This window comes from Beta vulgaris, chromosome 6 (genome assembly GCF_026745355.1).
Source record: "Beta vulgaris subsp. vulgaris cultivar EL10 chromosome 6, EL10.2, whole genome shotgun sequence".
Lineage (NCBI taxonomy): Eukaryota > Viridiplantae > Streptophyta > Magnoliopsida > Caryophyllales > Amaranthaceae > Beta > Beta vulgaris.
This window is the reverse complement of record NC_079207.1, coordinates 27,666,826-27,811,004: the sequence shown is the minus strand read 5'-3', so window position 1 is coordinate 27,811,004 and position 144,179 is coordinate 27,666,826. Positions and strand designations below refer to the sequence as shown.

The following is a 144,179-nucleotide window of genomic DNA, read 5'->3' as shown; positions in this document are numbered from 1 at the left end:
CAAAGTGAAGCAATTGAAAGAAAGGAGATAACGTTTTGCAATATTAGTTCAAAATGTATATCCACTTTCTTTAAGTTTATATGTTCCTAGATCCCATGTTTGCTTTCGCTATCTTACACATTCTGTTTCTCTCTCTCTCTTAATAGAAAAATGGAAAGAAGATCCCAGATAACCAGTATCGCTCTAATTGTCTTAATGATAGACCTGATTCTGTGTTCTCGAGATGTACTATCCCAAGTTTTTTCGCAAGCACAAAGTTGCAGTAATAATTGTATATGTGGCCATTGGAGTTGTAGACGTGGTCATAGCTTTGTACTTGCGGAAGAAATATGAGGATCACAAATAGTCATACACTCGTACTCAACACCACTGCGGACATCTTATCTTCTGGCCTAATAAATGACAAACCATGCATGGTCATTTACTCATTTATTAGATACTTTAGTCCTAAATCTTCTATTTTGATACTTTAGATATCCTCTTTTGGCCAGAAGCTTTTAATTTTCGTTATCTTATTTTCACGACACTCCTTTTCTCTTTATATATTTATTTATTTTTGGCTTGGTCAGTAATAAATAGTAGCAATAACTTTTTTTTTAGAACACAAGCTCCATACGATTAAGCAATATCAAGCTCTATTGAAGTATGCAATTTAACTTTGGGGAAAGTTCTCTGTGCAAAAAAAAAAAAAAAAAAAAAAAAAACAAGTCAATACTAACATCCCATTTAGCAACGAAGTGAACAACGGTATTACCTGATCTCTTGACATGACTACAATTAAAAGAAACAAAGGAAGAGCCAGCATTAACTATATCCTTGTAGAACAGTAGACGAGGAAGATAGGAGAAGCTCCATTATGCTCCTTCGAAACCGCGTTCACCACATTCAAAGCATCACATTCTAGCCAAACACTCTGCCACCAAACCATCGAGCCAAACTTACCACACAGCTAGCTGCAACAGCTTTAGCCATATTTGCACAGACCATCATGACAACGGACGTAGTGTAGCAGCCAGCAAGTATACTACTATTAGACTCGGGCGAATTACATTCCCTAAGCCCACACCACCACTTTGATATACACTACAAGAAATTATTTCAAAGAGGGCAATATTTATCAATCAAGGAGGGCAATTAGCTATTTGCCTTGTCTAATAGTATCAAAAAAGACAAATAAAATTCCCCCTTTTTGATAATAAATAAGAAGACAATTTTATCATTTTGCCCTATTTGATATCACCTAAAAGGGCAATATTATATTTGCCCTCTATAATATTACCTAATAAAACAACTTCATAAATTTGCCCTTTTAAAAGACACCTACTAAGGCAATTTATTTGTTTGATATCTTTGAAAAAATTAAAGGACAATTGAAACATTTTGCCCTCTTTAAAATATATTTAAAAAGGCAATTTATCTAATTTTGTCCTATTTGAAATTAACTAAGAGGGCAAAATAATATAAAGTATTTGTCTTCATTAAAAAAAATAAAGTATTTGTCCTCCATAACTTTTTAAAAGTGGCAAAATATTTACTGTAGCAATCAAAATATTCATAATCTCTCCCCCCTCAAAAAAAAAAATATTCATAATCTCTCTCTGAAAGCATCAGCAAGTAATAGAGGGAGGAACCTGAAAAATTAGCAATCAGTCAAAACTCTCTCTCTCATCTTATGGAGCTTCAATTATCTCGTCAATGGCGGCCTCTGAGACAGTCAATGTATCATCTTCTAGACAAGCTTGCGGAAATGTACTTGCTGTTTTCATCCTCATATTGATCGGAGTTCTCGCTTTCTCGATCCGTCTCTTCTCTGTAACTTCTTATATTTCCTTATTCATTCTTCTATTTGTAGATCTAATCGTAATTAGGTTATACAAATTCGACGATTTGAAGCTATGATTTGTTGAATTCTGTTTGATTTTCAATTTTTGAGATACTAATTTCAAATGCATTGTGATTCTGGTCTGGATTTTGTGTTTGCAGGTCATCAAGTACGAGAGCGTCATTCATGAATTCGATCCGTATTTCAATTATCGAGTTACTCAGGTTTTCAATCTAATTTTCATGCTGAAATATTATTTTTTCCGTCGAATTCTGAAATTACAGTACTTTCTACAATTTGGACTTGCGGATTTTTGCATTTTTTTTAGGTTTATGTGTCTTTTAAACATAATGATTTGTTGAAGATGCTGAATTTTGCAAGTTTGGTTATTAGGTGTTAGATAGTCAGCGGATAACAAGTGTTAGGGTTAATTTTCTGTTTATTTTGCTTCCATTTTTTTTCCCCTGCGCCTTTCATATTATCAACATTTCCACATTTTTTTCCCCTGTACTGCTTTGAAATGTTAATTTCTACAGAAATGTGTAGTACAAAGATACACTATTTACTGTTGTGTTCTAATCATATCATATCAAATTAGCGACGAAATTTGAGGTAATTACAGAGACACCAAACTCATACATATGGTCTAGATATTTGAGGTCTTAGACTCTTAGTGTGTTTATTGATTTGATTTAATATAGAGATATGGTCAAGGGTTCCTTGAGATTTTCTTATCTCTGATTATGAGTTTTGTTAACTAATACCACTCTAATTATTAGTTATCTTTTGCTGTTTACTAAAAAAGTTTAATGTAAACATATATCCCCTCCATTCCATGAATAACTAGCTAATTGTTTACACAACATAGAGATTATCTCAGACGGGATAAATTTGAATGTATGGTGAGAAGAGTTTGTATGACTTAGAAAATCATTAGTGCTTTGGCAAGAAAAGGTAGTTTCGGATATCTAGAACATAATGTATGGTGAGAAGAGTTTGTATGACTTAGAAAATCATTAGTGCTTTGGCAAGCTGATGTGCTTTTTGGTAGTTTCGAATATCTAGAATATTTAAGAATATAATATTATGAGTTGTATATTTTATTATTACTATTATTGGGGGGTTGTGCTAGCGGAGGAGGTTGACAGGGGGGTGCAGGCTGTGTAGGTGGGAGGTACTGCAGGGAGTGCAGGGGGCTTAATTTTCACAAATGCATCTCATCACGTGACTGTTGGTGCTCTTGTCGTCAACCACAAGAAAGAGGTACTTAGTTATAACAGATGATGCTTAATTTTCACTACTTCAGCAGAAAATAATACTCTTTAGTACTTGTTCTGTCTTTGTTGCTTATAGCTGGAGAGTTTAACAACCTATTTGGTAGACGGTAACAAATATTTAATCTAAGGGGTAGTAATCACATAGCCATATAAATGAGCATGTCTGCATATATGATGCCTCGAAGTTGTGTGTATAACTTTGTTGCACTTCGCACATATGACTATGTATATGATGTTGTAGGTACTAGTGGTTCAAGAGAAGAATGGAATGTTAAGAGGAAAGGGAGTGTGGAAGTTCCCTATCGGAACGATCAACGAGGTTGGCTTTAGGTACCTTCCTTAGCTTACATAAGTTACCTTATAGTCAGTTAGTTATTGACAATTTAACTGAAAATCTTCGGGGTGAGGACATTTGTGCTGCGGCTGTGCGAGAAGTTAAAGAGAAATGGGTAAGAACTGAACTTACAAGTTTCTCAGAATATCCCTTTAACTTACTTTCTTGCCATTAATTGTTACTTCAATTTGCGCAGATTGAAACTAAATTTGTGGAAATGCTGACATTCAGGTAGAAATGGGATTTTCACCCTACCTAGCTCTCTGCTCTTTACATGATTATCTTACAAAGTTGCCATAGTTTTTCTCACCGAAGACTAGTTAAGAAGGAAGAAAACAGATGTATACCATCTAATATACCAGATTTTAACTTCATGATCTTGTTTATATCAACAGAGAACACCACATGGCATTTTTCGAAAAGTCGGATCTTTTCTTTGTATGTTTGCTGCCCTTGTCCTTCAACATCCAAGTTCAGGAATCAGAAATTGAGGCAGCTCAGGTAACTTCATTAACTAATTCTTAAGCTATAAAGATTGCTAATAATTGTATACCTTGACTATTACTCCCTTCGTTTCAAAAAGTCGTTGGTAATGTATTCTCCTTTTTCTTTGTTATAGGTGCCATGTGCCATGGAGGTACTATTGTGACGGAATCTCCTTCGACATATATCTTTTTGTTTTGCAGTTTATCAGCACATGACAACTTTGGCTCGAAACTAGTCGGAATTGTTATTAAATGATTGTAGAAATGTTAGTTCACTTGAGCATTTTCGATGAGTTCACTTTTGATCCTTTTATTTACATGTGTTTAGATGAATAAATTGTTTTAGTATATGTTGTTGCACTATCTCAGTAAACATTATGTGAATATGATTTTGTTAAAATTTTAGTAAAACAGTATAATAATATTTTTTCCCTTGGTATTACCATGGTGTTATGTAGAATAATGTATGAGGTTTATCTCTCAACTTATATTATTAGATTGATTTTCAATGCATAATGGTTTTTAGATAATGACTAGCAATGCTTGACAAAGTAAAAAGAGGGCAATATTTTAGTTTTGCCCTGCTTGATAAAGTACAAAGAAGGCAATATTTTATTTTTGCCCCGCTTGATAAAGTATAAATTGGGCAATATCTTATTTTTGCCCTGTTTGTTGTAGATCAAATAACGACAATTGTGTTTGTCTTCCTTGTTTTTGAGCAAAGGGGCAAAAGTATTGCCCTTTCTGATGATCATAGAGGGCAACTTTATTTGCCTTAGTTGATGAAGCAAAGAGGGCAAAATTTTTTGCCCTTTTTTTATTTGGATCAAAGAGGGCCAAAACATGAGTTTTGCCCTTGAAACCTAATACAACGGGGCTACAAGGGCAATGGAAGGGCAATTTTAAAATTGTCCTCGTAGCCTATGAAGGCAAAATTTGGATCAAAGAGGGCAATTTTAATTGCCCTCCTTGAAGCTGTTTGTTGTAGTGATATGTGAGCTTCCACATTGATTTTCACCCACCCTTCAAATGGTTCAACCCAAAGCTGTAGCCGAACTACAGGAGGTGAGCGAACTGCGCGCCATGACGTGCCCCTTGTAGAGTTGTACTATCGTAGTCCTTAAAATCATCCACAAGCTTATAAAAACCAGTTGCTAACATTGGAGGGTAGAAATAGCATCTTCAAGAATGGCCTTATTTCTAAACATCCAAGCATTCCGTGAGAAAGTTGCAAAATGGCATAAATCATCCTTATCAAGCTTCCTAACCACCCATAAAAATCGATCAAAAGGTGAAGTAGGATTAGGAGCATCCAAAAAAAACTAAACCATAAAAAGCACTTTGCATCCGAATGTCATGAATATGGGGACAATCAAACAGAGAGTGAATAATTGTTTCCTCATTTGCACCATATATGTCACTATTCAGAGGGAGTAGTGTCAAGTGTGGTAATGTTGTAATTGCTCTGCCACAACAAGACTTCCCTTACAAGCTCTCCAAATGAAGTGACTTAGTTTAGGTGGCCCATCCAAATCCCAAACACATTTCTTTATAGTATGTTAATTCTCGCGCGGTCCAAGCGTAAGAGACCAAGAGAGATCATGCCTAAACTTCCCAAATTTATAACCCGACTGTTGCAACACAAGGTGACACTCAAGAAGGGGGGTTGAATTGAGTGACAAAATCTAATCGATTTTCGCAAAACTTCTGTTATGGCACTGTGCCAGGCAGTGTGCAAAACACTCGTAAATCTTTGATTTGAGTTTTTGCGAAAATTAAAACGAAAACTATATGAAATAAATCTATCAAACACAAGATATAACGTGGTTCAATCTCACCTCTGAGATCTACATCCACACGAACCAAACTCCTTTTTTTTTGAATCTTAAAATATCAACCTCTTGGTACAATAAGACTTCCCCACTACTAACCCTAGTAGTACTCCCAACACTTAACTCTAAGTGTTGCGACTCTCTATAATGTAGAAATTAAAGAAAGAAAAGATCCTCAAACATGTGCTTCTTAGTCAAGCAAATTAGAGGACAATTACAATCGTAGAATAGTTACTCAAACTAACTCGAACTGTGCTATACTCTGTGCCTTAGGAAATTGTTTTCAGTTCTTAGTATTTCCAATTTTTCTCTCTGAAAACGTGAGTTATGAGAATGAATTATAAGCCCTTTTATAGTACATGCCCTGGTCGAAATTCCTTCAAAATATATTTATCGTTTACTCCTTAATTTAAGGGATAAACCTTTCTTCTTAGAAAATAACCTTTATCCTTTTTCATCTTTATTTATCTTCAATTCTAAAAAGATAAGTTCTCCTTAAATCAATGTTTATCTATATCTTTAAGAACCAATAGATTTTCTTTTTATCTCATACTCTTTTATTATCTCAAATTCTTTTTTCCAAAAATAATTTTCGAAAATCTAATTTTTTATAAAACTGTTTTACTCGGTTTTGATAAAACTTATTTCACTCGTTTTTTTTTCAAAAATACGTTGTAGTTAAAACTCTTTTCTAAATCATTTTTATTTAAACTTTATTTTCGAAAATATTTTTCCTTTTATATAAATAATTAAAATTAACATAATTATTTATTTCCTTAACTATAAGAAAATAATAATTATCCTAATTTTATATTTCTATATTTGTCACATAATATATCACCTGGTTCAAGTACATTACACTTTGCATAAAGTAACTAAACTTAGGAATATAAACTTGGACTTCAATCTTGATTCTTCATTTCTTCAGAGTCTTCATTTATTTTTTCATTTCTCATACATCTGTCACAAACTTTCATACCATAACATATTATATTATTTTTTATCATCAAAACTTAACATACACAAGCACAACAAATTCTCCCTTTTGATGATAATAAACCATGAATATAATATCATTAAATAATCACTTTTTCTCCCTCAAGATATGTATTCCCCCTTAACATGTGCATGCATATATTATTCCCTTTATCATTTATTCATACATTAGATTAATAACATCAATTTGCATACCACCACAAGCTCATATTTTATATTCAATCCACTTATCATAACATGAAATATCTTACTGACACAAGTAGAATATTATATGTCCCTAAGCTCATATTTTATATTCAATCCACTTATCATAACATGAAATATCTTACTGACACAAGTAGAATATTATATGTCCCTTTTCCCCCTTTTGACATATTCAAAAAGCACTAAAAGACAAAAAACATCCACACTATCATAACATTCTAAAATAAGACAAATTGCTCAACAAACCAGTTGGGGATGCTGGTGCTACAAACATTATGAATTCACAATCAACACAATATCCAAAAACATCCATAAAGTATCACAAACCAGTTGGAAAATAGAAGTTTGAAAATCACAAGGCTTAGCAAAATAAATCCTCAAAGTATAACAAGGATCAATGATGGGAAGGTTTGAGAAGGATGGATAATGCAGACATGATTTGTCGGTGCTGCTGTGCCACTAGCCTGTCACGTGTCCGCTTATGGGCCAATAATTGTTGGAGCTGTTTTTTCACTTGTCCAACCTCATCCTGCATCTTCAGACATCCCACACAAGCCTCCTTTGGTTGAAACACTAAGAAGTCTTTCTTTAACAATTCTCCGCCCATCACAACAAGAATATCACCCTTTTCCGTCCGCCAAATTCGGACGCTAAAAACGCGGGATCGGACGCTAAAGAGATTAGCGTCCGTCAACGGACGCTAAAAGACTGATGCAAAACCCTTGGTCGCTAATTCTTCAATTAGCGTCCCCCAAGCGGACGCTAAAAATTTAGCATCTGCATTTTGACATTTAGCGTCCGATTCTAATGTCGGACGCTAATTAGCGTCCGATTATAAGACGCTAATATGTTTGTTTGATTTTTTTAAAGTTGGACGCTAATGTTGGTGTTTCCGTTTCTGGTTTTTTTCTTTGTTCTTTTTATTTTTTCTGCTTTCATTGTTGATGTATGACAATGTCTGCTGTTTTGTCTTTTTTTTTTTACTCACTTATAACTTTTGCTTTTTCCGTTGTTGCTTTTTAAAATTCACTCTTAATTATTATAAAAGTGGTTAAATACCAATAATACAAACCAATTATAAGCTAAACAAGTACAAACAAATGAGAAATGAAATATATTCATTTAAATATAAAAATACTTATACAATATATTGGAAAATATCCCATAATAATACAATCTGAAACAAGAAACTTAAAAAATTACACTCCAACTTCAATATTGCATATACAAGAATCCATAATTGATCTGGAGCTCAAATCCAACTCTGATCTTGAAGAAATCCAACTTTAAATCAGGAACAAACCCTGAAGATCTTCTATCTGCAGCAAACATGTAGAACAAAATCAAAATATTTTCCCAAAAATAACCCCTAAATCGATTTTAAAAACTTTATACAAAATGTTTTCCAAAAAAAACGAAAAAAAGGAAAAAAAAAGAAAGAAAAACTGATTCCCAAAAAATGAAAAAAAAAGAAAAATTGATTCCAAAAAAACGAAACATTGAACACCAAAGAATGAAAAATTGAACGCATAAAAACGAAAACAAAAAAACGAAAATAAAAAGTTTAAAAATCAGAAAACGAAAACCATTATGAGAAAAACAAAATTAAAAACCCAGATCCATAACCCATAACCAACCAAGAAATGAACCAAGATCTATAACCCACAAACCCAAAAATTTATCTAAAATGGACAAAATCAAAAAACAAAAATCAAAAAATCGATAAAAAAAGATAAATAAAAAAATGAAAATCAATGAAAAAACGAAAATAAAATCAGAAAAATGAAAAAAATCCAAAATCAAAAACCAGAAACGGAAACAAAACAAAAAAAATAACCCACTTACCTTCAAATCGAAGCGGCGGAGTATGGGGACAAAGCGGGGCGGTTGTGTTTCCAGATCTAGAATAGAGAAAAAAAAGAAGAGAATAAATAGATGAGAGAGAGAGAGATGAGAGATAAATCTGGGTGGGTTGAGTGAATAAAGAGAGAGAAAATGAAGGGAATGAGAGAGAGTGAGATAAATCTGATGGAGGAGAGATATGAGAGAGAGGACAAGGGAGGTGAGAGAGTATAAGGGAGGTGAGAGAATGAAAGGTGAGATAGAGAATGAGGGTTGACTTTGATTCTGATATATGAGTTTATTTAGCTTCGCTAGGCCGCTAATTAGCGTCCGTCCGACAGATGTTAAATTTTAGATAGCGGACGCTAATTAGCGTCCGCTCTAAAAACGGATGTTAATTTTCGAAAAACATACGCTAATTAGCATCCGTTCCGAAAACGGATGCTAATTTTCGAAAAACGCCGAAAACGGATGCTAATTTTTGAAAAACGGACGCTAATTAGCGTCCGCTCCAAAAACGGATGCTAATTTTTGAAAGACGGATGCTGATTGAGGCGGACGGTAAATTCAGACGCTAAAAGCGCGGATTCTTGTTGTGCATGATACATAACTCCAGCTGAATGAGCATACCATCGCTCATTATATCTCGGCAGCTCACTCCTTTTGAAGGAGTCAAAACATCATAAGCCTTAAAAATGCGAGTGAGCCACAAACCATAAGGACAATAGTGTGGAGAAGGTGGCAGATGCTTCATATGTTGAAGCATGAGATGCGGTAAACTAACAGGATGTCCGTGGGATAACAACCACATCACAACTTGTTCCATAATCATACAATCACCTCGATTTTCAATTCGAGGAAGGTTGGTTTTAGTTATGAGGCTTCAAAGAAGCTTGTTCTTGGCCGAAAGTAATGAAGTAGGGAAGATTTCTACGTGAGGCAAAGGTTGGTCAGAAAGCGTGCCACTAATGGTAGCATTATCTACCTCAGGCACAAAGAGCCAAGTCTGGCTAGTGTAATCCATGAACCCCATATATGGAACCCCTAAAATCTGGGCAAGATTATCAACAGTCAGGTGAATTTCAATGGCATTAACAGTGTTCGTAAGTTCCAAGTTTTTATTCACAACCAAGGTTTGATAAAATTCCCTAACCTCTAACTCATAAATAGCATCATTGAAAGAAAGTAACGATAACCAACCTTGGGTTTGGAGAAAGTCGAATAAGAACTTAAACTCTGGCTTAGATATCCAAGATTCCGGAAAAACACGTCCGGACAGAACTTTAATTCCGGTGGAGGAGGCAGAAGAGCGTTGCCATTTGGACGTTGATGTGGCAGAGGAAGACGGACCTGTAGCAGCGGAAGGTTTTCGTTTTTGGGTTGAGGGCGTTCCGGCAGGCACAGCAGATGGTGACGATGGTGGAGTAGGTGCCGGAGTTTTGCGGGTTGAGGGTTTTCGAACATACGGTTTTTCAGGTGGGGGTTTTGAGACGGTGGTTTTTTTGCGTTTGAAGGGTTTTGAGACGGAAGGTGGCGGAGAGGGAGTAGGTGCTTTTGGGGGAGAATGGGTTGGAGACGGCAGTGGTGAAATGGAAGAAGAGAAGGAGGGGGACTTCTTAAAAAACCGACGAGTGGTTTTGTATTTCACCATTTTTGGAGTTTTGCAATTGAGAGATAATTTGAGAGAGAAGGTGGGAAGTGAGAGGTTGAACTGAGGCACGGGTTTGGGTTTGGAGGGAGTTGTTTGAGCTGGGCCTGGGCTAAGTTGTACCATGCACTATTTTTAACCCAGCCCTGGATCCACACTATTTTTAAAAAAAAAATTCAATAATTTTTGAAATTTTTTTTTCAGGCTAGCAAAGCAACATCATTGGATTTTATATAAACCCATTGTGACATATATGTGATAGTTATTGAATTTCATGAAGCAACTTAGGTATAGATTATCAAGACAGCATCCATAGCCTTTTATAGGAGTCTTGGCTTATGATAGAAATAATTTCTGACTTAGTTTAGGTAAAAATTTTGAGCTCATCTAAACATGTCAAGGTAGGTCAATAAAACATATAATTCAACTAAGTACCAGAAATCAATCCTAATGCTACTCTAAGTTTTTCTAATCTTTCACGAGCAAGTGGTTTGGTGAAAATATCAGCTATTTGGTACTTAGTACAAATAAACTGAAGGGTTATGTTACCTTTTTCGACATGACAACGTAAAAAATGATATTTCATTTCTATATGCTTAGTACGTGAATGTTGAACATGATTGTTTGAGATGTTAATTGCACTTGTATTATCACACATGATACACACATTATCAATCATAACACTGAAATCTCGAAGTTGTTGTCTTACCCACAATGCCTGTGCACAACATGATGCGGCTGCAACATATTCAGCTTCTGCAGTGGAGAGAGCCACAAAATTTTGTTTCTTGGAGGCCCACGATATCAAACATGGACCTAAAAAGGTGGTTGTTCCAGAGGTACTCTTCCTATGTACCAGAAATCCTGCAGATTTGTATCTGAAAAACCAATCAAGTCAAAAGTTCTTCCTTTAGGATACCATAGATACAAGTTATTAGTGCCTCTTAAATATCTAGGTATTCGTTTAATAGCTTTTAAGTGTGATTCTGGACAAGACTGAAATTTGACACAGAGGCATACACTATGCAGAATATCTGGCCGACTTGAAGTTAAGTAGAGAAGAGAGCCTATCATACCTCTGTAGATTGTTTCATCTACTTTCTTACCATTTTCGTCCAGATCTAACTTGATTGCAGTATGTACAGGTGTAGGGTAAGTTTTTGAGTCCTCCATACCATACTTTTTCAATAGCTGCTTCACATATTTTATTTGATGGATCATTATTCCATTCTCAAGTTTTTTGATTTGTAGACCTAGGAAGAAACTTAATTTCCCCATCATAGACATTTCAAATTCACTTTTCATCAATTCAGCAAAATAATGACATAACAATTCTGTAGTTGCCCCAAAGATAATATCATCAACATAAATTTGGACAACCAATAATTCTTCCCCCTTACTTTTCAGAAACAGTGTTCTATCTACTAATCCTCGTTTAAATCCATTTTCCATTAAAAATATAGATAAGCATTCATACCAAGCTTTAGGAGCTTACTTTAACCCATAAAGTGTCTTATCAAGTTTAAAAACATGGTTAGGAAAATTTGGATCAATGAAGCCAGGAGGTTGTTCAACATACACTGTTTCCTTTAAGTAGCCATTTAAGAAGGCAGATTTAACATCCATGTGAAATAATTTAATATTTTTAAAAGCAGTAAAGGATATCAAAATTCTAATAGCTTCTAAACGGGCCATTGGAGCAAATGTTTCATCATAGTCAATTCCCTCTTGCTGGTTGAAGCCTTGAAATACAAGTCTAGCTTTATTTCGAACAATCATCCCACTATCATCCAATTTGTTTCGAAAAACCCATTTTGTTCCAATAACTGATTGAGTAGTGGGACGAGGTTTTAACTGCCAAACTTCGTTTCTCTTAAACTGATTCAATTAATGTTGCATGGCAATAATCCAATCATGATCAATTAATGCAATTTATAGTTAGTAGGTTCAATTTCAGATATAAAAGCATTAAAGGCACAAAAATTATGAATAGATGAACGAGTTTGAACTCTCTTTGCAATGTCAATGAGTATTAAGTCAGTAGGATGTGAGCTTTGATGTTTCCATTTCTTTGGAGTGAAAGTTGCGTTCGATGGCCCAGTGCTATGCTCTGAGTGCTCACTAGTATTTTCGATTATTAGATTGCCTTGGAGTTCTGCATATTCTTCTAAGGTTTGACCTTCGGCAATTTTAGTTGCTTCTTCTGTATTTTGTTCACGCTCGTCACAGTTATTGTTTTGTTCCTCAGACTGTGCCATGCACTGTGCTCCAGGATCCGTTTCAGTTTTTTTTTTCAAATATAGTCCAATAGAGAAGTCTTCATCATTATCTCCCAGCACATCTTGGACATTTTATCAGTTTCATCAAATATGACATGAACACTCTCCTCCATACGCATTGTTATTTTATTGTTGTTATGGCTGATTTTTGTAGGATGATACTGACATAATGACATACTGACTTTGACACTAAGACGCGACGAGAAGACACGAAGACCAAGTCGTCTAAAACCCGTAACTGATTGTCCAAAAAAGGAAGGAGTTCGGCACGACATATATATTCAGCAAAGATAGCCGTTGATGGAAATAAATTACATAATGAAGGAAATAAGATCTTGTCATGGGAGCTTGGTTAGGAGGATCTCCTGTAATCAAGGGGGGCCTTAACATTGTAATTCTCTAGAAATTTAATAGAGCATTTATTCAGAAAAAGCCAAGAGAAAAAGATACGGCAAAGGACATACAAAAGAAAGATCAATGTCATTAGAATAGACTACTAGACATTCTGTCGTACTTAGAGAAGAAAAACTTAAGTTGTAAACGATCATCACACATCAGTAACGACGATCATTGATAGTAGATTGGTGGATCCATCTCCACCTGCGGTTTTTACCCACCTTCATTGGAGTTTTCCGCGTCACCATCTTTGTGTGTTTATCCCTTTGATCCCCTTTTTGCATTCATTCCTTGCATTGACATATACATAATCTGGTTAAAGTGTCCCTAACTTAAATTCTGTCGCGAGAAGCAAATTTTAGCATAAACAATTTGGCGCCCACCGTGGGGCATAACCAGATCAACTTATGTTCAAAATCCATCAAATGGGAGAAACACCAAGTCTCGATGATATGCAGAGGCTATACGACAAAATGAGGGCAGAGATGCTCGAAATGAAGTAGGCTAATGAACAACTAGCCACTGACTTCTCATCGTCGAAAGAAAAGATTCAAAAGCTGCAGGAGGAGTTGGCGTCATCCAAAGCCACAAAAGTTCGGCGTCGTGTCAATATGAATGACATCCCCATCATGCGGGACCTCTCTGATTCAGATAATGCCGAATCCGAAAACGACACATAGCTCGAAGACGAAGAACCCTCCAATGACGCGGAAGAGAATCTTGGTGGGGGAGAAGCAGATCCCATGGCGAAGCGCATGATCCTGATTGAAAGGCAGAATAGGCGTCTCATGAAGCTCATGTCCCAGCTCCCTGGAGCTGCAACGCCAAGCATCGTAGAGCATCCTGTCGGTTATGCAGAATATCCGTTCGTAGAGAGGATCTCGAAATCCGTACTCCCCAAGAAGCTGAATCTGCCCGTCCTTGTCGCTAATTATGATGGTTCGACCGACCTAGGCAAGCATGTGGCCCAGTACAAGCAGCGGATGTGGCAAGCGTCAATCCCTTGGCACCTGGTGGAAGCCTGCATGTGCAAGTCCTTCGGAGCCACCGTCACCGGTCCTGCCCTCAAATGGCTTGGATCCCTGAAGCCAGACAGTATTGGCAATTTTTTCACCCTCGTCAACAAGTTCTATGAGAAATTCGAAGGCAGTCGCAGCCTTGAAAAGCATACGAGCGACCTATATGGCGTCGTTCAAGGACCTAAAGAATCTAGTCGCGATTATTATAATCGCTTTAATAAAGAAATGATTAGCATTAAGGATCTGGATACTAAAATAGCTATTGAATGTTTCAGGAAAGGTCTAATTTTGCAATCAAAACTCTACAACCATCTGACGAAGTATCCATGTCAAATGTTCGAGGAAGTCAAGTCATGAGCATTAGCGCAGATGAGGTTGGAGGAAGACGATGCCATCTTCAATACCATATCAACGCGTCGTGCGCCAGAAAATCCTAACGACCGGAAGGCTTTCGTCCCCAAGAAGAATAACTGGCGAAACCATCCATACAGCCGTTCAAATCAGGTAAACAATGTTACTGACGTTGTCGATGATGCAGGTAATGACGCGAGGACAGAGTCACCATCCTTCCCAGATCTTGGCTCTTATGGATTTTCCGTCGATGTCGGAGGCGTCATAAATGCCTTAACCAAGATCGGGGCACCCGTCCGCTAGCCAAGGAAAAGTGACTGACCAAAGGCGCAAAAAGATCAAACGAAGTGGTGTCAATTCCATCATGATCACGGCCATAAGACGGAGGAGTGCATTGCGTTGCGATGCGAGGTTGCATTCATGCTCAACAAGGGACATCTCAAGGATCTCCTAAGCGACAAAGGCAAAGTATCATTCGAGAGAAACCCTGCGCAGTCCGTCCCGCCCGCGTCACCAACGAACGTAAAGGTAATTAATGTCATTTCTTGTGGATCAGACGTGTGTGGAGTAACATACTCCACAGCCAAAAGGCTAGCAAGAGAGGGTACTCCCTCGTCCGCCGTATTTAAATCTTGCAGGTCAACAGAAGAACGCAAACTGGAAGCAATGGCAATTACCTTCGACGATGATGACGTATGCGATGTAGAGCACCATGATGGACTACTCATATCCTTGATTGTCAATAATTGCTTGTTGAAGCGAGTATTGGTCGATGGGGGAAGCTCGGCTAATCTCCTATTCAAAAGCGCCCTCGAAGGTATGGGATTGTGTGATAAGGATATTACTATAAAATCTACTGTTTTAGTTGGTTTCAGCGGAGAAGCCCAACACACTGTCGGAGAGATCACACTGCCGACCAGATTCAATGTCGTGGATTGCCTGTCAGCATATAACACCATCCTCGGCACCCCATGGATCCACAAGATGAAGGTCGTCCCGTCTACCTATCATTAGACGTTGAAGTTCCCAACCAACTGGGGCGTCCAAGAAATAAAGGGCGAGCAGAAATTCACAAGAGAACGCTATAGCTCGTCGCTCAAACCTCCAAAGGCAGCCATGTAGTAATTAAAGGATGAATCAGCATCCGACACGCCCAGTGTGCAGGACGTGGATGAAGTGATGCTCGATCCGTCCACCCCCGATCATGTCGTTCGAATCGGAGCGACGCTGTCGCAAGAAATACGAGGTCAGTTGATTAATTTTTTAAAGGCTAATCAAGATTGTTTTGCTTGGTCCCATGAGGATATGACAGGAATCAGTCCCGACGTCATAACACATAAACTCAACGTCGATCCCGATTACAAGCCAGTAAAGCAAAAAAGACATAAATTCGCGCCTGAAAGGAACCCCATCAATGACGAAGTCCAAAAGCTGATCGACACTGGAAAAATCCGCGAAGTAAAATACCCAGACTGGCTGGCCAATGTCGTGGTCGTGAGCAAGAAAAACGGGAAGTGGAGAGTCTGCATAGACTTCACAGACTTGAACAAAGCATGTCCCAAGGATCCATTCCCGCTCCCTCATATTGACGCAATGGTTGACGTGACGGCAGGCCATGATCTCCTGACGTTCATGGACGCATATTCTGGGTACAATCAAATATTGATGTACCCGTACGATCAGGAAAAGGCAGCGTTCGTCACCAACAAAGGTATATATTGTTATAAGGTTATGTCTTTTGGTTTGAAAAATGCAGGCGTCACCTACCAACGATTGGTCAACCAGATGTTCAAAGACCAATTGGGCGACACCATGGAGGTATATATAGACGATATGCTCGTCAATCCAAACAAGCAAGCGACACGTCCAACATGTACGAAGCTTTCGACGTCCTGCGTAGGTATGGCATGAAATTAAACCCTACTAAGTGCACATTTGGAGTGTCTGCAGGAAAGTTCCTAGGATACGTCGTGACACAGCGAGAGATCGAAGCTAGCCCGGATCAAATAAAAGCCCTTATCAATATCCAATCTCCAAGGAACGTCAAAGTGGTGCAGAAGTTAACCGGTTGTGTGGCCGCGTTGAATCGCTTCATATCCCGGTCATCCGACATATGTCATTTATTCTATAACGTTCTGAAGAAGAATAAAGGTTTCGATTGGTCGCAGCAGCATGAAGACACGCTACAAGAACTCAAAAAATATCTAGCGTCACAACCATTATTGTCCAAGCCCAGCGACGGGGAGACATTGCAGCTTTATCTCACTGTGAGCAGTGTGTCCGTCAGTGCTGTCCTGACGCGAGAAGCAGAAAGTCAGCAGCTCCCAATCTATTACGGCAATAAGTCTCTGCTAGACGCAGAGACCAGGTATTCCTCATTGGAAAAACTCATTTTAGCCATAGTTGTTGCTGTTAAAAAATTAGGCACTATCTTGAGACGTATACTATTATTATTATGACTAACTATCCTATCAAGTCCGTCTTGCGACGCCCCGAATTAACAGGACGCATGAGTAAGTGGGAAATAACGCTCAGTGGGTAAGACATTTAGTTTCGCCCCAGAACAGCCATTAAGTCGCAAGCATTGGCAGATTTTGTGGCGGACTTTAGCCCAGAGCTAGAAAAGCTCGCAAACGACGAAGTCGCCAAAAATAACCATGTCGACCACGAACCTTGGGTATTTGTTGACGGATCTTCTAATTTCCGTGGCGCAGGTCTAGGAGTCGTGCTAAAGTCGCCACAAGGGGGCAAGGTAGTACGAGCCATTTGCTGCGAGTTCAGAGCGACGAACAATGAAGCCGAGTAGGAAGCACTTATAGCAGGAATAAAGTTAGCAGAAGACATGGGAGCGAAGGCGTTGAAAGTCTTCAGCGACTCATTGTTGATAGTTAGCCAAGTCAAGGGAGAATTTGCGGCAAAAGATTCTAAAATGGCTATGTACTTAGAAATAGCTCAGCGTAAGAGTAAAGTATTTAACCCATTTGACTTTTTGCAGATACCAAGAGATAGAATACACAGGCAGATGCGTTGGCCAACCTTGGATCCTCCTTAAGGGACATTTCATTCACTTTTGTCCCTATAGTTCATCTAGCAAACCCTGCAATTGCTAGAAGTGATGGCGAAATCGTCGCGAAAATGATTGAACGACTTCAAGACGACCGAGATGTCGTTAGTAACGCAAGCAACGTCGTAGCAACGAGCGACCTTGATATTGAGGAGGTAAGTGTCAGTTGGACAAAACTGTTTTCTGACTATCTTACTAACGATGTACTTCCAGCAGACAAGGCAGAGGCGCGCAGAATTCGGTTTAAAGCGTCACGATACGTGCTCATTCAAGGAGTGCTGTTCAAAAAATCTGTCGCAGGGCCCTACTTGCGTTGTTTAGAAAAAGATCAGTGGGGGTAAGTCTTAGAAGACATGTATGGAGGAACATGTGAAAATCATTCAGGAGGGCGTAGCTTGTCCAATAGAGCATTACGCATAGGATACTATTGGCCCACAATGAAGAAATTAGAGACGCGATAAGGTATGTTGCCAAGTGCGATTGTTGTCAACGACACGCAGGTATGACGCATAAACCTTGTGAGATTTTGCATCCTACTTTAACACCTTGGCCTTTCATGAAATGGGGCATGGACATAGTTGGCAAGTTACCTCCAGCCCCAGGTCAGAAGGTCTTTATGTTGGCACTAGCCGATTACTTTTCTAAGTGGATAGAAGCAGGTTCTTTTCAACAGGTACGTGACAAGGAAGTGATTTCTTTTGTATATACTAACATTATTTGCAGGTTTGGTGTTCCGTTCGAAATAATATGAGACAATGGGTCGTAGTTTATTAGCAACAAAACAAGGCGTTTCTGTGACGAATGGAATATAACGTTGTTAACGTCAACGCCAAGATATCCGCAAGCCAACGGGCAGGCTGAGTCTAGTAATAAGACGGTCATTGACACCTTGAAGAAACGACTTATAGTCAAGAAGGGTAGATGGGAAAAGGTGTTGCCTTCCATCTTATGGGCTAATCGCACGACACCTCGCACTGCGACAGGACAAACACCGTTCTCACTAGTATATGGGTGTGAAGTTGTCCTGCCTTCTGAGGTGAACGTCCCGACTACGAGATGTGGTCTAACGACGGAGCAGCATAATTGCAACGAGCTTGTCAACGACTTGGATACTATTGAGGAGTTGCGCGACACAGCATTGGTACGTATGGCGGCTCAGCAGCAAATAGTCGCAAGGAGTTTCAACAAAAACGTTCAAGCCAAATCCTTTGTTGAAGGTGATTGGGTCCTAAGGAAAGTATTTCAAAACACGCAAGAAGCTAACGTTGGTAAGCTAGGGCCTAAATGGGAAGGACCATACCAAATTAGCAAGGTAGTAGGCAATGGAGCCTACCAATTGGTCCGACGTAACAGAAGCTTCGTGCCACGTAGTTGGAACGCCACGCATCTCAAACGATACTTTTTCTAAGTAAAGTAATTTTTTTTGTTTTCTCCATATTGTGAAAAAAAGTAAACGATACTGTCAGCATGTCTGCGTCGCTAACTGTTAGCGACCTTAGTGTTCTCTCAATGTGTTTTGATTGTCTTTCACGAAAGTCATTCCCATCTGTTCCAATAACGTTGCGACGGTCTTTACGACGCGATGAGTAGACTTATATCTTATTACACAATAAAACAAGAGGTGGCGAATGTCACTATTCAAAGTCTTTAACGTATGCGACGTTCCATCTATCTTTCTGACAGTCGCATGTAAGTGTTTATATGTTTCTCATATGTATTCTAAGTTGCTAAGTTCAAACGTTTCGTTTGAACCACCAATGAAGGCTGACTATGCGCCTGACTATGCCCTAGGAACGTCAGAATATCGATAGAAATGCACGCATGTTACACAGGCAAAAGAACATAAGATCTAATTTGCTAAAAAAAAACACATAGTTGTTAAAGTTATGGCCACCCCCGTGGGTGACCCAAAAGCACAATTGTCAAAGTTATGGTCACTCCCATGGGTGACCCAAAAGTACAAACAAAAGAGTCACTCCCTTGAGTGACCCAGAGCAAAGTTTGGAAAAATCCTAAAAGAACAAACGAAAAGAGGCATAAGAGAAAGCAACTAAAAGTCTAAGCGTCCAAGCTCTTGTCAGTCTTCTCCTCTGGCGACGCGACAAGTGACGGTATGATAGCCGGGGCTCCTTTCTCGGTCTCTGGGTCGGGTGGCACGTCCGACGCGATAAACCCAGCGCAAGATGGAGCGTTCTCATCCGTCTTCGGAGGGGAATCTGCCGTCGCAGCTAAGTCGTCCTCATCCATCAAGTCTTTCATTGATCCCATAAACTTGAGGTATAAGTCTATGTCCTTTTGTGGCGTCCACGACACCGTCTTCTTCATTAGGAACTAATACATGAGTTTAGCCCTAACCCTAGTGGTTACCTCAGCCTCAAGAAGGTCCAGCTCATTCTTATGTGCGTCAACGCTTGCTTGGAGAGTTTCAATCTCTCGACGCGATGATGCTTGCAACTCAGTTGCCTTCTTCCTTATCTCCTCAAACTCTTCTCCATTTTTCTTTAAAGCTTCCCCCATGTCCTCTATGGTTTTCTTGTAAGACTCCAATTCAGTGTCCTTGGACTTCACGTCCGATTCGGCTTTGTCAACCCTTTGCTTCATGGTCAGGTGACCCTTTAGCAACGACGAAATCTCCCTCTTCGCCATAAGGAGATGTTGGGATGACTATATGAGGAAAGAAGAACGCATGTCGGTTAGCAGTTATAAATTATTGTCATAATGTCGCAAAGTCTTAAATTAAATTAAGAAATTATTCCATGAATAAGAGCTCTAACCCATCCGACATCATACGGGGAAGAGTGTGTTCCTTTATCCTTTCCACATCACTAGGAAAAAGAAACCTGTCAGCCTCCAGCCATATAGATTTGTCCAACGACATAAAATCGTTGGGAACGGTCACAGTGTATAATGGACCACCCTTGTCCGGAGGGGCCAAGAATTTAGTCTTGCGCGTTTTAGGCGCAATATCCTGTTCGTAGTCCAGATGAACGACGACAGCAGTGTCCTTCTTCGTCGATGTCGCCGACGTAGAAACAGTGTCAACAGAAGATTCCCCCTTGCGTTTATGCAGCATTTCAGCCAATGCTTGACTTTCCATATTTCCCCTAGGACGCGACTGTGATGAACCTACCGATAAACGTTTTGAGTCAATAAAAATTCTGACATCATTGTAACCTAAAACAGAGAGAAAAGGCAAACTTACCAGATGTCATAGATGAACAACTGTCTTGGTAAGCGAATAAGACTCGTCTAATCTGTCTATCTTCCTCTGAGACCTCTAGAAACTTGTCGCAGAAACTCTGAGATTCGTCGCGATGCGTTAGTAACTTTGGATTCATACCTGCAGAAGAAACGATGTAAGAGTAATGTTAATGACACGACGCAAAAGGAAAAATAATTGAAATTAAACAAACCATCAGTGTTCTAGCCACCAATCAGGGATTTTCCGGCTTCCCCTAGAGATGATTTCTTCACAAAAACATATCTGTTCTTCCATCCTCTATCGTTTGATTCAATTCCCCCAACCAAAGGCTCTAGTCTCGCTTTTACATGTAGGGCTATCCTATTTTTAGCTTTAACCCTAATTTCATAGTAGAGCAAGAGGTCATGAAGAGTAAAGGCTTCATCCCACGACACCGTCACTCTGTCAACGACGCTCAAAATTCTCCAAACTTGGGGCAGCCTAGGGCTGATCTGATAGATCTGCATTAAGTCTCTGGCTAGGGGGGGTGAAAGGGAGTCTCAGGCCTATTTTAAAAAGATATTCGTAGAGCACCACCCAGGTGGTGGGGAATATCTCTGGCGGTTCGTCCAACTCTGTGTTCCTAATGATCGTGCTGTCGGGCAAATTTCCTAACTCTAGAAACCTCATCATGTCTTCCTCTGACATGGTCGACTGTTCGTCCTCATTTTCGCTTCTTTGTTCTACGACTTTCTCCTTACCTCTCGCTTTTTCCTGGTTTTTTACGAAGGTCCTAATTCTACGCCTACTAGGTGCCATGGTTGCAATTGGGGAGGAAAGGAAAAGTGCGAATTAAAGAGACTAATGGACAGAAAGTAAAAGATTACCTGGTACAAGAGATCAGTTTTCCGGCGGAGAGAATTATGGAAGTTAAGGAAATTATCTTGCTTTAGAGAGAGAAAGATTTGGTGGGTTGAAGTTTTCAAACGCCCACGGTATTTATATCTCCAAAAGCAATCATCATTTTTGGGCCAACGGTTAGAAGTTAACGGTCCTTTTTTTTTTAAAAAAAACTACCTTTTTTGAGACCTTTGGGCTGCCCTGTTGATCCTGTTTCTTTTTTGCTAAGTATTTCCGTAGGATATTTTCTATACTTGTCATACGAGATTTTTTCTATACTTTTTGGCTAAAGTATCTTTATTACATTGAAGATATTTCGCTTGGTTCTTTGATTTTTTAACAATTGTCTCATGGTTTTTGTGTTACCCAGATTCGACAATTGGGGGCAAACTGTTATGGCTGATTTTTGCAGGATGACACTTACATAATGACATAGTGACTTTGACACTAAGACGCGACGAAAAGACACGAAGACCAAGTCGTCTAAAACCCGTAACTGATTGTCCAAAAAAGGAAGGAGTTCAGCTTGGCATATATTCAGCCAAGATAGCGTTGATGGAAATAAATTACATAAAGAAGGAAAGAAGATCTTGTCATGGGAGCTTGGTTAGGAGGATCTCCTATAATCAAGCGGGGAGTTACCATTGTAATTGTCTAGAAATTTAATAGAGCATTTATTCATAAAAAGCCAAGAGAAAAAGATACGGCAAAGGACATACAAAAGAAAGATCAATGTCATTAGAATAGACTATTGGACATTCTGTACTTAGAGAAGAAAAACTTAAGTTGTAAACGATCATCACACATCTGTAACGACGATCATTGATAGTAGATTGGTGGATCCATCTCCACCCGCGGTTTTTACCCACATTCATTGGGGTTTTCCGCGTCGCCATCTTTGTGTGTTTATCCCTTTGATCCCCTTTTTGCATTCATTCCTTGCATTGACATATAAATAATCTGGTTAAAGTGTCCCTAACTTTAACTTTGTCGCGAGAGGCAAATTTTAGCATAAACAATTGTATATACTTTATATGCTTTGCGATGAGGAGAGTATCCTATTAACACTGCTTCATCACTCCTTGGATCAAACTTACTCAAATTATCCTTGCCATTGTTGTGAACATAACAATTACATCCAAAACATCTTAAGTGAGATATATTTGGTTTCCTACCTTTAACAAGTTCATATGGAGTTTTATTCAAAATGGATCGTACTTTTGTTCTATTATATATGTAACATGCAGTACTCACTGCCTCGGCCCAAAACTTTCTAGGCAAGCCACTATATAATAACATGGTTCTAGACATGTCTTCTAAAGTACGATTCATTCTTTCTACAACTGCATTCTGTTGTGGAGTCCTTGGAGCGGAGAAGTTATGACCGATTATTGTCATTGTAAAATTTCTCTGAATCTGTATTTTCAAACTCAGTGCCATGATCAGTTCGGACAGATAACAGTTTGCAATTTGTTTGATTTTGAACTTTTTGAATGTGGACTAGAAACACATCAAACGTTTCATCTTTGCCACCAAGGAATAAAGTCCATACAAATCTAGAAAAATCATCAACAAGTACTAATACATATTTGCTACCACCTCTACTCCTTATACGCATTGGACCACTGAGATCCATATGAATTAATTCCAAGGGTTTAGAGGTGCTAACAAATATTTTTGACTTAAAAGACGATCGAAGATGTTTGCATATAGCACAAGCATTACAGATTGCTTCCCAATCAAAGTTTATAGATGGTAGGCCATCAACTAAATCCATTTTTCTTAATTTGTTAAGCAGTCTAGCACTAACATGTCCAAGTCTTTTATGCCAAAGTAGAGGGTTATCTTGTAAGCACTCATGCATGAAATTTATCATTAGGTAAGATGTTTAGACAAGTTATGTAAACATTATTTAACCTCTTACCTTCCAAGATTAATTCCTGAGCGTCCTTGTTAATGATTTTGCACATATTTGCTTAAAATTCAACAATATTACCTCGATCACACAATTGTTATATACTTAACAAATTGTGTTTTAAACCATTTACCAGCATTACATTCTCGATGGAGTGTGTTAGGGATTTACCGACGTTTCCTATTCCAATTATTTCTCCCTTTTTGTTGTCGCCAAATGTAACACACCCTCCGTTGTGGGCTACTAGTGAGAGGAATTGAGATTTATCACCAGTCATGTGTCTTGAGCAACCATTATCTAGGAACCATAGGCTGCTTCCTCTCACGTTTACCTGCAAAAGAATCACTTGTTAGTTTTAGGAACCCATATCTGCTTGGGTCCCTTTTTCATTCGTTGAGCATCTAGTATATCTTTCCTAACCCATATTTGAGTAACATGTTTAGCGTTTTTTGCAATACGTTTTTTCTTAATGTTACAGTCATCAATTAAGTGACGATTATTTCCACAAAAGTTGCAAATTAGATATTCAGGTAGATTCACGTATTTTCTTTTTCGAAAATCTCTTTATTTCGAAGGTTCTGGCACTGTGTCGTACACTATGTTGCTGATCAATATATCTTAAGCCTGTTCTGTTCACATTGTTTGTGGTGCTTGTTAAGTGATTTAGAGTATTTATTCCATTAGTCCATTTTTCATGCATCTTTCGAGCAATGGTTAGTTGTGATTCCAAGAATTCGACTGAGATACTTAAATCACTACTTCTTTTTCTGGAAATTTCTAAATCTCTTTTAACTTTGTCAAGTTCTTCACTTATCTTAGCATCACTAGGCAACATTGGTGGAAGAATTCTTGATTTTTCTGTATTGAATTTAAAGTTCAACTAACTCATGATTTAATGATTCGATTTGTTTTTCAAGACACAATTTTTCAGCTTCTAATACAGCGGATGGCACTGTGCCATTTACGATGTTATCAGCAAGAGATTTTTCGTGTTTTAGTGCATTTATCTCGATGTCTTTCTCATCAATCCTTTTCATTAGTGTTTTATTTTCTTTCAATAAGTCCTTATATTTCAGTGTTAGTCCTATCTTTTGCTTGGTCAAGTTTTTTATTTCCTTTTTCATAATATCAAAATTATCATTCATGTGTTGACAATCATCAATAACTTTTCCAAGCAAGGTGACAAGTTGAGTTTTTGAAAGAATATGAATTGAGGGTTTTAAGGTTGTTAGGCTTACCTCAGTCTTCTAATTTTTCTAGAGAGTTCGAACTTTTAGCCATCAAGCATGGATGTGAGTCGTTTTGGCACAGTGCCGTTTTCAGGGTTGTCTGTACATCATTCAAACATAGTTTAGCCTTGCGGCACTGTGCTACGCTCTGTTCGTCATCAGAATCTGAATCTTCCCAAACTCCAGCAATCATAGCTTTCTTGAATTCTTTCTTTGACTGCTCTCGTTTTTCCTTGGGCTTTTCATCATCCCATACGGGACATTCTTTAATCCTGTGGTCGAACTCACCACACTTGAAACAACCAGAGTTAATAGCACTTTTCTTAGGGTTAGAAGGTGTACCCTTACCTTTGAAGTTTCCACTTCTTCTGAAGTTGTTGTTCCAGTTCTTTTTGAGAAAATTTTAAAACTTTCTAGTGAGAAACGCTACCTCATCATCACTATCACTATCTTCAGTTTCCACTTCAATTTTCAAGGTTAAACCTTTATTCTTTGGTTCATTAGTTTTAGAATCTAAAACAAGTTCATAAGTCATCAATGAGCCAATAAGTTGTTCTAGTGAGAGTTTAGTTAGGTCTTTAGCCTCTTGAATTAGCAGTGATTTTAAGAAGCCATCGATTTGTTAAACTCCTTAACACTTTTCTTACTAGATCTTTAGAAAAATAGGTTTTTTCCGAGAGAACGCAGTTCATTAGTGATTAGCGTGAATCTAGTGAACATCTCTTTAATAGATTCCTCCTTATTCATAGTAAACAGTTCATATTGTTGGACAAGCAAATCTATTCTAGATTGTTTTACCTCATTCGTACCTTCATGGGCCAACTCCAGTGTGTCCCATATTTCCTTAGCAGTATTACATGTCGAGATTCTTGAATATTCATTAGGTCCATTTCCATATTGGAGAATACTCATAGCTTTGAAATTTTTTTCGGCTTTTGCACGAATTGTAGTCATCTTCATTGTCGACCATCTTTCCTAAAGCATCTTTGACTTGGATAAGAATAGGTCATGTTCTTATGATTCTCTAGCACTCATAATCTGAACCTTGAATATAAATCCTCATCCTTGTCTTCCACCATCCGTAATCCTTTTCATTGAAGGTAGGACACTTGGAGTGCCTATCGCGAGAGTCATCATGCATAATCATGATTTATATTCTCTAGTGATTAGTCTTACGAGAACAGCCTACTCTAATACCACTTGTTGGAACACAAGGTGACACTCAAGAAAGGGGAGGTTCAATTGAGTGACGAAATCTAATCGATTTTCGCACGACTTCTGTTATGGCATTGTGTCAGGCACTGTGCAAGACACTCGTAAATCTTTGATTTGAGTTTTTGCAAAAATTAAAACCAAAACTATATGAAATAAATCACTCAAACACAAGATATAACGTGGTTCAATCTCACCTTTGAGATCTACGTCCACACGAACCAAATTCCTTTATTTTGAATCCTAAAATATCAACCTCTTGATACAATAAGACTCCCCCCAATACTGACCCTATTAGTGCTCCGATCCCCAACACTTAACTCTAAGTGTTGCGACTCTCTATAATGTAGAAATTACAGAAATAAAAAAATCCTCAAAAGTGTGCTTCTTAGTCAAGCGATTTAGAGGACAATTACAATCGTAGAATAGTTACTCAAACTAATTGAACAGTGTTATACTTTGTGCCATAGGAAATTATTTTCAGTTCTTAATATTTCCGATTTTTCTCTCTCAAAAAGTGAGTTATGAGAATGAATTATAAACCTTTTTATAGTACATGGCCTGGTCGAAAGTCATTCAAAATATATTTATCTTTTACTCCTTAATTTAAGGGATAAACCTTTTCTTTTTAGAAAATAACCTTTATCCTTTTTCATCTTTATCTTCAATTCTAAAAAGATAAGCTTTCCTTAAATCAATATTTATCTATATCTTTGATAACCAATAGATTTTCTTTTTATCTCATACTCTTTTATTATCTCAAATTCTTTTTCCAAAACAATTTTCGAAAATCTTATTTTTTATAAAACTGTTTTACTCGGTTTTAATAAAACTTATTTTAGTCGTTTTTTTTTTTTTCAAAAATACGATTTAATTAAAAATCTTTTCTTAATCGTTTTTATTTAAACTTTATTTTCGAAAATCTTTTTCCTTTTACATAAATATTTAAAATTAACATAATTATTTATTTCCTTAACTCTAAGAAAATAATAATTATCCTAATTTTATATTTCTATATTTGGCACATAATATATCACCTAGTTCAAGTACATTACACTTTGCATAAAGTAACTAAACTTAGGAATATAAACTTAGACTTCAATCTTGATTCTTCATTTCTTTATTTCTTTAGAGTCTTAATTTATTTATTGCTTTCTCAAACATCTATCACAAACTTTCATACCATAACATATTATATTATTTTTCATCACTAAAATTTAACATGCACATGCACAACACCGACTTTACTAAATAGAGTTCCCATCAACTTTTGGCCACTAAAATCTGCTATCTTTCGGCCATGATGAGGACAGAGCAATCTCTGCAAGACATTTTTTTAAAAGTAAAGTAGTTGAGGAAAGTATGGTTACTAGTAATATTTATAGTAGCTAAACGGTCAATGCTTGATTTGTCACCGATATACAACTAAACTTATTATACTAACTAACCTGCTACCGATTGATTACACAAACAATGGTTAGATGTTCATGTTCTTGAAAATTGGAAGTGTTCTTGAAAAGTTAGTTATGTTCTTGAAAAACTTAAATACAACCTTAAGGTTGCAAATAAGAAGATGGAAAAAACAAACATTAATTTATCATTTATTACATAAATTAATGCAAACTTTTGTCATAAGTTTACAACTAATTTTCACTTTAAGCAATGAATTTATATCTTATATGCAACCTTAAAACCTGCATATAGCATAATCCTTTATTTATTAGCTTTTGTCGTTGAGAAGAAGAATATGATTGTTTAAGAATTGGACTTGAAAACAGTTCTAAATTGTAAAAAGATATATGCCTTCTAGTAAGGAATGATGTACCTGATATTTGAGTAAGATAAAAATTTGAAAATAGAGTATTAGGTCTAATCAAAATTAACTTATTGAGTTAAATAATTGGAGCCAAATTTGTAGTCCCTGATCTCATGATCAACTGCATTACACAAATTGACAAAATGGCGAAAAGCCTATAGCAAATGATCCTCATCGCTAATAAGTAATAAACCAACCAAGATACTTTCCTAAGAAAGAAGCATATAAAAAGGCTCTACATTATTGAGTAGTTCATACTATTAGGATATACTGACTAGTGACTACTGTTGATTTCTTGAACGTTGTAGTTGGTGCGCCCTTAATATGCAGTAGATAGTACCGACAAGGTCCAGGAATGCAACAAAAATAAACCAGGCTAATATTGCACGGCTGTTCTTGTTGCAGAACACTGGGTACATGTGTTGGAATAGGATGATGCTAACAATGTTGAGGTTAAGATGAAGTAGAAGGCAAGTGCATCTTTGTTGGCTGTATCCATTTGTTGTAAAGCTGGGGGACACAAATAATTTTCCATAAGTTAGTTGCTGTAAGTTTCGCTCAATACTTCAGATCAAAACAGAAAATAGCCCATAAATGCCTTTAAACCAATTGCATCACAACAATCAAAAGCATTAATATAAAATCTCATCATCATCATGTGCTTTGATTAACGATGTTGGGTCAAAATATTCTCAAATTCAGCCACTATATTCCTCAAACTTAGATATACAACAACTTCCTAAACCATTATGTAAAATACTACATTTTGTTTAAACATTTCAACTTCTAAAATTGAATTCAATGAAAAGAATCAATAATCAATTACATGTTGCCAAACAAAACCTAAACAAAATGGAAAAAACATACCTGAGCATGGTGCGTCGGTGAGTGCGGCGGGTGCGAAGACGAAGAACCCCAGGAGGTGCGCCCGAGAATGCAATGGGGGGGTGTGGTGCGCCGGAGAATGTAATGGGGGTGTGGTGCGCCGACGAATGCAATGGGGGGGGAGTGGTGCGTCGGCGAATGCAGTGGGATAAGACGAATTGAAAGAGCTAGGCAAAGTACTAAATAGTGAGTATTTGGGGTTATTTGCCTTATTGGGCAATTTTTTTGTTTTTTTTTTTTCGATTGTAACAACGTTTTCCGTTTTAATAGCAGAAGGTCGTAGGTTGACTCTTGCATGGCATGTGGTTACTCCCTTTATTATTTATTCTTTATTTTTTTTTACATCAATAAAAAGATACTCCTCCTATCTTTATTAGTTTACTCAAAATTTTTGCACAAATTTTGTGAGACATAGAAGGAAAGAAAAACTATTTTTTTTATGTTAAAGTTGAATTTATGTGTGATGGAAAGCTAGTGGTTCTATTCCAAAAATAGAAACAAAAGATATAAGTAAACTAATAAGAGGCATCTCAAAAAGAAATAGGGTAAACTAATAAAGACCGTACAATGTAACTTCTCCTAACAAAATACAATGTCCCCTCAAAAAAACTACAATATAATTTTGTGGCCCTAAAAATATAGTTGAGCAGGTCTCCAAAAAATTTCATATACAATTATAAAGTTGCTTGTTATTTACAATTCGACACGAAAACCTATCACATCGCTTCTTAGTTATTAGGCGACAAGATAGGTACTTCGCTCAACAAGTTTTCATTTCAGACAATTCACCTAAGGTGTTGCGTGCTATTAACTGTAGGACACATAAACCTAACGAGCCAAATATTATATAACAAACAACACGAAAAGCTTATCACAAATTATTTTTCTTTTTTTAGTTGTCTTAAATAATAGACCTTTATGCGTCACATGTGTTTTGATAAGGCGACTCCAAAACATTATGTGTTGCCTGTTATTATTTGGCGACTCTAAAAGAGCGATTTCGTACGTAGGGTGTTTTGTAGTAGTGAGACTGGACCAGATTTTCCACCCAGTTTTCCCTCCCATTTTTTTTATTTATTTTCGGATGAGATCGATTTTGTGAAAATCGAATCTGTTACTAAGTGATAGATACGGTTTTTTCCACTAGTGCAATTGGGTCTATACCAGTTGTTCTTTATCAACCTGAGCAATAGGAGATTGCAGTTGAGCCTGTAGTTGAGATTGTGCCTTCTACTAATCTCCATGTGGCTAATCAGAAGCCAGAGAGTGAAGTGGAAGGTGTTAGGCCTCCTCCTTAGAACATAATTATAAGAGGCCAGGAAGGGAAGGAAATGGAGCAATTGATGGGGCATGGGGTGGTTACTCACATAGTAGATGAAGCTGGTTCAAGTTCATCCACAGTCACTCCAGGTTAATGGTTTTATGCACCTGGAATGTGAGGGGATTGAATAATCCTCTAAAGATAGGTGAAATAAAGAAGTTTTTAGGAGTCAATAAAATTAGTTGTTTTGCTTTGTTGGAAACAAGGGTGAAGCTTCATAATAAAGAGAAGATTCAGAAGAAATTCGGGAATATAATCACTGGAAGTAGGAGATATGATCAGTCAAACAAAGGGAGGATCTGGATTGCTTGGGACCAAAGTTGGATTGTTTTACAAGTCTCGCAGAAAAGTACACATGTAATCCCCCACATTTTTTAAAGGATTTTCATAATTATATTTAAGTATTTATGTAGTTATATTTAAATCCAAATGAGTTTGGAAAATGATTTGACTTTTAAAAAGGGTTGACTATTTTTAAAAGTCAACTAAAATATTTTCATAGCTTAATAAAATTGAAAATGTTTTAATTAAGCATGTCTAATAAAAGCTTTAAGTATTAAAAGTATTATTTAAAAGAAGTTTAATGGAATCGAAACTCCTAAAAGGATAAAAAGGAAAAAGTCCTATTGATGATTAAAGTCCTAAGTTGATCATCTTATTAGTCATCAAATAAATTTTAAATCTTATCTCTTTTCCTAAATTTTAATCTTACCTCTTTTCCTAAACCAAAAAAGGATTAGTCTTTTTGTAAATATCCTAAAACCAATTATTTTATCCAACCCAATTATTTTATATATATATCACGCCATTCATGAAAATTTTCCTCCTCCAACTCGACATTCTTTCTCTCTTCTTTCCTTGTGCGTGATTTCCCTATTTTCTCCTAAAGCTTGTTTCTTCTTCGCCAAGTAACGTTTCTTGTTGAACAAGAAACGTCACAAATATTTTCTTGAAGCCAAAATTCTTGCTGCCGCCACCCTTGCTGCTTCCACAGGCTGCCGGCGCCTCTTCCTCCTTATTGTTTTGGTTGTTTTTCTTTTCTTCTTCTCTAAGATTCCATTAAAGTATTGGTTTTTACATTATTTATTGTTATTAGCATGTTTATGTTTTAAATTATTATTTTATATGAAGAATATATTTTCGGTTTTCATATGTGTAAAAATAATAATTTCAGATTTATTATTTTCAGTTTTTATTATGAAAGATATAGTTTTTAGGGTTTTTAATCACTAGAAATTATATATTTAAAGTATATATGAGTTTTGATTAGAATATGATTTTATATGCATTAAATATATTTTCAGAAGGTTTATAAATTTTTATAAGTGCTGGAATTTCAGAAAGTATGTATTTTAAGGGTTTTAATGATTTTTAATCACTAGAATATTGTACTATACTAGGGGTTAAAAATAACGAAAGTTTAATACATAAAAACGACTTTAAAGACGTTTAAAAGGGTTTGGGACGTTTTTAAAGTTGCTGTAAATTTTTAGTTCAAAGTATTTACTTTGTTATTTTATTTTCTAGGCGGAGAATTCATAGTAGGGGACTTTTAGAGATAAAAGTGGCCTCCGTTTCGTTTAACAAGGTACGTACATAGTCTACGTGCTATGTGGTTTAGAACATGCCTTAGGGATGTTTTTATTTATTAGTATTATGTGTAGACCTTTGTTCATATATATGATTTACTGTAATTGCTTTACATGTTATTTGCCTGTGTGCTACATGTAAACTAAGAATATTTTGATATGATGTTGTTGATTGAAGTTTGATGCAAGCAGATAAGTTCAGTTCTTGGTATTAATTCGTGAGTGAATTAATGTAATTAAGTTGGAATCATGTGTTACATAGATTCTTGGAGATTATTTATTTATCTTATAAGAACCGTGGATCTTATTTGGTAAGTATGGATTATACCTATATAAAGGTACGGATTTCTGTTGGCTAGGTTCAACAAAGGATAAAAAGAAATAAAAGGAGTCTTGATTGATAAGTTGTGAACACTTGTTAATCAAAGATAAAAAGAATTTTTATGATTATGTGATTATTGAATTGTGTGTTATTTGGTTGTTTGGTGTCAACACAAGTAATAAAATATATTAACGTAAAGTGAAACGAGAATAAGTTATAGACTTTAGACTGTGCACGTCTAGAGTTGGACACTAAGGGTTGGAGTACATGGTGGTAGCCATGCTTTTCTAGGATGGATTGATCACCATTCCTCTTTAGTTCAAAGGTTCCTCGATATCGCAGGTCATTTGGTTACGGAGTCATGACCGTATTTCCTATTTTTGTTTGGTCAACTCGTCCAATAACTATTCCATTAAAGTAATAAAAAGTTGGTAAGTGTAGTTCAGTAAAGTTGTCGTAGAGTATTATTTATTATGTTATTATTTATTCCTGCAAGTTATGTTTGTAGTATCATCTTAGGATTATTTATGTCTGATATGTAGTACTCAGCTTTGCTGATTACGTGCTTGTTTGTGTTGTGATCATGGCTTTGCCTATTGATCCTGTGTGATCCTTCGGGAGCAGAGTCAGAGCATTGACATTACAGGTTGCAGATGCATACATTGGGAATCTGGAATGGAGAGGCTTTATACTTAGTATATTTAAGTTGTTTTCGTAGGACATCTTTACTTAAGTTTGAGGTTTTTAGTTGGTGTGTTTAGTTTCAAACATTGTCATTTATTTCATAAGTTTAATAAAGTTGATTTATTTTAGTAATTGTTTTCCGCTGCAAAATTCTGAGTAAGCCGAAACGTTATCACACGGGCGATAATGCCTGGGTAATTCTCTAGATTTGTTATAAAAGTATTTTCTAGAAAGAGAGAATTATCGGGGTGTTACAAAGTGGTATCTGGGAGCTTTAGGTTAGTTTAAGACTTATAGGCGCCTAACTAACTGACTAGCTTATTAAGTGACTTTAGCTTTTAAGTTACCTAGCTTATTAGTGATTTGAAGGAAACCTTAGTATGCTCCTACGTTTCCATTTCGAAAAGTTAGACATAAAATATTTTTTAGAACCAAAATTTTCTTTATAAACCGAAATTTTTTCTTTCGGAAATCTGAGGTTCGGAATTTTTCCGGAAATTGGAAGAGTTCGAATTTTTATTTTTTATAAGTCTGAAAAAAAAAAAAATTTCGAGCGAAATTTTTTTTTTTCGAGTGACCAGGTGGTCCGAATTTTTTTTTTTTTGAAAAATTATTTTAGGCACAAAAGTAATGTTATTAATTTGTAAAAAGTGTCTGCATTATTTTTCATGCCTTTGAGGTTTATAGAATGGCATTGTGAGAATGGGTAGTATAAGAAGGGCATATAGGATAGAAATATTATATGCCTGCATTAAAAAGTTAGTTCAGCATCATCATTATTTCTTCCCTGCAAATAAGTGCATTATTATTTTTCTCCCTGCTAACTGTTTATAATTCTTGCCTGCAAAGTATATAGTTACATGCCTTTGTTTTGTTTACCTTTTGATTATTTGTGGGAACACGTTAGGAAGAGTGCTAAACCATTATAGGTTTATTTGTTGTAGAACCCTAACCATGTCTGCCAGACAAGTTAATAGAATTGTCAGGCAAAGTTAATAGAGTAGGAAGCTATCATAACCCAATTATATTGAGTGATGATGAGAATATCCGATGTCATGAGCCTGGAAGTTATAGTTACACCAGCTTAGAGAGCATTATGCATTATGGTTAAAAGTAGGCATCCCTGTTAGTGATATATGAAGTAATTCAAGAGTTTGATTGTACTAGAGTGCAAACCTAAAAGGACATCTACAATATTATTTGGAGACCTTATCTGAGCGATGTGAGTGATTTAGAGGTGGATGAAAATGGACATCAATCCAAAAGAATTTGAAGATCTATTAGATCTAGGAACTCAAGATATTATTGTTACTATTATTATTATTATAGTGAAGACTATGGAGACTTTGAAGATGAAACGTTTACTCCATATAAAGGAAACAAGGATGAGAATGACAGTGTAATTCCATAGAGTATTTATTTATGGTTTAAGATTAGTTGTTGGAAAGTAGTCAAGCTACAATGGTTTAAATTTCCTTATTCTGATATTGTTGAGGAATAAGTTGGTTATTTTGGATTGGAGAATATTCTTATTATCGATTGAGGAATAGAAGTTATTATTTCTTATATGAGTGAGTAAGAATTTATTCTGGGCACGTGATGGGAATATTTTTCTTATTTTATTATTATTCTTTTCATCATGTGATTATATTCTTGCTTGCTTGTTTCTACTTGCACGTTGATGTGAATATATTTTACATGGATGATTACGTGATTATTAGAGAACACTTCTTGTTGAAACTTAGTGGAATTGTATGTTGATGCGATCTTTAACGATCAAATCAAGTGTTGCCTTATTAGATGGACATGTAAGTTGTGCTGGAACCTAAAGTAGAGTTACGTTAAGTTTCAGTCGCGAAGTAGAGTGTCAAACAATGATGATGCCTTAGCTTCTGCTATTCGCCTGTTGACAAAGAATTTGACTCGAAAAAGTTGAGTGTCCCGATTCTGCTGGGACATGTTGGAGAGACTAGCTAAGAATAAACTGTCGTACCTTAAGGGGTAAGCTGACCCTATCCTCTTAGAGGGTCGGATTAGGGCGTTTGAAAAAGAATTTTGGGGCTGTGAATTGTCCTGAGAGTGTGAAAGTAGGTCAAGTTATATTGTATCTGAAAGATGAGACTGACTTATGTGAAAGAGAATGAGACTGACTCAGTATTATGAAAGAATTTATTTGGGAATCCTTTATTGCTGCTTTAAGAGAAAAGTTTTACCCTGCTTTTATGAGGAAACTAAAAGCTCAAGAGTTTATCAATCTTAGGATGGAGAGCATGACCATCTCTAAGTATTATAGCAAATTTATAGCATTGTCTAGATTTGCACTTGAGGTAATAACCATTGAGGAGTTAAAGGCTCGGTTATTTGAGCAAGGCTTGACTGAGGAAAATTCAATTGGGGTTTAGTAGATTTTGAAGTGTTGGATTTGCCTATTAGCATACCTATTGGAGAAATCATAAGGTATACCGAGTTGTTTAGAAATTTCCTTTAAAGATAGGAGACTTTGTATTTCCGTCTGACTTAATAGAATTCAATTTGGGAGACCTAGATGTGATTCTTGGGATGAACTGGTTGAGTCATTACAAGGCCAGGATCGATTGTGAAGTTCAAAAAGTAGTGTTGAGGAACCCTTCGGGAAAATTGACCTCATATAGACGATTTGGGAAACCTAAGAACTTTGGAGTGATCTCTGCTCTGCAAGTAAGGAAATTGATGAGAAAGGGGTGTGAGCTGTTTTTCTGTAGCGTGCAAGATATGAGTAAGGAAGCTGAGTTGAAACTTGAGGATGTTCCGATAGTGAATGAGTTTATGGACGTATTTCCGAGTGAAATTTCAGGTATGCCGCCTGCAAGAGCTGTTGAGTTTACCATAGACTTAGTTCCTGGAACTGCACCTATATCTAAGGCACCTTATAGAATGGCACCTCCTGAGATGAGTGAGTTAAGACGCAATTGCAAGAACTTTTGGATAAGGGTTATATCGACCTAGTGCATCGCCTTGGGGAGCTCCTGTTTTGTTCGTGAAGAAAAAGGATGGGAGTATGAGATTATGTATAGACTATAGGGAGTTGAACAATGTTACCATCAAAAACAAGTACCTTTGCCTAGAATAGATGACCTATTCGACCAATTGAATGGAGCGAGTGTGTTCTCGAAGATTGACTTACGTTCAGGATATCATCAATTGAGGGTAGCTGATAAGGATGTACCTAAGACTGCCTTTAGAACGCGTTATGGTCACTACGAGTTCACTGTAATGCCATTTGGGTTAACAAATGCTCCTGTCATATTTATGGACTTGATGAATAGAATCTTTCATGAGTTTTTAGATAAGTTCGTAGTGGTTTTCATTGATGACATTTTATATATTCGAGGAATGAAACCGAGCATGAGAACATTTGAGGATATCTTGGAAACCTTGAGGAAGAACCAACTATATGCCAAGTTCTCTAAGTGTGAGTTTCGTTTGGAGAAAGTAGCATTCTTGGGCATTTTGTGTCTAAGGAAGGAGTCTCTGTAGATCCTGCTAAGATTCAAGCTGTGAGTGAGTGGCCAACTCCAAAGAGTGTGACTGACATTAGGAGTTTCTTGGGTTTAGCTGGCTATTATAGGAGATTTGTGAGAGATTTCTCGAAGATAGCAAGACCTATGACTAATTTGATGAAAAAGGAGTCCAAGTTTGAGTGGAATGAGAAGTGTGAGGAAGCTTTTCAGATCTTGAAGGATCGTTTAACCACTGCACCTGTCTTAACCCTACCTGATGGGAATGAGGGATTTGAGGTCTATAGTGATGCTTCAAAGAATGGTTTGGGTTGTGTGTTGCAACAAAAGGTAAGGTAATAGCTTATGCGTCGCGTCAATTGAAACCTTATGAGGCTAATTACCCTACCCATGATCTAGAGTTAGCTGCCATAGTGTTTGCTTGAAGATTTGGAGACATTATCTTTATGGAGCAACTTGCAAGATATTTACAGACCATAAGAGCTTGAAGTACATATTTACCCAAAAAGACTTGAATATGAGGCAAAGAAGATGGCTAGAGTTAATTAAGGATTATGATCTAGACATCCAGTATCATGAAGGGAAAGCAAATGTGGTTGCTGATGCCTTGAGTCGAAAATCGAGTCATAGTTTGAGTGCTTTGATAGTCCCTGAGGAGTTGTGTAGAGATATGCAAAGGTTGAACCTAGAAATTTTAAATCCTGGGGAAAGTGAGGCTAGACTTAGTAATCTTTCTTTGGGAGTGTCAGTTTTCGATGAGATCATTGAGGGTCAAGTTGGGGATGAGCATTTAGACAAGATTAAAGAGAAAATGAAGCAAGGTAAAGAAGTAGACTTCAAGATTCATGATGATGGGAGTCTAAGGTTTAAAGGGAGGTGGTGTGTACCACAGAAGTGCAATGACCTTAAAGAGACGTCTTATGGATGAGGGGCAAAACACCATATTCTGTGCACCCTGGGGGTGACAAGTTGTATAAGGATCTTAAGGTGATCTATTGGTGGCCGAACATGAAGCGAGAAGTAGCTGAGTATGTATCTAAGTGTCTAACCTGTCAGAAAGTGAAGATAGACCATAAGAGACCCATGGGGAAAGTCCAACCACTAGAGGTTCCTGGATGGAAGTGGGATTCTATTTCTATGGATTTTGTGACTGCCTTACCCAAAACGAGGAATGGAAATGATACCATTTGGGTTATAGTGGATAGACTGACCAAGTCCGCTGTTTTCATACCTATTAAGGAGACATGGAAGAAGAAGCAACTCGCTACAACCTATATCAAGCATGTAGTGAGATTGCATGGAGTTCCAAAGGACATTATCTCGGATCGTGACTCTAGATTTCTATCTAACATTTGGAAAAAGGTCCAATCAAACCTTGGGACAACATTAAAGATGAGTACCGCCTTTCACCCTGCGATCGATGGTCAGACTGAGAGGACTAACCAAACTATGGAAGATATGTTGCGAGCTTGTGCTATAGATTTTCAAGGAAGTTGGGAGGACCAATTAGACTTGATTGAGTTTTCTACAACAATAGTTACCATGCGAGTATAAAGATGACACCTTTTGAGGCGTTATATGGACAGAAGTGTAGAAGTCCCATTTGCTGGAATGACTATAGTGAGAATATAGTGTTGGGGACGGAATTTATTGAGGAGACCGTTATGCAGACTTACAACGGCGCGAGGATGAGTTCGCTGTAGGTGATAAAGTATTCCTGAAAGTATCACCCACCAAAGGCGTTATGAGATTTGGGAAAAAGGGTAAGCTGAGTGCTAAATATGTAGGCCCATATGAGATTTTGGAGCGCATTGGGAAAGTAGCTTATAGATTGGCATTGCCAATGGAGTTTGAAAAGATGCATGATGTGTTTCATATATCCCAACTGAAGCGCTATATCCCTGATGAGCGCCACGTGTTAGAGCCTGAAAGAGTTCAGATAGATAGTAGCCTCACTTATGAGGAAAGATCTGTCAAGATTCTCGACAGGAAAGTGCGTAGTACGCGTAACAAGGATGTTCATATTGTCAAAGTTCTTTGGTCTAACCACGAGTCAAAAGAGGCAACGTGGGAAGCCGAAGAGGAAATGAAGAAAAAGTATCCAGACCTATTCCTTGAGGTGAGTTACGAGGGCGTAACTCGTTTTCTTTAAGGGGGGTAGAATGCGATAAATTTCGCGCTTTTGTATATTTTTATGAGATTTTCATGCATATGTATGCCTATGTTGGGCAAATTTGCACATGTTAAGTGCAAAAGAAGTAGAGTCTCCGCATAAGAAAAGTGTTCATAAGTAACACAAGTGTTTTAAAAATGGAAAAGTGCACGAGAGGCACTACCTTTTCTCCAAAAGTTTTCGAAATGTTTAGTTCAAACTTTTGAAAGTACGAGGGTTTTGTGTTAAGTTTCGGGACGAAACTTCTTTTAAGGGGGGTAGACTGTAATCCCCCACATTTTTTAAAGGATTTTCATAAATATATTTAAGTATTTATGTAGTTATATTTAAATCCAAATGAGTTTGGAAAATGATTTGACTTTTAAAAAGGGTTGACTATTTTTAAAAGTCAACTAAAAATATTTTCATAGCTTAATAAAATTGAAAATGTTTTAATTAAGCATGTCTTAATAAAAGCTTTAAGTATTACAAGTATTTATTTAAAAAGAAGTTTAATGGAATCGAAACTCCTAAAAGGATAAAAAGGAAAAGAGTCCTATTGATGATTAAAGTCCTAAGTTGATCATCTTATTAGTCATCAAATAAATTTTAAATCTTATCTCTTTTCCTAAATTTTAATCTTACCTCTTTTCCTAAACCAAAAAAGGATTAGTCTTTTTGTAAATATCCTAAAACCCACTTATTTTATCCAACCCAATTATTTTATATATATATCACGCCATTCATGAAAATATTCCTCCTCCCACTCGACATTTTCTCTCTCCTCTTTCCTTGTGCGTGGTTTCCCTATTTTCTCCCAAAGCTTGTTTCTTCTTCGCCAAGTAACGTTTCTTGTTGAACAAGAAACGTAACAAATATTTTCTTGAAGCCAAAATTCTTGCTGCCGCCACCCTTGCTGCTTCCACAGGCTGCTGGCGCCTTTTCCTCCTTATTGTTTTGGTTGTTTTTCTTTTCTTCTTCTCTAAGATTCCATTAAAGTATTGGTTTTTACATTATTTTATTGTTATTAGCATGTTTATGTTTGAAGTTATTATTTTATATGAAGAATATATTTTCGGTTTTCATATGTGTAAAAATAATAATTTCAGATTTATTATTTTCAGTTTTTATTATGAAAGATATAGTTTTTAGGGTTTTTAATCACTAGAAACTATATATTTAAAGTATAAATATGAGTTTTGATTAGAATATGATTTTTATATGCATTAAATATATTTTCAGAAGGTTTATAAATTTTTATAAGTGCTGGAATTTCAGAATATGTATTTTAAGGGTTTTTAATGATTTTTAATCACTAGAATAGTTGTACTATACTAGGGGTTAAAAATAACGAAAGTTTAATACATAAAAACGACTTTAAAGACGTTTAAAAGGGTTTGGGACGTTTTTAAAGTTTCTGTAAATTTTTAGTTCAAAGTATTTACTTTGTTATTTTATTTTCTAGGCGGAGAATTCATAGTAGGGGACTTTTAGAGATAAAAGTGGCCTACCGTTTCGTTTACACAAGGTACGTACATAGTCTACGTGCTATATGGTTTAGAAACATGCCTTAGGGATGTTTTTATTTATTAGTATTATGTATAGGACCTTGTTGTTCATATATATGATTTACTGTAATTGCTTTACATGTTATTTACCTGTGTGCTACATGTAAACTAAGAATATTTATGAGTATGACTGTTTGTATGGAAGTTTGATGCAAGCAGATAAGTTCAGTTCTTGGTATTAATTCGTGAGTGAATTAATGTAATTAAGTTGGAATCATGTGTTACATAGATTCTTGAGATTATTTATTTATCTTATAAGAACCGTGGATCTTATTTGGTAAGTATGGATTATACCTATATAAAGGTACGGATTTCTGTTGGCTAGGTTCAACAAAGGATAAAAAGAAATAAAAGGGTCTTGATTGATAAGTTGTGAACACTTGTTAATCAAGATAAAAAGAATTTTGTATGATTATGTGATTATTGAATTGTGTGTTATTTGGTTGTGTTGGTGTCAACACAAGTAATAAAATATATTTAACGTAAAGTGAAACGAGAATAAGTTATAGACTTTAGACTAGTGCACGTCTAGAGTTGGACACTAAGGGTTGGAGTACATGGTGGTAGCCATGGCTTTTCTAGAATGGATTGATCACCATTCCTCTTTAGTTCAAAGGTTCCTCGATATCGTAGGTCATTTTGGTTTACGGAGTCATGACCGTATTTCCTATTTTTGGTTTGGTCAACTCGTCCAATAACTATTCCAATAAAGTAATAAAAAGTTGGGTCAAGTGTAGTTCAGTGAAAGTTGTCTGTAGAGTATTATTTATTCATGTTATTATTTATTCCTGCAAGTTATGTTTGTAGTATCATGCTTAGGATTATTTATGTCTGATATGTAGTACTCAGCTTTGCTGATTACGTGCTTGTTTGTGTGTGTGATCATGGCTTTGCCTATTGATCCTGTGATGATCCTTCTGGTGAGCAGAGTTAGTATTGCATTGACATTTCAGGTTTGCAGATGCATCACATTGGGAATCTGGAATGGAGAGGCTTATACTTAGTATAGTTTAAGTTGTTTTCGTAGGGACATCTTTACTTAAGTTTGAGGTTTTTAGTTGGTGTGCTTTAGTTTCCAAACAATTGTCATTTATTTCATAAGTTTAATAAAGTTGATTTATTTTAGTAAATTGTTTTCCGCTGCAAAATTCTGAGTAAGCCGAAACGTTATCACACGGGCGATAATGCCTGGGTAATTCTCTAGATTTGTTATAAAAGTATTTTCTAGAAAGAGAGAATTATCGGCGTGTTACAACACAGCTCATTCATTGTGAGCTTGATGAAAAAAGAACAGGGCATCATATTGGGTTCACTGCAATTTATGGATTGCATATAGTTGACGATAGGAAAGGTTTGTGGCTTGAACTTATAAATCTTGATCTTCAAATGTTGATTCGTTAGTGTGTTATGGGAGACTTTAACGTTGTGCTTTCTAGTGGTGACAGGCTCAATGGAAATCTTGTTTCCACCTATGAAACACAAGATTTTGTGAGTTTGATTGCTAATTCTGATTTACGGAAGCATAAGTCATGTGGGCACTTCTTATCCTAGTCTAATAAAGAATTGGGAGATCTAAGAATTGCTAGTAGGATTGATATATGTCTGTTGAATTCATGCTAGATTACCATTTTTCCTAGTCTTGCTATGAAATCACTAGTAGAATAATTGCTTATTGTTGCGGTGGTATCGCTGCTGTTTTACCCATACGCAGCAATATATCACGTAAAAAGAAAAGAAAAAAATATAAAATAACCATATTGCTGTGGTTTCGGCCTAAAACCGCAGCAATATGGTATCAACTACTAGTAGAAAAACTTGATTTGTGTCTCCTGATTTGGGTCGCACAACAGGTAGAACGACGCAAAAACATCATTTGCGTCGGACATTCACGACATTCGACGCAAATCATGATTTATTTGCATCGTATGTGCCCCGCATTCGACGCACAAAATTCATATGCGTCGGACCCCGATCAATGTTCGACGCAAATCATGAAAGATAATTTATGTGCATATCCAACATTTTGCGTCGGACCTAAGTGTCCATGCGACGCAGATAGTATGAGGGTACAATGTGCATCGGACTTTATAGCCCATGCGACGCACATAGCCCGCTTCCTTTCATTTTATTAATTAAGTCCACTTTTTTAAAACCCTACCACGCTGGCTATGTGCGTCGAACCTTATGGGCCATGCAACGCAAAATGCACAGAGCCCGCTTCTTTTCATTTCCTTTTAACCCTACCATGAGCAAAAAGGAGAGCAACCAGCCGTTATTAACACAATCCCTCTCTCTCCTCCTCTCTCTCTCTCTTTCTTATACGTATCACAACTCCTCTTTCTCCATTAACACAGTTCATTAACACACTTTATCCATGCATCAACAAAAAAAAAAGGTCGAGAACTGAAGTTCCAATTTCCAGAAATTGAAGTCGGAAATTTCGCCAAATTGACTTCATCAAGAACGGTTGAGAATTGAACCAAATTGAAGTTCGAATTTCCATAAATTAAAGTCAAGAACTTCATCGAGAAAAGTCGATAATGAGAAGAACGAGAAGTTCGAACAAAATGACAGAATTTTTGGTGATTTAGGTCTGTTTTTGTTTTTGTAGGTTTTATTTCTTAATTTCGTTTTTTAATTTTTAAAATTTTGTACAGGTTCTAGTTTTTTATTTTTTTTTTGCTAAACTGAGTAGATATTATAAAACCAACATCAAGATAACAAACATCCTAAAGCTCAATCTAGTGAGGGCAAACCAACTAGGTTGGACTCCCCTCATAAGAAAGGCACAAACATCTTAGTTACACACATCAAGAGTGAGTTCTCTCAACCACTCTCTGTCTCTTCTGCTCACATACTTAGGTAATACTCCATAGCACCTATCTATAATACATCTCTTAATTCTGTTAACCAATTGCTGACATTCAATTACTTTTTGATTCCACAGAGAGTCATTCCTAGCCCACCATATGTGATAGACCATAGTTGCAATACTCACTGCATAAACCTGTTTAGTAAACTTTGAGACACTACATCTGGCCAAAGTCTGAATCATACCCTGAACTGTCCTTCTGGTGATGGTCCATCCATGCCAATTTCCAATACTCTGCAATACATCAAAGCTGTAGCAACAACTAAAAAACAAATGATCCCGAGTCTCATCCCCTGAATCACAAATCAAGCAACTTGTGCTTTGACTTACACCCATTTTCTGAAGTTTGTCCCCAGTTTGTAGCCCGTTCTGCATAACTAGCCAAAGAATGAACCTGTGTTTGGGGATCACCAGTCTACACCAAATGAACTTGTCCCATTAAACCTTATCATACTCACCAACCCACATTTTATATATTCTTTTGACAGAGTATTGGTTCAGAGTCATAAGCTGTGCTTCATTTACAACACATTTCAATTTCTCCTTCACTTCACAAACTTTCTTCCAGTACCAACTACTATCCAAAGGTGGTTTATAAGCCCACCTTTCAAGCTCCTTTATGTACACAACATTTATCCAACGAATCCACAAGTTATCTTTCTTAACTAAAATAGCCCAAGTATATCTGCCCATTGCTGCTATATTCCATTGAGTAATATTTCTAATCCCTAGACCAACTGCATACTTAGGAATACACACCTTTGGCCACGCCACATAACCACCTTTTGAGCTAAAGTATTCTCCAGTCCATAGATAGGATTTACAAATCTTCTCAATCTCTTGCAAAACTTTCCTAGGTAGCACAAAAATCTGGGCCCAATAGACATGTATACTACACAGGACTGAGTTTACCAATATAAGCCTCCCTTGATAAGAAAGGTTCTTGCTGCTCCAGGTTCTAAACCTAGCTGTCATTTTATCTACTAACACCATACATTCCTTAGTAGAAATTCTCTTGTGGCTGATGGGAACTCCCAGATATCTAAAAGGAAGTGTACCTTTTTTGAACCCAAACACATCAACAAGCCTCTAGACTTCTTCTTGTTTCATCCCAGTTGTATACAATTATGATTGACTTTAATTAACTTCCAGGCCAGAAACATCAGAGAAATGTTTAAAGCCTTGAAGTAACATGTACACTGATCTGTATTCACCTTTGCTGCACAATATAATGTCATCTGCAAAACATAGGTGGTTAAGCTTCACCCCAATACATCTTGGGTGAAACTTGAATAAAGAATTATTCCCAACCCATCTCAAAGTCCTAGTTAGGTATTCCATACCTATGATAAAGAGAAGAGGTGACATAGGATCACCCTGTCTCAGTCCCTTTTTCCCCTGAAAGAAACCACTGCATTTCCCATTTATCAGCAATTCTAGTTTTTTATTCAAATGTGATTCTTGTATTTAATTCATGTATCTGTTTTGTTTCTGTTTTTTCGTGATTTTTCTTCTCTGTCTTTCATTTGATTCTCCATTTCATTTGATTTTTTGTTTCTGTATTTTATTCTACGATTTTTCATTTGTTTTATTTATTCTCCATTTCATTTTATTCTCTGTCTTTCTAGTTTTTTGATTGAATTTTTCTTCATTTTTTTCGACATTTTGTTCATTGATTATCATCGATCTAATGATGTATTAATGTCAGAACGTAGAGGATTAGATTTATTTGATTATGTGAATTTTTTGTTGATTGAAAGTAGATCTAAGGATTTTGTAACGTCAGTTTCGTGTATAGAAGCCATTGAGTTTGGATGGTTATGATGAATTAACTTTCTATTTTTTTTAATAAATGATCAATTTGCGTTGGATGTAATGCCCAATCCGACGCAAATCCTACTTTTTTTAATAAAAGTGAATCATATGCGTCGCATATACCTCTTCATGCGACGCAAATGATAGACTTAGATGTGGTTTTTTGGTGCTGGCGAGGCGTCTTCTGCGTCGGATTTTGCATAGCATCCAACGCAAATAGCTTAAGATCTCCATCGTGTCCTTGTCCGACGCAGATCATATCTCTCGTATCTGGATCGAGACTTGTGCCGTCGGACCAATGTCCGACGCAAATGGTGGTCTCACATCTAATGCAAATCAATGATCCTGTACTGGTTAACAGAAAAAATTTTGAAAAAATTGAATATTTGACCAGACATATTGTTGTGGTTTGTATCAAGAACCGCAACAATATATTAAAAAAAAATTATTTTAATATATTGTTGCGGTTCTTGCCAAAAATTGTAGCAATATCATTAAAAAATATATAGAATCCATCCATTAGAGTTTTTTTTCCTAACTTTCCCTCTCTCAACCTCACACGGCTCTGCCCTAAAAAAAAAAACCTCCGCGCCTCTTCAGTTATCTCTCTCCTCTCAAACCCTCTCACCTCTCATCTCTAACCTCAGCCGTTTTCAAACCCTCTCTCTCCTCTCATCCTCTCACCTCAAACCTCTCACCTCTTTCCTCTTCCCTCTTCGTTTGCTGTTTAAACCCTCACCATCGTCATCGTCGTTCACCTCCCACCGACGTCATCGTCTTCACCTCCCAAGCTCTCACCAACTTCGTCGTCTTCACCTCTCACCGACGTCCTCTCCTTCAAACCCTCTCACCAACGTCGTCTTCTTCGTCATTCGGCCGTTCGTCGTTCGCGGTCGTCGTTCATCGTTCGCAGTTGTCGGTCGTCGGTCCTCGTTCGCGGTCGTCTCCTTCGCGGTCGTATGTCATCGTTCACTCTTTAGTTTCAAGATCTATTTTGTTGTTTTCACCATTTTCAGTATTTACTTTTTTATTAATTTTGTACTTTTGTTTTGTTTGTACTTCTGTTTTATTTTTAAAAAAAAAATTCGGCTCGCCGGCATCAAATCTCGAGAGCAAACATGCTTATTATTTTCCCTCGAATTAATGACATACACATGCCTGAAATTTTCAGTGGAATCAATGACATGAACAATGCACTCGAATAATGAATTTCGCACTCATATTAATGAACTTTCACTCGAATTAATGACAAATGCACAAAAAAAGAAAAAAAAAAATTAACATACACTTGTACCTATTGTTGCGGTTTCTGGTAAAAACCGCAGCAATATGCTTATTATTTATTATAAAATAGAGTATATTGCTGCAGTTTATCCGTAAAACCGCAGCAATATACTGAATTATTCTAATATAAAATGAATATATTGCTGCGGTTTTCGCTAGAAACCGCAGCAATATGTTAAAATATTGTTGCGGTTAAAAACCGCAACATTATATTAATTACCTATTGCTACGCCCTTAATTGCTGGGCGGCCAAAACCGCTGCAATAGGCCACTTAATAAACCCAACAATAAGCATTTATTCTACTAGCTAGTGAATACTTGAATCCTGGTATCTCTGATCATTCACCTCTATTACTAAGATGTGATAACAATGTATCTAGGCAGGGAAGACCTTATAAAATTTTCAATTATATCACTACAAAAAAAACTACATATAGAGGCAATCCAAAATTGCATCTAAATATATATTTGTAGCCTCTAATGGTGTTTAGAAACAATTTTTTGGTTGCCTCTAATTAGTCCGTCGCTAATTATAGGTTGCCCCTAATGCCACGTTTTAGAGGCAGACAAGTTATGGTGCTGCTAAAGACTCTTAAGTTTAGAGGCAAACATATGATTGTCGCTAATTATAGGTTGCCCCTAATGCGTCATTTAGAGGCAGACAAGTTATGGTGCGGCTAAAGACTGATATGTTTAGAGACAACCATATGTCTGTCGCTAATAATAGGTTTCCCCTAACGCCACCTTTTGAGGCACACAAGTTACAGTTCTGCTAAAGCCTCTTATGTTTAGAGGCAACCATATGTCTGTCGCTAATTATAGGTTGCCCCTAATGCCACCTTTTTGGGGCACAAAGTTATATTGCTGATAAGACCACTTATATTTAGAGGCACCATAAATCCATCTCTAATTATATGTTGCCTCTAATGCAACCATAAGTTAGTCGCTAAAGGATGTTTTTAGGTGCAACTTTTGTCATTTTTATTAAAACTATTAGGGGCAACTACACATTTTACAGTTTAAGATTTATGAATTAATACATATTATGCTATATTAATACTAAAAGTAAACAAACAAAACAATTTAATGAATCAATAAAAAGCTACTATATAGATAAAAAATAATTGTCATTTATATAAACACCTTAATCAACTAACATGTCTAGTTGGTTGTTCACAATTGTTACAGTAAAAAGAAATTGGAAACTACAAGAGAGAAAAAAAAAAGATATCTAATAGTTTGAATAGTGTCATTCCATTTTTCAATTGCCTCATCTTTGTTAGTGTCATGCTATTTTCTTCCTCATATATTCTTCAATTGTTTGAATAGTTGGATTCCGCAAGCACCTGCAACACATGCATATAGTAAATATTAGTTTAATAACAAATACTCCCTCCGTTTCCTAAAGATCTTCCCTCTTTCCGTTTAAGGGTGTTTCCAAAAGATCTTCCCTCTTTTGCTTTATTCCTTATTTGGCAAAATAAATTTCCCTATTTACCCTTTCATGTCACTATCATATGGTCCACCATTACATTATTAATTCAATTTTACTCCCTTTCTCTCTCCTACTTTAACCCTTTTTTATTTGTTTATTTATCTTAACTCCTTTCTCTCTCCTACTTTACTCACACCATGCCCCACACAACTTGATTTTCCTTGGTATCTGTAGGAACAGTAAGTGGGAAGATCTTTAGGAAACGGAGGGAGTATTAGTTTAACAAAGTTGTAATAACTTGTACAAAAATTGGCTTAGCCGGTAGTAGTAGCACGCAATGGCACGACAACTTGCACCGGAAACAACTAAAAAGCATAGCAACCGCTGCAATAACACAAGATTAAGTACATGAACAACAATGATCGTGCAAAAACAAACATGAGCAAGTCCGCAGCACAAACCTTTCCAGATTGACTAAAAATACTTATTTAACAGCATCAAAGCCACAACTAGAAGGATTCAGGTAGCAATTTTATTCACCATTATTTACAACCGTTATAGTAACTATAAATATCTATTCATGATATCTTGAATTTTGAACTTCATTAAAATAATTAAAAACTTACATGAATCCACCTTATTTTCCTTAATTTGACAGCTCCAATATGACACCATGAACAAATATCTACACCAAAAGATTGAAAAAAAGAAAAGACATTTGTTACCCAAAGATAAGATCAAAAAAATTTAACATCATAAATGCATATAAGATAAGCATAACTCTATACCACTTAATCTAACAGTGGAAACCTGTTTTTATACTCTATACCAAAATCACACAGCAAAATTAGAGAACTAAATTCAACTGAGAGGTACTAACCTTAACAATTTGCAGCTGCGCGAAAATTAATCATTTAAACAGCTTCGATGGGCTAAATCGATAATCTAAACAAAAGGATAGCCGTTTAAGAAGGGACAAAGAGCTGAATGTGACTGCAGGATCAAATAAATAAGCAAAAAAATAGAAGCAGTGAGCAATGGCCGCAACAGAACAATCAACACTTCTTCCATCAAGCCAATAGCTTTTTGATCAGGCTGAAAACAAAAAAAAAAACATTAGTAAAAAGTTGTAAAATGATCAAGATATCTAGCACTTAATTCACTACTGATGAAAATTGATTCTAACCTGCCTTATATTCATTGGTCTCTCACCCAGTGATGAGAAAATATGGGCAAGCTCTGCCTCAGCATCAGCAATTACCTGCCGTAACTGAGCCCGAGTTTGGTAAGCTTGATCAACCTTTCTCGTGTAGATTTCTAGACACTCTTGCTCAATTTCCAAAAGCATGGTGTCCCTTCCACTCTCAGATTCACCCACTTCGTCCCATATTTCCTAATTTATAAGGAAGTCAATAATAGAAAGACCAACAAAGAAGGTGATTGCAGAGACAAGTTTATGCTTATTTCTGTATTCAAAACCACCTCGATACAGAAAAGCTCCTTCTCCAACAATTCGATCGATTCACCTATAAACAAGAGAAATTGGTGAGGGAAATGAAGGATTAGGGTTTTGAATTTGGGGGAAATAGAGGAGAGAGAAAGAATACCTTGAGTTTTTGCGTTAGTGACGAGATTTGACGCCGTCGGTGATAAAGTGATGTTGAAGACCGATGTGAAAACGGCGTTGCTGAGCAAAGCCAGAGTCAGAGAGAGAGAATGAGGGACAACTGAGAAGACGGCTGGGCTGGGAATTGGGGGAAATGAAATGAGGGACTAGGGTTTTTCTTTCAATTCTCAAACGAAGTGTTTTTGAAATTTCCTTTTTTTTTTCAAAAGTGTTTTTGAAATTTCAGTTGTACAGCAATAATCTAAATTTGAATTTATTTGGGACTCTTCCTTATTATTATTATTATTATTATATTATTATTATTATTATTATTATTATTATTATTATTATTATTATTATTATTATTATTATTATTATTACTTATAATAATAATTATTATTATTACTTATTATTATCATCATTATTATTATGTAATAATAATATTATTATTATTATTGTTATACAAGAAAAATGTACAAGTTGTTATTATTAAGTTGAACAAATGCAACCTAAGGGTGCATTCTTTTCAACGTATATAAGCACTATAATGCTTATTGTGAAAATGATTAGATTAAAATTGATCAAACTAGCTAAGATTAGAAAATTTAAAATTATATGCTCCCTCTATTCCATAATTTTTTGTGCATTTCACTGTTCATACGCTTCTCAACGCACATTTTATGTCATAAATATCTGTGATTACATATTTGTAAAAATTATTGCAATTGGATATTAATATTATACTCATTAAGACAATTCAAACAAGACCCCACATGACTATATTTACTTTTTATATGTTGATCAATATATAGAAGATTATCTCTGCATGTGAATAGTGTAAATAACTCAAATGCACTAAAAATTATGGAACAGAGAGAGTAATAATATTCAGTTTAGATAAGAAAAAATCAAATCGAATCACATCGGATTCGACTAATTATAACTTTAAAACCAACGAAGTATAATAAGAAGAATTCATATTAGATCAGGAAAATTTATATCATATAAGAAAATTTACACCAACCAAATTATTAGTTGCAGATGATCGCCACTATCAATAGCAAATCGTAAACAGATCAGATTATCCAAATAAAACTCAAATATGAACCCACATCCTGTATAACATAATGTAAATTGAATATAATCCAGAAAATTGGAGAAAAAGAACTTACTGAAATCGCAACGAAGGAGACGGTGAAGTGAGAGAGATGAAGGGCAACGAAGGGAGGAGTGAAGGTGAGGTGAGAGAAAGAGATTGAAAGAGAGAATAGTGTCGGTGTGAGGGTGAGTATTTTGATATGTATGTGAGGTGAGAGAAAGCAAGTGAAAATGTGAGGTAATGAGGTGTATCCCGCTATGAGTGTCGTAGATTTAGAGGTGTCAATTCAAATCAATCAAGTAGGGACTTCTAGATTCACAATCCCTTGCTAAACCTAGTAGTCATAATCCAATTTAGACCTAATTTTAGGTTGATTACTCCTATCCTTATGAATATTGGAAATCAAATGTCACAATCAATCAATTAACTCTTATCAAGTACTCATCATGCAATTATTGCAATACTTTGACTTCTTTTACTTCCTCTAGCAAAGGAAGCTACTCACTCATGGCTAAAATTCATATTCAAAAGAGAATATCCTAGGATTAACCTAGAAATTGAGATGAAAAGCAAAAGAACGATTAAACTAGCAATCAATGGAAATTGAAAGCTAAAGCATGAAATTGAAACTAAATCTAACATGAATTAAGGAAACTAAAAGCAAAACATGAATTAAAAGACAAGTAATTGAAAGAACAAAGAAAAATTGAACTAAAGCATGAAATCAAAGGGAAAGCTTTAAAAGATGAGACAAGATTGAGAAATTCTTATTAAAAGGGAATAAGGGAAATAAAAGAATAAAAACAAAAATAAAATGAAAAAGAGAAATAAGAAGTAAAAGAAAAAGAAAAGGAAAAAGAAATTACGGAAAACAAAGCCATGTCATTCAGCTTGCTCTCTATTAGAGATGGTTGTTTACCCTGGACCCTGTCCAAACCCTAACCTACCCTACCTTACCCTAATTTAAGGGTATGGGTCTTGATTTTTTTTACCCTATGGGTATGAGTTATGACTATGGGTAGGGTATGGGTCAAATAGCTATCGGGTAAAGTAAGGGTGAGGGTCCACTCCTCTCATACCCAGACCCTACCAAATTAAAACCTTACCCACATACTCAGTTAAAAAATTATATATGTATTTTTTTAAAGTTTTGAATATATAGGAAGAAGATCATGTGAAAATCGTGAAAACTATGAAAAGCAAATTAAAAGGTGTACATATGATGTTCAAAGGGGAATTCGTTTTTCATTAATGATTTTGTCGTAAATATTAACAACTTTATTTCGAAAAGATACACCTTCAATTGTAACATTTACCCATTTAATGTCAAAATATATCATTTTTAGTTCTAATATAAACTAATATATGAAAAACTCTAAACTTCTAATCTTCTATATACTTTCGTAGAAACAAAATTTGCCGCTCTACTTTCTCAATTCTCAATCTAACTCTCACTTTTCGATCATAGTTTTGCAAAAAATCAATATAGAAATGATATTTTGTGATGTATATTGAAGGTTATTATATTTCGGAAAAAAATTACACTATACTCATTAAGGACCTTAGACCCTACCCATACCCTATCGAACCCTATGGGTACGGGTAATGATGATTGCATAAATTTTGAATGAGTTATCTAAATATATATCTTTAGTAATGATTGCATAAAGTTTCTTAGAAACAATATATCGAACATATCTGGGTCAAAAACTATGGATACATTCTCTTTGCCTGATGTAATCTGATAAGATCTGATAAGAGCTGAAATTATTAGAGGCCTTTAATAATATTTGACCGTCATTTAAATAAATTTTTAAAAAAACAAGCGGGAGTTTTTATTTTTTGGTGAAAACAAGCGGGAGTTTAAGCGCTGTTTTTTTGGTGAAAAGAGTTTAAGCGCTTTATTTTCACTAACTTTCTAGAACTCGTTTCTTTCCCTCATCATCCACTCTCAGCTCATCCGGTTCCCTCTCTCTCCTCTCTGTTGCTCGTCTCTCTCAATCTCTATCTCAACTCACCTCCTTTTTTCTCTCTCATCTCCAAGCAGCGACGAACGTCGTTCCTCCTGTAAGTTTTTTAATTTTGTAATTTCGATTTGTTTGTTGTTTATTTTATGGGGATTTTATTGGTTTGAATTCTCGATTTTTCAGGCTTTTCGTTTGAATTTCTGTTTGTTTGTTGTACAAATTTATTCGATTTATCTCTGGCAAGAAGTCCAAATTCGGTCTTTCCATGACCCTCTTGTTATATGCTTTGCTGATTCTATCCTTGTATGTTGCTGCTCTCAGCTCTGCCTTTAGTCTTATCTCTGGCAAGAAGTCCAAATCCTCCCTTAATGCCTGGTCATTCTTCTCTAAGATTTGGTGTTTAATCCGGTAAGTGGGCAGCCCTACCTCCACTGGCAATACCACTTCTGCTCCAAAGGCTAACCTGAAGGGGCTTTCCCCTGTCGACTCTTTTTCAGTTGTTCTATTTGCCCATAGGACGGCCGGCACCATCTCAGCCCACTTTCCTTTGAACTCATCTAACTTCTTCTTTAAGGCATTCAAAATTTGTTTGTTAGCGGCTTCTGCTTGACCATTGCTCTGCGGATGACATACTGCCGAATAGGCAAACTTGACCCTAAAATACGTGAGAAAAGCTTGGATGGGCCGGCAATCAAACTGAACCCCATGGTCGAACACGATTGCCGCCGGGATGCCAAATCTTATCATGATATTCTGCCAGATGAACTTCTTTATCTTGTTTGCCTTTATCTTTGCCGTCGGCTCCGCTTCTATCCATTTTGTAAAATAGTCGATTCCCACAATAAGGAAACGCCTGCCACCTGTCGCAGTCGTGAATGGTCCCAAGATATCCATCCCCCACTGCGTGAACGCTATCAGACATAGAATTGGCTGCAAGTCGTTTGCGGGTCTATTTATCACACGGGCAAATTTATGGCACTTATCACATTTTTTCACGTAGTTCTGTGCGTCTGCTAGCATGCTACGCCAGTAGAATCCAGCTCTCAGTGCCTTCAAAGCCAATGCTATTCCCCCAATATGGTTCCCACAAATTCCTTCATGGATTTCTTCCATCATCTTTACAGCCTCAGCAGCTGTTGCGCACTTCAATAGCGGCAAGCTAAATGACTTTTTGTACAGCTCATTTTGGTATATCATGTACCAATTAGCCTGCTTTCGCAGCTTCTTAGCAGACATGGGATCGGCTGGGAGCGCTCCCGTCAGCTTATATTCCACTAGCTTTCTGAACCACTCCCCTTGCTGATTTATATTGTTTATCATGACCGCCTTCTGGGTGATGCTTTTTTCCTTAAGGACGTCAATAACCACCATCCCCTCAATACTGACAGAATCTGAACTGGCAAGCTTGGACAGTGCATCCACTTTCATATTCTCGACCCTAGGGATTGCATCTACCTCAAACTGCTCAAGTTGGGCTATTATTTCCTTGGCCTTCTCTACATAATTTATCATATTGGCTTCTCGGGCTTCAAATTCTCCTTTGAGTTGGCCGCTAACCAACTGTGAGTCTGTTTTCATGAGGACACTCTTGGCTCCTGCTGCGACGCACATTCTTAATCCGGTGATAGCTGCCTCATATTCTGACTCATTGTTTGAGGCTGGGAACGCAAACTTAATCGTGTATTCAAAGATATTTCCTTCTGGACTGTTTATAAGAATCCCGGCCCCTGCCCCGCTCGCGGCCGAAGACCCGTCAACCTCCAACAGCCATGATTCTTTTTCTTTCATCTCATCCTCTTCATATGCCTCTGTTATGAAATCTGCCAACGCTTGGGCTTTTATGGTTGTTCGCGGCTTGTATTGGATATCATATTCTGACAACTCAACTGTCCATTTCAACAAACGCCCGAAAGTATCCGTTCTTTACTTGTATTGGATGGCAGTCAAAGTAGGGCCTAAGCTTTCTGGCCGCTATGATGACTGCTAGCGCCATCTTTTCAATCAGCTGGTAGCGGCTGTCAGGGCCATTAAGGATGTGACTGACGAAGTATATCGGATGCTGTTGTTTCTCCTTTTCCATTAGCAATACCGCCGCTACGATTTTAGGAGAGGCTGAGATGTATAACTGCAATGTATCTCCAGCTTCGGGCCTTGATATCGTTGGCAGTTTTGTTAGGTGCTCTTCGACGGCCGAGAAAGCTTTACTCTGCTCTTCTCCCCATTCAAACTTCTTGTTCCCTCTTAGCAACGCGAAGAATGGGAGGGCCTTATCGGCTGATTTTGAGATGAAGCTTGTCAAGGCAGCCATCCTTCCCGTTAATCTTTGAATGTCCTTGACTCCTTTCGGCTCTGGGAGATTCATAATTGCCTGAACCTTGTCCGGGTTCGCATCAATACCTCTTTACTCACCATAAACCCTAAGAATTTTCCTGCTCTCACGCCAAAGACACACTTCTTTGGGTTTAACTTCATGTTGTATTGTCCTCTTTAAGCATTTCAAAAAAATCCAGTCAATTATGAGCATGATTGTGTATGCCGGTAGCTTTCTTCTTTCCAATCTTGTTCTAGCCGTGGTGTACGACCAACTCTTTATTGGTGTTGGTATTGTATTGGGCAATTATCATAGCACGACAACTATGTATACCGCACAAGGGGTAGCAAGGAAGGATAAAGGCAGGGGTAAAGCCAAATCACAAGCTAAGATGAGATATGTGTGAAATTGTAAGGGTATTGTTGTCTATGGTTGTAAGGACATGTTTAATACTTTAATTCGATTATTATGGTTTTTCTTTCCATTTCGAACCCAGTATCTTAAGTGTTCATGCATATTAAAATGAAAAGCAAAATTTTTAATGTAATTTGGTGGACTATTTATGAAGTTTAATGTTGTTGTTATTTATACTTCTCGTAGGTTCAACAAAAAATATTAGGTGAAACCGTTTTAACATATATCTAAAGAGATGGCCCATGCAAACCCAATTTGAAAAGTCTAATCTATATCTAGTGAGCAACTGAGCTTTCTCTAAATTGTCAGACATAAAGCACTAGACAAGAGAGACAAAGAGAAAAGAGAAGTTTGTCGTTGTTTGTTAATATGAATTTCATTTGTGATCACACCTCGAGTACATCTTAATTACATTGTACTCAATTTAAGGTAATAGATATATACTATTAATAGTGGTTTCTGCATTTGTTAGGATTTTATTTTAATACCGCAAGTGTACCAGATTGTAGCACATACGGTCGAATTCAGGGAGGTGCAAGATTAAGTACTACTTGATTTTAGAATTTGAAATAGTCACACAATGACACAATCCGAAAATATAAAGAATAGTCTGTAAACTAAAGGCTAAACTAATGACGATATATAGTAAACTATATGAATATAATAATTAAAACACAAGAATTAAGTATCACTGCTAATCTGAATTGATTGTAATAATACTCACATCCCAGTTATTCAATTAAAACTTAGGTGGAAGTCGCTTGGCCTTAGTCCCCACTGATGTGTTTTTGGGCTCGTTTTCAAAATGTCTCATACTAATGTATTTGATGAACTTTTATAAACTATGTAACTCTCCCTTATCTCTCTGATGTGGAATTTGAGATGTATACTATACCCAACATTATCTTATAAATTTGAGATGTATACTATACCCAACATTATCTTATAAATATAGACATGGAGTTGTACAAAAGACAAATTTATATTGATTATTATTGGGTTGAGCTTTCGCTTGCTAATATTCCAAGTGTATATATCCTTTTTCTCGTGCTCGTGCATTTCTAAAGTCTCTAAACTTGCGTCTTTAGAGATCAATCTTTTTATATTAATTTGCATCTTCTAGATCCATATCACAATTGAAATTTCAAGAATAATGACCGAAGATTGCAAAGAATTTTGAGTTGTTGTCTGGTGAAATGAAAAGTTGTAATAGTTTAAATGTAGCCGTTAGAGAGATATCTATACTAATATATTAAAAGGCGTGCGCACACAAGAAACGGTGCCACGTGACACTCTTCCTAAGGGAGTTTTACTCCATGTAATCCACAACAATTTAAAAAAATAGAAATTGCATACTATAGGTTTTGATCTCGAGACCTCAAGAACATATACTAAAGTCTTAACCACTAAACCAAATAATATTTAGTGTTATCATCTTAATTTATAATATTAATAAATGAAAATTTTCTTACCCGGGGCGTAGCCCGGGCATAATAACTAGTGTTGAAATGAAAAGTTGTAATAGTTTAAATGTAGCCATTAGAATTTTGAGTTGTTGGAATATCAAGAATAATGTTGAAAAGCGAGAATTTGAAAAATGATTGTTTCTCAATAGTCAAACACTTTAAATAGAGATATAAAAATTAATAGATCATAATTGGTGCCTGTTTTTAAAAATCACAAAAATTATTCTGCTTGAGTTGGCTATAATTTCTTTTATCTAATTGAATGTTTTTTGCATGTTACTCTTATATATGAGCCGCACATTTTTGTTCTTTGCAAGGCTTCATTTTGATGACTACGCACAATGTGCACGCTGGAATGTGTAGATCTAATCGTGTGTATAGTCTACGGCAAAACCTGGAGGTCAGAAGGGTTACAGTCTTCTTAAGGCAAGGCTTACCAAGCAAAGCTTGGCCGAGTGATAAAAATTTAGCCTCATGAGATCAAATTCCACTAGGGGCTCTTTGGAGTGAGATTTTCTTTACCATCCTCATTCTTCATTTGACCAACTTTAAAAAAAAAGGTCTTCCTAAAGCATATGCACAATATTAATCACAAAAAAAAGAAAATTTAACCCTTTGGTATAGAGCTAGATCATATCCATACAACAAAGAATGCATTCAAGGTTACAGAGCTCTTACATTGTATGAATGTACCCAAAAGAATGTAAAATTCATAATATTATCTTCTCAGTATGCTTCACCGATGAGATAGCCTAAAAAAAAACTTTACATAAATTCCATATAGAATTAAAAAAGCCACTGAGGATCAGAGTGAACCAAATAAATACAAGTTTATGACTGATACTATGAATGCACAAAAGTGAGAAAAAAAAAAGAAGAAAAATAAGATTACATTGCTAAGATGATGATCAGCAGAATTAGATCAATGACTAGTCGGTATGGCCATCGAAGAGGTGGATGTCAATGTCACACGTAAAACAAATGCCCCTTTGCTTGGGGTATAATCCTAACAGATTTCAAGGGTGTTCACCTTTCTGCCATCTTCGAAGAATATATACACGATGCACTGTATATCTCTGCAAAATCATTGTTTGGTGACCACAGTTCGCAACAAATTGTTGGAAGAAGCAAACCTGTCAAAATCTCGATCTTACTCCTCTCTCATCAATTATATCTCGACAGTTTTTGTAAGACCCTTTACAATGAGCTATTGGTTATCCAACATATAGTATAGCTGCAAAAACTTGTTCCGCTCCTAGATGTTTCATGCTATTGAGGTTTCACTATCGGTATTAACCCTTTGGCATGCTGGCTTTCCATTTCAAGGTGCATCAATGACTTCTGTCTATGATAGCGGTTTCTCTTTGCAGCCATTGCTGAAAACAGGCGTACAGAAGAGTTAGCAAACAGCCCAATATACATAAAGAAAACCACAAAACAGAAAACAAAGAACACTGCTTAAAATGCTATTCTAGTAGTAAAAGATACCCACAACAAAAATAATGTTACTGGCTCATCATCTTAAGAAACAGGAAGGATCTGTCATTTTTCTACTATGGTTAGTTTCAAAAGAGGCACTATATGGGTTGGACAAAGTTGCCAGACTAGTATTACGGTCTATTCATCACTATATTAGCTGCAATTTTCTTACTTTGGTTGTTATGCTCCCTGATCATCGTTCAATTTGACACACATCTAGTTCAGATCTTAGTTCTCAACAATGGTCCATTTGGACTCTCATCTTTTACTTCTCAAGGATCTTGGACACATGCAGCAATGATGGATTTCCTATGCTAAGGAGCTCCTAGAGCCAAGAAAAACTCGGACTGACTTGTGCGTGGGGGGAGGGGGAAACTTGGTCAAATCATTTAACAAGCAAACATGGTTAATGGCAATTCCACTGGAATTCTCACTGTTTGAGTCTGTGTGTGAAAGGGGGTACATGGTCTGATGGTCAACTCAATTTTATGTACGTTAATAAGTTTAGCCGTCGAGCTAGCTATTGTAAAGGTTTTCTTCCTAAAGGGACAGGAGGTTCCTGCTACAAATTAACATAGCTTGGACACATTAATGGCAGAAATTAAGGAAGAAATAGAAGTTTTAATTCATAAACTGAAATTACAGCAATTAAAAGGATAACTACAAGCTTTCGAGAGGCTTGTTCTCTCCCATTGAACTCTTAAAAGCTCACCCAATTTTTCTTAACAATTTTTAACATATTTTTCCCTCTCTAATTATCCCTGTATATAGAGTAACTTCCCTAGTGCAATTATCTAGCTTATTCCCCAAGCTAAACAAATGAAGATAATATCTAAATTAAAATCTCCCTCTTTCTCATTTAGTGAGTCCAGCTTCATGAAAGGATTTTTTAATGTTAAGCCAGCATCCATTGTAAACCCCACTAATGGAGCCCACCAAATTTTTATTGCCTATACCAATGTTTTACAACAAAACCCTCTTCATTTCCTTAACACAAACAGATATGGCCCACTTGTCTTTAAACCCAAACGCCCCACCCAACTCTCTGACTCCTATTCCCTTACCCTACAGACACCCACTTCGCCCACAATCTGTCCCACACAAAGGTTTTCCAATCCCACCACTTTGTTCAAATCGAGCTTCCCTGCCATCTCCCTCGCCAACGAGGAGCTTAAGCGCCAATGGAAGCCAGGCATCAATGTACAAAAGGCCACGGTCAAGCGCTGCAGAGGCCGAGAATTTAGCGCCGATTACTATCCACCTTGAGGACAAGGTGTAAGTTTGGGCGGCCAGTAATGCTATAAATCCATATTGGGGGGAAGGGTAATTTAGATATTATCTTTATTAGTGAGCTTCGTAAGTTAGGTAGCTGTGCTAAGGAAATTACTCTATATATAGGGATAATTAGGGAGACAAAAGCATGTTGAAAATTGTTAAGAAAAATTGGGAGATCTTTTAAGAGTTCAATGGGAGACAACAAGCCTCTCGTAAGCTTGTAGTTATCCTTTAAATTGTTGTAATTTCGGTTCATGAATCAAAACTTCTATTTCTTCCTTAATATCTGCCATTAATGTGTCCAAGCTATGTTAATTCGTAGCAGTTCCGTTATTCCAATTGACATGCAAGTCCCACTTTCCGGATTCAATACAAGGATTTCATGTCTCTACCAGCCCCTTTTATCTGTCTGTCATATTTTAAGTTTTTTATAGACCATGGATTATAGAGATGTCAGTAAGGAAGAATTTCGGCAACAAACACCATGTATTTGAACAAAACAAACTAACAAACCAAAGTCACAAGTAAAGGCTTGATGTAAATTCTAACTATTCATCATAATGCATGAGATAAGGTGGCCGACTGTGGGACAAGATAGTCAGACCACAAAGAAAAAGTTCATTGAGACCTGAACCAGTTCCTTCTTTTTGTTGCTCTAACTTACTCTAATTATAGCATACAGCTTCTAGCCTATGGATTGCATTATGAGGAAACATTCCTTCCTATAGCTATCTTTCAAACACTAGATTTATGTAAAAATTGAATTATTATCAACTAATAGTTCTCTTTCCAGTCAAAGATGGCAGTCAAGTACATGAAGCACATGGTGACTTGTTTTTTGTGAATATGAGATACCAAGTAACTGAATTCACTCTTGATTCAGCAAGATCAGAGTATCAGACGTAGCAATGGGTCATTCAAATCATACTCAGATTGGATAAATTTAGGCTCCAGATCAAAATAGGTACTTTGCATCTGTTTTAGATTGGGTGCATAGGATTGTACATTTCTTCAGGTTACTCTTCATAGTGTTTGCGTCATGATGACTATATTTATATCAAATATTACTCTGAAAAACTTGTATACCCTTGGTTTTGTATACAATTTTTTTTCTTCATTTCATATTTTATAGCTTTATTTTTTATAATTTTCGTGTTCTTAGTACCTGTAACTCTTTTGTAGATACTAGTCCTTTTTCCTTGTTATTTAGACCTTTAATTGCGTTTTTATTGGTGTTTTTTGAAGGTTTGAGTAGATTACAGCCATTACACTTCTCATTTCACCATTGAGAGCCCAAGGATGCAACAAGGCTAAGAGCATAAATGATGGAAAAAAGAAGGAAAAAAGGAATTAATAAAGCAAAGTTCACAAAGTGCACTTCATTATTTGCACAAGGGTCTAGTTCAAGAAGTCATAGCTTCTAAACTACACATCATTTGGTGGTGATTCAAGTTCAAGATTGAAGCTCATCTCATAGTTTTCCAGCGACTCCACACACTTCATTTTGATAAGAAACAAATAAGTTATGACCATTTGAAGTTGGACTATGCTGACAGGTTGTGGTGCTTGTCAAAGCACATATCAGGCGTGTCCGAGCACTTGTCGCTCGTCCGAGACAAGAAGGCAAAGAAAATTTAGGAGAAGCCTAGGTGCTCGTCTGAGCAGCGACATATGCTAATTCGAGCATTTAGGTTTACGATTCGAACTCTATTTTATTTCTCCTCGAACTGTGTAATAATATCTTCTATAAGTAACCCCCTTTCAGCTCATTTTGAGGGGGATTACACCTAGTCTAACTGTCTAAGGAAGAGTAGACCAAATCTAGATAGAGAAAATGGGGAAAAAAATGGTTTGTGCTTGCATTTCAATGATCTAATGAGAAAAGGAAGACTGAAAGATTCCAAACTTCTTCCGATGAGCTTTCCACACTCCCTCCTATTCTGTTGATTTAATTGTTCTTTATATCTTTCTTTACTTGTTTCATGCATAGTTTAGTATATATCTCCCATCTTCTTAGGTAGATTTTCATGTCTAGAGGGTAACTTGTTAGTCAAGATTTGAATGAAATCTCAACTATGATTGATTTGGGTATTTAAGTTTGAAAGTGGGGTTTTTATTAGACTTAAAAATTGATCAATAGCATGATTAATAAAGCAAAGTTCACAAAGTGCACTTCATTATTTGCACAAGGGTCTAGCTGAAGAAGTCATAGCTTCTAAACTACACATCATTTGGTGGTGATTCAAGTTCAAGATTGAAGCTCATCTCATAGTTTCCCAGCGACTCCACACACTTGATTTCGATACGAAACAAATAACTGATGTGATTAGTGTTTTGATCCCTTTCACTAATCTCGTGAACCTTAATATCATCATAGTTACTCGTACTTGCCGGTTATTTACTTACTTTAGTTTGCTTCATGTTGCATTTTAGTTGACAATTCACAATATATCATTGAAATTCTTCAGCCTAGCTTATCATAGTTAGTACTTCCTCCGTTTCTAAATAAGTGCAACATTTGCATAGTGTTTACTATTCACAGTTTAAACTTTAATTAGCTTTGGTGATTTACATTTTAGGAAAAACATAGTCATGTGGGATCTTGTTAGATTCGTCTGAATGTGAATTTTTTTAATATCAACTTTTTATAATTTTTACTTATTGATAATTGAAGATATTAATGGTTAAAATAATGCATTGGCAAACGTGAAAACAAGAAGTGTTGCACTTATTTAGAAACGGAGGAAGTACTTGTCAGTGGCCCCTAATCCTTGTGGAATAATGACCTTGCCTCTTTTCATTGTTTAGTGATTAGTTAAATAGTTTTATTTAACAATGCAAAAGTCCCTTTATCACAATGTAATGGTTGCTTTTGAATGAATCAACAGCTGCTAAGAGCAAGGTTGGTCGATAAGATATATGCATCGTAACAAAACATGAATAACCTCAGACAAAAGGTTCAACTTAATTTCAGCAAAGGAACACAAATATATAGGTACGACGTATGAAGCACCACTGTACCAACTCAATTAGAGTTTGTAATAATAACTGGTGAAAAGAGGAAACCTTTACATACGGAATTTAAAAGAAATGTTCTTTGAACAGCAAAAAGAAACAAAAATGTGTAGAATACCAACTCAACCATCAGATAACAGCTAACTGAGATAAGGAAGTTGCATGAAGCTCTCCAAACGAAAACAAAATAAAAACTAGATGTGAGGACGAGAATTAAAAACAGATGTAAAAAAAAATCAACTTACACATTAACTCATGTGGTAGACCGAAGTCATAGTCATTCCTCTTGCGTCTGACGCAGATGTATATCACCAGCAGCACAACACAAACAACCACCAAGCAAGTTATGCCTATTGCAATTTTACCACCACTGGACAACCGACCATTGCTCCATAAGAAAGGACATTCTGGCAAAGAAGGAACACCACACAGACCCTTGTTTGTGGAGAGACTGAAATACAATTTTTCTCTTAGCATAGAAGCAGGCAGCACTATGATTGTAGTGTAAATTTCATGACTGGTAAGTTCCACAATCATATGGGAAATAGGAAGCAACTAGCAACAACTTCAGCTATCTCAAATACAACAACTTCAGCGTACCTGTGCACCATAGTGACCTACGGCACAGATGCGTGTTTGTGTGAAGGGGAGAGAGAGAGAGAGACAGAGAGACAGAGAACTAACACCCTACTGAATATCATATCCATTCTATGAATGAAAATGCTTGCAATAGCTTATAACCTAGCCTACTGCACAGCACTAGATGTCTATATTATAGAGCGTCTCGAGTTAACCAATGATCTAACATTTGGCTGAATACGATGACAATACGCATGTCAAGATAGTAAGTAGAAGCCATATCAACATTCTGTCATATAGGATATAAAATGAAAAATACACGTAAAGATTGAGAATAAGAAAAATATACGTGTTATGAAGTGCATTTTTTATATTTACAGGTTCCCAGAGCAACCATTTCATGTTGGTAACTTGAACTTTTTTTTGTTGGGTTCTTAAAGTTGGATTAGCTCATTACATGCAATCCTTAAATCCTCTATATGGACACAGAGCATATGGAAAATAGAAGTAGAAAGGAAACCACCATAGCAGAAAACCATAAGCAAACATACTCGATCGCTCCACCATGGACACCCACTGAGTAAATCTGCTCTGGCACTCGCCCTTCCAGTTTATTATCATTCAACAGCCTGGTACAAGTAAATAAAACATGTAAGATACGAGCGCATCAATATATATATATATATATATATATATATATATATATAGTCAAATACTTGAGAAATATATTTCCAAGGACTCCCACAGGACGTGAAACCATTCAAACCTTCCCATTCATTCATATGCAATCTCAACTTAAATTGAATTATTCTAATTCACGAATACTTAAGCTTCAAACTAAGTCTCTAAAGCATTTACACCAAAGAAACTCTTTCCGCACCTGATACGGATGGGAGAGGGCCAATAAGACAGTGTGGGTCACTGTTAGCATGACTGTGCTAGCCAGGAGTCCTAGTTCTGTTAGGATTCGTACATAGTGTCCTAGTTCTGTTAGGAGTCTATGTATTTTAATTGCTTTATAAGTGTTTGAGTGATAAAGGAATCCTATTATACGTAGGAGTCTAATTCCTTATCATTGAGTCTTAGTAATTATCTTATAATAGGCGTGTGTTATAGATAAGTTTTAGTTTGTTATTTATCTTTATCCTTAAGATAAAGATAGATAAGTTTGTTAGTTGTAGTCTTTAAGCTTTATTAGTTTTTTAATATGCTTAGGAAACTTGTACTATATAAATAAGTTTCGGCCATAATAATAAGGAGTTGTTTTTTTGTTTAAAGATTAAACGTAAGTTTATGACTGATTTTGGACGTACTTAATTCCAAGATTTCATTGTTTTTAGAGAGTGAATCTATATACAAGAACCTTAGATTTAGGCGAGTGAAACCTAAAACTAAGCGAGATTTGCGTGAGTTAGTGAGTGAAGCTAATAAACCAATCTCAAATCCTTTCCTAATTCAAGTTTAAGGTGAGTGAAGCCCTAAAAGTGAATTAGAACCCTTAGTGGAGATTAACTGAGTGAAGGTTATTCGAAGCTAAGCAGATTCCGGTCGTGGAATCATATCAGCACCTAAGTCCTAAGCTTTGGAAATCCTCAGCAAAGCATTAGCATATTGCATCAATAAAGTCAAAAACTCAATATACATCCACTTAAATATGGACAGAAGTCCATATTTAGTCCGACTAACAGTTTTAGATTTCTCATCATGTAATTTGCGTTTGCATACGATAAATCCTTGCTTTATCCATACTACCCAATCCCCCCAATGTATTTCGTACATAGCTTGGACATGAGACTGTGATTTCTATGTTTCTGTGCAAATTATATGACATGAATCTTTGTTTGGCTTAATTACAATATTGACTCAAGTCGTAACCAAGATCTAGTCCTTTCAAGCATTATTAATCTCTATTTTATAAGGGAAGAGGGGAGGACTTAGTGTCCATCCTAAATTACACTCAAAACAAGGCCAAATTATACGGCAGTTCTATCAAATTTCAAGGCAGTTTCTCAACTTCATTAACTTCCCCTTTCTATCAAAAACAAGGATTTGGACAGATTTAATTATGCAATTTAACTTTCTATTTGTTTTCGTATGCATCGCGTGCATATAAGACTAGTTTACTATGTGTCTTGGAGGTATTTAATCATTATGGTGCTGCGGAGGTGGTCAGGTGGCACAAGTGCCCATGTCAATCTGCACGAAAATGCCAATGAGCAGCAAAGGAGCAGAGAGTTCTCAATGCCAGCAGGATCAGAGCGTAGTAGACTAGCAGCAACATCGCACAAAATGTTTGCACAACTTCCCGTGTTTGCAAGCCCACTTATCTGGACGTTCTTTTGCAGCAGCACTTTCTGTAGAAGATATCCAACGGGCAGAACTTCTCTTGGATTTCTGATCTTCTTTCTCGGAGCATGACTGGCAATCATCATTACAATGATGAAGAATGGCTTTGCCTTTCGGTTCCCTGCCCTTCACACACATAGGAAGCTAGGCCTTACACTGTAGGGGTCTATGGAGTAAATACAGCATCTTTACTTTGATGATTCTTTCGGTTAGTTTTAAGTTTTGCTTTCCACAAAGTAAACACTACAAGACTTACCCTACAACATTAAGAAGTTATAGTTAAATATAGATGGGAGATTCAATAAAAAATATCTTAAAATGAGAAAGATAGATGTCATATTTTTACGAACTGAATATGCATATTTTAGTTTTTCGAGAAAGTACTTTATCTGGAAAAGAAAGCTGCACATCTTGTTCAAAAAAAATGTATATGATAAAAGAGTTGCACATTTAGTTCGAAAAATATGCAAAAATGTTATTCTCATCCTTCTCATTTCAAGATAGATATAACCAATCTATCATACAATACAAAAAGATGGCTCAAATATATATATGACCCATATTCCCAGAACAGACCCGTTTGAATGTGACCCGTTTTCCCATAGAAATAACATCCTTCAACTTTACTTCTTGAATCAGATCAGATCTTGATCAAGATATAGATTTGCCAGCACAGACTATCTTATTTCCTTCCAACATTTCTGCCATAAACCCATTAGGCCCCCATCTGAGAAGACATTTGATGTCAACCATCAAAAAGAACCTTCATAAAATCTGTGGCACTGAGAATAAGAAGACTTGGTGCTACACCAAAACAAATGGGTAATTCCCCACTTAACGCTGTTCTTTCTCCTGAAAAACTCCAATGGACATGTACTTCAGATCCACAAAAAGTTTCCAGAATAGTGCACTTAAAACAGATCGCAAGCTTTATTAAGTTGCCACCACTAGGAGTGGAGGACCTTCAATCTTTTCTAGATATACTAAAAGAGGAGATATTAATTGGTAATTGGACTGCCAAAGTTCAATCTATACTGTCTGATTTTCAGCCTTGATCTAGATCATCGATTATTTAAGTCGCATACAACAACAATCCAAACCCTTTATGCCAACAGGATGATTTCGATGTATGAACCAAGAGTTTATCTCCAACTGGCATCCACATAGAGCCATTACTACTGGATATTTATTGATTACAAAGAATTTTGAACATGGGCTGTTCTTTTATAAAAAATATAGAAGGTATAGCTTTACAAAGAGTAAGGAATAATTGGAAGACTACTGACACCAATGCCAGAATGGAGAATGCAAGGGTTTGTATGTGGGGCATAGTGTCAAAACAAGGCCGCATCTTATAGTCTCGCCTGTGTACCGAATTGATACTACTCGCATCATAAAGGTGTAAAAAAAACGCGTTTTAGGCAGATTCACGAGATATCTCATGGTATGAGCCCATATTTCGGCAGTACAACAAAAGTATCATCCACGTTCCCACATCACCATTACCGCGATCGTGACCGAAACCGCCTTTTGGAACTATGATGCGGGGTGGAGGGAATGTGACATGGGACTTACAAAAGGATGAGGAGATGACTACGGTCACCTTTGTAGCCTTGTTCAATTTGTACAATTTTAGTTTCAATTAAAAAAGGAACAACAATAAGGCAAAATAAAACACTTCCTTTGGAAACAAAGTTCCCTTGTCTCCCTCTAAAGACGGAGGATAATAGAATAACCTTATTGTGCCACTGGAAGATTTCTCGGTTGATGATATGCCAGGTTAGATGTGTCTGCCTAGAAATTTATTCTTAAAAAGTACAGAATTAGATTGAAGGATCTTCTCGTTCAAAAGATCTTCCAATAATCCCGTTAAAACATGGCTATATCTATATGCCACTAAAAATTATTCCCTCCATTTATTGTTTGTTGTTCCACTTTGACTTTTGTCACTATCTAAATAATCCACTTTGACTGTATATTCAAACTAACGTATAAAAATAAATGTTATTAAATAATATGTTATTGATTTTGTCTCAATATATGTTCCAGAATATCAATGTTTCCTAATTTGTGCTAATATATAGTTAAATATATTAATGGTCAAACTTGTGTTTTAGCAAAACCCTAAGTGAAACAACCAATAACAAATGGAGGAGGTAAGTAGGTTAAAATCAGGGAACTAAAACGCGGTCGGGGTCGCGTTGTCACAGATACAGCTTGTAACGGGAAAATACAACGTTTAACTTTGTTTTCCCTCTATTTTACTTTTTATACCATATTATGTCCAAAATTGTTATAGATACTATATTTGGGGTACTATTGATGATATTTGAACATACAATTCTTTAAATAAGTGGAATAAAAAAATAGGGTTAATTGGCTAGAACACAAATTATGACTATGTGCAATAAGCAGCACAACCTTTAACTAGTGCAGTCCGTAGCACGACCTTTAACTCAAGGTGCAATGTGTAGCATAAATGTGGTCGGAGGTAGGAGACTCTGCCTTTTTTCTTTCTCACAGCATGTGCCTCTATGTTTTCTCTCTCTTCTTCTCTTTCAACTCCCTTTCTCTTTTTTCCCATGAAAAAGAACTTTCTTTCTCTTTTACAATTCCAACTGAAATTCCCAATTTCAATTATTCAATTGAAAAGTTGTGGAGGTAAATCCAAATAACAGATTGCAACATCAAGGAATATATGGCGATCAATATGGTATGTTTGCAACGCTTTGCCAAACCATCTACCAGATCCTCGAAAACCATTGACTGGTGACAATTCCTCCTTGTTTTGGACTGTCGTACTCCATGGATAAATCATCATCATTCTTGCACTCGAACATGCTCACAACCCCCTCTTCCGCTGCCATTAATGCCCCATCCCCGCAGGAGGTAACCCCCTCTAGTGCCCCTTTTCCGGCGAAATTGGCACTCCCCTGCAGCAAGTGTTGCCTCTGCCACTGCTGCCCATCGCCTCTGGCGTTGCCTCCTTGATGTCCGCCCAGCACAGCACAGCACGTGTCCTTATGGCGCCTCATCTTCATCGCATCTCTAGCCTCACCATCGTGGTTTTCCATCCAAGCACCCGCTGTTCACGCTTTCTAGCTTCGAGATTGTTAGGACTCTATATATGATATGTATTAGAAGTATGATTGTTATTTCAAATTTGTGATGAAGTAGGACTCTTTACTTAGGTTGTATAAACATATTCTGATGATGAATGAGAAAGGGGACTAAAATTAATCCTTATTTAACATGGTATCAAGAGCCAAAAGCCGAAAATTCTCTCCACCAAAATCTAAAAAAACCAAAAACCAATCTGGCCTCAAACCAAGACTCGATTTTTTTCAAGTTCTTCTTTGAATCCTTCTAACCAAAAAACTGGCCCAGCCCGCAAATCCCATATCTGTCGTCGCCTACTCCTCCATGGGTGCCCAACTACTTTGATTCTTTGAATCCCACGCCATCTTTAATCTAACAAACCTCTAAATCCTTAATTTTTTTCCGCAAAAAATAAAGCGAAACAAAACAGACCGACAATCACAAAACCAAGACTTTCAAACCCAACAACAAAGAAGATGAGGAATATGAACACAGCTTTGTTCAAACCCATAACAGTGATGCCAATTCAGCATCGTCACCCAGAATTCTACGAGGGAATCGCGGTGGCCGTCCACCCACTGGCAGCAGGGGAGGTTGCGGACGCAACAACACTGCAGCGCCGATACGAACGAACACGGTGACTTCCGGCTGCAGCGCCGATGAACAGTCCGGTGGGGTGGTTGCAGTAACTCTTCAGGTTTAGTGGGCATAGAGGCTAAACAATGGAGGCATATACTTGATTCGCTAAATTTACCTAAACATAGTTTAAAGAGTCACTTTTCTTGGATATTAGACACGGGGGCCACACATCATGTGACCGGTAATTTTGCGCATTTGAGGAATGCGAAAAAGATACAAGGATGCCCCGTTGGTTTGCCAGATAATAGTTCAGCAGATGCTACGTATGAGGGACATGTCGTGCTCCATGGCAATTTGAAAGTTACTAATGTTGTAATCTAATTTCGATTCAGCAGTTATTAGACTCAGAAAATTGCCACGTTCAATTTACTAAAACTTTATGTGTAATACAGGACAGCAGGGTGAGGACGTTGATTGGAGTGGGTGAGCGTAAAGATGGACTCTTCTTTTTCTGGGTATCCGTAAGGCAAAGAACATGGTTGTGGATGGAGAATCATCTATAGATTTGTGGCATAAACGGATGGGTCATCGTTCGAAAAAGGTTCTGCGTGCTTTGCCTTGTGTTAATAGTACTAGTCATAGTTGCAATATAGATGATTGTGATGTCTGTTTTCGTGCTCATCATCCTAGAACTAGTTATCCTAAGAGTAATAGTAGAGCTAGTAGGATTTTTAAGTTAATTCATTGTGATTTATGGGGGGCATCTATCGAACTAAGTCAAGTTGTGATGCTTAATATTTTTTAACTTTAGTGTATGATTTTTCTCACACTATTTGAACGTATTTATTATATAATAAATTGGAATTTGAGACTATGTTTATGCAATCTTTGTGGCTTTGACTGATCGCCAATTTGAACAAAAAATCAAGTCAGTGATCAGTGATCAGTGATCAGTGATCAGTGATCAGTGATCAGTGATCAGTGATCAGTGATCAGTGATCAGTGATCAGTGATCAGTGATCAGTGATCAGTGATCAGTGATCAGTGATCACTGATCACTGATCATGGAACTGAATTTAATTGCTTGAAACCATACTTTAGGCAACACGGAATTATTTTTGAAACTTCTTGTATTAAAACTCCACATCAGAATGGGAGGGTTGAAAGCAAATATCAACATATTTTAAATGTGGCACGTTGTTATAATGGATGTGAGAGAGAAACAAATAATGAATGCAAAAAACAATAAAAACAGACAACAGATTTACGTGGTTCACCAATTTGGCTACATCCACGGCAGAGAGGGAGAGAATATTTTATTATGTGAGGAAAACCAGATTACAGAGAGAATATAGACTAATTCGGCGTTTAAAACCTAGGTACAAATAACCTATTTATACTTAACGCGTTTCCGCGTTATTCGCCGACCCGCTCGGGCGGCCCAGGCGAAATCCGCCCGACCGGGCGGTCCCCAGATTTCCCAGAACAGCTTGCGCGCCCGACCAGGCGAGATCCGCCCGACCGAGCGAGGACGAAAACAGTTTCGTCAGTTCTTCGTAAAACTGACATAACTTTCTCGTTTCTCAGCGGAATTGGGCATATGACCTATCGTTGGAAAGCTCTTGGAACAAGCTATCACCTCCAATTTGAATCACATCAAAACCATTTATAGATTGGGAGATATGTGCATTCAAAGTCAGTCTTATGTCATTCCTTCTTCACGCATCCTACCAAACACCTTCAAGGCACCATTCAAGTCACTATTCTCCTGTCCAATGCCCCAGATTTATTTTTCCTTTTAGGACTCCCTTTTCCAATGCCCCGTTTCCTTACAGTAATTACAGACATCACTAGATTTAGGACCTCTAGAAGACGGTTTCCTGGATTTTTTTCCCCGAATTCTCCTGTCCATTACTACTGGCTACTAATCCAGCAGCCTGATCGACTGTACCGGTACCAGATGCCTTATGGCGCAATTCCCTAGTATGCAGAGATGATCTAACTTCTTCTAGGGACACAGAATCTTTACCAACAATGAAAGATTGCACAAAATTTTCATACGATATAGGTAAAGAAACAAGCAGAATTAAAGCGGCATCCTCATCCTCCACCTTCACATCAATATTACGCATTCTAGTAAAATTGTATTTAATTGATCTAGATGATCTCTAAGAGGCATACCTTCCTGCATTCGCAGGCCGAACAGACGTTGCTCTCAAAAGCAACTTGTTAGTTAGAGATTTTGTCATATACAAACTCTCTAATTTCAACCACAGACCAGATGCGGTTTCCTCCTCCGCGACTTCAGTGATTAGTCATCTTCCAGACACAACATAATCGTTGAATGAGCCTTCTCCTCCAGAACGGTCATCTCAGCGGTGACTGAATCCGTTGCTTTCTTTGCCAACGGTGCCCACAACCCCAGTTGCTTCAGTAAAGCCCGCATCTTGATCTGCCACAGACTAAAACTATTTCTCCCAGTAAATTTATCGATTTTGACATTCACCCCAGACATCTTTCTCACACAGATCGAACAACAAAGCTCTTGATACCAGTTTGTTATAACGGATGTGAGAGAGAAATAAATAATGAATGCAAAAAACAATAAAAACAGACAACAGTTTTACGTGGTTCACCAACTTGGCTACATCCACGGGAGAGAGGGAGAGAATATTTTATTATGTGAGGAAAACCAGATTACAGAGAGAATATAGACTAATTCGGCGTTTAAAACCTAGGTACAAATAACCTATTTATACTTAGCGCTCAAAAACGCGTTTCCGCGTTATCCGCCGACCCGCCCGGGCGGCCCGGGCGAAATCCGCCCGACCGGGCGGAGAACAGCTTGCGCGTCCGACCAGGCAAGATCCGTCCGACCGGGCGAGGACGAAAACAGTTTCGTCAGTTCTTCGTAAAGCTGACATAACTTTCTCGTTTCTCAGCGGAATTGGGCATATGACCTATCGTTGGAAAGCTCTTGGAACAAACTATGACCTCCAACTTGAATCACATCAAAACCATTTATAGATTGAGAGATATGTGCATTCAAAATCAGCCTTATGTCATTCCTTCTTCACGCATCCTACCAAACACCTTCAAGGCACCATTCAAGTCACTATTCTTACACACGTGTCTTGAGATTTCAGGCTCACCTACTTTTAAAGTTTTGGGGGATTGTGTGAGGCAGCTTGTCATTTTAATAAACTGAACTCCATCTGTTGTCCTTGATTATAAAACTCCCTATGAGTGTTTGTTTGGCAAGCCCCTTATAATGTCTATAAAAAATTTTGGATATTTGTGTTATGCCTATAATATTTCTCATGGAGGTGATAAGCTTGCCACTAGGAGCCGTCGATGTGATTTTATTGGTTATTCTTATACTTAGAAAGGATGGAAATTATATAACTTATGTTTTGTTTCTTGTGATGTGAAGTTTCTTGAAAATAAATTTCCGTAACCTGTGAATGAGTTGGTTGCTCGGGGACATGCAGGAGTGGATGAATTTTTTGATGAGTTGTCTGTGCAAGTTCCCGTTAACGTCGAAGGGGGACTTGGGGCAGGCACTGACGTGGCGGTGGCGTCGGCGGAGGAGGCCAAGCCACGAGTGGATGTGGCGTCGGCTACGGAGGCTGAGCCACGTGCGTCGAAGGTGGACGCACCAAATTCTCAAATAAAAAGTTGAAGGATTATGTCGATTATGTGACTAATTGTGGTGAAAAGGAAAAGTTCATCAACTCACGAACCCGTTTCAACATCGTCCTCAGGTACTCCATATCCTATCACACATTATGTTAGTTGTAAAAAAAATTCTAATAAACATCGCAGATTTCTAGCAGCCATAACCGCAGAGCACCCTCCAAAGTCATTTAAAGAAGCTATGAAGCATGAAGGGTGGCGTGAAGCCATAGAAGCTAAACTAAACCTTTGGAAGATCAAGGCACATGGGAATTGCAACCTCTTCCTCCAGACAAGAATGCCTTGGGGCGCAAGTGGGTTTATATAGAAAAATATGATGAGTAGGGGATATTGAAGGTCATATTGGAAATATTTGGTCATCATCAAGTAAAAGGATTTGATTATAATGAAACGTTTGCCCCCGTAGCAAAAATGACTACCGTTCACACTTTCCTGGCCATTGAAAAAATGGGATATTCAGCATGGATGTCCATAACGCATTTTTATATGGTGATTAGGAGGAGGAACTGTATATGAAAATTCCTGCGAAGGAAACACTAATACGGTGTGCAGGATGAAGAAATCATTGTATGGTTTGAAGCAGACGCCTAAATGTTGGTTTGTTAAATTAGCCAAAAGCCTATGGCTTTAGGTAGTCTTATTCTGATTATTCCTTGTTTACTTTGACCAGCTGAACATTATAATATATGTGGATGATATGATTATTGCAAAAGCTTTACCGAACTTCAAAGCTTACTTTCGAAAATGTTTTAAAATGAAGGATTTAGGTGCTTTGAAATATTTACAAGGCCTTGAAATTGCCAAAGGGCCCACAGGGAAATTTGATGAGTCAACGCAAATGTGCTTGGATATCATATATGAGGCCAGTATGGAACAGCATCATCAGCTTGCTTTGGCTGATGGTCTTTTGTTTGATGGTGGAGACAAATATTGCAGATTGATGGGAGGTTGATTTATCTTGCTGTTACTAGACCTGATTTGGCATATTCTCCTCATATTTTTTCACAGTTTATGGAGGCTCCTAAAGTTGTTCATTGGGAGGCCGCTCTAAGAATGGTTAGATATTTGAAGAAAATCTAGGACAGGGTGTATTATTATTTCGTTCTCATAGTGATCTTCGTCTCGAAACATGGTGTGATTTTGATTGGACTACTTGTCCTATTACTAGGAGATTTCTGAGTGGGTGGTTTGTATTGTTGGGATATTCTCGTGTTTCCTGGAAGACTAAGAAGCAACCTACCGTTGTTTATCGTTCGTGTGAAGAGGCAGAATATCTATCTATGGTTGCCATTGTTTGTGAATTAAAGTGGTTAAAACTACTTGGTGATCTTGGAGTTCAGCATCCTCATGCAGGAATGAGATTATATTGGGATACTAAATTTGCATTATACTACCTCCGTTCTCTTTTAGTTGCAACGTTTGACAAATTGCACTATTCATGTTCTCTTATTTGACCACATTTATTGATTTATATGTTAAACAAAATATAGTCATGTGGGGTCTTGTTTGATTCGTTTCGATGTAAGCTTTCATAATATCAAATTTTTATAATTTTTACTTACATACAATTAGAGATAAAACGATTTGAAATTGTACATTGGCAAGCGTGAAAGTCAAAACGTTGCAACTAAATAAAAACAGAGGTAGTATATTGCCAAGAATCCAGAGGTTCATGAACGTACGAAGCATATTGAGGGTAATTGTCATTTTGTTCGTCATGCGGTGACTGAAGGATTAGTGAGTCCATCATATGTTCCTACTAAGTTTCAATTGGCAAATATCTTTGCTAAATCACTTGGTAGGACACAACTCTAATTTTTGTTATCGAAGTTGGGCGTTCGCAATTTGCACGATCCAACTTCAGGGAGGGTGTTAGGACTCTATATATGATATGTATTAGAAATAGGATTGTAATTCCTAATATGTGATGAAGTAGGACTCTGTGATGTAGGTTTCTCTACGTAGGTTGTATAAATATATTCTGATGATAAATGAGAAAGGGGACTTAAATTAATCCTAATTTAACACCGATGCACTCACCTGGTGCGTTACACACGTAGAAGAAAGAGAAATGAAGAAAGAGAATAGAGAAAGAGAAAGGAAACTGAAAGAGGAGAGAGAAAAAAGAGGTGGGTGTTGTGAGGGGTAAAAAAGGAAAATGAGAAGAAATTAATATTTTAATCAAATCCGATACTTGGATTCCGCCACATTTATGTTACGAGTTGCATCTTGAGTTAAAGGTCATGCTATGGACTGCATTAGCCAAAGGTTGGGCTGCATTGCACTTAGGCCGTACAGTTGCGGTGTTCTAGCTAACTGATCTTAAAAATTAAAAAGGAAGAAAATGACGTGCCTTGAGTGTGGGAATAAAGAAACAGGGAAAAAAAGAAGAGACAGAAAAAGAACCATGATACTTTTCCTGGGTTACTAAATGACGCCCTAGAATTTCTTAGTTATGCCCTAAATACGTATAAAATACTATACTATACTTTCCACTCTTTTCTCATTTTCTCCCCTTCTTCGCTTTCCCTCCCCGTCTTCTTTCACATTGCCACTGGGCGCGTTGAGACATCGCCACATCACCATCGCTACACTACTACTGGCGACGTCGCCGTATTGCCACATCACCATCCCTTCTCTCGTGTGTTTTCTTCTTTTTCTAAAAAATTTTAAAAAAGGAGGCGTCCTTGGCAGGCATTCCACCACAAGGTGAGGCGCCTGCCATTGACGCCTCCATCGGTGGTGGGGCGTCCATGGTATACGCCTCTCATATTTTTTATAAAAATAAATTCAAAAGGAAAAAGGAGGCATCCATGCCTTCACCACAGGTTGAGGCGCCTGCCAAGGACGCCTCCACCGATGGTGGAGCGTTCATGGTGAACGCCTCACCATAATTATTTTAAAAAAAAAAAAAATTTCGTCTCCTCGTCCGTGGGTTTCGCAGTGTGGGGTTTGATGGTGGTGGCATCTGCCAAGGACGACAGTGCGTTTATAGTAGACTTAACACGAACCCTCAAAAACAAGAAAAGTGAAATTTTTGGCTAAACTATAGTAGACTATAGACCATTGTGAAGTTGTTCGATCATATACGAATTGATGGAAGGAGGAAAGGAAACAAAAAGAGCGGTGGTAACATTCGATATTGATGGAACCTTAATTAAATCTTCCCTCGATTCCAACAACTTTCATCGTCAACCTTAATCAGGTACCGCGGCGGCGACACAAGATGTGGTGTCGCGGTGCCAATGGTGGTGTGGCAGCCCTAATGGTGGTGTGCAGGAAGTGAGGGAAGGGGAGAAAGAGAGAAAACAAATGTAAGTATACAAATAAGATATAAAAATATTGTATTTAGGGCGTTCATAAGTAATTGTGGGGCGGTGAATAGCAAAACCCGTACTTTTCTCACGTGATCGGGTGGCAGTCACAAAATAAAAAGAAAAAGGAAGAGAGAGAGAAAAGAAGAAGAATCGATCAATAAAGAGAAAGAGAACCAACGAGCACCAACCACTAACCGGAAGCTATTTTCGCCGGCTTTCTCAGCCATGAATGGAGAAGCAACGGCCACCAGTTGCCTCCCAATGCATATTACGATTTCCTCGAAATTAGGGTTTTCAATTTAGGGTCAGTTCTAAAGCCGAGGTAAAATTTAATTCGAGTAAAAAACATGTTTTTTTTTTCAGTATTCAGCTCAAATTTATAAATCTTGCATCGACTTCTTCTTCGTCGACCAAAAGAACTGGTCTTTTTCAAATAACGGACTTTACGTGATTGTAACGGTTTTGGAACGCTGTTACGCCGTCATGTAACGGTTGTTGGCGCTGTCACGTAACAGCCGTTGCGTCGAGTTTGGTATGAATTCCATATCACCGTTCTTACGGTATTTCACGAAACGGACTCTCTGAAATCCGTTACAAAACGGCCATTGTGGAACGATCAAGTTTTTGTTTCCTACTTAAAAGTCAAATAATTGACACAATAGTTAGTTAATGGTAAATTAAATTCATATGGATGTATTATTTAATTTTATTCCCATTCTAAATCAAGCTCGTACTTTAAACTCGCCATTTTGTTATGTAGTGACCTTTGTGTAACAGATTTTGAAGTTGTTCCACAAAACGTCACTACGTAAGAGCACGATAAAACGTCCTTCTAGTCTCAACATCCGTTACATCATAGTGCTTCGCCATGTTACAACACTATTTTTCCTGTTAAATTTATTCCTTATTAATTTTGTCCACAAAAATAGAAAGGGAAACATAAATGCAATCGCAAAAAAATGTACACGCCAAAAGATGGAGAACATTGTGTATGTGCCTACATGGGCTTTGAAGTTGGGTAATGTATTTGAATTGCGTAAATAGGATGGATTATTCATGCATTAAGGCAACTTTACACTATAAACACTATAAACAGAGACTCATGTATTCTCTAGAAAGAGTCTTGTGAGTTTCCCTAGAAGAAGCACATTACCAAAAACTTAGTCCGTAAGTTAAATCAATTGAAGTGGCAAAAATAACAAAGAAATAAAGGAACTACAACTCCAAAATGCTTATACCAACTCTTATAGTTGATACAATAATATTGCATCTAGGGACTGAACTAGAGATCAACTAAAGTATCCATGCTAAGTACATAATATTTAAAGAGCTCAGTCAAGCTCATCAATAATAATCAAATATTTACTGGCAATATATTTTTAATTTTGGAGCATACTAAAGAACAAAACAACTCAAGAAGAAGAGTAAAAGACCTAGAACTCATAACGTACACATTTATTAACAAAGATTTGAGCAATTATGTCAATTTCCCACGCTGTTTTAATTGACAAAGTTATGCTACTATTTTGAATATAATTAAAGAAGGTAGCAGTGCAAAATTAACATACTTCGCTATTCCTTCTAGCGCGGAACACCTACCTAACTAATTGTATCCCAATTTTGTCACCAAACTTTCCCCTTGTGTTTTAATTCACCAGTCCTCCCCAACCTCCATCTCCCTGTCTCAAGCCCACAAGAATTGTACACATGTATCAGAATGCCAAACTTCACCAACTATAACTTTGAGAGCTCCCTAAACCAATAGGAACATGCACCCAAGTGCATGTAGAGGATGGTGCACCCTCTCCTAGACGACGTAACATTATAAGAGTTTGATTTTCATCATAATTTTGTTTTTTGTTTCCTTAAATTTTGCAACTTGTTTCACCTTATCAAATATGAATGTTAGCGACATTCCTTTTTTAAAAATTTGAATTTTAAAAGGTATGTTATTTTAGTTTAGACTAGATGTACATGTACTATATGTTCTTTTTTTTTTTTTTGGCAATCTATATGTTCTTTTCATTATGACTTGTGTTCTTTCTTTTATAATTGGAGATCAACATGTTCTTTATTTTTAAATTATTTGTTCTTTTATAAGAATGATATGTTATTTAGGGTGCACAATGAGCACTGTGCACCCTAGTGCATAATCCACGCTTTGTCCCCAAACACTTCCCATCTCCTTTGCTCCCCAACCCTTCTCTCTCCCATGAACACTAGAAGCGGGCAACACATCTAGAACTCGTCTAAACCTTTATCCCCTTAACCTCTCTCTTCCTACACACCTTAGCTACTTGATGGTTGGGTTCAAAAATACCAAATTATCTTGGGTTCAAAAATCAAAGCTATCTAAAATGTGATTTGTACCGAAACAAAAAAAATTCAAATTATCATCAATGCCCAATAACCCAATACAATATCTTCCGATAGCCGACATCCATGTCAGACATCAAATTGGTTTAAGCTTCTGGACCTTTCAGCACTCTCATGCACACAAACCACAACCTCCGCGATGCTCCTTAATAAATTCTCTTCCTTCCATGTTTCCAGTAGCCCACAGCTTTCTTATCATGTTTGCCTAGTATCGATTACTTCTAAAACGTGGTCAGCAACCTCTCTTTTCTAACTAGTTACTCCAGCCATCCTAACCCTACCTACAAATGAGGGGGGAAATGAAGAAACAGAAAGGTGCTTTTTACCATTTTTTCTTCTTTCTTCCCATTCTCCTCTTTATGATAGGTTAGCATTCAGTTTATTCAGATATCGAAGCTATAGAAAACAGGTGCCTTAAGATAACTACTGGTAACTATGACAGAGAAAAGACCAGGCCTCAGCACATAGTTGGATACATATGAACTCTATGCACATCAGAATTGCACGCGGAGTGCGCCCTAGGATGTGCAAATAAATTTTACACACATATCTGTTTAGAATTATAAGGTAATTCTAATATTCTATAGTAGTAGTGGTTTCTAGAGTATAGACAACACTGCCAAAGAATAACAATTCATACAAGCATTGTGATAAACTATTAATTGCTAGTCAATAGTATAAAGTGGATAATTGAATAGTAAAGTCCGTTAAGAAAATCAATTCAAGATGCTCATCCATGAATAAAACTAGATATAACACAAATTCACTCAAACCCAAATTTTCTTATCCGTATTACCTTATCCCAGCACAAAGTGTACCTCAAACCTATGTTGCTCAGACTCGGGTACCCATGTCCGACACGGGTACGTGTCCAAGTGTCCGACTCGGCTATTTTTTGGAATTTTTCTATTTTTTAGCCCAAAACAAAGTGTCCAAGTGTCCCACCCATGTCCGAGTGTCGAGGATCCGACACGGGTACTTGAGGTGAAATGAAGAGTCCGAGCAACATAGCCTCAAACTAATCACATTAGAACCAATCCGACTCGAAAATTAACATGAATTGATAAATTGAATTCATAGTTAGCTACTTGACAGCAAACACGAATACGAACAGGCCCGAACCAAATAATTCATACACAACCCAAATGGGTTAACTAGGACTGGAACCAACCCAAATGACCCCATGTTCGACCTCTTAAAGGAACTCAAGCATATCTGCCAGGGAAAATCAAATTAATCCAAGCAAAGGCAGATCAAGATAGTGAAAGAGTCAAAACAAGGCTTGAGCGTTGAGAATTGAGATGCCCTTCATTTTATATGATTCAAAGATGTAAATTAAATACCTATCATGTTTCAAGATACTTAGAGCACATGAACTTTCACGCTTATGCAAGCACGGCTCTTATTCATCTATTAGTAAAAATTACAAAAGGTTGATATTCCAAAATATGCATTTAGACTAACCCGACAACTTATTACATGATAATATGCTTTTCATATACTTCCTTCGTTCTAAATGATTTGCAACATAACTATATGTGGTAATGGGTTTTCTACCTCTATGCCTCCCGCTTTTTACTCTCTCCTCTTCACACCCAGTTCTTAAAACTTGTGTCTACCTACCATGTTGCGACTAATTTGGAATAAGGAAGTGTTAGTAAGAAAATGTTGTCAAAGTTAATATAAGACTAGTGCAGAAGTCAGTTTTGCATAAAAGATAGAAAGTAAATATGATAATGGGTATAATATAGGGGACATATGACAATCTCTAGTCATGTTTTAAACCAAATCATCAAATAAATAAAATAAAATAAAACTGGTGTTGTCATTAGAATAGAGTAATACTTACACAAGCTGCAGGTTTCTTGATGAAGCAAGACTATCAGGAATAGCTCCTGTAAACTCGTTATTTGACAAATCCCTGTCCACGACATATGGAAACAAAAGGAAAAAAATTAAAAGAGCTAAAGCTATGTATCTGAACTCTGAAGCACACAATCAATAAGACTTGAGAATTAAGACCACATGGCTATACAAAGACACAATTCATGAAATACAGTCCAACAGTGCTCCGACCCCCCCCCCCCCCCCTTCCCTTCTCTTCCCCCGACAATCCACAGCCAACCCTGCTGTTTGACTTTGACTACCTAAACATGAAGCTTTTTCAATAAAGAAAATTAAGCTCTTATTAAGACCAACAAGCAGAAAACACTTGGGAAGGACTATGGTAATATAAAACACAAATTCCAGTCAGCAAAGAGAAGTTTTGTACTTACAGTTTTACAAGAGATTGTTGACCAAGGCCGTCTGGCAAAGAGCCTGTCAAGGAATTAGAACTCAGATTCCTGTCACATAGAAACGGTAAAAACGACAAATTAGGAAGGCTAGTAGACAACAGACCACCACCGGACAATGAACGTAGCATTCTGATTTCTGAAGAAAAGATAAATCGGAAAAAAAATATTATGTGCATGCATCTAATGAACATGGAAGATTTACGTACACCATATATGAATCCTTCAAAAGTTCATCAGAATTCAACTTACTCATGAGAACCTACAATTATGCAATCAAATCCTACATAGGTTCAAGAAATGTCAATTACCTACTAGTGTTCTAAAAGCACAAGAATACTTAATGTTCCCTAAGCATACATGTCGATCAACATGCTCAAAATAGATGCACATAGAGAAAAACAAATTGAACATGTATTTATCAATGTGTATGTACGTATAATATATAGACATATACAAATCATAACAACATTGGCAAAGCCAATTATGTACAGTAGGGGTAAAGCTAAAAGCTGTACAATCAGCCAATTATCTACAGTGGGGGTAAAGCTAAAGATGTACAATTGTTTCTTAGACACGCATGCACATATATTATCGAAATTTTTTACTTTGTTCTGCTGAGGTTTGACATAATTCTACTTTGGTGCCTTGTGGTTTAACATAATTCTAGCCCGCTGAGGTTTGAACTTATTTCATAATGGTGCCTTGTGGTTTAATAATTTCACTTTTGTGCTTGTGATATAGTGATTCCATTTTGTTACCTGATATTTATACTCCATTAACTTTTACTTTAGTAACCTACGAAGAACCCTATTAATCTCTTCATTCTTACGATTCGTATATAGTTTTTCCCTTGCTATTGGACATTAAATATCTTTTACAAAATGAAATTATCTTTACAAAGCGATTTGAGTAGGTGTATTGTTATCGGACATTAAAAACCTAATGGCACCAGAATAGAATAAGTAAAACCACATGGTACCAAAGAGGAATTATAGCAATATGCACTAAAGTTTATTTACAAATATACAGAAAATTGGTGACGGAAAAAAAAATTTTAACTCAAAGTCGCACTTTTTCTCTATATTGCTACCTTGCATAACGCTCTTGAGAGTGTCCTGGATACAACATGTGGCTAAAGGACGAATGTAAAATAACGTAAAACATAAGATGTTATCAATTTTTTTGGTCAAAAAATATATACTCCCTCCGTTTTTTTTAGTTTACTCACTTCACTTTTGGGGAGAACCAAGGAGGAAGTCCAAAAGTATGAGAGAGAAACAAAAACGGTAGACAGACAAACTGAAAAGTGAAAGAGAGAGACTAAAAAATGGGTTAAAATATCAAAAAGTGAATGTCATGGGTGGAAAAAGAGGAAAAAGTAGGTAGGACATGCTATCAAAAATAGAATAGGCAACAATGTGTAGGGAAAAAGAAATGGACCACAATGGAAAGTGTATACTGTGTAGATTAAAAAGAAACGAAGGAGTAAACAACTTATGATATATGGTTGAATTCTATTGGATTGGGGTTCAAGTTCGAGTTTCTCAAAGTGACCTCATTTATCAAGTCAAAGATTGTGATTTGTAATAGCAACACCTTACATCTTTCTCACGCCAAAAAATGGATCCTTTTACTTTTATACACTTACAAGACACGTTTGAAATGAAATTTTGACACTTCCCAAAATCATTTTCATTGCTAGAATCTTTGAATATAGCACACTTCCATCCTTTTTCTTTCTATTACATCATCCCGACTTTTACACTATTCAAATACTCTAATCTGACTGTCTTTTGTGATTTAAACATAAAGAAAAACATAACATAGTCATGTGGACTGTTAGATTCGTCTCAATATGTACTTTCAAAATTTATAATTTTAACTATAGGTAATTAGAAATATTAAGGAAAATTTGACAAGAATAATCCAAACTATCACCATTTCGCTCAAAATAATCCCAACTATGGGTTATTCTAGAATAATCCAAACTATTGGGAATACATTCTCAAAATAATCCAAACTTTTAATCATCCTATATATAATAGACCCAAAAGGGATCATTGAAGGCAAGAAAAATAAAAGTTTGGATTATTTTAGGAAGTTACCCCAAATAATTTGGATTATTCTAGAATAACCCAAAGTTTGGATTATTTTGAACGTCATAGTTGGAATTATTTTTGTCAACTTTTCCAAATATTAATGGCCAAAGTTGTATATTAGCAAGCATAAAATCCCAAACGATTCAATAGTACAAAAGAGAGGAAGTAGTTTTGGAAAAAGTTACAAAGGAAAATGATTATCTAGAATAACAAATATGCCAGCAAAAGTTCAATTGATATCATCATTATGACTAAGTCCATCTTCAACATACCCATTTTCCGGTACATATGACTCTTATTTTCTTAAAGGCCTAGAATACTTTAATTAAATTAACTTTTATAATCTCCAAGCCACACATATGACCATCAATATCTTTAACAATGTATTCAATTTCTTCCTCTATCTTAGTATAATTTTATTGGAATGTATTTTTCATCATACTTTGAGTCTTCCCTTTTGGGGCTATTCATTTTCCCCAATCTAAACCCTCCTTTTTCCATGCATGGCCGCTATACTATTGAACATCCCACCCATCTACTCAATGGACTTCCAATACCCACTTTACTTTTGTTTTATTCAACTTATTCTTATACACCGAACCCCTTATGTGCACTAGACTATTCACTTTTTCGCTTGTTATCTTAAAGCCTGTTCGGCAAAACTAACTAGTTGTTAGCTGTCTAACATATAAGTTTTTGGTAAAAGTACTTGTAGAGATATACTTCCTTTATTTCTTTTTACTTGCAAGAGTTTGAACTCCACGCTTGTCAATGCATAACTTTCAACCATTGATATCTTTAATTACAGATAATTAAAAATTATGAAAAGTAAATGTTTGTAAAATACACATTGAGACGAATCTAACAAGATCCTACATGACTATGTTTTTTATTAACTATAAATAACCAAAGGTAAACTAAGTAGAGTTGGTGAATTGAGTAAAAGTCACCGTTGTAAGTAAAAAGAAACGGCGAAAGTATAAGATAAAATGACTTATTATTTATTTATAATATTAATTTCAATAACATGGTTAATTGTTTTATAATTAAATTCATGTTCATTTTATGAATACAATGCATTATTTTCTTTATAATAGATAAATTTGAGTTGAATTCACTCCTTCAGTCTCTCTCTTTTTCACTCCATAGCAAAGATAATATAAGATTGAAGCCCAATGTTTTTGTCGCTTATGGTGGGGTTTTGGGTGGTTTAGGCAATGACGGTGGTGGTTTACACCTCCCTCCCATCCTTCTCTCTCATCCTTCGCCTCTCTCTCAATTCCTTAGAGTCACTATTAACAACCACCTCTATCCTCTACTCCTCTCCTCCATATGGATGACATGGCTGCTACAACCACCACCACAACCAGCACCTTCGCCGCAGCCATCCACACCAAAGACATCGACAAGCTTTGAGGCACACCTGACAGCAGAAGCACCTTCAATTTTTCTTGTTTCGTCTTTTCTATGTTTTCTCTCACCTCAAGCAATCACAAGAGGCTTTCTTCACTTAAAAACAACTTTTGCAAGAAAAATCTGGAATTTCCCCCACATTTATTGAACCGGCAGAGCAAATAGGAAGGTGAGATTTTCCACGGATTTCTTGTCATTTTTTTTTTTTTTGCAAAAATCGAAAAAAACATAGCAACACTACTTTGTGCTTTCAAACGCTATAACTTGTTACATTTATCAAAAGCTATATAAAGACTACTTGAAAGTTTAACCACTACTCTAACCTCTAACATGCCAAACACTTAGGCTCCGTTTGGTAGGGGTAAAACGTTTTCCCGAAAAACTGTTTTCCTCTATTTTCAGTTTTACATTGTTTGGTTGGCAAAAGAGTGTAAAATCATTTTCCCTTGGGGTAAAATTACTCTCCCAATGATGGAAAACCATTTTCCTTTCAAAATGAAGGGAAAACTATTTTCCTTATCTCTCTTGTACACTCCTCTCACTACCTCCTTACTTTCCTTTCATTTCATCATTTTTCTTACATCGAACCAAACAACGGAAAACTAATTTTGGAATTGTGTTTTCCATTGTAAATTGTTTCCATGAAAATCATTTTACACTGAAAATGTTTTACGCCCTACCAAACGGAGCCTTAGTGTTTTGAATCGGTCAAAATACTAAAAGAAAGTTCAAAAGTTGTCATTGAACAGCCCCTTAATCTTAATGCGTATCCTAAATGAGTAGACTCAAGAAACAAAAAGGTGTAGTGAAAAATCATCAAAAAAAAGAAATAGTATGATAATACATAAGGAAACAAATCCAAGAACATCTCCATATGATAATAGCTTTTTTCTTATATAGTACTCCCTCCGTCCCAAAATATAGTTCCCATTTCCCTTTTTTCACAGTAATTTATGCAAGTAGAATATAACAGGGATAGTAAAGATTTTTTGTTTATTTAAATAAATGTTGTATGGGAAAAGATGATTTTAGGAGAGAGAGTGGAGAATAATTGGTGAAAGAGCATTAATTGTAACATTTTGGTTGAATAAATAAAGGAAAAAAAAAATTCAAGAAGCAAATAAATGATGGGACACGATTTTTCTAGACAAACTAGTGTGTGGCCCGAGCAATGCCCCGGCTCCATACATTGAGTACTTTATTTTTTATTTGCATTTGAGAAAGTTTCACACTCTTTTTTACTGTCTTTTTTCATTAATTTTTCATATTTAAATGGGGGATTTACTTATTAATATGGAGAGGTATCTCATAAGTCATTGCTAGTCAAGATGGTAATGAGTGAGATTTTCAACTTAGGAGGTCTAGTGTTCGAATCCTCCTCCATGCATTTTGATTGTTAGTTGAATGGATAATAACATAATGCTAGAAAAAAGGGAGGAGTGACACGTGGCACATAGACTTTTTTAGGAACGCTTTTTAATATTTTAGTATATATTACGAAAAAATATAGAACTAAGTATGGAAATGGGAACTATATTTTGGGACACCCAAAATGGAAATGGGAACTATATTTTGGGACGGAGGGAGTAATAAAAAATATGTGCACAGCTCACTGGCTTAAATTTGGGGATGAAAATACTTCATTTTTTACATCATAACATAAAAATGAAGTGCAAATAAATTAAAACCTAGCTTTTAGGGATGTATAGGGGGTTTTCGCAATCCTAATGATGTGACTAACAAATGACAGGTGAGAAAATTTGTTATTAATCTCAGCCCTTAGGTAAATTCTGACTTTTACTATATCCTTGAAGAAATCTGGGTGTGGTAGCTGATGACTTTTGCGAGGCTATTCCGTCCTTGATTCAGTTTTGGGAAGTTACTTGAAGCTTGTTTTATATAATATTATCCGTCAATTAGGGAGCTTTTGTGGAAGGCAGGCAGCAGGATATATAACATGATCAAGCGATATGGTAGGAAAAATGGGAAAGAAAGGTGTATTCTGAAATTAGATTTAAGAAAGACCTATAAGCTAAAACAGATTGACTAGGAAAATGTTAAAGAAATTGGAGGCATTATATCTTCTTGCCCAATTTGCTCAGTGGATTAGGTGTCTATTTATCACTCCAAAGTATTTCAATTTTTTTCAAAAGGAATGGGGGGGGGGGGGGGGGGATTTCATTGAATAAAGTCATTCGCCACTTTAGATCATCCCTTAAACTTATCGACCTTTGCTTTACTCTTAATTTTGGATCGATCAAAAGGGGTAATAAGTGACAGCACCTTTGTTCTCCAACTGTATGAAACCATGGTATGAAAATTTTTATATAATCTTGAATGCTCTCCTTAAAGCTTGCAGAACAACTTGAATTTTGTGTCTCTTTACGTTGCTGTTGCCAATACTTTTTTGTGTTTCTTTTGAGTCAAAACGGTTCAGGTAACTCTCAGATTTTATGAGTTCAACTATTTTTAGAAGAGATGTAATCACACATTCAAAGACCATTTTTCTCGGTTCATCTTTTGAGTCAGCTCTGTTTTTGACATCTCTCTTTACAGAAGCTATCCCTTCCAAGCTGTGGAGCATTATGGACAGTGATCTACCAAAGAGCTCAACAGTTTCCTTAACTTAAGTTGACATGCATCAGTAACAGCTTCCATGGAAGTAATAAGTAACTAAGTATGCAAATGACCATGTCAGAAACTTACAAGACAGCCAAGTTCACCAAGAGACTGATCTGATCACTAATAAATCCTTTCAAACCCTGGCTCCCAAGGTCACTGCATAAAATGATAAAAGAAATTAGATAGCTGTATACTCAACTGCCAATGCTTGAGGAAGGAAGAAGGAAAGGGATGTATAGTCAAAGGCAGAAAGAAAAACCTACATTTGAGATATAACAAGGCCATTCCCGTCTTTGTTAGTACGACAAGTAACTCCTTCCCACGCATCCCAGGTAGTAGGAGCACATGGATCACCATTCCATCCCATTCTATCTGGAACTCGAAGTGAGTGCTTCAACGCCCTCATAGCCACAACTACAACAACAATTCCATATTAGGGAACCCGGTTGACTCAGCTCCCTAAAAGTACTACAACTACTTGACAACATGTACATACCCACTTTGGTAACATAAGGAACTGGAGCTACAGATAGCAAAGAGAACCTATAGCCACTATATCGACTACGTATATGAATAAGAAATAATAGTAACAGGAATAGAGATTATTGCGATCCTACAATGTCTCATGATCTATTTTGAGTGCTTCAATCACCTCCTCAATAAGTCATACGTAAACGAAAAAAACATTCTCCTAAAAGGAAGTAAGAGACCGTTCGCTGTTACATTACAAAGTGTGGAGCTGTGAAAGTGGCATATTGGACCATAGAATTCAACCACTTACCGTAACATGCAAGATTACGATCCTTATTATGGCTTCGGCCATTTCTTTACCTCCTAATCATTAGGCAATGCTAAACACAACAAAAGTAAGAAACTTGCAACGCAATTTACCAACTACCAGTAAGAACAAAAGCAAACATAGAACACCTGAAAAAGAAAAAGAAAAAAACAAACTCTCAACCATATGTCACATACCTTGATCAGGAACAGTAGCAAGATCATTAGGTACAATGGCATAATTCTCCAACCCACAGAGAATAGGCTCACCAACAACAGGACTCAACTCAACAGTCAACAATGTACTGCTCAAATTCTTGGCAACATAATGCCAATCATGAGCCTTAAACCCTCCAACCGACTTAAAAACATCGATTCGATTCACATTAACCCCGTTCACCAACACATCAAACACCCTTTGGCCAGCCTTAGTAACCTTACTATCAATCTCAGCAAAATGAAACCACAATAAATAATCAAGCTTAGCATCCACATTCAACTCATACTCCAAAACCCCTAAAGAACCAACAGTCACAGCAGTCTGATACACCCTCATAGGAAAATAATTCGGCTTCTGGTTCGCCCCACGAACCGCCCTCGTAGTCGAAATCACCTGAACACCACCCTTAATCTTCTTAGACCGATAATCAGCATCCGACTCCCACGCCCGCCCAACAAAATCAGTATCATTACTAAGCCCTGGCCCCCACTGATCGTCCCCACAACTCAACCTCCCATAATTAACCAACAAAGAATTATTCCCTAAATTCGACGAATCATACGACGCCGGATCAATTTCGATAACTTCTAGGGTTCCAATTAGGGGAGAATCAGTGGCAATTGAGTAAAAACAAACATCGGCTTGGCCATCATCGACGAAAGCAATCAGATCAGAGTAAGACCCGTCGGTTGAAACAGTTTCCGGCCACGGTGAATGGTAACTGAAAACAACAGTACCTTCAACGGATACTTCAAAACTCGGCGGATGTTTTTTACCGTCGTAATTATCGTACACGGTAAATGTACGGAACAGATACCGACCACCATTGGCGGAAGTAGGGATAATATAGCAGTTCTTAGGACCCGAGGTTGTCGGAGGGAAGAATCGAATAGTCTTCTCTTGTTGTACGGAGAAATGCAGAGGTTCGGAGACTACAGAGGTTGCGCCACCGGTGAAGAAACGGTCAGAAATCCATGTAGTCTTGAAGTGGTCGACGAAGGTGTTGGAGCCGCCGCAGTCTATGTGGTATGAAATGTCTGCAACAACAAAAACAGGAGAGAGAAAATTAAAAAAAGTTAGCTGTTTGTGTTCATCAATGGCGGAAATTGACTAGAAAGAGAAAGAGGATTACTGAAGGGAGTGGAGAGAGAAAGAGGAGAGAAAATGAGGAGAGAGAAAATGATGATTAGGAGAGACATGATTACGAAGAGATGTTTTTGGGTTAGGACAGTAGTACTAAAAAGGGGGGGTTAGTTTAGATTGAGAGAGAGGAGAGAGAAAGTGGCGAGATTAGCGGGAGAAAGATGGGAGCACGATGAGAAAAACGGAGAAGTTGCGCGTTCATAGGAGTGAGTGCAGTCAGCACTACTGAGCAGTGGAGGTAAGCAGTTAGCCAGTTAGCAGCTGACTTTATTTGGTGTTATGAATTTCTTACGTTTTGCTTGTTTTTTTTTTCAACGGTGGTGTCCCACTCCCACTTTTGGTTCATCTCGTTGAAATTTTGTCCGTCTTAATTTGTCGATTCTTCATTTGTTTAAGGTGATGAGTTAATTACTCCGGCTAATCCTTGTATTATTAGTGGCAATGTTTGGTATATCTGTCAAAGACATACTTACTCCGTTATAAAATAGTTGCATCATTTGATATTTGGTCATTATTCATCTGTTTGGGCCCAAATCTGAGCCTCCGGTGATCAGGACTAAATCCTCCCCTCCAGCGTGGAAGCCCCCCAGTGGGGCCCACATGCCTTAAATTTCGTGCCTACATGGCAGGGAATGTCCTCACACTTTTCAACGCCTATAAATGCCGGGCAGATCCCCATTCATTGAGGTACGCAATCCTAGACAGCACACTTGGCAACCATTAATCAATACACTTACTGACTTGATCGTCGGAGGGGCGATCCCGGATCCACCCCTGGGGTAGTCTAACCTTCGCTTTGTGCAGATCTCCGAGCAGACATGCCTTCATCAACCCTAATCTCGATCATTCCCACTTAATACAAGTTTTTACCCGAAACAGGTTGGCGCCGTCTGTGGGGAAGTCGAACTAAAAGTCATGGCCATCACTCGGAGAAACCAAAGGAGGCAAAGGGCTCCCGCTCCCTCCTACCGCTCGAGAGCGCCATCCCCGAGGTGGCCGACGAGACGGCCGGAGACCCTCGTCTAGCTCCCATGCTTTCGGCCCGTAACCAGCATGTCCTCGAGGAAATCAATCCTCGAGAAGCGGCGAGTGCTGTGAATCTCAGGATACCTCGAGAGAGGACTGCTCCAATCCTAGGGGGTCCTCCACTACTCGAGCATACCAGTCCTCACCCGGTCACCCAGCAGGACCTTCAGCAACTAGTTGATCGTCTCAGCGACAACTTCGAACGTGGCCTCCGAGCTCTGATGCTAAATTTCCAAGTGGGAGGGGAAGGAACTTCGAACAGGGTCCCTCCACCTCCACTGCCTCGGCCAACTGTAGGTCGTCATCAAGCGGATAACCAAGACCAGCCACAGGTCATTGCCCTCGACCCCCCGGGCTCATCACGGGTGTCTCGACGGGCAGCCCAGGCCGCCCCCGGAAAAGATGATGCCCGACATGTCATCAACGAACGTTACAGGAGGAATGGTAATCGTGACGTCAGGGAAGTCCTAAATGAAAGAAGGTCCTAGTCAAAGGCAAAGGACGTCAACCCCAGCCCTAACCGGGAGCAGAGAGAACCTCGAGAGAGGGAACCTGGAGAGAGGGAACCTCGAGAGAAAGAACCTCGAGAGCAGGAGAAACGGGGAAAGGAGCCTCAGGGACAAGAAGAGCCTCGGCAAGAGAAAGAGCCTCGGCGCCGATGGGGCCATAGGCAGCGGTCGTCGAGCTCCGAGTCCAGTCATGAATCAGGTATCGAAGGGGAATCTTGGATTCACCACGCCATTCAACGAGAATATTATGAGAGCATTTACCCCTCGAAAGGTTAAGGTCCCCCCGATCGACCATTATGACGGGACAACTGATCCCATCGACCACCTAGCCGCCTTCAAAGCACAAATGAGCGTCCAGACCAGCAGTGAGGCCGCATGGTGCAAATTCTTCCCCACCACCCTGAAAGGCCTAGCTCTAACCTGGTTCACCGAGTTGCCTTACGGGAGTATATCGAGCTTCACCGCCCTCGAAACAGCATTCAAACAGAACTTCATCGCAGGAAGGAGGCATCGGAAAACCAGTATTCATCTCATGTCAATCAGACAACGGAGGGAGGAAGACTTGGCAGATTACATCAAGAGGTTCAACGCAGAGTCTCTCAAGGTGTCTGACCTACAGGATAGCGTGGCGTTTACCTCTCTCATGTCTGGGCTATACCCTTCGAGTAGGTTCAAACTGAAGCTGGCCGAGAGTGAAGCCTCTTCATTCTCAGAAGCCATGAACCTGGCCCAAAAATTTATACAAGCCTCCGATATCTGCAAAACCCATGAGGAGCCCAGCTCCGGGAAAAGAAAATAAACATGAATACACTCCACGAGCAGACAATCCCAGGGATGTCTCTCGAAAAGAGAAAGACAAGAAGCCTCGGTTGGAAAGTCATTGGAACGACCCTCGATACAACCTGAATCAAAGAGAAATCTACCTAGACATCAAAGGAAAATACCCCTTGCCAAAGCCTCATCCAATTCGAACATCTGTCAATAAGCGAGACAAAAACTCTGGTGTGAATTCCATCATGATTGCGGCCACACCACGCGAGAGTGTCGAGAGCTTAAAAGAGCCTTGGACAAATTGGCTGACGAGGGAAAAGCTGAATCGGTATCTAAAAGATCCGAAGGAAAACAAAGTCGAGCCCCGTCCGAAAAAACAGACTCGAAGCGACGAAACAGCAGGATATGTCAATGTCATCGCAGGTGGATTTGCTTCGGGGGCTTAACCAGCCGCTCTCGCAAGAAACACCTCTACACCTTGAAACATGGAAGCGATATAAACTCTTCTGCCACATGCCCGACCATGACCTTCAAGGACAGTCACCGGCCTATACAAACCCCGCATGACGACCCTCTGGTTGTCGAGATGAAGATTGCCAACCTTCGTGTGGGCCGCGTTTTGATTGACAGTGGAAGTTCTGCGGATATAATCACTATGGATTGTTTGAGGAAACTGAAATATGAAGAAAAAGATCTTACTCCCATCGACCAGCCGCTGGTAGGTTTTGGAGGACAGTCAGTTCACCCACTAGGCTCGGTCAAGTTACCGACACGGATGGGGGAAAAGACAGGTCGAAATGTCATTGTCGATTATCTCGTAGTCGACACCAGCCTTCCCTATAATGTGATCATTGGGCGACCCACTCTCAATAAAGTAAAAGCTGCCATCTCAACGTATCAATTGCTTTTGCAGTTCGAAGGGGACGACGGAAAGGTCGCTCAACTATTCGGCGATCAGAAATCTGCTCGTCAGTGCTACGTCAATAGCCTGAAGAGCAAAACGGAGGAACCCACTCGAAAGAGGAAGAGCCCCGAGCCAGAAGATCCCCTCCCTGTCATGGGACTCTATATGGCTGATAATCCAAAGCGGTATGAGCGATCTCGCCCCGCCGATCGAGATGAAGAAGTATGCATTGATGAGAAGCGGGGTCGCACGGTTCGAATAGGGAAGCAGGTCCCCGAGGAGACCAAGGTCCAAATCCTAGAGGTCATAAAGGAATTTCAGGACGTCTTTGCTTATTCCGTCGATGAGATGCCTGACATTGATCCTAAGCTCATGGTTCATCGACTCAATATTCGGGAGGGGCATCGGCCAGTCAAGCAGAAGCTCAGGCACCAGGGAGCCGAGAGGAGTACAGCAGCCTCCGAGGAGGTGCGGAAATTGTTGGCCGCGGGATTCATTCGAGAATGCCAGTATACTAAGTGGTTGGCCAACGTGGTCTTAGTCCGTAAGCAAACTGGAACATGGAGGATGTGTGTCGATTTCACGGACCTGAACAAGGCCTGTCCGAAAGACGACTTTCCCCTTCCTAAGATCGACAGGCTCGTCGATTCGACAGCCGGTCATGCATTATTCAGCTTCATGGATGCTAATGCGGGATATCACCAGATTCCCATGGCTGAAGAAGACCAAGTCCATACTGCCTTCACCACGAGCTCGGGGTCTATTGCTATAGAGTCATGCCTTTCGGCCTCAAGAATGCAGGAGCCACCTATCAGCGCTTTGTAAACAAGATGTTCGAAAAACAGATCGGTCGTAACGTCGAAGTTTATGTCGACGATATGATTGTGAAAAGTAGGAAAGAAGAGGATCACGTTTCTGACCTAAGAGAAACGCTCGCAACCCTCCGCCCACAACATGAAGTTAAATCGAAGAAATGTGTCTTCGGCGTAAAAGGGGGGAAATGCCTGGGTTTCCTCGTCGACGAACGGGGGTCGAGGCTAATCCCGATAAAATTCAGGCCATCATTGAAATGAAAAGCCCTCGAACTGTCAAGGAAGTCCAGCGCCTAACCGGCTGCATGGCGGCCTTAGGGGGTTTTCTCTCTCGGTCAGCCGATAAAAGCCTCCACTTTTTTCAAGCCCTAAAGCAAGCAACATTCGAATGGGGTGTTTCAGCAGAAGAAGCATTCCAACAACTCAAGAGTCATCTCGCAAGCCTTCCCAAATTGGTTTCACCTTTACCAGGGGAGACACTTTTCGTCTATCTCGTATCGGACCATGCTGTGAGTGCGGTTCTCGTAGCCGAACGAGAGAAATCTCAGCATCCGGTGTACTTCGTGAGTCACGCCTTTCGAGGCGCTGAATCGAAGTACCCCCCAATCGAAAAAATGATCTTCGCTCTAGTCTTAGCCACTCGAAAGCTCAAGCCCTATTTCCAAGCTCACCCTATCAGAGTGCTTACAAGCCAGTCCATGCGGAAGGTAATGGAAGGGAAGAATCAGTCGAGCAGAATTACGGACTGGGTTACCCAGATATCTGACTATGGTATCGAATTCGAGCCCCGGCGCGCCATCAAAGCCCAGGCCCTCGCCGACTTCATCGCAGAATGTACTTCCCGTCCAGAAGCCGTCGAAGAAGGATCTTGGAGTCTCTTTGTCGATGGGTCTTCATCGAAGGTAGGGTGCGGGGCTGGCCTCCTGATCCTTGACCCGCAGTCCAACAGGACTGAGTACGCCGTTAAATTCGACTTCACTGCTTCGAAAAATGAGGCCGAGTACGAAGCACTACTCTTGGGCATACAGTTATGCAAGGCGGTCGGCGCTCAAGAACTCAAAACCCACTCTGACTCTCAATTAATCGTAGGACATGTGACAGGGGAGTTCGAGGCTATGGAGGACAGCATGCGTATGTACCTACGGAAAGTAAAAGAGGAGATTGCCAACCTATTTCGGGTAAAAACTTGTATTAAGTGGGAATGATCGAGATTAGGGTTGATGAAGGCCTGTCTGCTCGGAGACCTGCACAAAGCGAAGGTTAGACTACCCCGGGGGTGGATCCGGGATCGCCCCTCCGACGATCAAGTCAGTAAGTGTATTGATTAATGGTTGCCAAGTGTGCTGTCTAGGATTGCGTACCTCAATGAATGGGGATCTGCCCGGCATTTATAGGCGTTGAAAAGTGTGAGGACATTCCCTGCCATGTAGGCACGGAATTTAAGGCATGTGGGCCCCACTGGGGGGCTTCCACGCTGGAGGGGAGGATTTAGTCCTGATCACCGGAGGCCCAGGTTTGGGCCCAAACATCATCAATTAACTTTGATAAGCTTTTTCTTACCATTATATAAGGAAAAAAATAATTAAGTGGGATCTTATTAAGTTCGTCTCGAATCTCAATACGAGTATTCAAATATCAAGTTTTTATAATTATTACTTATACGCAATTAGAGATATAAGGTTCAAAAAAGCGTATTGGCAAACGTAAAAAGCAAACGGTATAACTATTTTGAAACTGGAGAAGTATATTCTAAGGAGAAATACAAAGAACTACTTTATAAAATGCATAATTTGTGATACAGTACTTCATAATGTTTTTTATATGGAATATCCTTGTGTTTTTTCAAATTTTATAAAATGATTTTTATATGGAATATCCTTGTGTTTTTGCAAATGTTACTTCGTGCCTTTTATGTTTTTTATTCAATCTAGTACCATTCGACTTTTTAATTTTTTTTTCTATGGTATCCCTTCATTAAGTGAACTTTGAGTTGATTGCTAGTTTTTTTATTTCCCAAAACTTTGAGGAAATTTGTTCAAAGAAAAATTTTCAAAAAACTACCTTTTATAACATAAATCAAAAAACTACCTTTTAAATTTTTTTTTCAAAAAACTACCTTATATAAGAAATTTGTTTCAATATACTACCATTTAAAAGTAAAAGCTATGTTTGACCGTTAAATGAGGGTTGACTCTCACGTGGTAGGTCACGTGACCTCTTAACCATTTCTCTCTCTTCAATTCTGATCTCTTCCCTCGTTTTTTCACATTTTCTTTGACTTCATAATGACCCCTCTTTCATGAAAACCCTATTCTCTTCCCTACAATATCTCTCTTCATCTTCTCTATTTTGTTTTTTTCTGGTTGGATTTTTTCTTTCTTTTTGATGTAGCGAAAATGTCATCATCAAACAACTCTGTCGAGAAGTGCAATTGTGGAGTACCATTTGCAAGTAAGAGGGCATAGACTAGTGATAACCCTGGAAGAAGATTCAAGGCATGTAAATTCTACAACCCGAAGAAGAATTGTAGGGGTTGCACAAGGTTTGAGTGGGTTGACAACCCAGAAATGTGTGAGTGGCAAAGGGAAGTAACTAATGAACTTGTGAATCAAAAACAACACTTGAAGACTGAGATTAGCATTATGAAGTCAAAGATGAACAACTTGGAAAAAGATAACAAAAAGCTAATAGAGGAAGCAGAGAAGATGAAGAAAAAACTGAAAAATAGGAAGAAGAAGCAAGAAACAGAGATGAAGATGGGTGTGGGTCTGATGGTGTGCTTCGTTTTGTCAGTATTTGGAAGTGTTGTAGTTGTTAAATTGATGTATTAAGAAATGTAGTTGTTAAAGTGATGTTGGATGTTTAGTTAATGTTGTCAGACTTGGAAATTAGATGAAAATTTATTCTACATCTTAGTGAAAAGCTTTACTTTTTTTTCATGTTCTATCATCTCCTCTAAATTATATTTTATATTGACAAGATTTCTACTAATTAATACTATTTTACACATTATAGTTTTTGCATTATAGTTCACCCATTATAAAAACTGAAGCATTAATTAGTAAGGTCTACATATTACTATTAGGAGCCTATAGGTAGGCTACTTTACTGTCTAAGTGTATATTATATATGCAGCCAATTTTTAAAATATTGTGTGAGCTTGTAATAAAAAATTGCGCAACACCTCCCATGTAATATGGACATCCCAATTTTTTGGCATGTAGCCATAAACAACCTATGCATAAAAAAAATAATACATCAACCATTAACTATTCAATTGTCAAAATGACCATATCAGTCCATCCATAACACTCATAAGTGATTAATAATTAGGCCAATGTTAAAGGTTTTACGCCCAAAAAAGCACAAAAATTAATCCATAACAAAAGAGAATAGCTAAGGATGATGAAATTATGGAACTTGACTACAATTATCTTGCACATGTGAGATGGTAGATTGTTGACCGAAGATCCAAGATTGTGAAGCCCCTGCAGCACATGAAGGAATGTTCTTGGCCACTTAAGTAGTTCCCTTTTTCTTTGGGTTTGATGTGCAAGGTCTACCCCCCTTTGACTTTTGAGGAGGTTGGGGTGGTAGAGGCTCATTTGTGCATTTAGGCTTATAGTGGCCTGGTTGACCAGACCTACTACACTTATTTTGCTTTTTTGGCCTGAAAACTAACTCCTTGTTCTTACTTTTCTTCTCTTCTGCTTCACCAGGTTCCAAGGTTCTCTTTCTTTTGGATGGTCTGCCAGGTAGCTTCTTGTATGGGGGTGGCAATGGTTCTGGCGATTCAATTTTTTCCCATAAGTTTTTACCTGGCATCCCATGGAATTCAGGTGCATATGTGGTGGCATATGTAGCTACATGATAAGCTTGGTGCACAAAATGTTGATAACCCAATTCTCTTTTTACTATGCAAGCCATTGCATGTAAACACGGGATCCCCAACAATGTCCACTTGTAACAATCACATGTATGTTTCTCCAAATTGAATACAAATGTTTCTTCACCATCATCAACTTCAAATTTTGGTATAACTGTTAGACCAGCCACATTTTCCTTCATATTCTCAATCATCTTCTTTACAGAAGGCATTATGAGGCCATGGAACTTCTTCAAGCCTTCTCTTTTTGCTTTACACCTTTGAATCACCCACCTTCTGATCCATTCCATTAAGGACAGTATAGGTTTTGTCCTTGCTTCTCTTAGAACATTGTTGAAACTCTCACAACAATTGTTCAATAGCATACCGGACTTACTCCTAGCACTAAAAGCATGCCTAGACCAATGACAAGCAGGTATATCATTTAAGTAGTTGAAAGCTTCCTCAGATAAAAATTTTATGGCTTCCATTTGCTTTTGAAATTGATGCTGAGATTAAAAAAAATTAAAGGCGCTAATGAAATAAGTCTTTTAAATGCACAAAATTTATGAATGATCAAAGACATTTAGCGTTGAGTAAGATTTTTTTTATTGTTTATTTACCTTTGTGGATACTCTAGTAGCTAGCCAAAAATATTGTCTGAATATTTCACCACTAAACTTTTGCTTGAAGTTGGCCCATATATGTCTGCAACAAAATCTTATTTCTGCATTAGGGATGACAGTGTTGAATGCATCCAATAGTCCCTGTTATTCGCAAATTCAACAACTCCAATTAAGTAAAATTTTTGTAGTTAATCTGTATAAAAGTTCAGAATGTAAAAAGTAATGTTACTTGCTTACTTTCTGTCTGTCAAACATATATGTGACCCTTCCTGGATCCTTTAATGCATCTGCTCCATTAGCATCAATAACTTCTACTTCACCCTTTATATGCACCCATGTAATTATATAAGCCACTGATTCTAAGTCTTTCACCAAAAGCTCAAGAAACCAAGTCCAAGTATCTGCATTGTCAGTCTCCACCACAGCCCACGCCACAAGAAAGATGTTGTTATTACCATCTTTCCCAATAGCTGTGAGCAATATCCCAGGGTATGGACCTCTCAAGTGGCATCCATCAACTCCAAGAAGTGGTATGCACCCAGCCAAGAAGCCTTGTTTGCAAGGCTGGAGACATATATATATGTACATTCTCTGAAATATGGGAGGAGGATTTTGAATACCTATACACTGTACTTTTGCTGTAGATCCAGGACTATACTTCATGATTGCTTAAGCATAATCCCATATCCTTTTGTACTCCTCTGATGCATCCCCATATATCATTGCCAAAGCAATTCTTTTTCTCTCCAAGCCTTCATCTTATGGATATGAGCCTTGCACTCCCTTTGACTCTTCCTCAAAAAATCATCAAATTCAGTTAGAGTGGTCTCCAAAATCATCTAGGTATCTCTCTACAAGGTACTTAGTTGTTATCTTTGGGTTTTTATGCTGATGTCCACAATTATGCTTTGGCTTATATGTCTTTATTTGATAAGTTTCCTCCCTTTTCAGTTTCCTACATAACACTTTAAATGGACACTTCTTTCTTTTCTTACAACTGCATACTATTCTTGCTTTTTTCATAGGACAACTACATTTCTTAGCACAATAAATAGTCACCCTTGAACTCCCATTATGCAAATAGTAGTTGTTGTAACCGGATTCAATAGCATGGTGTCTTAATGCCTTCCTAAAAGCTTTAATAGATGGAAATTTCAGTCCAAGAGAGAGCTTAATCTTGCCTTTAAAATCAACTATTGGGTTAAAAATTGAGTAATTGGGTCCTTCATCATCAGATCTTTCCAAATCCTTTAATTCATCCTCGGAATCATCAAGTTCTTCACCACTGCCAAGATGTACATCTTCATCTGAATCCTCTTCACCAAAATCTAAATCTTCTTCATCTTGGTTCCCCACACCCCCAAAAGTCCTTGTCACTCTTTCACTTATGCCTTCTTCAATAAATTGAGCAAAATAAATCATCATCATCTTCATCCTCATAGTCACCGTCACTCAAGACTACTTCTGGATCCTCTTCAGATCATCGTCATCAGTCTCACTTTCACCATCTTGATCTGTACCTTGAACCTGGTTTGTCAATGAACCATCATCGAATGTCTGAACTGCATCTTCCCAACTATTCAAAAGTCAGTTTGGCTTTGATAGTTTTTGAAGAGCAAAAGGTGTTTTAGTTGGAAAAAGGTTTTGTAGTTGAAGACAACTTTGGGGAAGAAATGCAGTTTGAAGCCTTTGATGTGTTGATTTTAATGTGAGTACATTGAGGGTTGGACTTGTGAATAGCAAATGAATCTCCTTCTTCAGTGGGGTCCACATAATTCACATTTGATAAATCTTTATTGCTTTCTATGGGCCCCACAGCACCACATTGCACCATTTTCTCTAAAAGTGACCCCTAAAGCATTCTGATATACCTCACCCTCATTATGTATCACATACAAATGAAACCAACCATCCTTCTCTGGTGAATCGCATCAGATTTATGTGATTTGTTCAATTTGGTCTAGAACAATAAAGGCCCAGGACAATAACAGCCTAACTCGCTGATTTTAAGGCTCCTCACTAACGCGTTTCTATGAATAATTCTCTCTAACCCATAACCCTAACTCCCTCTCATCTCTCTCCCTTCTCTAACCCTCCCGACGCCGTTTCTCTCTAACCCTCCTTCCTCCTCCCTCCTCCCTCCTCCTTTAGCGTTAGTAATTGCTATCAAGAGTCTCGGAGCTTCTCGCCATCGTCGTTCTTCCATCTCGGAGCTATCAAGCGTCGCCGTCGAGGATCTTCGACGGACTGCACTCTCGTCTTCACGAATTCACCGTCATTCTTCCATCTCCCGTCTGCACCTCTCGTCTTCACGAACTCGCCGGAGCCTTCATCTTTCGACGGATTCCAGATCTAGTTGGATTTTTTTTGTTTTATAATTTTCGTTTCGTTTTTTTAATATTTTCGTTCATTTTCTGTAATTTATGTTTTTAGTTAGATTTAGTTCGTTTTTTCAATTTTCGTTCATTTTCTGTAATTTATGTTTTTAGTTAGATTAAGTTCGCTTTTTTTCAATTTTCATTCATTGTTTTTCAATTTTCGTTCATTTTTTTGAAATTTTCGTTCATTTTCTGTAATTTATGTTTTTTAGTTAGATCTATTTTGGTTTTTAATGTCATTTTCAATTTTCGTTCATTTACTGTCATTTTTTTTAGTTTTTTTTTGTAATTTTTGTTTGTTTTCATTATTGAATTAGAATTGCGTATGCATTTGTAGAGGTATATATATGTATTGTTATGGTATATATATGTATAAAAGATTTTTTTATACAAATCTATTTTTCATTATATATATATTGTTCTTGTGATTGCTGGGTATAAAAGTGAGCGTGAGAGGTTGTGATATGAAAAGGTTGCAGACCTGCAGGTGGCAGGTCTGCAACTTTTTTTTGGCAATTTTTTTGGCAATCTGATGCGGTTTTAAAGTAAAACCGCATCAGTTGATGTGATTTACTGCATCAACAAATAATTTACTGATCCGGTTTTGGACCGGATCAGTAAATAAATGGATCTGCTGCGAGTTCATTTGATGCGGACCAAAACTGCATCCGTAAGGCCGATTTTGACCGCATCAAATTGATTTTTTTCTACTAGTGAATAGTGAGTTATGTAATTGGATTAATTGATCAGAGAATGTCATTTAGATTCAAGGAATGGTTTATATTAAGTTCATTGGATCAGTTTATTTTTTGAATTCAGTGGGAATAGTTCCTGAGTATCATTATTGTTATGGTGTCGATGATTGTTAACTAAGTTAATTAAATAAGTTGAGTTATAAGATAAAAGGGCGAGAAGTTAAATTACAACGGTCATATGTTAATTAATTAAGAACTATATGTTTAGACTCTAAATTAATTGGTTATGTTAACATATTCACTCAACATTATTAGGAAAGAAATGAAGTAAGGTTAATTATATTAAGATCAATAGGAGGAGTTTAATTATAAATCTATTAACGAACTACCTGGAAATAAGATTAAGATTATGCAGTGACAGAGTACTTCTATAAATCGAATAATAAAGTAAAGTTAAAATATTGTTTGGAGTTCACTAACAGGGAATTAATACATTTACTTCTTTTAGTAATTCTTACTAAGTAAAGTCAGTTTAGTAGAAACAACTTTCATATATATGGTTTATTGTTTTAAAGTAGATTATTATTTGCTTTAGATTTAGTTGTATAGTGTAAATGAAGTTGTGTTAGTTAGGTGTTTAAGTTTGAAGTCCTGTAAATGTTATTTTTTTAGAATATGGGGTATGAATTTATATAATTGGTTATATGTGAAGTATATAGCACGAACTCTTGTTTCATGAATGTAGAATATTATCAAGATTGGTTATGCGTCCAGAATTCATTGAACTCTTATAATAGATCAGGCTTATGTTAATATGGACCTACAATAGTATTCTTTTGTGTTAAGTGGTGAGAATCCAATTGATAAAAGAACTATTTTCATTGTTATTGTTTTACTAGAATCACATTACTTATTTAAATTATTGAGTTACGAATTTAGATTCCTTAAGTCCTTTTTACGAGATGATTGTCAGTTGGGTATAATGGATTACATTAGGAGGAATAATTATCTACTTAGGATTAATGGAGAGATTCATTTATTATCGTCCTTGTGGTTGTTGAGGTTTGATATAATCAATATGGTTTAGAAGGATAAGTCATAAGAGATGTTTATTAATCGATCCTTTGAGTATTCAAAATTGCATGGGAAAAAAATAGGGAGGAGGATATATATGGTATATATCCATCTATATTGAATTGGAGGTACATAAATGATTGGATAAAACGAGCTCTATTAAGAAGTGCAATACAGTGGGATAAAAAAAATGTTGTACCTGGAATCAAGTTTCATTGGAAGAAGTTATTAAGTCTTCTTAATATTATTTCATTTATTGTTTGAGGTAGTCAGTTATGTCTTATATCGAGTCAAGGAAAATATTGCTTGTTGTGAAGTTTTAGTTACTCCCATTGGTTAATTCCTAGCGGAAACCTATAGTATCATTATTGATGGTGTTTTATTGAATATTATTGTTTATTAAGTGTGTTATTCATGTTGCGTATGGGAATTGATTTAGAGTTCGATTGGTTATATAAAATGCATTGTTGGAAACAAAAGTAATTAAAGAACTAATAATGTAAAGTGAAAGAATGTCAAAGGTTAGAAGAAGCCAATAAGAATCACTTTTGGTGGGCCCTTCATAGGTTATGAACATATGACAAAAGTCTTAAGGCTTTTCTGGTGGTCAACCCTAAGGACCTTAAGATCAATGACTCTTTGGTGGAGTGTCTTAAGGGGAAACCCTCTGGCGGGGTATTATGAGAGTCGCCTTGAAAGTATTACCTCATGTGGGTTGCTTCAAGGGGTGTATACACTAAAGACTACGGTAGGCGTTATATATGGTGGGAAGACGTTCCCCGATAAGCGATGTGTTTGCAATTTGGTGTTGCTACTCTCTTACCTGTTGCAAAATAATTGTGCTAAATAAATGGAACGTATGTGTATGTATGTAAATGAATTGTTAGAAAGGAATAAAGATTATTCTGTGAGGAACCGTGAGGTCTCCATGGGTATCAGATGACAAGTTTAAAGCATGTGATGCTATTGTGATTATTTTGTAAAAAACTCTAAAGCCTCCATGTGCATTGGATGACAAGTATAAAGCATGTTCGCTGTAAAGATTGTTCTGTGAGAAACCGTGAAGTCCCCAAGTGTATTGGTTGACGAGTTTAAAGCATGTGTATTAGTTGTTGCTGTTGTTATTGATACTGTGTTTGTTGTTGTAATTCTGAATGAATCGTTTTCGAGTAAAAAGAATGTTTTAAATGAGTTTTATGGGTTAGTACTCAGCTTTACTGATGTGTGTACGTTTTGTTTTGTCATTTTTGTGGCCTATCACTTGGTGGGTGACAGTGTCCCATTTATTGCAGGTTTAAGAGTTGGAATTCTCGAACATTGAAGGTTTTGGATACTAGAAGTGTAAATAGTTGTATTTCGAAGTGATGTCGCTCAACCTTGTAATAGATAGACATTAATTAGTTGTTTTCCATTTTTGTATTTAAGAGGCGTTAATGCGCTTGATTCTCTCTTGGTGTTGCTCCGTGAAAGCGTTGAGGATGTTGGATGTTGTAATTGGGAATATTTTACTTAATTGTAATCGTAAATGTTGAATAATATGAGCACTATAAGAGGGGGGGGGTGAATTATAGTGAGAGAATAAGCTATACTTTTTGCGGAATTAAAAGTTAACTTGGGAACAAACAATGGGAACACGAGAGATTTTAGCAAGGAAAAACTTCCTAGGCCCAATAGGAAGAAACAACCTCGACCACAAGTGATTTTAACTCAAACTTTCCACTATAATAGGCCAAAACAACTCTGTTTACAATCCTATTACTTTTCTCTCGAGCCACAACTTAAGTTACTAAACTCAAGTTCCCAACGACAGTTCCCACAACTGTCGTTCCTCTCAAACTTCAATAGAAGTTACTTTCTCTTTCTCTTGCTTCACTCAAAGCTTCTCACACTTACAAGTAGAGATGGCAGTGGGTAATGGACCCTACCCGGATCCGTGGATCCAGATCCATTTTTGACGGATCTGGATCCTCAAATTTTGGACCCTATGGATCCGGATAGGATCTGGATCCTCCTTGAAAAATATGGATCTGGACCGGGTCCTAAATAATTACCCAGATCCAGATCCGTTTACCCGTTTTAATAATATTATTATAATTTAATATTATATTTTGATAGAATTAGTTATTACATGTAAAACAGATTTTCGCTTGAATTTTGGGTTTGTTCCAATTAATGTGTGATTTTTGTGCGAATTCATTGGATAGTTAAGTTCAAAAATTCGATTGATAACTAATCTACATTTTGATAATTGAATAGTTGTAAGTAGTTACAATGGTTATTTTTCAAAAATAAAATGTATTTTTTGGTTTATATTAGATGACTTTATTGTTTAAAATCTTTAGTTATTGTGAAAATTAGGATAATTTGAAGACAATAAGCAAGGATCCGTTTTGGATCCATTTAGGACCCGGATCTGGATCTTCATTCTTATTACCCAGCGGATCTGGGTAGGATATGGATCTTTGCCTAAAAAACGGATCTGGATCTGGATCCTAGAGGACCCTGTCCAGATCCTACCAATTGCCATCTCTACTTACAAGAGTTCACTCAAACCCTTAACTCAAAAATACAATTTGTAAGACAATGGAAGAGTAATAACTCGAATAAAGTAAGTATGAATTCTCTTAGGAACGACACTGACTCTTTTAGACAACTAAGAACATTTAGCTAAACCAGACACATAATGTTCTAAGGTTTAGGCGCCTATTTATAGAAAATTTAGACAAGACATAAACTTATCCACTACTTAATCCGTTATCCCATGATGTCCATGACTCTAATTAATTAATTAGTTTATTTTAAATATTCCTTGAGAAGTAATTTATCCACTTCCTCCACTACTTAACTTAAAACTAAGAAGCAGTTGTATTACGTGGTTTTAAATACTTGGGGAATAATTAAACTATTTAAATTAATTAAGACTTGGGAAATAATTAAGTAAGCCCACTAACTACAAACGTGTAGCAGTAGTTTTAGGCGTTACAACTCATTTCTTGGGGAGTAAATAAAATATTTACTTTAAATAGTTTTTAGGAAAATATCCTTAAAATTAAGTTGATTAAAACAAAAATCATTTTTATATTTAAAAAGAAAATCTTTTAAAAACCGGAAACTATATTTATTTTGAAAACAAAATCTTTTAGTTTAATTAAAATATAAAAGATAAGATTAAAAACCGTTTGATATTTATCTTAATAAAATCAGAAGATCAATTTAAATATTTTCCTAACAAACTAATAACAAACTCCCTAAAATAGTGGATCTAGTCAAAACTAACCTAAAACTTCTAACTAACTTGTTAGGCGCACAACTAATGTTAGGCGCACTACTTAGAAGTTATTTAGGTGTTCCTAAAGCTGTCTATAAGTCTGTTCCTTAACCTTGTTCCTAACTTTGCTAGTGTCTGTTCCTTTCATGGGAACAGAAGCAAGTTCCGTTTGAGAATTCACCACAAACTAAATTGATCTTTCACTCAACCTTAACATGAAGATATTAAATACACCCTAATGTATTCTAATCTTCACTCCATGCTTGATACTTCATCACTCGAACATCTTCACTTCGATCTTTGATTAATTCTCCGTTTTAATCTTCAATTAAGTATTATCTTTGCTCGAGAATGAATTACCTAGCAATAACATAGATAAAATACAATGTGTCTTTTGTAGTTAAGCCATCTTTAAAACTCAAGGGTCAACAATTTCCCCCTTTTTGAAGATGACAACAAAAAGGCTTATATAATATATATAATAATATAATATGTAATTTAAAGAAGTCATATAAACGATGACTAGATAAACATTTACTCTTATTGCCTTTCTCTTCCCCCCTTTGGCATCTTCAAAAACACTAGTCCACGATTTCGAAAAGATGAAATTTATCTATCAAAACACATCACATCACCAAACTTTGTTAGAAACAATTTGGTTAGTATAAGAAAATAAAGCATTCAACTCTCAAAACCGCAATCGATCCAAGAATATTAGTCATTCAAGAGACGCACACATGCAAAAAGATTTAATGTAGAATTATCAAATTGACATAGTTCCATTGTAGCATGCTAAGAAAGAAAGAAAGAAAAGACATAAAATAAAAAGTTTTGTTCCCACACTAAGAAAAGTGTTTAAGGCTTAGGAGAGGAAGGTTGTTCGACCACTTCTTCTACCACATCATCCAATTTAGTCATCATTTCCTTATGATTTCCGGCAACGGTTTGATCAAGCTTGAGCACAATATCCTCCAAATGCGTCAATTTTGTGTTCATCTTTTGGAGAGATGTGGTCATATCACCAAGTTGCTCCATAATCAATTTTTGACCATCCAAAGCCTTGTGAACCTTGCTCATCAATCCTTGAACTATCCCATTCACACCCTTAGCTTCATTTGCAAATTCCATCATAGCTTTCGAGTGATCCATGACCAATGTAAACAAGTAATCCAACCTTCGAGCATGAGCTAAGGTATAAGTAGCACCAATGGTAGGGTTTTGGGATGAAGAAGGAGATGTGTTAGGAGGATTAGTGGCGGCAGGTTGTTCCTTAAGATCAGGAACAACATGTTGTTCCTCTGGGATGGGAACAACAGCTAGTTTCTTTTCTTTGGGAACAAGAGATAGAGGTGATTTGGTAGGAGGAGGGATTGGAGTGTTTTGTGGTGCAAAAGGAGGTGGAGATGCAGTTTTTGGTGGAGATGAAGTAGTAGGGGGAATGGTATCCATAGGAACAGGAGACTGTTCCCTAGAAGGAGGAATGCAAGCATCATAAACTTCTTTAGCGATTACTCTAACTTCATCTTCATCAACACTTTCTTCCTCATCATGTGAAGGAGAGTTTAGAACTTTTAAGTTTCGAACTCTTTGACTAGTTCGAGTAACTCTCTCAACTGGTTTCACCAATTCTTCCCTTTCAACCACCTTCTTCCCTTTTTCTTTTGCTCTTTCATCTTTTTGTTTTTCTTTTTCCAATTTTTCATTTTTCTTTTCTTTTTCTTTTTCGATTTTTTCGGTTTTCTTTTGTTCTTTTTCCTTCTCAAATTTAAGTTCGATTTCTTCATCCTCCTCATCATCACATTCATCATCATCCTCATCATCATCCACATTAGCTCTTCCTTTGATCAATTCATCATTCACAACACACACATTTAAATTAATCAAAGCACGAACATTTAGCAAGTTTCCCGTAGACACACCAATATTTGGAACCCCATAAATCTTCACATTAAACTTAAGTAAAATTTTCGTAACAAGAGCTCCATAACCAACAACAAAACCTTTTTCAATGCAATGACTCATGTGTTGAATCATCAAGGAAGGAAAATTTATGTGTTTATGGGAGGCTAGGCAGTGAATATAAATCAAGTCTAACATGCTAACTTGAGCACGCTTAGAGAGGCGAGGTAAGAGGGCTTTCTTTAGAATGTGGAAGAGTATTTTGTGGTAAGGAGAAAGAAGATTGTGATCAAGAAAGGTAGTGCATCTTTTTCCACCATATTTCACAATCAATTCATCAAAGGAAATATCAGAAAATGGATAAGAGCCTCTTTGTTTCTTGAAATATACATCGGTTCCCCTCACAGGAACACCGAGTAAATTTCCCAAAAATTTAGCATTGAAATCAATTTGAGTTCCCTTCACAAGAGTAGAACAGTTTCCCTCTTCATCAATTGAAAAGTTTTCACAAAATTCATCCATAAGTTTGGGAATTAGACATTGTCCACAACAATTTTCGAAAAGGTGTTCCCAACCTTGAAATTTAATCAATTCAAGCAATTGACGAAAATTAACCTTTCTACACCAAGAAATATCAATGCATAAACCATGAACATACCGAGTTGCGATGGATTTTCGTTTTGCAACCTTGGTTGTTCCTCTCACAGGAACCGTCGATTCTCCCTCAATGTTTGCATGTGATTCCTCCACTTCCATTTCCCAAGTTTCTTCAGTTTGCTTCCTCTTTCTCAAGATCCTTTTTGATGGATCGGGAGAGATATCCATGGGAGTTGGAGATTCGGTGTGAGTGGAAGAGGGAGAGGGTTTTTCGGGTTTATGGTTGGAGAGAGAATGAGAGGTTTGTTTGGTGTTCATGACTTAGGAGATTTTTTTCGATTTATTTGAGGTGAAAAGGTGTGATTTTTGGTTTAAGGGGAAAACTAGGGAGTAATGAAGGAAGGTGAAAAGGTAAAAAAAAAATTACTTAACCGTGTATTTGACACAGTTTGAAGAGAGGGAAAAAAAAAGAAAATTAAATAAAAAAATTAAAGATAATATTTCCCAACTAATTTGAGAAATATTAGGAGAGAATAAAGGGATTAGGATCAGATTTTTAGGAGAAAAAATCTGAACAGAATATTTTTGGATTTTGATTTTGAATTTTGAAAATTTGAAAGATAAATCCTAGATTTAATACGCTGGGAACAACGTTTGGGAACAACGAATGGAAACAACAAGTTTTGCTACTTTAGAACACAATTAATCATTTAATCCCTTGTCAACTCTTAAGGCATATAATTGTCTTATGAACAATAAGGGGAATATTATTGGACCTTGGTGAGTAGTTTGCAGACATTTTTACTTATACATATGAAAAAAATCATATAAAGATTGTGATGCATCTTAAACAAACAAAAACATCAAATTTACTCGATCACACATACATAATGCCAAAGAGTCAGACCAATAGGGAGAAAGATTATAGCAATTATTTCAACTTAATCAAGCCAAGTTCAAGTTTGAGTTTTTCAAACCTATCTATTTAAGGGCTTAGTTAGAATATCAGCAATCTGATGTTCAGTTTCGCAAAATTCCATTTTAATAAGGCCCTTCTCAACATTATCCTTTAGAAAATGATGCCTAATATGGATATGCTTAACTCTAGAATGATGCATCGGATCTTTAGAAATACTAATTGCACTAGTATTATTACAATAGATGGGAACACACCATGCTCAAGTAAAACAAAATTATTTATAGTCCCATAGCATCCAAACATCTACAGAGCATACGATAGGTAGAATTCCAACGAGTACAAACATCACCAAGCAATGAACTAGAAAAACTAGTATTATAATACTTAACACATTCATCAAATCTCCCTTTCCTAATGTTTGAAAAGGAAACATATGTAACAACTTCTTACAACTTTAACACAGTTTTATTAATAAACTTAAAACCAACTTGGACAATCAGATTTAATATATGGGCAACACGTCTAACATGAAAGAATTTTTCAAAACAAGGCAACACGTTAGTTCTATTCAAATCCTTAACCATCACCTGTACAGAAACAACAATTTACGTAGGATCCCAGGCCATCATTTGTGTCGGAGCCAGGTCCAACACTAACGGCGTTGGCACAAATTTATCGTAGATGATCTGCATGGGATTAGGACATGACGTAATTCTCTAGCTAATATGCGTTGGATGAAGAGCGAAGTGCGACGCAAATGCTTTGCCCAGCACCACACCAAGTAGCAACCATGGGTTAGTCGAATGATGGATAATATGTAATGCGAATAAGACTTATTTGCGTTGGATTTGCCCCTTCATCCGATGCAAATTACTATTTTTTATTAAAAATTTAATTTTTTGAATAAAGAGAAGTGTTAAAAAAAGAGCTATATCTCACAATCACAACATTTGTGATATCAAATTCCGATAGAAGCACTTTTGGGTGTACAAATACCCTCTACACTTCTTTCTTACTCCCAAAAGGCCTTACCTATATGGGTCGGATTGAACTTTCTGCAGTTCTAGTCTAATAAGGCAAGTCTCCTTACTGACTAGTTAAATATATATATATATATATATATATATATATATATATATATATATATATATATATATATATATATACACTTACTCTTTTTTTTTAATAATTGCAACATATAGGGGTTGCACATTTTTAAAAAGATGAGAGAGATAGAGATGAAAAATAGAGCCATGTAATAAGGAGAGAGATAAAGAAAACAGTTGGTCTTGTAAGATACTGCCTACTTTTTAAATTAAAATTAGACAACGACATAAGCCCAATAATAAGAAGAGAATAGACCACCATACTGAATACAATGACTAGTTGAATTTATTTGTGAACAATTAATCTATTTACTGAGATAATCCACTTATTGTTTCTCACATTTTTAATCCATTTAGTGACTAGTTTAATCAACTCGTAAGATTGTCGGGTTAGTTTATAAAATTGTTCGTTATAGTTCGAGATTCAAAGGGAAACAAAGGAAGGCACTAGTAGAATAATGACTTATTGCTGCGGTTTTACTCATACGCAACAATATATCACATAAAAAGAAAAGGAAAAATATAAAATAACCATATTGCTGCGGTTTCGGCCGAAAACCGCAGCAATATGGTTTTAAGGGAAATTTTTTGAAAATCTTTTGACTATTAGACCGAACATATTGCTGCGGTTTCTGGAAAAAACCACAGCAATATATTAAAATTATATAAAAAAAATTATTTTAAGCTATTGCTGCGGTTCCTTCTCGAAACCGCAACAATAGAATCATTAGGGTTTCATTAATAATTAAGGTGCCGTTCTATATCTCTCCTTCCTCCCTCTTCACTTTCGCTGAGCCCCAACTCCCAACCTCTCATCTCCCTTCCTCTCCACTTCTATTCTCTCTCATCTCCCTTCCTCTCCCTCAACTTTCTCTCTCCTCCCCAACCTCCACCGACGTCGACCCTTTCTCACTCCTCCCCAACCTCTACCGATGTCGTTTCTCTCTCTTCGCACTCTCCCACTCTCAACCGTCCTTCACGACGCTGCTTCTCTTTCCTCCCACTCTCTGTATTCCGATGAAATCGACGAATTTAGAGGTGGAATTTCAGTCGTCGTTTCCAGTTTGTGAGGGTTCCGGATTCGGTGTCCTCGATTCCATATTTTCTACCTCGCCGGCGCCCTAACATCCAACTTCGCACCGAATTTCGACCTCGCCGGCTTCCTTGATTCCGGATTCGACAAATTTGGTAGGTTTTCTCAGTCCGGCAGGTTTTCTCACTCCTCTCACCGTTCGACCGTTCGACTAACACTCAGACCGATAGTTTTTGAGCCATGGGTTTCGACTGACGCTCCATCCTCGCAATAGGTTTTCACGAGAACGATAACAGATCTGTATTTTTTTTGTTTTTCATTTCCTTTTTTTCGTTTCTTCTTTTGTCTTTTTTTTTCGTTTTTTAATATGTTTGTAGATTTTGTTTTAGGATTTTTTTTTTGTAATTATATTTCATTGAATTTGATAAAAAGTAGTGTGATTTCTGGTCAATAGTTTATGATTATTTTGAATCATCCATTGGATACTCAGTAATTGTTAACATTCTTGAAATTGTGCATCTGCAAGTTTTTTTTAAGATCTTCTTTTGTTGCTTCAGGAACCTGCCACTCAGCCACTCATTTTCCTGGATTAAATTAATCTTTTGTATTAATGAGTTTGATATGTTATTTTATATTCAACTCTTTTTTTAATTTTACAAATTTAATTGAGAAATGCAAAAAAAATTTTTTTTTTTTTTTACCTATATCAGGACCTATTGCTGCAGTTTTGGGCAACAGCCGCAGCAATAGGTCGAGCTATTGCTGCGGCTTTTAGCAAAAACCGCATCAATATTTTGTACGTTTTTAATAAAAAATAAATATATTGCTGCGGTTTTACCCAGAAACCGCAGCAATATGTTCAAATATTGCTGCGGTTTAAAACCGCAGCAATATAATAATTACCTATTGCTGCCCCCTTAATTGTTGCGCGCCCAAAACTGCCGCAATAGGCCACTTAAAGACCGCATCAATAAGCATTTATTCTACTAGTGAGGAGAAGAGAAAGGACGACTAAGTTAGTGTGAGATGTCTAGGGATAGTGTTGGGTTAGAGTGAGATGAATGGACTTGTTAGAAAATGTAGTGTTGGATTTGTCTAATTTTATGTTAAAATTAGATCGCCTATTATTCCAATAATTTGTGCTGAGAGAAAACATATATAGTCAAATTTAGTAATGTTGCAAATAGTATGAAACTTTCAAATAAGGAAAATATTGTAATAATAAAATAACGGAGGAAGTATAATATATGAACACTATTAGCTGAAGTAAAAATCTATTTTTGTATAAGCCAAAGAGTGAGTTATGTACAAAGTTGGGTACTCAACTTCCACTAAAGTTGTAAATAAGGTACCCTAGTTGTAAACGTTGCAAATAAGGTACCCTAGTTGTAAAAGTTTCAAATGAGGTACTCAACCTAACTTATGTCACCAAAACCGTTCAAGGTATCGAACTTTCAGATAATTTTTTTTTTTATTTATAAAATTTTCATTTTTCTTTTTAAAAACATTATTATGTATTTCTCTCTCCTTACCCACCAGGCCACCGTACCACCATAACACCTTACTCCTATGACCTATCCAATTCCACGCCGCCACCTCCACCACTACCTATATTATATTCTCTCTCCTCACTTGTTTCTCAACCTCTGACTTTTTTGCCATCATAACTCGAATTCGAGCAATTTCCTCACTCAATTTCTTCATAATCCTCTTATATTCATCTTTGTCCTTCTTCTCCGGATGAACATACGCTACTGCTCGTTATCTCTCCTCCAAATCTGACATCATCATACGTCGTTTCGCATCATAGATCTTGTTGCGCGCCTGTTTCTCTCTCCTAACCTTGAGCAACTCGTTGAATTCTTTCCTAGCTTTTGGGTCTTTGAGGCTTTCGTTAGAGAATTAAAGTTTGTGGAATCTTGTCAGAACATTTGGATCGTTGACGTGTTTATCTAGTTGCAATTCTAGGGATTTTTTTACTATGCTTTTGATATTTCTTTCTCACTGAGTATCGATCCTTGTTCACCTGAAATTAGCGCTAGTACTTCGCAGTGGTCTTGTAATACTCCGTATATTTGGAGTTAATTAAAAGATATTTTAGTATTATTTACATAGAATAATAATAAAATGGGTCGGTTTAGTTAATTTCGGATTTTAAAAGACTAAACCGAGTTTATTTAAACCTAGTTATGCTAGACTATAAATAGGAGAGAAAAAAAATTTCAAAACCCTAATCTATTTCTCTCAGCCGTTTTCTTTCTTCTCTCCTTCTCTCTCAATTTCTCTCTCCTCTCTCTCGCTGTTCTCCTTTCCTTCTGTTCTTTCCTCTCGGAGCCTTCGACCGTCGACGGTGAGGGATGAGGGTGTTGTGTGTGTGCTGCTGTGCGAGAGGATGAGGGTCGTGCGAGGCTCGTGTGTGAGACGAGCGAGGGACGAGGGTACGAGTCGAGTGTTGTGCGAAGGGTACGAAGTGTTGTGCGAAGTTGGTGCGAGCATTGAGTGTGGTGCGAGAAGGTGAGGGCTGTGCAAATCGGCTGCGCTACGCTGCTGCGGTGCGTGGTGGGCGCCGCAGTGTGTGCGAAGCGAATGAGGGTGTGCGAAGTGGGTGCGCAAGGGTTGCACGAGGCTTGCTGCTGCTGTTGTGCGGTGTGTTCGAGGCTGTGCGCGCCGTAGTGTGTGTGCGAAGGGGCAAGCGAGGAGCGCGAGTTGGTGGTGCGTCGCTGTAATTTGCGCAACGATTCGAAGGGTGAGCGAAGTCGACTTCGAGGGTGGTACGCCGTTGCCGGAGGTTGCTCGCCGAAGTTCCGTTGTCGGCGCGATTTAGCGTTATTAAAACCTAATATGTATAGAATATATTATATTAGTTTAATATTATTTTCTGTTTTTATAATTATGGTAAGTTGTTATTAATTAATTTGTAATTCAAGTTAATTAGTAACTAATTAGGCTGCATAATTATTCTAATTCATTATTTTGATTTTAGTTGTGAATCTGGTTTAGGATTGTAATTAAGTAAGATGGGAAGTAGAACAAATTATATTACTGTTATTGGTTGGAGGCACAATCTTATTATGTGAACCCGACTTTGGACTGACTTTTGGACATAAGACTTGGTTGGACATAAGACTGGATTGGACATAAGACTTTTGGACATAAGACTTGGTTGGACACATGACTTGATTGGTTTGGTAAAGGTAGTGGACTAATTACACTAACTAAGGTCAGTTTGCTCACCAACTTTGACTCCTAAAAGCCGCTAAACTCATTAGAATAGAAAAGAAACGGAAGTTCATGAACAATGAGTTTAGCTATCGTTTATTTCGAATTGCTAGATCATTATAGTTGATAATGTTATCAAGGACGTAGCACTAAAGTATTTACTTAATCGTTTAGGTCCCAATTTCATAAGCGGCAGGTTTGGTTAATACAGCGAAAATTCTCCGTTACAAGGTACGTACGCGTACCAGTTTAATCCCAAGTATTAGTATCATGATTAGGTTGCAATTCATTCTATTGGAACCTAGAAGCATGATAGAGAACGTTTGATTGTTGAGATTGTTTGGTAATATGTTTGTAAATTGAAGTCGATATGTTGCATTGAGAATGCGTAATTCTATCGTATTATGAACATGAGCATTGTATTCATATTAATTTGATCCATAGTGTTACAAGAGATACGATTTGAGTAATGTGACTAAGCGAACATGTAAATGACTCTATGTGGTTATAAAATGAATGGACAATATTAAAAAGTGAATTATGGCAATAACTTGTAGTTGGACTCCCTTGATGAACAATGGGGGGAGTGTGGGACTTGTCCTACACTCCTACACAAGCCTATTGTGACGACAGTAGTGTCCTTATAATTTTGATAACTCAAGTAGGCGGAAGGTTCCGTATGATCTTGGAGGTATGCATACTAAGGTGATGGGTGTGAGACGAAACGAAACCGTATTTGCATTTCATCTAATAGACCAAGTTGTCTATTAAGGATTCGGTAGCCCGTATGATTCTAGTAAGATGACGATGCCCGTTCGATGCCAAATAAATAAAGATTAAAGGATGTAACATATTGTAGTATCATGCTTAGGATTGTTCAATGTTGCATTGTTTATGTTCATATGCATTCAATGGTTCATTACGTACTCAGCATAGCTGATTGTGTGTTGTTATGTCTTTGTTGACCTGTGATGAACCATTGATGCTACAATGGGGAGCAGACTAGTTGTGCTGGTGCTGCTGCATGATATCGAGCATACGAGGGATAATCTTTAGTATTTGAATTTAAAGCATTTTGAATTAAGTACTATTGGATTTTCTAGGACTTACATAAGTGGTTTGTGGTTTGAATAAAAGGGATCGTCGATGATTCCCGAGTTGTAGTTACATTTTTAATTCCGCTGTATTTTAGTTTTCGAGACAATGATTTGAGTTAACGTTTTTCTATTTATGCCTTGTGTTTCATCGCGGCGGTAACACTCCCAAAGTCGATGCGACGTAGTAGTAGACGTGTATGGATTTTGGGGGTGTTAAGGATTACCTGATGAAACAACCGGTAGGGGAGGATTGGGATGTTTGGGCTTATAAGATGAGGGTTGCCATGGATTATAGAATCATGCAAGGGGAGCAGTGGTTAAAGTCTGAGTTGCTTCGGTTTGTCCCAGACATAGAGCCTTATCGCTTCGTTTATCGTAGGTATGGAGATATGTGGACCGAAGAGGGGTGTTTTAACCGAGCGAATCATACCTATTAGCACCAATACCTTCCTACTGAAAAACATTTCCTAGCTGACCTCAAATATTGCGAGAATGAGTGGAAGATACGGGAAACAAGAGGTGTAAACCCTTCTACTTCATCACCATCAGCCCGAAGAACCTATCATATGGGGGAAAGTTCAGGAGTTAGGGCCGTAGATGAGAGTTCTGAGAACCCAAGGGTCAAACCTGAACCACAAACGCCACCTAGAGTTGTAAAGAGGCCAAGAAACCAAGCGTTGAAGGACGAGCTAGTACCTGAGAGCTACCAAAATCTTAGAACCATCACCTACGTCTCTGATGATGAGAGGAACAATAGGACCTTTATCGTAGTAGTTGACGGGGATCAGGCTGCACCGGTATCAGATGGGGGAAATGAGGAAGAGGAAGCACCCCCATTAGAAGATATACCCATTGAGGAGGAGGAGCCTGTTGAGGAAGAGGATCCCATTGAGGAAGAGGAACCCATGGAAGACGAAGAACCCCTATTAGAAAATACACCCATTAAGGACGACGAGCCTAATGAGGATAAATCTGACATGGAAGAAGTGATAGAGGATCCGGAATCAGAGGATGAAGCTCGCCGCCATAGTCCATAGTTCCTCTGGTCACATATTTAGGATTAAAACTTTTGTTTTATTTTTGTCATATTTATTTATTTGTTTATTTCGGTGTTAATAAGGCTTGCATGCCGAATAGTGAGTAGCATTACTTATTTATTTATATATATATGGTGTTTCTTTACAAACATTACATTTCCCTTTTCAATAATAGTACATTATATTATTCTTATTATTGATTGTGGCATCTTATTTAAGATGTGTGTAGTGCAAGTCGGTACAGACTTAAAATTTGTTTGCAATAACTGGTTATCTGTACAATGTGCAATCGTTAGATGAGTAAAAGATTATGTGTACGTCACTAAAATAGCTATTATGTTAATTTCAGTGCAGAATGGTTCGGACGGGAGGCACCCCTGAAACCTCTCTAAATATCAAGCAATCGATACGTGACTTGGTGCAAATCACTGCCAACCTAGCCCAAGGTCACAACCGTGATGGGGATATATCTGAGAAGGTTGCCCGTAGAAACCCACCTATACTGAACGGGAAAGGGGGACCTGAGGAATTAGAGAACTGGGTTGGGGAATTCGATAAACTTTTCTTCACCCTATCCTGCCCTGATGAGAAAACTGTACCCTTAGCTAGCTACTACCTACAAGGAGATGCCCATTTCTGGTGGACCCAAGCTAAGGACAACCTCCTGAGTCAGCCTGGTTTTGGGTGGGAAACCTTCAAAAAGGCCTTAAGGGACAAATATTACCCTCCATATCTTAAGAAGTAGAAAGCCCAGGAATTTATGATGTTAGAGCAAGGGACCCTGTCTGTGGAGGAGTATTACCGGAAGTTCATTGAGCTGATGAGATTTGTCCCGAAAATTGCCCCTACTGAGGAAGCTAAAGCCTCACGTTTCGAGCTAGGACTTACCCTTGACCTGCAAGGAAGACTGGGGGGAGATACATTCACCTCTTTAGATCACGTGTTTGGCAAAGCTGCTCATCTTTATGCCATCAGGAAGAGAGTGGAAGGGGGTAAGTAGGGTGAAAAACGGAAAGATAATCCAAACCCAGATGTCCAGAAGTTTGAAAAGAAGCATAATGGGAACCAAAACCATCAAAACCCTCAAAATAATTTCGGTAAGGGACCTAATAACAACAACTCTAATCCCAACAACAATAACCGCAATAACAACACCAACAATCGCCGACCTGAGCGTGTGTATATGTGTAGAAAGTGCCCTAACAACCATCCTGGGAGAGACTGTGAGGGTAATAAGGTAGAGTGCCATGAATGCGGGAAATTGCGGCATAGAGCATATGAGTGTTACTCGAAGAATAAAGCTAACCCCAATGACCAAAAGAACGGGAATGGAAATGGGGGAAGTGCTTACAATGGGATTTCTAACTACTCTAGGCCTCCAACCAACACCAATAATCGGACCTCTAATGGGAACCATGCAACCAATTCCCAAGATAAGGACAAGGGGAAGCTGTATATGATGACGACTAGAGAAGAAGAGGCTCGTGAGATGTTGTCACGGGTACATTTTCTATCAACTCCACTCCTGTTAAAGTATTATTTGATTCTGGAGCATCATTGTCATTTATTGCCCATTCAACTGTTAGAACTTTATCATTGATCGAGTCTGAGTCGATTTCTATGCCTATAGTTATTCCGTCTGGGGAGACTGTTAATTACTCTAAGAGATTTCTAAAAGTGCCACTGAAAATAGGGGAGGGTTTCTTTCCTTCTGATCTGATAGAGTTTAACTTATCGAACCTAGACATTATTTTGGGGATGGATTGGCTTGGGAAGTACATGGCTAAGATAGATTATGATGCGCAGAGAAATGGAACTAAGGGATCCTTCGGGAAAGGGTGTCATATAGGAGAATACCTCGAGAACCCGGGATTAAGGTGATCAATGCTTTAGAACTTAAGAACTGCGTAGACAAGGGATGACCCCTATTTATGTGTTCGGTAAGAAGAGTTGAGGATGATCCATTGAGGCCTGAAGATGTGCCAATAGTCCGAGAGTTCCAGGATGTTTTTTCCTGAAGAAATACCTGGTATGCCTCCAAGGAGAGATGTGGAGTTCACTGTTGACCTAGTACCTAGGACTGGACCAATTTTGAAAGCCCCATACCGAATGGGTCCAGTAGAAATGAACGAGTTGAAGAACTAGTTGGAGGAACTACTCGACAAAGGGTATATTAGACCTAGCATGTCACCCTGGGGAGCACCCGTCTTATTTGTGAAAAAGAAGGATGGTAGTTTGAGGTTGTGTATAGACTATCGTGAGTTGAACAATGTCACTGTGAAAAACAAGTACCCATTACCTAGGATTAATGACTTGTTTGACCAACTTCAGGGGCAGGAATGTTCTCCAAAATAGACTTAAGGCCAAGTTACCATCAATTGAGGATTGTTGATCATGATATACCTAAGACTTCCTTCAGGACTAGATATGGTCATTATGAGTTTACGGTCATTCCTTTTGGGTTAACTAATGCACCTGCTGTTTTCATGGACCTCATGAATAGGATTTTTCGACCCTACCTCGATAAATTTGTCGTTGTGTTCATAGACGTTATACTGATCTATTCTAGGAGCAAGGAGGAACATGAGGGTCATTTGAGAGTCATTTTACTAACACTTAGGGACAACCAACTGTATGCGAAGTTTTCGAAGTGTGAATTTTGGTTGGAAAGAGTGAAATTTTTGGGTCATTTTGTCTCCAAGGAGGGTGTGTCAGTAGATCCTGCAAAGATCAAAGCCGTGAGTGAATGGCCTACCCCAAATAATGTCATAGATATAAGAAGTTTATTGGGTTTAGCCGGTTACTATAGGAGGTTTGTGAAAGACTTCCCCAAAATAGCAAAGCCTATGACCAACTTGATGAAGAAGGATTGTAGGTTTCACTGGAATGAGGACAGTGAGAAATCCTTTCAAACGCTTAAGGAGAGGTTAACATCAGCCCCTGTCCTAACCTTGCCTAACGGGAATGAGATATGATGTGTATAGTGATGCGTCCAAGAATGGGTTGGGTTGTGTTCTTATGCAAAATGGAAAGTTTGACACGGTCGTTGCACGTGCCAAATTAAATACCTAACTTAGCCTAATATAGGGTAAGAAAGGGTCGAATCCACGAGGAAGCAAGGATTAATCAAGGGTTGAATGCGATTTAGCAAGCTAAGCCTATTTTTGGGGGTTTTTGAGATTAGTGAACAACTAAGAAATTAGGAACTAAGAATCTGACAAATAAACTAAATGATTCGAATTAAACTATATTAAGTGGACACTAGGGATAGGGGATTCACGAGCTAACGGATAATTAACCAAATTGTCAACCAAGGGGATTCATTAGGGTCGATTAGGGGACTAAGTCACTCATATGCTTCCTAATTACTCTCGCGAGCCAATTAGGAGGACTTAATCGACCGATTTTACCTATTCTCATGGTGAAATCAATTAATCAAGCATTTCCACAACTCATAGTGATCCAAATAAGATCCTAGGGAGTCAATCAACTATTCTCATGGTGAAGCCAACCTAAAATCTAGCTAAAGGTCAATCTAAGGTTTCATTTCTCAATCTTTCACCTTAGATTTCCACAACAAGTTCAAATGGCGATCAAACAAATAAACAAGGCAATCAAATTAGCTTGACAACATAATCTCACCCAAGTCACACCCCCAAACTTGACTTTCAAGGCCAACACATGATTAGCAAGGTCATCCCCTTCCCCTAGCTACTAATCTACTCACTAGCCATGGAAAAGAATAAATAAAAAGCTTGAAGCAACAATGGTGAAAATCATATCTAATAAGCTAATCAGCAACTAATTACTACTAATCAATACTAAACCAAGGTAAAACAAGTATAAAAGTAAATAAAGAGAAGAGATAGAAGAAATACTCAAAGATGGATGAAAATCAAATGCAAAACTCCATTGAAATAGCTTCAATAACCCACATTCAAAAGCTTAGATATAGTTTCTCTCTCTAAGTTCTACTTCTCTCTCTAAAAACTCTCTCTAATTAGAACTAATTAATTAAAAAATTAAAAGCTTAGTATTAGGATTATTACAAAATTGGTTTTATACCCCGTAGAAATAAGAACAAAATTGTAAAAGACGAAACAAAAATTAGGAAAACTGGACAATGGAGCGCCCGCTCTTGAAACGCTCCTGGGCCGCTCCAAGCTACTGCCAAAAGTAAGGAAAACTAGACGACGGAGCGCCCGCTCCTGGAATGCTCCTGGGCCGCTCCAAGCTACTGCCATTTGCCTTTGTTTCTTCGCATAATATGGAGCGCCAGCTCCTCTTCCTCAGGAGAGCCCGCTCCTCTGCTTGGATCCTCTTTCTTGCTTATCTTAGCTTCAAAACACTCTAAGAAAATATTAGATGGGGGAGGGGGGATGCACATGCAAATGAAATGACCTATATGCAACCTAACAATATGCAAACGAACTAAAACTAAATGTTAAGTATGAGAATATGAGAAATGATGAAAGGGGAAGAAAAAGGAAACTATATGGCCTAGAATGAATCTAAATGACCTAAACTAAATGCAAATAAGTGAACCTAAAGTCCACTTATCAAAGTTCGTAGCTTATGCATCCGTCAGTTGAAGCCATATGAAGTCAATTACTGACACACGACCTAGAATTGGCCGCCATAGTTTTTGCCCTAAAAATCTGGAGATATTACCTTTACAGGGCGACCTGTCGAATCTTCACTTATCACAAAAGCCTCAAATTCATCTTCACCTAGAAAGACCTTAATATGAGACAACGCAGATGGTTAGAGCTTATTAAGGACTATTACTTAGACATCCAGTACCATGAGGATAAAGCCAACGTCGTTGCTGATGCGTTAAGTCGCAAGTCTAGCCATAGCCTGAATACCTTGGTTGTTGCCGACAAACTTTGTGAGGAATTTTCTAGACTCCAGATAGAAGTTGTTCATGAAGGGGAGGTAGAAAGATTGCTGAGGGCCCTAACCATCGAGCCCAACTTTCTAGACAAAATAAGAGAGAGTCAACCTGGGGATGTGAAGCTTGAGCGAGTCAAAGCAAAGCTTAAGGAGGGCAAAGCAGAGGGGTTTGCGATCCATGAGGATGGAAGCATACGATATAAGGGAAGATGATGTGTACCACAAAAGTGTGAAGAGTTGAAACATAAGATAATGAGTGAGGGTCATAACACGACTAATTCCGTCCACCCAGGGGGAGATAAGTTGTATAAGGACCTCAAAAAGATGTTCTGGTCGCCTGGGATGAAGAGAGCAGTAGCTGAGTTTGTTTCCAAATGTCTAACATGTCAGAAAGTCAAAAGTGAACACAAGAGACCTCAAGGAAAGATTCAACCTTTAGACATTCCGACATGGAAATGGGATTCGATATCCATGGACGTCGTTGTAGCCTTACCTAGGAGTCGGGGAGGCAATAATACCATATGGGTAATGGTGGACAGACTAACCAAGACATCAAGGTTCATACCTATGAAGGATACGTGGAGTATGGAAGCCTTAGCCAAGGCTTATGTGAAAAATGTCATTCGATTGCATGGAGTACCCACGAGTATAGTATCAGATAGAGATTCGCGATTCCTTTCGAATTTCTGGAAAAAGATCCAGGAAGCATTTGGTAGTGAGCTATTGATGAGTACAACCTTTCACCCAGCTACAGATAGTCAAACCGAAAGAACTATTCAGACCTTAGAGGACATGTTTCGAGCTTGTGTCTTAGAATACCAGGGATCATGGGAAGACCATTTGGACCTCATAGAATTCTCATACAACAACAACTACCATGCTAGTATTAAAATGGCACCATTCGAAGCACTGTATGGGAGAAAGTGTCGTAGCCCTTTGTGTTGGAACGACATTAGTGAGACTGTGGTGTTAGGACCTGAGATGATTCAAGAGACAGTGGATCAGGTGCGATTCATCCACGAAAAGATTAAGGCTGCACAGGACAGGAAAAAATCTTATGCGGATCAGAAGCGAAGGGATGAGAATTACGAAGTCGGGGAAAAAGTATTGCTTAAGGTGTCTCCAATGAAAGGAGTGATGCGATTCGGGAAAAAAGGGAAGCTAAGCCCTAAATTCATAGGACCATATGAGATTCTGGCAAAATTAAGCAAAGTCGCTTATCGCTTAGATTTGCCCAACGACTTAGAAAGGGTCCATAACGTGTTTCACGTATCCCAACTCCGAGATATGCACCTGATGAGTCACATGTCCTTGAACCGGAAAACGTCGAGTTAGACGAAGCCTTGTCCTATGAAGATGGCGGTAACCAAGAGGCGATGAATGTATCTAAGGATCGGGGAATGCATGTGAGAGGAGTAACCCGTCTTTGGATCAAAGGGAGCGTATCCGGCAATGTCGCGCCAAAATACGTCCCGTTGATAGAAGACGGGATATTGCCAAGTCTCGGGGTTGCAAATGGCGTTTGAGGCATCACAATGGAAAATTTGATTAAGCCTCGCCAAAAAGATGCATTGGGGTTGATTGAACAATTGGAAGGAGATTTCATACACCCCCTCATGTCCCTCAACCTCACGTGTCTCGAGAGAGGCTAAGAATTCCAAGGTGAGGCGCTCATACGTCAAAGCGCTAAACGTGTAAAAGTGTTCCATGGCTACAACAAACAAGGCACACCTTACATCACGCCTTATCCCTAGACTTTCAAGGGTGTCACCATGGAAAAACTTAGAAGCTTTAATCTTCCGGTGCTTAAGTTCGTCATACCAACGTTTATGTTCAGGGTTGACGAACTTAAGGGCCGGAAGGGTGCCATTTGGGTTCTTTTGGGTAGAGGAGCCATGGTCTTTCTTACTTTTTTTGCGCGAACGAAACATGCTTGGAGTTTACAGAGAATAACTCAACCAAGTGATGATTTTGAGAAATCAAAAGACACGAGCTCAACCCGGCAAATAAGCACAAAAATGAGGGCACCGACTAAGACAAGAAAAAAAAATCAAAGTAAAAATTAAGAAAAATTGAAAAGAAACTAGAAAAAATTAAAAACAAAAGAAACTAGGAAAAATTAAGCTAAGTAAGCTAAAAGGAGTAAGCAACTAAAAAGAAAAGAATGAAAGAAATCACACAAAAATTCCAAAAATCAAATAAAAATCAAAATCTATCAAAATCTACCAGCTAAGTCCACAAGAAGCACCACAATCATCATATGTTCAAATTTCCTAACCAAATCTAGAAGAAAAATAAAATTTAGGGTTAGGGTCGTTTTACCTCCCTCTTTAAGAGGGGTGAAGAAATTCCCAATTGCGAACAATATAGGTGATTTCAAGCTTCAACCGTGCTCCTTAACCTTTTTCTTCAAGAAATCTCCCCCAAACATCAACTTTTAAGTGATTACGAATTTTTGAATTTGGGGCTTTTGGACGAAAGTGGGTTCTTTGTGTAGAGGAGGAGAAAAGATGAAGGTTTTGTGAAGGAAGGGAGTGAAAATGTTGAGAAATGAAGGAGATATGGAGGTTTGAAGGTTGAGTTTTAATGGAGTTTAGAGAGAGAAAAGAGGGTTTCAATGGAGGTTGAGTGAGAAGGGGGGGGGATGTGAGTGAGAGAAAAGGGGGTGAATGAAGGTGGACGGATGGGAAGAGGAGGAAAATAAAAAAAATACTCATGCCGAGCTGGAGCGCCCGCTCCAAGCCTGGGGCGGGGCGCTCCTTGAGCGCTCCCCACACGCTCCAAACTTTCTGTTTCCTTCCTACTTTTTGCGGGGGACGGAGCGCCGGCTCCTGTTTTGGAGGAGCGTCCGCTCCTCTGGTGGAGCGCCCCCCTTTGGGCTCTTTTGGCTCGCTCCTCCCTCTCTTCTTCAACACTTAGCCATTTTTTTCATCTTTTTCACTCCTCTTTCAATCTTTCTCATGAGAAACCTCTTATTCACTCCTCTCTCTCTCTCTCTCTCTTTTTTTTCAAAGCTAAGAACCCGGGTTGCCTCCCGTAAGCGCTTCTTTAAAGTCATTAGCTTGACCTCCCTACGATTAAAATTTTCATAGGGGAAGGGGGTAGTCATCCAAAGCAATGTGACAAATGTGCTCAATTTGGGTTCCATCGTGGTATACCTTGAGTCTTTGCCCATTTACTTTGAACGTCCCTTTTTCTTCGCTCCACACTTCCATCGCTCCATGCGGGAACACTATTTTGACTTCAAACGGTCCACTCCACATAGACTTAAGTTTCCCCGTAAAGAGTCTTAGCCTAGAGTTGAAGAGAAGGACCTTATCTCCTACCTTGAACTCTCTCTTCATTATCCTTCGATCTTGCCATGCCTTAGTTCTCTCCTTGTAAATACTAGCATTTTCATAGGCATCCCGCCTAAGCTCTTCGAGCTCATGTACATCCAAAAGTCTTCTTTCCCCGGATGACTTGAGATCAAAATTCAAAAGCTTGATGTCCCAATATGCTTTGTGCTCTAACTCAACTAGCAAGTGGCATGATTTGCCATACACAAGCTTATAGGGGGTTGTGCCAATTGGTGTCTTAAAAGCTGTCCTATAAGCCCATAAAGCATCATCGAGCTTTAATGACCAATCCTTGCGAGATCGGTTCACGTTTTTCTCCAAGATGAGCTTCACCTCCCTATTTGACACTTCCGTTTGGCCGCTACATTGTGGATGATAGGAGAGCCCCATTTTATGATGCACCCCATATTTGGAGAGGAGTGCTTGGAAACTCTTTTTGACGAAATGGGATCCCCTATCACTAATCACGGCCCTTGGAACCCCAAACCTCGGAATATCACGGACTTGAAGAGCTTGGTAACTACCTTAGCATCGTTTGTAGGAGAGGCGATTGCTTCCACCCATTTGGAGACATAGTCAACCGCCACTAAAATATAGGAGTTACCAAGTGAAGAAGGGAAAGGTCTCATGAAATCCACCCCCAAACATCAAAGATCTCCAACTCTAGAATGTTGGTGAGGGGCAATTCATGCCTTTTTGAGATGTTGCCAACCCTTTGACACCGATCGCAAGCTTTAACAAAGCTCCAAACATCCTTGAACATTGTGGGCCACCACAATCCACATGATAAGATCTTGGCAACGGTCTTGTGGGCCCATATGTCCTCCAAAAGGGGATGAATGACATTTCTCTATCACACTTGCTATCTCATCATCGGGAAGGCATCTCCGATATAAACCATCCTCCCCATGAACAAAAGTGGGTCCTCCCACGCATAAAACTTAGAATCATGGAGGAACCGCCTTCGTTGTTGATATGTAAACTCAAAAGGAATAATCCCACAAGCCAAGTAGTTCGCCATGTCGGCAAACCATGGGTATCAAGGGCTTTGATGGAGTATAGGAGATCATCCTTTAAGCTATCATCAATGGGAAGCTCATGGAGGGGAGTCTTCAATCAAAGGTAACCGTGAAAGGTGGTCGGCCACCAAGTTTTCCGTTCCCTTCTTGTCTTAATCTCAATATCAAATTCTTGAGGAGCAAGATCCATCAATCAACGCGGCTTCGCATCTTCTTGGACATAAGATATTGATTGCCGAGTGTCCGTGTACACTACCACTTTGGAGCACAAAGATAAGGCCGAAACTTATCAAGGCAAACACAACCGCAACAACTCTTTCTCCGTTGTGGCGTAGTTCTTTTGAGCTGAATCAAGTGTCTTGCTCGCATTGTGAACATGAGGCTTTCCCTCTTTTCTTTGCCCTAAAACGGCTCCCACTGCATAATCACTAGCATCACACATTAGTTCAAAAGGCAAGCTCCAATCCGGAGCTTGCACAATGGGGGCGGAAATAAGGGCATGCTTTAAAGTCTCAAAAGCGTTCATGCAATCATCATCAAAAACAAACTCTTATTTTTTGCAAGAGGCTAGATAGGGGCCTAGCAATCTTAGAGAAGTCTTTTATGAACCGGCGATAGAAACCGGCATGACCCAAAAAAGAACGCACTCCCTTCACCGTAGTAGGTGGGGTAACTTCTCTATGACCTCAATCTTGGCCCTATCTACCTCAATTCCCTTTTTGGGAAATCTTATGTCCCAACACAATGCCATCCTCAACCATGAAGTGACATTCTCCCAATTAAGCACTAGATTCATCTTTTGACATCTTTGAAGCACATTTTTCAAGTTCTTGAGACAATCGTCAAAAGATGAACCTACCACGGAGAAGTCATCCATGAATACCTCAATGGTATCTTCCAACATGTCCGAAAAGATGGCGGCCATACATCTTTGGAATGTAGAGGGCGCATTGCACAAGCCAAATGGCATCCTTCGATAAGCAAAGGTACCAAATGGACAAGTGAATGTAGTCCTTTCTTGGTCATCGGAGTGGATGGGAATTTGAAAGAACCCCGAATAACCATCAAGGAAACAAAAATGGAATGACCCGCCAAACCTTTCCAACATTTGATCTATAAAAGGGATGGGGAAATGATCTTTCCGGGTGGCCTTATTCAATCTCCGTAATAATGCACATACGCCACCCGGTCACCGATCTAGTAGAGATTAGTTCTCCCTTTTCATTGGTGATGACGTCTGCCTCCCTTTTTAGGGACCACATGGACGGGACTAACCCACCGGCTATCGGAATAGGTAGATTATCCCGCCTCAAGGAGTTTCAAGACCTCCTTTTTGACACTTCTTCATATTGGGATTCACCTCTTTGAGGCTCAATAGAAAAGCATGATCGTCATCAAGATGAATTCTATGCATACATAGGGTAGGACTTAGCCCCTTGAGATCTTCAATGCTATACCCAATGGCACTTCTATGTTCCCGAAGGACATCAAGAAGTTGAGTAAGTTGAGTGCCTTCAAGCTGAGCATTGACATCACCGGGTAAGTTCTACCCTCACCAAGAAATGCATATTTTAAAGAAGGGGGAAGGGGTTTCAACTCTACTTTGGGAGGAGGCTTAGAACTCTCATCCTTAGGTGAAGGCACCTCAAGAGCTTCGATCTTCTCCTCTTTAGCACAATAGGTTGGAGAGGCATCCATGGCAAGCTTGAAGTTTTCCCTTCCTCATTATCCTCCAAATCCTCTCCCAAAAGTACATCTTCCAAGGGTCCTTCTTATTCCTCATACCCTTCAAACTCAAGACCTCCTCATCAAAACTATCTATCTCTTCACTCTTTCATGATTGGAGACTTCATTGATTGCTTGAAAGCAAACTCCATGCTCTCATCTCCTACCTTTAATGTAAGCACATCACCCTTCATATCAACAAGAACCCCGACCGTTTTAAGGAAAGGCCTCCCAAGTATAAGAGGAACTTGGGAGTCTTCCTCCATCTCAATAACCACAAAGTCACAAGGGATGAAGACCCTTCCAACTTGGACCGGCACATCCTCCAACTCTCCAACCGGGACCTTCACCGATCTATCGGCGAGTTGAATGACCCTCCTTGTTGGCTTGAGTTCAAAATTAAGTTGCTTAGCTATGGACAAGGGAATCAAACTCACACTCGCCCCCAAATCTGCCAAGGCCCTCTTGGGCTCCAAGTCCCCAATCTTCAAAGGAATAGAAAATGACCCCGGATCTTCAAGCTTCTTGGGGAGCTTATTTGAAGTACGGCACTAACTTCGGCGTCAAAGCAATAGTAGCACTTTCCTCGAGCTTGGTCTTATTGGAGAGGAGCTCCTTAAGAAACTTGGCATAAGTGGGCATTTGAGACATGGCTTGGAGGAAAGGGATATGCACTTGAAGTCCTTTCATGACTTCCAAGAACTTCATGAATTTATCATTGAGTTGTTTCTTAGCTAGCCTTTGAGGAAAAGGAACCGGAGGCACATAAGCCTTGGGTGCCGCTTGACTAGCCTCGTTGCGTTGCTCATGAACTTCTTTATCTTGGCTCGGTACAACATCACTTTCATCCTCCACTATACCTCTTCAAGAAGCTTCAACCTCCCTTCACTCCCCTTTTCTCAACTTCCAGGCTTTCATTCACCTCACTAGGCATCTTAGGCCCCTCATAATTTGCTCCGGATCTCAAAATGATGGCCTTGGCATGCTCGTGAATCACGGGTTGGCTTGAGAATTGAGTAGAAGAAGAGTGGTTGCTTACTTGTTGGGCAATTTGAGCAAGTTGGTCTCAATCATTTTGTTGTGAGCTTGCATTTGTTGCAAGGAAGAGTAATATATCCAAACTTCTTATCATTATCGGCATTGGTCTTGGTTTGTTGGCAAGGAAAAGTTGAAGTATAGATTCAAGTTATGAAGGCTTTGGTGGGTTAGGCTCAAAGGGTGGTCTTTGTTGTGGTTGGTTGAAACCGGGTGGTCGAAAGTTGGAGGTGAAGTTGTTGTGATTTTGTGGTGGAGGGTGTTTCCATGATCCATGAGATGGGTTGTTCCACCTCCCTTGGTTGTTGAAGTTTGAAGGCCCCTCTTGCCTTGCACCAACCCATGCTACATGTTCCGTAGATCCTCCACAATAAGAGCTTGCATGATCGGTGCCCCCACAAATTTCACAAGAGAAAGCTTAGGAAGGTGGTTGGATTGGGGATGCCAAGTTCACCTTCTCAAGTTTCTTAGCTAGAGTGTCTAGCTTGGCATGGATATGATCAATAGCATCTACATCATACTTCCGTTTGCCACTAACCTTTTTGCTTGTAGACCTTGTGTTCCCCCAAGAGTAATGTCGCACAACCTCATCTATAGTGGGCTCAATGTTATCAAATGGTAGTTTGGTGAGTTACCCCCCGCTCCGGAGTCAAGACTAGCTCTAGTCATGGGAAGCAACCCATCATAGAAGCTTTGCATTAACATCCATTGACTATACCCATGGTGCGGACACGAGCTTCGGAGGTCTTTAAACCTATCCCATGCCTCATTCAAACTCTCATCCTCATCTTGTATGAAATTAGAGATATTCCTCCTAGCCTCGGAAGTCTTCTCTTGGGAGTAGAACTCATCAACAAAAGCCGCCGTTACTTGTGCCCAAGTAGTCATGGAATCGGGGGGTTGAGATTTTAACCACTTCTTGGCCCTCCCCGTTAGAGAGAAGTGAAAAAGATTAAGCCTCACGAACTCTTGAGTAACATTATTTTTCTTGACCGTGGCACAAAGCTCAAGAAAGTTCGCCAAATGGTCAAGTGGACACTCATGAGTAAATCCTCCATAAGGCTCTTGCTTGATCATTCTAATCAAGTGTGGAGAGAACTCAAAGTTAGCGGTTGTTGCCGGCCTCCGTATCCCACTTTTGAGCTCAAATTCTTCGGGGTGACCATAGTCCCTCAAAGCTCTTGGAATGGGTGGATCCTCCGCCGTGACACTAGAAGTAGAAGAACGGGATTGATCTTCCTCAAATACCTCCCCCGGTTGCTCCTCACTAGTGGCTAGCACCCTTGGATCCTGAAAAATCCTCCTCAACTCCCATAAAGTGCCCTCAAGATTGTGGTCGATTGGAAGCAATGGTCTCTCGTACCTTCTTGACATGCAAATACAAAAGCTAAAGGGAAAGATTAGCAACACAAGGGTTTACCACCAAGTAGCAAGCAACCAATCGGTAACCAAAGAAAAAAAAATAGAAAGGGGAGGGGGGAATAGAGTTGACTTAGACTCAAAAATCACAATTCAATGCAATGTAATCCGTTGCTTCCCCGGCAATGGCACCAAATTTTGACACGATCGTTGCACGTGCCAAATTAAATACCTAACTTAGCCTAATATAGGGTAAGAAAGGGTCGAATTCACGAGGAAGCAAGGATTAATCAAGGGTTGAATGCGATTTAGCGAGCCAAGCCTATTTTTGGGGGTCTTTGAGATTAGTGAACAACTAAGAAATTAGGAACTAAGAAACTAACAAATAAACTAAATGATTCGAATTAAACTATATTATGAGGACACTAGGGATAGGGGATTCACGAGCTAACGGATAATTAACCAAATTGTCAAGCCAAGGGGATTCATTAGGGTCGATTAGGGGACTAAGTCACTCAAATGCTTCCTGATTACTCTCTCGAGCCAATTAGGAGGACTTCATCGACCGATTTTACCTATTCTCATGGTAAAATCAATTAATCAAGCATTTTCACAACTCATAGTGATCCAAATAAGGCCTGGGGAGTCAATCACCTATTCTCATGGTGAAGCCAACCTAAAATCTAGCTAAAGGTCTATCTAAGGTTTCATTTCTCAATCCTTCACCTTAGATTTCCACAACAAGTTCAAATGGTGATCAATCAAATAAACAAGGCAATCAAATTAGCTAGACAACACAATCTCACCCAAATCTCACCCCCAAACTTGACTTTCAAGGCCAACACATGATTAGCAAGGTCATCCCCTTCCCCTAACTACTCACTAGCCATGGAAAAGAATAAATAAAAAGCTTGAAGCAACAATGGTGAAGCAACAATGGTGAAGCAACAATGGTGAAAATCATATCTAATAAGCTAATCATCAACTAATTACTACTAATTAATACTAAAGCAAGGTAAAACAAGTATAAAAGTAAATAAAGAGAAGAGATAGACGAAATACTCAAAGATGGATGAAAATCAAATGCAAAACTCCATTAAAATAGCTTTAATAACCCACATTCAAAAGCTTAGATATAGTTTCTCTCTCTAAGTTCTACTTCTCTCTCTAAAAACTCTCTCTAATTAGAACTAATTAATTCAGAAATTAAAAGCTTAGTAACAGGATTATTACAAAATTGGTTTTATACCCCGTAGAAATAAGGTAAAATTGTCAAAGACAAAACAAAAATTAGGAAAACTAGACGACGGAGGGATCGCTCCTTGCAACATGGAGCGCCAGCTCCAGGCTTGGAGCGCCCACTCCTGGAACGCTCCTGGGCCGCTCCAAGCTACTGCCAAAAGTAAGGAAAACTGGACGACGGAGCGCCTGCTCCTTGCAACACAGAGCGCCCGCTCCAGGCTTGGAGCGCCCGCTCCTGGAACGCTCCTGGGCCGCTCCAAGCTACTGCCATTTGCCTTTGTTTCTTCGCATAATATGGAGCGCCCGCTCCTCTGCTTGGATCCTCTTCCTTGCGTATCTAAGCTTCAAAACACTCCAAGAAAATATTACATGGGGGAGAGGGGATGCACATGTAAATGAAATGACCTATATGCAACCTAACAATATGCAAACGAACTAAAACTAAATGCTAAGTATGAGAATATGAGAAATGATGAAAAGGGGGAAGAAAAAGGAAACTATATGGCTATAGAATGAATCTAAATGACCTAAACAAAATGCAAATAAGTGAACCTAAAGTCCACTTATCAAAGGTCATAGCTTATGCATCCCGTCAGTTGAAGCCATATGAAGTCAATTACCCGACACACGACCTAGAATTGGCCACCATAGTTTTTGCCCTAAAAATCTGGAGATATTACCTTTACGGGGCGACCTGTCGAATCTTCACTGATCACAAAAGCCTCAAATACATCTTCACCCAGAAAGACCTTAATATGAGACAACGCATATGGTTAGAGCTGATTAAGGACTATGACTTAGACATCCAGTACCATGAGGGTAAAGCCAACGTCGTTGCTGATGCGTTAAGTCGCAAGTCTAACCATAGCCTGAATACCTTGGTTGTTGCCGACAAACTTTGTGAGGAATTTTCTAGACTCCAGATAGAAGTTGTTCATGAAGGGGAGGTAGAATGATTGCTGAGTGCCCTAACCATCGAGCCCAACTTTCTAGACGAAATAAGAGAGAGTCAACCTGGGGATGTGAAGCTTGAGCGAGTCAAAGCAAAGCTTTAGCAGGGCAAATCAAAGGGGTTTGCGATCCATGAGGATGGAAGCATACGATATAAGGGTAGGTGATGTGTACTACAAAAGTGTGAAGAGTTGAAACATAAGATAATGAGTGAGGGTCATAACACGACTTATTCCGTCCACCCAAGGGGAGATAAGTTGTATAAGGACCTCAAGAAGATGTTCTGGTGGCCTGGGATGAAGAGAGGAGTAGCTGAGTTTGTTTCCAAATGTCTAACTTGTCAGAAACTCAAAAGTGAACACAAGAGACCTCAAGGAAAGATTCAACCTTTAGACATTCCGACATGGAAATGGGATTCGATATCCATGGACGTCGTTGTAGCCTTACCTAGGAGTCGGGGAGGCAATAATACCATATGGGTAATGGTGGACAGACTAACCAAGACATCAAGGTTCATACCTATGAAGGATACGTGGAGTATGAAAGCCTTAGCCAAGGCTTATGTGAAACATGTCATTCGATTGCATGGAGTACGCACGAGTATAGTATCAGATAGAGATTCGCGATTCCTTTCAAATTTCTGCAAAAAGGTCCAGGAAGCATTTGGTAGTGAGCTATTGATGAGTACAACCTTTCACCTAGCTACAGACAGTCAAACCGAAAGAACTATTCAAACCTTAGAGGACATGTTTCGAGCTTGTGTCTTAGAATACTAGGGATCATGGGAAGACCATTTGGACCTCATAGAATTCTCATACAACAACAACTACCATGCTAGTATTAAAATGGCACCATTCGAAGCACTGTATGGGAGAAAGTCTCGTAGCCCTTTGTGCTGGAACGATATTAGTGAGACTGTGGTGTTAGGACCTGAGATGATTCAGGAGACAGTAGATCAGGTGCGAGTCATCCAAGAAAAGATTAAGGCTGCATAGGACAGGCCAAAATCCTATGCGGATCAGAAGCGAAGGGATGAGAATCACGAAGTCGGGGAAAAGTATTGCTTAAGGTGTCTCCAATGAAAGGAGTGATGCGATTCGGAAAAAAAGGGAAGCTAAGCCCTAAATTCATAGGACCATATGAGATTCTGGCGAAAGTAGGCAAAGTTGCTTATCGCTTAGATTTGCCCGACGACTTAGAAAGGGTCCATAACGTGTTTCACGTATCCCAACTCCGAGATACGTACCTGATGAGTCACATGTCCTTGAACCGAAAAATGCCGAGTTAGATGAAACCTTGTCCTATGAAGAGAAACATGTCCAGATCCTAGACCGCAAGGTGCGGAGTACGAGGAATAAGGACGTCATAATTGTCAAAGTGTTGTGGAGAAATCAAAATACCAAGGAAGCCACCTGGGAAGCCGAAGATGCGATGCGTCTGAAGTACCCTAAGCTTTTTCAAGAGGTAGGTGAGTTACGGGGACGTAACTTTTCTTTTAAGGGGGGAAGAATGCGATAGAATTTTGCGCTTTCACCCTAAAGTATGTTAATTATGTTAGTTATGTGTAATTATTGCTTATCTGATGTAAGAAAGTTAGAAAACGCTTGAGAAATTTTGGGACTTAGAAGTGCAAAAGATCCTCATTAAGACTGGCTAACTCAAAGTTTCGAGACGAAACTTCCTTCAATGGGGGAAGCCTGTAATACTCCATATTTTTAGAGTTAATTAAAAGATATTTTAGTATTATATACATAGAATAATAATAAAATGGGTCGGTTTAGTTAATTTCGGATTTTAAAAGACTAAACCGAGTTTATTTAGACCTAGTTATGCTAGACTATAAATAGGAGAGAAAAAAAATTCAGAAACCCTAATCTCTTTTTGTCTCAGCCGTTTTATTTCTTCTCTCCTTATCTCTCAATTTCTCTCTCCTCTCTCTCGCCGTTCTCCTTCCCTTCTATTCTTTGCTCTTGGAGCCTTCGACCGTCGACGGTTAGGGATGAGGGTGTTAGTGTGTGTTGCTATGCGAGAGGACGAGGGTCGTGCGAGGCTCATGTGCGAGACGAGCGAGGGACGAGGGTGCGAGTCGAGTGTTGTGCGAAGGGTACAAAGTGTTGTGCGAAGTTGGTGTGAGGTTGTTGTGAACTTTGAGTGTGGTGCGAGAAGGCGAGGGCTGTAAGAATCGGCTGGGCTGCGGTGCGTGGTGGGTGCTGCAGTGTGTGAAAAGCGAACGAGGGTGTGCGAAGTGGGTGCGCGAGGCTTGCTGCTGCTCTTGTGCGGTGCGTTCGAGGTTGTGCGCACTGTAGTGTGTGTGCGAAGGCGCAAGCGAGGTGCACTAGTTGGTGGTGCATCACTGTAATTTGCGGGACGATTCGAAGGGTGAGCGAAGTCGAGTTCGAGGGTGGTACGCCGTTGCCAGAGGTCGGTCGCCGGAGTTTCGTTGCCGGCGCGATTTTGCGGTATTAAAACCTAATATGTATAGAATATATTATATTAGTTTAATATTATTTTCTATTTTTATAATTATGGTAAGTTGTTATTAATTAATTTGTAACTCAAGTTAATTAGTAACTAATTAGGCTGTATAATTAGTCTAATTCATTATTCTGATTTTAGTTGTTAATCTGATTTAGGATTGTAATTAAGATGGGAAGTAGAACAAATTATATTAGTGTGATTGGTTGGAGGTACAATCTTATTATGCAAACCTGACTTTTGGACTGACTTTTGGACATGAGACTAGATTGGACATAAGACTTTTGGACATAAGACTTGGTTGGACACATGACTTGATTGGTTTAGTAAAGGTAGTGGACTAATTACACTAACTAAGGTCAGTTTGCTCACCAACTTTGACTCCTAAAAGACGCTTAACTCATTAGAATAGAAAAGAAACGGAAGTTCATGAACATTGAGTTTAGCTTTCGTTTATTTCGAATTGCTAGATCGTTATAGTTGATAATGTTATCAAGGACGTAGCACTAAAGTATTTACTTAATCGTTTAGGTCCCAATTTCATAAGCGACACGTTTGGTTAATACAACGAAAATTCTCCGTTATAAGGTATGTACGCGTACCAGTTTAATCCGAAGTATTAGTATCATGATTAAGTTGCAATTCATTCTATTGGAACCTAGAAGCATGATAGAAAACGTTTGATTGTTGAGATTGTTTGGTAATATGTTTGTAATTTGAAGTCGATATGTTGCATTGGAATGCGTAATTCTATCGTATTATGAACATGAGCATTGTATTCATATTAATCTGATCCATAGTGTAACAAGAGTGTTACAAGAGATACAATTTGAGTACTGTGACTAAGAGAACATGTAAATGACTCTATGTGGTTATGAAATGAATGGACAGTATTAAAAAGTGAATTATAGCAATAACTTATAGTTGGACTCCCTACAAGTGATGAACATTGGGAGGAGTGTGGGACTTGTCCTACACTCCTACGCAGGCCTACTGTGACGACAGTAGTGTCCTTATAATTTTGATAACTCAAGTAGGTGGAAAGTTCCGTACAATCTTGGGGGTATGCATACTAAGGTGATGGGTGTGAGACGGAACGAAACCGTTTTTGCATTTCATCTAATAGACCAAGTTGTCTATTAAGGATTCTAGTAAGATGACAGTGCCCGTTCGATGCCAAATAAATAAAGATTAAAGGATGTAACGTATTGTAGTATCATGCCTAGGATTGTTCAATGTTGCGTTGTTTATGTTCATATGCATTCAATGGTTCATTACGTACTCAGCATAGCTGATTGTGTGTTATTATGTGCTTGTTGACGTGTGATGAACCATTGATGCTACAATGGGGAGCAGACTAGGTGTGCTGGTGCTGCTGCATGATATCGAGCATACGGGGGATAGTCTTTAGTATTTGAATTTAAAGCATTTTGAATTAAGTACTATTGGATTTTCTAGGACTTACATAAGTGGTTTGTGGTTTGAATAAAAGGGGTCGTCGATGATTCCCGAGTTGTAGTTACATTTTTAATTCTACTGCATTTTAGTTTTCGAGACAATGATTTGAGTTAACGTTTTTTTATTTATGTCTTGCGTTTCATCGCGCCGGTAACACTCCCAAAGTCGATGCGACGTAGTAGTAGATGTGTATGGATTTTGGGGGTGTTACAGGTGTATTTTATCCACTATCTTTCTATAAACCTAGAAAATATTAAACGTAATTGAGAGAAGAAATTCATCAAATAGGGCTTTAGTTTGATGATTTTTAGAGAAAATATGTATAGAGGTTAGAGGTATAGAGGGTAGGAGTGATGTTCTTCTGATGTTGGTTGATACTCGAACATTCTTTCCTTATGTGATGGTGACGAAAAAAAGTAAGAGGTGGTGGTGGTTTGTCGGGGATAAAAAGGTGAGATTTTAGTTGTTAGGGATACTAAGGTGAGATTTTGAAGGTATAACAATGGTAGCTTTCTCTCACTTTCTCTCTCCTCTTCTTGAAATTGATTCAGTTTTCGTAAATTTTGCAGTAATTCAGTTGAATTTTGTGTTTCTGCTTAATTTCATAGTGTGATTAGTATAATTTCATATTATGAGTAGTATAATTTTAGGGGGATATGGAAGGGGGAAGGATGGGAGGAGGTGGAGTGGTGGCCTGGTGGGTAGGGGTGGTGGATCTAGTTTTAAGGGAGGACAAAAGAGAAAGAGATTATTCTTTGTAGTTATTGCTTCTCGTTTTCCGAGAAATTCAGCAAGCAAAAATTGTCAAAGTTCAGTACCATAGACAGATTTGTTAATAGAAGTTACTTTGAGTACCTCATTTGCAACTTTTACAACTATAATACCTTATTTGTAACTTTTGTGGAAGTTTAGTACCCATGTTTATCCTTAACTCGCCAAGGATTCATAATTATTTGTCCAACATCATTGTAAAATAAAGTAGTATGAGAAATGCAGTAAATAAAGCCATAAAGGAGGAGAATTAAAGTAAGCTAAGGAATCATAATATATTTTTCGATTTTTTCACCAATTACCCCCGAGTTTTCATAAAATTCACGAGGTACCCCTAAATTTTCAAAATACATGGGGTACCATAAGTTTCATAATAATTCACCCAAATACCCTTAATGACTAAAGGTGTCAACCGTTGTTAGTCATTAACCCTAATTTTCTTTTTTAAACCCTAATTAACCACCAACCCTACCCCTAACCCTAACCCTAACCCTAAACCATAAATCACTAGTACAGAAACATCGATATGCGTCGGATCCCAGACCACCATTTGCGTCAGTTCTAGGTCTGACGCAAGAGCTTTCGACGCAAAAAGAGCAGAACTAATTTGCGTCGGATCCCATACCACTATTTGCGTCGATTCTAGGTCCGATGCAAGAGCTCTAGACGCAAATAGTGCAGAACTAATTTGCGTCGGATAGACGTTTGACGCAAAAATCATGCCATTTGAATCGGACCGTAGGTCTAATCCGAATCAAATGGTCGACAAAGCATGTACAAGGTCGTGCCATTTGCTTCGCGTTGGACACCACATCTGACACAAAAGGCCCAAATGGTTGAGCTATTTGCGTAATATATCTTGCCACAAACAACGCAAATGCTAGCTTTTTTATTAGGAAAAATTGACAATAGAGGTCTGAACTTTGGGTGATAATTTTTAAAAGGTCTGAACTATTGATTAACCTGTGTAGGTCCCAACTTTAGGGGGTCCTAACTTTTAGCGGGCCTTAGTGACTTAAAACTGGCTTAATAGGTCATCACTTGTAAAACTTGGGTCACATCAGAAGGATTAATTGAGGGAGGGATGTAGGAACTAGGTGAGATTTTTTAAAAAATCTCCAGTTTTAAGTTGTCGAGGCCCGCTAAAAGTTAAGACCCCCTAAAGTTGGGACCTAATAGTTCAGACCTTTTAAAAATTATCACCCAAAGTTCAGACCTCTATTGTCAATTTTTCCTTTTTATTAATAAAAAATCAAAAACGGATCCACATAATTCAACCAACATAATTTAACCAACATAATTCAACTAGCATCTGCATATAATGAACCATCCACAACCATAAACAGAAACACAAAATATAATTAAATAGAAATCCGCAATTCAGAAAGTAAACTGCAAAAGAGGTTGAATTTACACATTGAGTAGAATTGGTATTTTTACAAAACCTAATTACAAGATATACAAAAATAAAATCAACAAGAGAAAAAAATTCAATAATTGCATGAATAATAAAAAAACAAATCAGTTTATACATTGAGGTCGAGGATGCCGGCGATAAAACTTCGAGGATGAGTTCATCGTTCCTTCGCGGAAGTGTGTGAGAGAGATTCGTCGGGGAGACGAAATAAACGGACTAAAAGTGGAGTGTAAGGAGTCTCAGGTTGCTAGTGCTCTCTATATCTCGAAGCCTTTCTCTAAATGCTGAGTGAAGCGAGATTATTGACTTGCTGAGTTGCTCCTGCGAAAACGTTGCTCAAATTATAACTTTGAAATTTGGACGAGTTGATCACCTTTGTCGGAGTGCAATGAGTCGTCGGATAATGAAAGTGAATGTGGCTGGAGTGGCTGGAGACTGAAAGTGGTGATTCACCAAAGAAAAAATAAAAGGGTGATTTGTTGGGGAGAGAGAAAGAGAGAGGAGTGAAGAAGATTAGGTTTTGATGCCAGGTGAAGGACAGAATGAGAGATTAGAATTGAGGATTGAGTGAAGTCCCAAATATAAATGGGAAACGCGGGCTGTGCAAGTAATATGCGTCAGATCCTAAAGCCCATCCGATGCAAATTAACCACATCGGACGCAAATAGTTCTAATCATCTACATCTCGTACTCGTAAACATCCGACGCAAATCTTTTTTTACTCATTTGTTGTGGTTATTTACGTCGCACCTTTGTTAACATCTTATGCAAATCGTTTGTCGATAAATATTTGTCATCATCAAAATAGTGAATACAACAAACTAGACCAAGCCTTGCTTGGTATATCCACGTTTATACATACATTATGCCAAAATGTATAGTAGTACTTTACATAATTTATGCTTTTCAAACATTTTATATCATATATATACTCCTTTTGTCTCCCAAAAAATTTTCCATTTCACTTACTCACACTTCCCAAAATTTTATGGTGCTTTCTCGTCACCTAAAAATATAAATAGCTAGTCTCTGCTCAAACAATCTTACGTTAAGTTTGACGTTAAGGCTTAACATCAGACCAATTATTTAAGCCAATTAGTTAAGTATTGCAAAAGACTCTCTCCATCTATTAGTTAAACTAATTCCTGGATCCGTGCAAACTGTACAAGAACTTTTCGCTAAATAATTTTTGTTATGATCACTAAACAAATTATTTAATCTCCAACATAGACGTGATAATATTGGGATCAATAAAAATGTATCATCTATTCAACATCAAATTTAATAGTTATTTTAGTTGAAAGAAAGTTGTTAAGGTAAACCTTATTTACTGAAATAATTACCTTAAAATAAATAAAGAAATAAATAAATAACAATAAACCAGATAATATCGTGAAAAGAATTTATATAAACAGTTTAGGCAAATATACTTGAACATTTGAAACACTTCCTTGTACACCACGTTAGTGGTAAAATTCAAGTTCACTCGATCTTTATCACATATTATAATTTATATATAATCCCTTTTTGTTGCAATGCTTGATATGACCATATAAATTTGTCAATGCCTGAAAAATAGCTTGGAAATATATAAACCAATATGAGATAGAGATTGTCCTTGACTTTTATTAATTTTTATTGCAAACCAAACAACCAAAGGAAATTGTCTCCTCTGAAACTTGATGGGAAATTTTGTTTCATCTAATGGAGTTAGTGTCATTCGGAGAATAAAAAAATGCACGAGAGGTTTTATAGTAGGGGGACGTTTGGTTCGTTGAGAGGAAAGGGAAAGGGTTTGAGAAAGGGTTACAAGAGGAATGGAAAGGGTTTCCCTTTGATTAAAAATGTTGTTTGGTTAGGAACATCAAAGAAATTGGAAAATTATTATTATTATTAAAATAATAATAATAACAGATAATAATAATAGATAATAATAAATAATATTAATTAATATTAATAAAAATAATAATATTTATAATAATAGTTTTTAAATAATAATAAATAATAATAATAATAAATAATAATAATAATAAATAATAACAAATAATAATAAATAATAATATTATTATTATTAAATAATAATCATAAATATGAAAATAAATAAATAATAATAATAAAGAGTAATATTAAAAATAATAAATAATAATAAATAATAAATAATAATATTAAAAATAATAAATATTAATAATAATAATAAAAATAAAAAAAAAAAATAAAAAAAAAAATAAAAATAAAAATAAAAATAAAAATAAAAATAAAAAATAAAAAATAAAAAAAAAATAAAATAAAAATAAAAATAAAAATAAAAATAAAATAAAATAAAAATAAAAAAATAAAAAAAAAATAAAAATAAAAATAAAAATAAAAATAATAATAATAATAATAAATAATATAATAATAATAATATATAATTAATAATAATAATAATAATTAATAATAAAATAATAATAATAAATAATAATAATAATTTCATGTAGAGGGATATGGGGTAATCCCAAATCTTGGGGGGTGGTGGAGAACAATCTAAGGGAAAGGAGGGTAATCCTAATAAGAAAAAGGGGTAAAGGGTTTGAAAAAACACACTAACCAAACACTCACAAAGGGAAACAAGGAACTCAATTCCCTTTCCCTTTCTTGAAACCCTCCAACCAAACGCCCCCTAGATATGATTTGAACCCGTGCATAATGTACAAAAAAATATTTTGTTTACTAAGTAGTTGTTTTTATTCCTAAGCAAGTCATAAGTAAGAATATAGTTTTTATATCATGTAACATATATTGTATATTATTTCATCTCTAACTTTTAGACCCCTACAAAATGAATTTTATGTTTAATAAGAATATCTACGTTCCAAAAAACTTGAATAAAATAAATATATTCCATGATTGCGTCAAAAATAGATAAATTAAAAAATAATGGATCATATATTTAATGATGTTCCCCCTTATATTATGCTATGTAAATTTATTAAAGTGGCTGAAATACTGTACATAACTATAGCTGGCAAAATAGACTCATACCTCTTGACCCGATCCGAGACCCGTTTTCCACACAAAAACAATGTCCCGAAATAACCCGGCCCCGCTCAAACCCTCGACCCAAAACTAAAACAGACTCGAATATGACTCGAACCCGAATATACTAGACCCGGAAGTGACTCGTCCCGATAATGATGACCCGAACCCGACCCGAAAAGTTGTCACACTTGTTACTATCTAAACAAATTAAAGGAAAAAATTGTCATGAAATACTATATATGATTTAGCCATTGTCCATTAATTATTTAACTTACTCTCATTAGTATATGTTTTATTTACTTGCGCGATTGAAAACTCAATTTAACCCAACCAGATATGATCCAACATCTTATGGACCCGAGATGGACCTGTATCTGAACGGACCTAACCCGCACCCGAAAACAAAATTGACCCGGTTATGAATTGATCCATTATGACCCAACACGTACCCGACCTGTATGACCCGTTTTCCACTTGTATATATAACATGTCAATCAAAAAAATTTGTACGTACAAAGCATACAATAATGTACTTTTCCATTTGTTTTCTTTTACCTGTTATTAACTTTCACCCAACAAACTGCATGACCATCTTCATGTGGATAGTTAAATCCTCACACTTTGACTATGCAATATACATCTATAAGTTTTAGTTAGACTAAATTGACCCATCATGGCTCATGTTTTGTTCAAAAATGAATATTCACACCATGTTTATAGAAGTTTTAAAGATCTAAAAAAAACTTTTTCTCATACATATAACTATATCTTTACCCACAAAAATTATGCATATTTATATTCCCACCTTTTTCTCTAACACAAAGTCTACTTTCACCAAACAAATTTTAAAAAAAAATTCAACCGGCAAGTGAAGCGCTCCTTTTTTTTTTTTACAAATTGTGCAATTTAGACTCGAAATTTTAGTTACAGAGGATTGAAACCCCCCCCCCCCCCGGCCCACATTTTTTTACAAACTGACAAGAAATCTATGTCATTGTGCTGCCACTTAATAGTTGAAGTTATCTCTGGTCGTTAAAATGAGGTTTAACCTTCATGAGGGCCTCATGTGACATAGTAACATAATTTTTCTTCCATTTGCATCTTATTTTCTCTCATTTTTTTCACATTTTCTTTGACTTCACAAATTGACCTCTCTTTTATGAAAATCCCATTCTCTTCTGATTTGCAATCTCTATCCTAATCTTTCTTTTCTCCATAATCTTTCTCCTCATCTTCTCTATATTATTCTTCACTCTAACAAAAGTTTGGGATTGGGTTCATTTTGGATTTTATCCCGTTACAAACAAACAACATTAGCAACTAATCAACATAAACAAACAACAAATACCAACAACTCAAATATTGAAATTAAAATACTGAAAATCCCACCAGCCACCTTTAATTAAAAAATTCACCAATCTCAATACACAAATTGACACGATTACCAAAAAAATGCTTAAACAATGACACTGAAAATGTTAGTAAAAAAAATTACAGATACAATAATTATTAGTATTTATATAATGAGTGTTTTGTCTTTAAATGATTATGAGAAAGTCATAGAAAGTAGGAATGCGGTGCTCCGTTTCTCTTCTAGCTTCCTCCTGGACTTGTCCTCTTTTGTTTACTCATAGTGATCATTGTTGTATTCACTATTTTGATGATGACAAATAATGTGGTTTTTATTTTAGTTAAATCTTATTTAGGTTAGTTTTATTTTTTATTAGATTTAATTTTATTTCTTTAATTAGATTCTATTCTAGTAGTATAGATTAGTTTTATTATCGCTTTATACAATTAGCTTATTAATAACTTATGGAGAATTGATTATGAGTTTAATCAAAATTAAGTTATTTAAACTAATTGTTTATATTATCGACTCATTACATGATTATATGATTTTGATATTATGGAATTTTAATTTTAACAAATTTGAATTCCATAATGTTTGTGGAGTTAGTGATATATGCGCAGGTGCAATGTATAAGCAAAATGAATGTGCAACATTATCTAACTACCTTGCTACAAATAAGGAACCAAGATGATGATCAGTTAGTTCCTAAACTCTGGGGAGCATAACCAACTGCCTTATGTTTAGCACGCGCAAATCTGAAGGAGTTGAGGCTGTTTAAGTGGAATCGGCTACAGAATTGGTTGGTGGGATGCTACATTATAGCGCCCACAACGTACTAATGGAGCAAAACGTGGAGCAGCAGATACTTCTATTTATAGCGTTAGAAAATTGAATTCAAACTAAAGACTTTCCGGATTTTCATGTATTACATGTAAGAAAGATTATTCGGTTTTCTATTCTTCAATTTATTACAATCATTGTATTTTAGTTTTTGTTGAGAGAAAGAAAAATCTTGTATTCAAACGAGAGAAAAGAGAAAGAGAAAGAGAAAGAGAGGACTTCTAGTGAAGTCAAATGAGAAAAGTCACGTGTTCAGGGGGAACAAGGTGACTGGGACCTGGTTTCTAGAGGAACCGAGTGAGGATTGATTTATAATAAGTTGTAATAACTTTTATAAATAAAAGATCAAGGTTTATTCCGAAAGTGTTTAGGAAGAGAACCTTGTTAAAAGGATCTTCTTGTGTTCCTACTTGTCATTACTTTTCTTTATTAACTTTTAAATCTCCCCCAACTACAATTCACCCCCCCCCCTCTTGTAGTTGCTCCAATGTTTATATAACAATTGGTATCAGAGCTCGGTTCCTCCAAAATCAGTTAATACTGAGGAGTTAGTACCTGGTAGATATGAACACTACGGGAGAAAGATTGGATGAAGGTTACTCAACTCAACATCCACCTATGTTTAATGGCAAGCACTATCCATAGTGGAAGAATCTTATGGAAATTTTCATTAAGGCTGAAAACTATCAAGTCTGGAGAGTGATTGAAATTGCTGACTTTGAAGTCACAGAAAGAAATGAAAAAGGCGAGACTGTTCCCAAAGCTCTCTCATAATATGATAAAGATGACTTCGATAAGATGGAGATGAATAACTTAGCCAAGAAGATTCTCCGTTGTGGTCTTGGTCCCCATGAACACAGCACGAATCATGGGATGCAAAACGGCCAAGCAAATATGGAAACTTCTACAGGTTACGCACGAGGGAACAAGCAAAGTCAAGAGATCAAAAATAGATATGCTCATGCACAGGTATGAGTTATTTCAGATGAAGCCTAAGGAGTCAGTTCATGACATGCTCACTAGATTCTCCAATATTATCAATGAGCTTGACTCTCTAGGGAAGGCTATTACTCCAGAGAAACAGGTTAGAAAAGTTCTACGGAGTCTTCCACGGGATGAGAAATGGATGGCGAAAGTTACTGCTTTGCCAGAAATCAAGGATTTCACCACATTCAATATTGAACAACTTGATGGTTCCTTGTTGACTCATGAGTTGCATCTAGGAACTCATGAGGCTGATCCTAGTAGACCTAAAGCCTTGGCTCTCAAATCTGAAGAACAAGATGATTCAGAAATCGATGATGAGGAAGCGGCATTGATCATGAAAAAGTTCAAGAAGTCTTTAAAAGGAACTACAAAGGGAAGAGCACGAGAAAGCCTACAAAGCTAAGCTGCCATAAGTGTGGAAGTCCTGATCACTTTATTAAGGAATGTCCACTTTGGGAAAATGACAAGGGTAAAGGAAAATACAGGGAGAAAGGAAAGGAACAACAAAAGCCTTTCTCGAAAATAATGAGAAGGGCCATGGTTGCTGCTGGGGAGAATCTGATTCTGACGAGGAGCAGGAACATCGTGAAGAAGAAACGGCTCATCTCTGTCTCATGGCAAAGACAGATGATGAAGAAGACTTGACAAACAATAAGGTACGTATTAATGCGATTAAAGAAGAGTTGTCAGGACTTACAAAGAATCAACTTATAAAATTGCTTTTAGAAACTTTGGATGATTACAAAGCAATCTGCATTAGAGAGGAGAATATGGAGAATTCCTTGGAAGTCACCAAAGAATATTAAAATTGGTTTAAAACATTAAATGCAAGTATTGAGGAAAAATTCTTTGAAGTTTTTTATGAAAACCGACGTATTCAAGAAGCCTTTGAAAAGGTTAAAAATGAAAAATACTTCTTGAATATGGAGATTGGAGATGGCAGAATTAAAACTGTTTGTTCCTGAAGGAACCAGTTCCCCTAAAAATACCAGAACAGATTTTAAAAATTAAAATTGAATACGATACAGTTTTAAATAA

The 144,179-nt window shown here is 37.6% G+C and overlaps 6 protein-coding genes and 1 non-coding gene across 10 annotated transcripts; 3 read left to right on the top strand and 4 right to left on the bottom strand.

Annotated features, from left to right (window-relative positions):
* Positions 1-2,992: 2,992 nt before the first annotated feature.
* On the top strand, positions 2,993-4,142 carry LOC125498777 (nudix hydrolase 2-like; the record flags this gene model as incomplete). Its single annotated transcript, XM_057395716.1, has 5 exons — positions 2,993-3,085; positions 3,341-3,436; positions 3,630-3,664; positions 3,829-3,934; positions 4,053-4,142. Coding segments are annotated over 5 exons (360 nt in total), but the record flags the coding sequence as incomplete, so codon positions are not given.
* A 3,909-nt stretch (positions 4,143-8,051) lies between these two features.
* Positions 8,052-10,668, bottom strand: LOC125499027 (extensin-like). 2 transcript variants are annotated; one of them, XM_048647423.2, is made up of 3 exons: positions 9,993-10,668; positions 8,796-8,851; positions 8,052-8,269 (listed from the first exon to the last, which is right to left on the bottom strand). In XM_048647423.2, exons 1-3 carry the CDS (start codon positions 10,564-10,566, stop codon positions 8,237-8,239), a joined length of 663 nt encoding a protein of 220 aa, XP_048503380.1. In that variant the 5' UTR covers positions 10,567-10,668; the 3' UTR covers positions 8,052-8,236. The 2 variants fall into 2 exon arrangements, with proteins under 2 accessions (XP_048503380.1, XP_048503379.1); XM_048647422.2 differs by lacking the exon at positions 8,796-8,851 and having other exon boundaries at positions 9,993-10,661.
* A 37,503-nt stretch (positions 10,669-48,171) lies between these two features.
* On the bottom strand, positions 48,172-53,686 carry LOC104908421 (uncharacterized). The gene is made up of 3 exons (XM_048647051.1): positions 52,169-53,686; positions 48,413-48,619; positions 48,172-48,321 (listed from the first exon to the last, which is right to left on the bottom strand). The coding sequence occupies exons 1-3, from the start codon at positions 53,684-53,686 to the stop codon at positions 48,172-48,174; spliced, it is 1,875 nt and encodes a 624-aa protein (XP_048503008.1).
* Positions 53,687-56,687: 3,001 nt separating this feature from the next.
* LOC104908409 (receptor-like protein 4) lies at positions 56,688-88,661 on the bottom strand. Of its 3 annotated transcripts, XM_010697526.4 has the most exons (9): positions 88,411-88,656; positions 87,257-88,315; positions 86,545-86,695; positions 86,366-86,437; positions 80,127-80,195; positions 79,700-79,771; positions 62,989-63,066; positions 62,104-62,309; positions 56,688-57,465 (listed from the first exon to the last, which is right to left on the bottom strand). In XM_010697526.4, exons 1-9 carry the CDS (start codon positions 88,475-88,477, stop codon positions 57,359-57,361), a joined length of 1,881 nt encoding a protein of 626 aa, XP_010695828.2. In that variant the 5' UTR covers positions 88,478-88,656; the 3' UTR covers positions 56,688-57,358. The 3 variants fall into 3 exon arrangements, with proteins under 3 accessions (XP_010695828.2, XP_048503337.1, XP_057252017.1); XM_048647380.2 differs by lacking the exons at positions 56,688-57,465; positions 62,104-62,309 and adding an exon at positions 62,328-62,475 and having other exon boundaries at positions 88,411-88,660; XM_057396034.1 differs by lacking the exons at positions 56,688-57,465; positions 62,104-62,309; positions 62,989-63,066 and adding an exon at positions 65,409-65,635 and having other exon boundaries at positions 88,411-88,661.
* Positions 88,662-89,918: 1,257 nt separating this feature from the next.
* LOC130591796 (uncharacterized) lies at positions 89,919-90,755 on the top strand. Its single transcript, XM_057395715.1, has one exon. It carries the CDS (start codon positions 89,919-89,921, stop codon positions 90,753-90,755), a length of 837 nt encoding a protein of 278 aa, XP_057251698.1.
* Positions 90,756-95,962: 5,207 nt separating this feature from the next.
* LOC125498778 (uncharacterized) lies at positions 95,963-98,374 on the bottom strand. The gene is made up of 4 exons (XM_048647052.1): positions 97,994-98,374; positions 97,172-97,498; positions 96,932-97,075; positions 95,963-96,817 (listed from the first exon to the last, which is right to left on the bottom strand). The coding sequence occupies exons 1-4, from the start codon at positions 98,372-98,374 to the stop codon at positions 95,963-95,965; spliced, it is 1,707 nt and encodes a 568-aa protein (XP_048503009.1).
* Positions 98,375-127,983: 29,609 nt separating this feature from the next.
* LOC125499190 (small nucleolar RNA R71) lies at positions 127,984-128,090 on the top strand. The gene has a single exon (XR_007275907.1). It is a non-coding gene; the product is annotated as a small nucleolar RNA R71 (small nucleolar RNA).
* Positions 128,091-144,179: the final 16,089 nt, after the last annotated feature.

Coding starts and splice junctions, on each gene's coding strand:
- LOC125499027 (XM_048647422.2), bottom strand. CDS start 10,566: ATGGTACAACTTAGCCCAGGCCCAGCTCAAACAACTCCCTCCAAACCC. Junction 8,270..9,992: donor CGACTTTCTCCAAACCCAAG/GTTGGTTATCGT, acceptor TGTTTGCTGCAG/ATAGAAGATCTTCAGGGTTT.
- LOC104908421 (XM_048647051.1), bottom strand. CDS start 53,686: ATGAAAGAAAAAGAATCATGGCTGTTGGAGGTTGACGGGTCTTCGGCC. Junction 48,620..52,168: donor GCAAAGCATATAACAAGAGG/GTCATGGAAAGA, acceptor CTTATAAATTAG/GAAATATGGGACGAAGTGGG. Junction 48,322..48,412: donor GACCAATGAATATAAGGCAG/GTTAGAATCAAT, acceptor TTTTGTTTTCAG/CCTGATCAAAAAGCTATTGG.
- LOC104908409 (XM_010697526.4), bottom strand. CDS start 88,477: ATGTCTCTCCTAATCATCATTTTCTCTCTCCTCATTTTCTCTCCTCTT. Junction 88,316..88,410: donor TTCTCTCTCCACTCCCTTCA/GTAATCCTCTTT, acceptor TTGTTGTTGCAG/ACATTTCATACCACATAGAC. Junction 63,067..79,699: donor TCAAGAAACCTGCAGCTTGT/GTAAGTATTACT, acceptor TACTTGTACCAG/GCTGTTGAATGATAATAAAC.
- LOC130591796 (XM_057395715.1), top strand. CDS start 89,919: ATGAAAGAAGGTCCTAGTCAAAGGCAAAGGACGTCAACCCCAGCCCTA.
- LOC125498778 (XM_048647052.1), bottom strand. CDS start 98,374: ATGAGGATGAAGATGATGATGATTTATTTTGCTCAATTTATTGAAGAA. Junction 97,499..97,993: donor TGCATAATGGGAGTTCAAGG/GTGACTATTTAT, acceptor ATATGTCTCCAG/CCTTGCAAACAAGGCTTCTT. Junction 96,818..96,931: donor CTACTAGAGTATCCACAAAG/GTAAATAAACAA, acceptor TTTTAATCTCAG/CATCAATTTCAAAAGCAAAT.